This window comes from Heloderma suspectum, chromosome 5 (genome assembly GCF_057233095.1).
Source record: "Heloderma suspectum isolate Gila_16-S chromosome 5, 16-S_ref, whole genome shotgun sequence".
Classification (NCBI taxonomy): domain Eukaryota; kingdom Metazoa; phylum Chordata; class Lepidosauria; order Squamata; family Helodermatidae; genus Heloderma; species Heloderma suspectum.
Window position 1 is genome coordinate 24,922,737 of NC_139462.1, and position 144,179 is coordinate 25,066,915.

The following is a 144,179-nucleotide window of genomic DNA, read 5'->3' on the forward strand; positions in this document are numbered from 1 at the left end:
AGCCTGTTGTTTGGCTTCCGTAGTTCCGCATGTAATAAAGCAAAATGCGGCTTTTCGTTTACCTGGGAAAGAGCCTTTGCCAGCCCTAGAGGAATTTCATTAAAATGCAGCATATTACTCGTGCACTGCATCCCATCACAGGCACGCACATGCACGCACGCACGCACACACAGGGTTGCCATGGAGACCATGAGAGCCTATGGGCAGCAACCCTTTTGGCCATCTGAGGGCAGGTTTTTCAAAAAGGTACGTGAACCAGATACAGCATCCAAGTGTGCTTGCAAATGGCCTTGAACTGTAAATGGTTTGGCTGATGTTTACCTAGAAATAAAGAAAAACATTAACCCAAGGAAATACACTTAACTCACATTTCTTAAATAAATTTATACACTTCATATTTTCCGAGGGCACTGGCTTAGAAATGCAATATGATGGCAACTTGGCATGGTACTGTAAATAATTAATACCAAAATCTTCATAGATTTCTATGAAAGTCATTTCAGTCATTTTTCTGCATATGCTTTGCCTAAGGGAAGGTATGCTATTACCAAGCTTGAAAACCCAGTGTCTTGAAGATTTGTTGTCAAAGTAGAATGTAGCTGAAGCTATCTATACTCTGCACTATATTTGTTTTTCCTGTGTCTACCAGGAGGGACTGGTAGGGAGAGTTGGTCGTGATCTTCCACCTGAGTTTGTTTTTTCCAAGGTAGGGATGGACAAATCTCTCAGGTTTGCTTTCTCTCACATTTGATTTGTTTCAATCCCAAGTTCCTAGTGTCCTGAATATGAAGAAATCTGTGAATAGGGATATTGCGGGAGTCCGAGAGGGGGGTGGAGTCTGGTGGACTCCCTCACTCGGCCTCCTGGGCCCGATTTGCAAAGCCATCATGCTTACTGGACGCCGCTCACCTGTAATGTTGTGTAAATAGACCTTTTACAGCTGTCATTTATGCAACATTACATTTACGTAAAAACCCAAGCCACCATTTTCCACAAAATGGCGGCTCGCTGAGGGGCTGGGTGGCCGCTGGGCACAGACCATGCGGTGGCTTGTCCAGGGAGTCAAACAATCCATCCATCCCTATTTGTGAATGCTGGTGAATTCTTATCAAAACTGAACTGAAACAAAATTATCACCCATCTGCACTGGCTGAATTCGAAAGGTACAGCTGCTCTCGATATGGAGAGGACCATATCCTAGGCCCAGTGTTCTTCAACATTTTTATTAATGACTTGAGGGAAGAGGTACAGGGAATGCTGATAAAATTTGCAGATGACACAAAATTGGGCGCGATAGCTAAGACTTTGGAAGACAGAAACAAAGTTCAAAGGGATCTTGATAGACTGGAGCACTGGGCAGAAAACAACAGAATGACATTTAATAGGGATAAATGCCAAGTTCTGCACCTAGGAAAAAGAAACCAAATGCACAGTTACAAGATGGGGTTTACGTGACTCAGCAACACTAGAAGTGAGAAGGATCTTGGAATTGTTGTAGATCACAAGCTTAATATGAGCCAACAATGTGATGTGGCTGCAAAAAAGGCAAATGCTCTTTTGGGCTGCATTCATAGAAGCGTAGCTTCCAAATCCTGGGAAGTACTAGTTCCCCTCTACTCAGCACTGGTTAGGCCCAATCTGGAGTACTGTGTCCAGTTCTGGGCACCACATTTTAAGAAGGATGCAGACAAGCTGGAGAGGGTTCAGAGGAGGGCAACAAAGATGATCAGGTGACTAGAAACAAAGCCCTATGAAGAGAGACTGAAAGAACTGGGCATGTTTAGCCTTGAGAAGAGAAGACTGAGGGGAGATATGATAGCGCTCTTCAAGTCCTTGAAAGGTTGTCACAGAGAGGAAGGCCAGGATCTCTTCTCGATCATCCGACAGTGCAGGACACGGAATAATGGGCTCAAGTGACAGGAAGCCAGATTCCGGCTGAACATCAGGAAAAACTTCCTGACTGTTAGAGCAATACGACAATGGAACCAATGACCTAGGGAGGCGGTGGGCTCTCCCAAACTGGAGGCATTCAAGACAAGGCTGGACAGCCATCTGTCTGGGATGCTCTGACTTGGATTCCTGCATTGAGCAGGGGGCTGGACTCGATGGCCTTGTAGACCCCTTCCAACCCTACTATTCTATGATTCTGCCATGTAAGATGGGGAGCCTTCCAGAAAAAAGAGGCGGCAACCCTAATTCAGTACTACTAACATGGCTGAATATACAGGGATTCAAGCCCAGCCTTTTAAGAACTAAGCATTCAAAGCTTAGGGTCCTGGGTAGATGAATTTGTCAGTTTCTGTTTCTCCTACACTCGATTTTTTAAAATCTCAGGTTTTTTCTGTCCCCAGTTGGAAGACATTTGTGAATTTTGTAAACTTTTGATCAGAAACAGACTGAAATGAAATTCTCACCCATCCCTATTCAAAGTATTTGAGTGCAGTATTTGAGTGCAGCTTCCCAGCCATGTCTGCTCACAGCAGTAAACATACTGCTACCATGTCATGTGTGAAGCAATGAATACCATGTCATGTGTAAAGCAATGATAGCACTGACTTCTGTTTAGAAAAAAAGGAAGTAATTATTCCACACCAATTTAGAAACTCCTTTTTGAACAGATAACATATTTTATTTATTCCAGTCGGACACCATTATTTACAGATACAAGGTAGTAAAACATGTCACAAAACAAATAAAATTTCACAGTTAATATTTATAGGTGCATAGTTCATGCTCAATTACTTTATGTATATGTATATATGTATAGAAATATATTAACAACTTTCACAATAATGTCATCCTTAGACAGAAAAGAATAAGAAACATTAAAAAAATCTCATTATCATAAACAATACCAAAGTACCGACAATCTATCAACAAAACATACAGCTTTAGAAATAAGGAGTAGACACTTAGGTGTTTTTTTTTATTGTTTTCAAACTTTTTAGAACTCGAAGCCACAATATCCACACAACAACAATGGCTCTGAGACCCAGACTTCCGTTTCAGAGGGAGGAGGGAGGTTACCGAAACGAAAACTGGACACAGTTACAGATGCTCCAATCATTGTTGATGGAAGACTTCAAAACTATAAAAATAGTTTACAACCGGGCACATTGGAACTCAGCACTTGTACAGGACAGGGTGTCTTTGTTAACAGGTAGCAGGAGACAGAAGGGGATGAGATTCATGCTTCAGGTTCATAATCCTGGTATTCTTCCTGTTGAGAACAGCAATTGTCAGTATTGGCAGGAAGGAAAAGGAAGATGATGATGATGAGAAGAATGAGTAGGAGAAGGTGGAAGTGGAGGAGGCGGTGGTGGTGGAAGAAGTAGAAGATGAGAATGAAGAAAATGGAGGAGGAGGAAGAAGATGGAAGCAGAAGAAGAGGAGGAGGAGGAAGAAGAGGAGGAGAAAGAAGAGGAAGAGGAGGAGGAAGACAAAGAGAAGGAAGAAGACAATGAGGAGAAGGAGGAGGAAGAAGAAATTAAAATCTCAATATATGAACCACATTGAGGGGTAATTCTCACTGAAGTGGTAAACCTGTGTCCAGGTTATACTACTACAGATTTCAGGTGGAGGTTCATAAGATAGAATGCTCTCCCATGGGAACAAAAGATTTGTATACATAGTAAATTAGCACATAACGGAGAAGGCTGATTTCCTAACACCTAGAGGGAACTTTTCTCCCTAACTCCTAGTTTTCAGGATTGTGGAAGCAAGCATGCCTTGGCCTACTTTCTAGCCAGCTCATTTATGCTGAGACATCTGCTTCTCTTGGATTCTACAAAGGCTTCAGAATGTTGCGATTTAACAAAGGAAGAGGGCTTGGACATTTCTCAGCTGTAAGAGGCGTTCCTGCTAATTGGGGTTGAAGCAGTGTCTGGTCTGGGTTTCTTTTTTCCCTTATGGATAGTCCCAGGACCCAAATGGGCACCTAATGTGTTGTCTACAGGGAAGCATGCTGTGACTAGAAGGATGTGTATACAAGCAAAGCTTGAGTTCATTGAAGTTTTCCAAAATCCACCCCAAAGTGTCCTCTGTCTCGTATCCATATCAGATTGCAATCTTTTTTTCTTTTTAATGAAAATTCGTGCATATTGTCGTGCATATTTTCCCAAATGTATGCATCAAGTGTGTGTGTCTTTGAAATGTATGCATTCTTCTTCCATTGATTAAAGTATGTTTGTGTGCACTTTTCAGAAGTACACATTTTGTGTGTGCGTTTTTCAAATGCACACATGGTGCTGAATGCATTGTTTTTTGGTCTGGGAATCACATGGCAAGCTCAGAAATGTACAGACTTAGACCGCAGATTGTGTTTGACTGCATGTTTGGTACGGGAGGTGCAAACTGGGTAAATCCTGATCAAAAATTAACTGAATTTCTCATACATCCCTAGTTGTGACTCTTCGGAATCTGTTGATCCTTGTGAGTTTGGCTAGGACCCTGCCTTCCCTTGCAATGCTTTGGGTTTCTCATTTCTCTTGGACAGGTTGGAAGAGGGACGTCGATTCAGTTACTGGATTCAATTAAGCCTGTAGTTCATAGTGGCCTGATCCATTCCACAAAGGTAAGATGGAGGCCTTTGTTCTATACCACAACCAGGGTAGAGGAGCACTGGGCCCCTTTCCTCATGGCCTTGGTGAAGGAGGTTGGTCTTCTACAGTTCTGAGAAAGCAGTCCCTCTGAACCTAAGAACATTGTTTTTGAACCTGCGGGTGTTTGGAGCAATTGTTTGGGCTCCTCATGGTTCTGAGGCTGAATTCTCACCTGTGTACAGTGTTAGAGGACACGGGCTGGGTGGCTTCTGCCCACACCTCTTCCAATCCTGGCCAGTTCAACAGCAGCGCAACCTTTGCCATTCATAGCCCTGTTGGGCATGGGGTAGCAGTGCTCATGATGGGGGAAGTGCCTATGCAGTAGCATCTCTATTATGCTTCTCTCTGGTCTGCCCACTATCCAAGATCAGATGGGGCCAAGCCAAGGGGAGATTTCCTGTGGGAAAACCCTTCAGGGAAGCCTGTCTGGTTATCTCAGTCTTACCACTGCCATGAGTTTCCTGTTTTGTACAGAGTCGGTTCTTCTGGTATCTTCTGTTTTTGGTGGACTAACAAGAACAGAGGTCAAACAGAGTCTGCATTCTGCACTGAAGGCAGGAAGTTGTCTGGGGAGCAGCAGAGAGGCTGTTCCTCTTATAGATTACACTGGAGAAACATAATATACAGTCAGGGCCAGAAATATTGGAACAAGGATAACTGTTTTGGCAGTTGGCCTCTGTACACCACCACATTGAAGTTGAAAGGAAACACACCCAGATGGGAGCGAAGTCAGGACTTTCAGCTGTAATTCAAGGGGTTTGACAAAAGTGGGGCATTAACCATTCAGGAAGGACAGCCAGTGGCACACCCCCCCCATTGTTGGTGGTGCATAAGTAATGGAACAAACCAACATCATTTCAAACTTAAGGATTGCCTTTAATACCTGGATGAAAATCCTTTGCAGTCAATGACTGCCTGAAGTCTGTAACCCATGAACATGACCAAATGCTGAGTTTCCTCCCTCGAGATGCTTTGCCAGGCCTTCACTGCAGCTGCCTTCAGCTGCTGCTTGTTTGTGGGTCTTTCTGCCTTCAGTCTTGTCTTCAGTAAGTGAAAAGCATGCTCTATTGGGTTGAGATCAGGTGACTGACTTGGCCATTGAAGAACATCCCACTTCTTTGCCTTCAGAAACTCTTGGGTAGCTTTTGCTGTATGTTTTGGGTCATTATCCATCTGCAATATGAAGCGGTGTCCTATCAGTTTGGCAGCATTCGGCCGAATCTGAGCAGAAAGTATAGCCCTATACACTTCAGAATTCATCCTGCTGCTTTTATCAGCAGTCAGGTCATCCATAAACACCAGTGACCCAGTTTCATTGGCAGCCATACATGCCCATGCCATAACACTGCCTCCACCACGTTTGACAGATGATGTCGTATGCTTTGGATCGTGAGTTGTTCCTTTCCTTCTCCATACTTTTGTCTTCCCATCATTCTGGTACATGTTAATCTTGGTTTCATCAGTCCAAAGAATTGTATTCCAGAACTGGGCAGGCTTTTTTAGGTGTTTGCTGGCAAAGGCTAATCTGGCCTGTCTGTTCTTGAGCGTTAGCAGTGGTTTGCACCTTGTTGTGAAGCCTCTGTATTTACATTCATAAAGCTGTCTCTTGACTGTAGATGTTGACAATGACATGCCTACCTCCTCAAGAGTGTTCTTCTTGACCTGGCTAGATGTTGTGAAAGGGTGACTCTTCACCACGAGCAGAATTCTGAGGTCATCCACTTTAGTTGTCTTCTGTGGTCTGCCAGGCCTTTTGCTGTTGCTTGCCAGTTAATTCTTTCTTTTTCAGGATGCTCCAAACTGTTGTATTGGCCACTCCCAATGTTTTTGCTATCTCTCTGATGGGTATATGTTGTTTCCTCAGTCTAATGATGGCCTCCTTCACTCGCATGGACACCTCTTTGGACCTCATGTTGGGAGTTCCAGTGAACAGCTACCAAATGCAAATGTAACACTCAGAGCCACCTCCAGGCCTTTTATCTGCTTGATTGGTCATGGGATACCCAGGAAACAGGCCACACCTGGCCATGCAGCTGCTTGTCAGCCATTCGTTCCATTACTAATGAGCCACCAACTTATGAGCCACCAACGATGGGGTGTGTGTGTATGCCACTGGCTGGCTGTACTTCCTGAATGGTTAGTGCCCCACTTTTGTCAAACCCCTTGAATTACAGCTGAAAGTCCTGACAGTTATCCTTGTTCCAATATTTCTGGCCCTGACTGTATACTATTCTTTTGCATCACTACAATGTATATAGAGGAAAAATGCATGCTAACGGCTTTTAAAGGTAGTAAGTGTGCACTTTTAATGGAGAGAGTTCTTTAGAAAATGATGTAATACACTGACATTCACAGTCCATTAAAGTCTGTAATTCTGTATTTTAATTTGAGTAGGGATATTTTTGTAGGATCTTGCTTGAATAAAGCAGACGATAGGTGGCAGGCAGGGGCGGGGGAGATAAAGTGTTTTGCAGGAAGAACAAAAATCTACAATTCTAAACAGCTTTTCGGAAATGGCATGGCCAGAAAAGCAGGCTGTGCAAGTATTTTCACATTGCATAATATTAATATATGAATTACTTTTGTGTGTTTCTTTGATACTGATTTAGGATCTGATCATTGAATTTACTGGTTTTATACCTTAAAGCAGGGGGAAGGAAAGCTGTGGATGTTGTTGGACTCAAAATCCCATCAGCCCCAGCTAGCATGGACAATGGTTGAGGATGATGGGAATTGTAGTCCAACATCTGGAGGGGCAATGGTTCTGCCCATCCCATCCCTGCTATAGAGCAATGCAGCTAGAGGATTAAAAAAAAAACCCCAAACGACAGATGCTTACAAAATCCTTCTTTCCCTAGAAACCTTACAGATACCTCACAAACACCCAACAGCAACCCCCACAAAAAGCCAACAGCAAGCCCCACTTTATTACAACACTTTATTACAACATCCCGGGTGGGGGGAGGTGTTAGATGAGCACCTCACACAGGTAAGCAAGGGAAGGGGGCCAACCATGCTACAAATTACAAATGATGCAACAATCTGCCATGTTTTCCCCACCCCCTTAGCTATATGGGAATACTGTCAGCTTTTCTTCATGGGACTTTTAATCTACCACTCTACTGAGGCTTCTGCTTCCAGATTCTTTGTGGGATTAAGATCGGGTCCTTTACACATAGTTTTTTTCCAGGGATTTTCTTTCTTTCTTTTTTTTGGCTTTTCTATACGTTCCATTACATAACCACTAGCTGGTACTGTGATATAGTGAAATTGCTCAACTATGCTAGGGTTTCATTCTGCCATTTCTGGATAATAACCGACTTTCCTCCATTAAAAAAAAAAAGCAAATGGTTGCAAAGCATACGAGCGGCCCTGGAGGATAATGACATTGTGTAAAGCACCTGCAAACTACCATCAGTGAGGAATCATGAATGCACAATAAACTCACGTGGGACGGCCCTGTGTCTTGTCTGAGCTATATTGCACTAACACTCTTCCCCTCCAACAGCTTAGACCAGTGTCTCCACCAAAGGGGAGGCACTCACCCCACATGCAGGTTAGCCCTCTGTTGGCAAAGGCCAGGCACTCCATTCCAACCCTTGCCACTGCACCAGCACTTTAGCCTTGCAGGATCAAAGTCCACATGCATGGATCAGAAGAAGCTGCTTCCTCACGCACAGAGTTCCACTGCAAGCTGCACTAGGAAGGGGTGAAAATAAGCACTATCACTGCAGTCTCCCTGCTTCCCTGGAGGGTGGGGGGACGGCTGAGGCATGAGCATAGCTTTGCACTCAGGGGTAGCTCCACTGCTGTGGCATAGTTTGGGAACTGTTCTGTTCTGTTTGCAGTGTGGGTTTGAGTCTTGAGAACTCCCTATCATCATCATCATCCCGCCTTTTCCCCAATACTGGGACTCAAGCTGGCTTTACAACATTAAAACGTGCACAGCTAAAACCTATAAACAGAAGTATACAAAAGGTAAAAATATAACTAAATCAGCAGCAATATTAAAATTGTATATAATATCCAAATGTTAAAAGACAACAAGAAATGTAACCATAGTATCAATCTGTCATATTCTCACAGGTCCAGACTAGCTATCCCCAAAGGCCTGCTGGAACAAAAAAAGTTTTTACATGCCTACGAAAGCATATCACGGAGGGTGCCATTCTTGTCTCCCTGGAAAGGGAGTCCTAGAGCCTTGGGGCAGCCACTGAGTAGGCCCTCTTCTGCATTCCCACCAGACATGCCTGTGATGGCGGCGGGACCATGAGAAGGGCCTCCCCTGAAGATCTCAGGGCACAAGTAGGCTCATAGGGGAGAATACAGTCGTTCAGATAACTCTCTTTTGCTCCTATGACAGTTTTTATGCAAAAGCAGAGTGGGGGCATGTTCCTTTCTTCCTCCTGGCGGGACTCAAACTGTCGTCTTTTGCTTCCTGGTCCTGTGCTGCGACAGTGAGCCACTGGAGGATACTGCTGTGAGTGCGCGGCTGTGCCTCCCCTTGTTGCATGTCTTGGGTTGCTTGGTAAAATAATCAATCCCCTCCACCCCTGAGTGGTTCTTCAGTGATGTGGATATGACCTGTCCTTCATGGGCTCACCATTGCATGCTCCAAAATAGTGCTATTGAGCAGCGCAAGAGAACTTGAATCCATGCCTGGAGGGATGACTGGACTGGGGAGTGAAATAGTGCGGTTGCTGCTGGGACTCATGGAACAGGTTCTGTGGTGTGGGCGTTGTAAGGGGCATTGTCACTGGCACAGTCCCTGATGGTTGGGTGGTCTTTGGCAGTGTTTTCAGGGATGTTCCACCAGGCACGTCTGCTGGTTTTGCGCTATTTGGGGGTTTTCTGAGTGATGTGTTTCCCCCTCTCCACCCGCACTGAGCACAAATAGAATACAATGGCCATTCTGCTATCCAAGTACCACCAATATCCACCCCACCACCATAATTAGAGTATAGGATTGTTCTGTAAAACTCTCCAAAGAATCAACTTTTTGCTTGCAAAAAATTCATTATCAGCATTCTGAAATTCTTCTTCCTTGCCAGAAAATAACCAGGGTCGAATTGAAGGCATAATAGAACCACAGATTAATAATGGAGTGAAACAAGAAATCTGCCCTTCCCTAATTCCCCTGCCACCACCACCAATATTCAGTGGTTTGGTAAAATAGTTTACTTTTTGATGTGGGACAGTCATCACCGAGTGGTTTATGAGCATACAGATAGTCACAATCCCCAGCAAATTTCATTGGCCTTATCAAAACTTGTTTTGCTTTCCTCTGAGTCCTTCATAGTGCTGTACTGAAAATTCTGATTCTTCCATTTTCGGCATTACGTGGGGTTGGGGGCAAAATGAAAAGTCTGGCGAAAGAGGCTGAGGGAGGTGAGAAGTTTGGAGAAGTTTCTCCTTGGGGAGCGGGACAGGGTTTCCACATACCTTTTTAAAGTGTAGGCATTTCTTGAGGGCCTTTAAAAAAAAACACCTCTTGCACTTGCAGGAGCCCAGGACTCTTCGCCAGCCCAGCAGTTTTTCTGGACTCACAGGAGACCATGTGACCCCTCCCTCTCCAATAGGCATTCAGGAAGAACTTCTGGCTGGAGAAGAGTCCTGGGCTCCTGCAAGTGCAAGGGGTGTTTTTAAAAAATATTAAAAAAATAGAAAGTAGGCCCCTCAAGAATCGCCTACACTTAAAAAAGGTATGTGGAATCCCTGTCCCCTTCCCCAAAGAGAAATTCTCCAAAATTCTCCCCCTCCCTGTGAAAGAGGCAGAAAAAATGCCTTTATCTCAGGGAGATAAAAAGTTCCGAGAATAGAGGGCAGGATTCGGCACAGCACGAGTTCTTCAGATGATTCTCCTGAACGTGAAGAGTTCGTCTCAAAATTGCAGTTCAGCTGAAATTCAGTGGCAACCAGACTCGGGTCTTCCCAGCTTTGGCCACTGTCTAGAGTTCCTTCAGTGAGTGCAAGACAGGTTTATTGACAACATAGTTTTCAAATTACCCAAAGCATTTCAAACATGAATGACCAGCACATCCATTACTGGTGTACTCTGTGATAAGCTATCCAAAATTTACCTCAGGAGGCATTTCATAGGCCTCATTTTCAGGGTCTGCTGGCATGTTTGTGTTATCCACAATTCCTTCCTGTGCGAAACCTTCTTCATTCTAGGATTTAAACAAGAGAATGAAACAACAGCATGACATAGATTTTTTCATTGTTTAATTTGAAATATAACCCATCACTCCCCATTTCCTATAAAGTATTTTGTGGCTCAGGTTGGTTAATGGAGTATTGAACACAGAATGTTACATCAACACCACAGAAAAAATGAAAGACAGAAATCTCCCAACAGCAGGGAACAGACTGAGGAAAAGACAGCTCCTTGTCTTTCTATTTTAGTTTTTAGAAGGCACTTCAGAAATATCTGTCAAAATCCTGAGGGCGAAAACTGATGTGGCTGAAGCTGTTCTTATCTCCTCACAGGCTTACATATGAAAACCCGTTGTGAAAATTAACACAGGCTTAATTACTCATCAAAGGTGGATTTGGGACCATTTCCTTACTGCAATAAGAATGAATTTGATCATAGGGCTCTGGATGTAGGACTTCAGAGGTAACAGAGGTGGAGATGCCACGATCTCCACCACCATTCGTGGTATCCTGTGCCCCCCTCACCCTCAGCACACAATCAGGGCCCAACGTGCCATGCTAATGACTGTAGCAATACCCTGATGCCTTTTAAAAAACAAAATAAAGCAAAGGTGCTTTGAAAGGGGGACGTTTAGATAGGAACAACGGGGGAGGAAAATCGTGCTTAGCCTTTTCTCCACCCATTTCTCTGCTCTGAATTGCCCATCCCCCATGACTTTCTACCCTGGGGCAGTCAAAACAGGTCTTTGCAAGGGCAAGCACACATTATTCTGCTCCAGCTCGGCATTGTGTTATTGATCATACTGCCCCCCTCAAGTCTTTGCATTTAGAACTGCTTTAATTTTCCCTGTATAGATCTGTCAGCAATTGATCAGACATGGCCTTCCACCTCACTCAAAACCATTTCTTGGGATGGGCTAAAAGCCAGAACGGGCTGGAAGGTCCCATTTATTAATTTTTTTTAAATGCCAAAAACAATGGCATGTGTTAGAGACACTTGAGAACAGTATTTTAGGACTAAAAGCCTTGCAACATTATTATTATTAATCCCATAAAGCCCCAAACCCGCATGGAACAGAATGGAATGGCCCAGAAACTTCCACAGAAACCATCATCCAGTACCTGTTCCGGGCAATAATCTGTATTCTGGAAAATGGCCTGGAATGCCAACTTCCAAGTGAGCCAAATCAACCAAATTCACTAGCCACACCAGACTACATGGAGTGACGTAATAAGCTACAAAACTTCCACAGAAACCATGTTTAGTGCCTGTTCTGGGGAACAGTCCATATTCTAGAAAATGGCCTGGAATGCCAACTTTCAGGTGAGATAAACCACATTCTACTATCTGTTCTGGGCAATGGCCCATATTCAAGTGAGCCCCAAACCCCAAAGTTGGCGTTTCATTCTAACAATGAGTGGTAGTGTTTGTTTATGGCTTATTGCAACATTACCATCTGGCCCTGTATGACTGGTGAATTTGGTTGGTTTGGATCCCTCGGACATTTGCATTCCAGGCCACTCCATTTTGTTCTGAAAGGGTTCTGGGCTTTATGGGGTTAATAATATAATATTGCAAGGGTTTCAGTTGTAAAATATTGTTCTCAAGTGTCTCTTAACACATGCTATCGTTTTTGGCATTTTTTTTTAAAATAAAAGGGCCGTTTCAGCCCCTTCTGGCTTTTACATCGTCCCCCATTTCTTTTATTTTAATTGCTTCAACTTCCATTTATCCTCCACCTTCTATGGTTAAGCATTTGATCCCCTGCATCTATTTGTTGCTTGCTGTTCAAGTTGTGTTTTCATAAAGTTGAAGATGGATTTACATGAAAGTGTGGATCAGATGTGAGTTTAGCTGTCTGGGTAGACAGACAGACCAACATGTGTGAGGCCAGGACACACATTTGAAATCCTATTGTGGGGGAAAAGCCATTGAGGAGTGATTTGTAATGGGGAAATGGCAGGTAAGGAGAGAGTTAACTGCCAGCTCCGTCCTCTGCTTCTAATTACTCCTTCCTGAAGCAGCTTTGCTTTTTTAAAAGCAAAGGTCAGTGAAAAGTGAAAATCCTTCATTTTGACACAGATTTCAGTCATTTTAATGGTACCCAGACCCCTTCTCTGCTTTCCAATGAAATGAAAGGTACATGAAATATACATGCATCATCTGAATAATATGATTAATAATATGAATTCATATTTTATATAGCTATAGCTCTCTCTCTATCATATAACAATATAATTATATTAATAATCTAATTATATTACTATATGTTAATAATATAAATTAATATATATGAATTAATAATGAGATCTTTCTTGCAGTTGCAGAAACTGAGTTTTCTGGTGTCAGAATCTGAGACTTTATTTTCTCCCAGCTCAGAATTTTAGATCTTCCAGCCATGCATATTTTAGTGTTTGCTTGGGCTCAGAGTCTGTCTGATCACCATATTTGCAATTGGGATGAATTCCGCCCCCTGTCCAATCAGATCAGCTAGTGACCTTCCTTGCTCTGGCATGCACATTTTGAGTATGATTTGTATGTTATGAGCCTCGTGTGGCGCAGAGTGGTAGGCGGCAGTACTGCAACCGAAACTCTCCCCACGACCTGAGTTCGATCCCAGTGGAAGTCGGGTCTCGGGTAGCCCGCTCAGGTCAACTCAGCCTTCCATCCTTCCGAGGTCGGTAAAATGAGTACCCAGCTTGCTGGGGAAAAGGTAGTCATGACTGGGGAAGGCAAGGGCAAACCACCCCGCTATAGTCTGCCATGAAAATGCCAGCGAAAGCGGCATCCCTCTAGGAGTCAGCAATGACTCGGTGCTTGCACAGGAGGAACCTTTCCTTTTCCTGCAAGCATGTAGCTGCATCTGTCTTGTAAGCAGGTCTTGTATTACAGAAGGCACTCTGTTGATGGCCCCACATTGCTGTTTACCTTTGTATAGGTTGGTCAATATTGGATGGAAGGCAATATGTAGATCAGCCTTTCCCAATCTGGTGTCCTCCAGATGGGTTGGACTGCATACTGGCTGGGAATTATGGGAGCTGCAGTCCAACCCTTCTGGAGGGCACCAGGTTGGGAAAGGGTGGTGTAGATGTTCTTGGCTCTAGATTACATGAGCTATTCTGTACCTTCCATGATTCTCTGATTAACAAGTTTTACAAGCTCCAGGCTTGCAAGATCCAGAAAGCTATAGATCATTCAAAAGGAGCAATTAATGGTAAGCCTAGATATCTTTGACATGCCTTAAGAACATAAGAACACAAGAAGAGCCCTGCTGGATCAGACCAAGGGTCCATCTAGTCCAGCATTCTGTTCACACAGTGGCCAACCAGCTGTCGACCAGGAACCCACAATCAGGGCAGGAGCGCAACAGCACCCTCCCACCCATGTTCCCAGCAACTGGTGAACATAGGCTCATTGCCTCTGGTACTGGAGGTAGCACATAGCCATCAAAACTAGTAGCCATTGATAGCCTTTTCCTCCGAGAATTTGACCAACCCCCTTTTAAAGCCATCCAAATTGGTGGCCATCACTATGTCCTGTGGTAGCAAATTCCATAATTTAATTATGCACTGTGTGAAGAAGTCCTTCCTTTTATCTGTCCTAAATCTTCCACCAATCAGCTTCACAGGATGACCCTGGGTTCTAGTATTTTGAGGGAGAAAAATGTCTCCCTCTCCATATTCTCCTTGTGGATTAAACAGAGTTTACAGGCAAATCATGCAAAACCTACCACCCGTAGCACTAAAACTCTTACCCTTCCTCTTCACCCTAGACTCAGAGACCTTACAAGCCATGCTAGATGTAGTATCAGCAACTGAAATATAAAATGGGCCACAGACAAGTTCTCAGTCATATTAGGTTGAATAACCTGTCCCACAATGTCTACCAGTGGCGGTCTTAATCCTAATTTAGATCAAGTGCTTTGGCACCAACTCCTGTTTCAGTTCTGCGCTCTGGAATCTAACAACTGGCTGGCTACATTTGTCCTAGTGAACTTTGAAACTGCTGCTTGGAGCTGTAGCCTGAAGGGAAATGAGATGAGAAATCACACTTGAACTTGTCACCAGGGATGGCCCTAAATGGGATACTGCAAGATTTCTAAATAGCTCATGCATGGGGGAAAGGAGAGGGAAGCAAAGATCCCCTGTGGTTTGTTGAAAAGAATGACATAAAAATGCAACACCCTGATGTGCATGGAGGAAGACAAAGAGATGGTTAAAGAGAAAGGATTGTGCAATTTACGATTCACTTGCTGTTGGATGTAATTAAAGACATGAACCAAGGGGATACATTATTAAAATGCTACATGGGGCATCATCTCTATAGCATTCAGTCTAACCCATAAGCCAGCCTTCCCCAACCTCATATGTGTTGGATTGCAGCTCCCATAATCCCCAGCCTGGGAGCAGTCCAACACATCTGGAGGGTACCAAAGTATTTCAGAATCCAACACATGTTGAGTATAGCACAGCCCACACCAAATTTTCTGTGGCAAGTGAGTTGAAATTGAGAGAGGCTTCAATTCCTATGAATTGAACATCTGGGGCCTTCCTCTGAGTGCCACCTCCAAGGGAGGTTCAGAAGGTGGCAACAAGGGAGAGGGCCTGTTCAGTGGTGGCCCCCAATTATGGAATGATCTCTCACTGAGGCCTGCCTGGTGCCAACACTGTCATCTTTTCAGTGCCAGGTTAAGACTGTCCTCTACTCCCAGGCATTTAATGGCATATAATGGGGCATTTATGTCTTGATCAGGTCTAGTATTTTATTGAAATTGTTTTTAGCTGTTTAAATAGTTTTAAATTGGGTATATTTTAAATTTTTATGCCGTATTTTATCTTTGAATTGTTGTGAACTGCTCAGACAGCTTCGGCTATTGGGCGGTATAGAAATGAAATAAATAATAAATAATAATAATATGACATACATATACCAGCCTTGCCCAACCTCGTCTAGTGCAAGAGTCCCCAACCTTTTTGGAACTGTGAGCACATTTGGGAATTTGCTGTGGGCACCACCACAAAAGGCCTCCCACAGAGGATGTGGCTAGTCACTTAATGGCTGCCATGGGGCCCTGGCTAGTCAAAAGGCAAGCAACTGACCCAAGAAACTGACTACAAGCAGAGGAAAGGTCTGAACACCAAAGCCAATCAACAAATTTGATTCTACAGAAGCATAACAAAATGTCCATTTAAGGTTGCAATCCTATGTATGCTTCCATGGAGCTCAGTGGGAATTACTTCTGAGTATGCCTACATAGGATTGCTCTGCTCATCTATTCACACACATACATACCTTTCCCCAGCCCCAAAGGAAAGGAAAATCCCCCTAACCCCAAAAGGAAAGAAAGAAAAGCTTTTTCCTACCTTGACCTCAGACTCAGCCACTCCATTACCCACCTGTTGCTCCTATCTTTTCCTCTGCCATCAGAGTCCACACCCAGGAAGGTGCTGTGTGTGTGTGTGTGTGTGTGTTTGTGTGTGTGTGTATACGAAGGAAGGAAGGAGCAGAGAAGAGAGAGAAATAGAGCAAGGCTAGGAGCTGTGAGGAAGAAGAAATAGTGAGAGGTGAGAGGGAGAGAAGGTGCAGGGGAGAAATAGCAAGGCCAGAGGCTGGGATGGAGGGGGAAATAGCAAGGCAAAGGGATAAAGGAGAGAAAGATCAAGGCTAGGGATGGGGAAGCGAGAGAAATGGTGAGGGAAGGGGGTTGGGGGGGAAGAGAAATAGCAAGGCTACATGCTTGGGAGTGCAGAGAGAGAGAGAGAGAGAGCGAGCGCAAAGGGGAAAGGTCTGTGTCGATGGAAAAGCTTGGGTGGGGCCAGGAATCAACTCTTCTCTTCCTGCTTGCTGAACAGCTGATCAGGAGCAGGTTCAGGAACAAGAAGGAGAACCTGGCACCTAACTTTCTTCAAGTTTTTATTAACATTAAAAATAAATTTTTGAAGGAGGCAGGGAATGGAGAGCTTTGTGGGTGCCATTGGAAGTCTGCACAGGCCCTATGGTGCCTATGGGTGCTGTGTTGGGGACCCCTGGTCTAGTGTTTTAGTCCAAGGTCCTTGAAGGGCTCTTTAGTTTACTTCCATATTAGGGACAGTTCTGTATGCCTTGCACATGGATACAGCGTCAAATTTTAAGAATTTGGTCTCCAAGGTTACAGATATGTTTTTTTTAAACCCCAGATTCCTTTAAGATCCTTTTTCTATGAAGGAATTTCATCCTGCATAAGACTGAATATGAACTTTGAGATCCGGGGGTGAGGGCTTGTGTTGATCATGAGCTCAATATTTCATAACTGGCTTATGGCGACGGATGAATCTGTCAGTCTTGCTTTCTTCCACATTCCAATTTTTTTAAACCTCAAGTTCTTTCTGTCCCATTTATAAAGTAATTTGAAATTTTTTGGTAAGTTCTTATAAAGAACGAACTGAACAAACTTCTCAAACATCTGTACTGGCTAAATGAAATAGGTGCAGCTGATCCCGACATAAAGAGGACCACGTTGTACCTGCCTGCCACGTAGCTGTTAAAGATGAGGAGCTCATCAGAAAGAAAAAGGTGGCAACTATAATTCACCATTACAAGCATGGCTGAATACACAGGGATTCAAAGCCAGACTATTAAGGCTTAAAGCACTCCAAGTCTATATGCTTGGATAGACGAATTGGTCAGTTCTGTCTTTCTCCCACATTCAATTTTTTAAAATCTCAAGTTCTTTCCTTTCCAGTTTCTCACCCATCCCTACACCCTGCCTGATGATTAAAGAGCAGACTTTTCTTTTGGCTTGCTAGCAGTGGAATACATCAAGCAAAACCTGCTTGTGAAATTGCTCTTGAGCTTGCACGAGAAAGAATGTGTGCCATCTAATGCTATTAGTAGAAGGAAAACATAAGGTGTATGATTTTGCCAGCACCATGAGTAAAAAATGAAAAAAAAAATGAAAAGAACACTGTTGCTAGCTGAGTTGCAGACAGAATTAAAAATCACAATTTGCTGGGTTCAGCCGCATGAGATTTCTTAAACATAAGCTTAAAATGCCCACTAGGTTACTCAAGACTGGTCTATATATAGAAGCAGAATTAGGTGGTTGCATTCTGAATAAGGATGAGAAATTTGTTTCAGTTCATTTCTGATCAGGATATTACCTAGTTCACACCTTCCAGACTGAACATGGATTCGGACACAATTTGCAGTCCAAGTCCGTACATTTCTGAGCTTGCAATGTGATTCTGGACCCCGCAAAATGTGTTTTACAGCATGGGTTAATTTGAAAAATGCGTGTGAAAAAATGTGTTCTTTTGAAAAATGTGCACAATTACGCGTTAATTGATGGGAGAAGAATGTGTACATTTCAAAAATGCACACAACTGATTACGTTTGGAAACACACACACAAAAATACACATGGGTTTTCATGCAAAAAGAAACAATCAGATATGGACGCAAGTGAGAATGAGCGTTGAGATGGGATTTGGAGAATTTCAGCGAGCTTGAGTTTTGCTGATTCGCACATTCCTACTTCTGAAGTGGAATAATATTCCACAGGAGTGTTGAACTTCCAGTTTCTGAGCTAAATCTGGCTCATCCGGTGTCCCATTCCAGTTCACCTGGGTTCCCAGATGGCCATGCCTTTTCTTTTATACTGTAGTTTTACATTTTTAGACTTTTATAATGTATCTTATGTAGCGTTTCATGGTTTTAGTTGTTCTGAACTGCCCACAGAGCTTCAGCTATTGGGGATTATAGAAATGCAATAAATAAAATAAATTGCCCTGGCCACCGGGGAATTTCCCCGGCCAGAAGTTAGGTGGCTTCTTGGCTTTTGCATAGCCCCCCTGGGTATTTTTTTGCCCTGTTCCTTTTGCCTTTGCCCCACCTTCCCTCCCAGCCCCCCCCCCCCGCACTGGAAGGCAGCCCACAAGAGCTTATCTGAAATTGAAAGAGGTTTGACAGTCCTGATGTACCAGTTCAGATGACAGGTAGGGAGTCATTTCTGAATGTTCCCTTACATAAAAGGCTCTCTGAAAATAAAAACTACCATCGCAGAGACTAAGGATGGGTGAGAAATTCATTCAGTTCATATTTCAGTACAAACTTAACCAAATCTACACCTCCTAAACCTAAAGATGAACTGGAACTGAAACAGATGAACTGGAACATGTTGAAATCCATACTGTCCTGAAGTTTGCGATGCAGTTTGCAACAAAAAAAGTGTACCAAAAATGCATATATTTGGAAAAATGTGCAGAAAAATGCATTATTCAATGGGAAAATCACTTGCAAAAATGATTACATCTGAGAAGGTAGGCACAAAAATGTGCACATTTGAAAAAAAAATATGTACCAAAAATGAGTATATTTTGAAAAATGTGCAGAAAAATAGGTAGAAATTTTCATGCAGACTAAAAAAACCCTGCAGCCCGATGCAGAAATGGGATGGGATGAACTTAAACAGTAGAAAAATTAAGCTTGACAGATTCATCCCTAGCAGGGGCCAGGCTGAGCTTGAACCTTTCTCCCTACATGCAGGGACAGCCCCTCCATTAGGCAGAGTGAGGCAGTCGTCTCAGGTAGGAGATGTTGTGAGGCGGCAGCAAGGTGTTGGGCAAGAGAGCCGAGTGCCATATGGCCTGCTCTGCACCCCCTAAGTTAGCCTGCTGCCTTCAAGTGTACTGGAGGATGCTGTCCCATCGTCAGTGTTGAAGACAGATTCATTTGCCAGTCCAATCAGCTTTCATACATAGAATGGGAAGAGGCACCATCTTGTTCTTCGCCTCAGGCAGCAAAATGTCTTGGGTCGCCCCTGTCTACATGTTAAAAATCACCATGTTATGTAGTTAACGTAATGTGTATTTTGACCCTCAGACAGCTGTCTCTCTGTGTGAAACAAATGCAAGTTGTCCTGGACTCCACTCCCTCTCTACCGTTCACTACACTTGTGCATGGCTTTATCTACTGTGTTCCTGCCTGCCAACCCTGATCATCATAACTGCCTGCTCCTTAAACTGATAATTACAGAATTAATCCAGATCTTGGCTTTTTTTAGGATCCATGCCTAGGTATATTCTCTGACAACCAGGCACCTGATACTCTGATGGAAGAATGAAACTGAATAGCTGCCTTATCATTTATTCGTATGCAATTATTAATTGGTGCTAAGGGAGAAATTGATCTCCCATCCTATTTTGAAAAAGAGTTCCCTGTTGCCAATTAACCTCAGCAACAAAAGTGAGTGCTTCCTGGCTAGTAACACAAGAAATCTATTACCTGTTGTTGAACATGTTTATTGAGCTAACAATACCTTTCAGTGACAGTGAATTTTTATATTTTAGATTATAGTTCTTATTGCATCGTTTAAGTGGGGTTATATTTCTTAGAGTGCAATCCTAGTGAGATAGACAGTCGCCTCCAACTTCCTCTGAAGTCAGAGGCAAATGCCTATCCAAAGTAGGGCGGCTCAAGCACAGAGGAGAGAATGCCTTCTGTGCTCTGGCTACCCTGCAGTTTGCCGTAGATGCCTGATTTCAGGCATCTAAGCACGGCTTCATGGAGAGGGCAGAGCTGGGACTGGAGACCTCATAGGAAGCTGTCTAAAACAGCTTCCATGGTCTCCTCCCCTCCCTGCCCCTGGGGATGCCCCTTTCCCCCCTGTCTGTGCTCCATGTTACGAGCATGGACAGGCACGGAGGGGCAGCTGGTGTGGTTCTCTCTGCCCTGGCTACGAGGGGGAGGGGAGCACGGTTTCCTGACTACGAGCTTGTAGTGCTGTCTGTGAGCACAGAGCTGGGAAACTGAAAAATCCTGTCTCCCCCAAACACTATCTAGGGGATGTAGAATTGCTCTCTTAAGGTATCTGTGATAGCCTAAGCTAATACTGAATTGGGATTATTATTTAAATGAGAATCTCTGCTGAACAGGCAGGAACCTGTTCTCCCTTCAATTAAGACACCAGAAGAATTAGCATAATTATTCTTGATAACATTACAGAAATCTACCTCTTTGAATCAGCAGAGTTTATAATAATTTCCTGTCTCCAGTCGTTCCTCTCTGGTATGCACTGAAATATTTAACACCTTTCTTCAGTCACAAGTTCAGCCCATTCTTAATGAGACCATTATGTTTAACAAAACTCATTGCATTTTCAAATTTGGACAAATTAGATTCTCAGTTTTGCTTCTCTGCCATTTGTGATGGCGCTGAGTGATTCAGAGGAGAACGAAGTGATTCAGAGGAGACCTCTGGATTATCAGGCCTTTGTGTTGGGTCCAATTTGAAGAATAATGCTCTCAGAGCTACAACCAGAGGAATGGGGGGGGGGGCAGGGGACCATCAAACACTTGATTATTTATCCAAGGCAGTGGCTCCAGTTTTTGAGGGCCCTTGGGCAAGACACCCTCAATGGGCCCATTCCCTCAGTGAGTCTGCCTTCTCACCACCATTATCACCAGCTGCAACCGCTCCTCATCCTCTTTCTCATCATTGCCACCAGTTGTTTGCTTGACAGGCAGACAGCCAGTGAGCAAGTAGGCCGTGGCATCTACTGCTCCTCCTTCTCACCGCCACCATTCTCAGGTCCATAGCAAGAGGCAGGTGAACAATCAGGTGGCATTGGTGAAGAGGAGGAGTAACTTCAGGGGGCTCTTGTCTGTGGGCCCCTGCTGGTGTGTGGGCCCTCTGCAGATGCCCAACAATCCCTACCCTTGACACCAGTCCTGCTCTGAGGCAGGAGTTCAGATCTTAGTCTTAAACAAAGAAGCAGAAGCTACAGTTCTATCCTGTCTCCAACTGCCCAAGGACCGACAGGCATATGGTCAAGGATCGACAGGCATATGGTCAAGGAACACCTCATTACTTTGAATGAGTTCAAATCTCCAGGGCCAGATGAACTGCATCCTAGAGTCATAAAGGAACTGGCAGAAGAGCTCTCAGAACCGCTGTCTATTCTCTTTGAGAAATCATGGAGGACCGGGGAAGTGCCAGATGACTGGAGGAGGGCTAACGTTGTCCCTATCTTCAAAAAGGGTAAAAAGGAGGAACCTGGGAACTACAGACCAGTCAGTCTGACATCAATCCCTGGGAAAATTCTGGAGCAGATCATAAAGCAATCCATCTGGAAGCACCTTGACAACAATGCAGTGATTACTCGAAGCCAACATGGATTTGTCAAAAACAAGTCCTGCCAGACAAATCTGATCTCATTTTTTGATCAAGTAACCTCCCTTGTAGACCGTGGGAATGCTGTAGACATCATATACCTCGACTTCAGCAAAGCTTTCGACAAAGTGCCCCATGATATCCTGATGAGCAAACTAGCTCGAAGTGGGCTAGATGAAACAACGATCATGTGGATCCACAGTTGGCTACAGAATCGGACTCAAAGAGTGCTTATCAATGGGACCTTCTCAAGCTGGGGAGAGGTAACGAGTGGGGTACCGCAGGGCTCAGTCCTGGGCCCAGTGCTCTTCAATATTTTTATTAATGACTTGGAGGAGGAGGTGCAGGGAATGCTGATCAAATTTGCAGATGACACAAAATTGGGAGGGATAGCTAATACTTTGGAAGACAGAAACAAAATTCAAAGTGATCTGGATAGACTGGAGTGCTGGGCAGAAAACAACAGAATGGCATTTAATAGGGACAAATGCCAAGTTCTGCACCTAGGAAAAAGAAACCAAATGCACAGTTACAAGATGGGGGATACGTGGCTCAACCACACTACGAGCGAGAAGGATCTTGGAATTGTCGTCGATCACAAGCTGAATATGAGCCAACAATGTGATGTAGCTGCAAAAAAGGCAAATGCTATTTTGGGCTGCATTCATAGAAGCATCGCTTCCAAATCCCGGGAAGTACTAGTTCCCCTCTACTCAGCACTGGTTAGGCCTCATCTGGAGTACTGTGTCCAGTTCTGGGCACCACACTTTAAGAAGGATGCAGACAAGCTGGAGAGGGTTCAAAGGAGGGCAACAAAGATGATCAGGGGACTGGAAACAAAGCCCTATGAAGAGAGACTGAAAGAACTGGGCATGTTTAGCCTTGAGAAGAGAAGACTGAGGGGAGATATGATAGCGCTCTTCAAGTACTTGAAAGGTTGTCACAGAGAAGAAGGCCAGGATCTCTTCTTGATCATCCCAGAGTGCAGGACACGGAATAATGGGCTCAAGTTACAGGAAGCCAGATTCCGACTGAACATCAGGAAAAACTTCCTGAGTGTCAGAGCAATACGGCAATGGAACCAATTACCTGGGGAGGTGGTGGGCTCTCCCACACTGGAGGCCTTCAAGACGAGGCTGGACAGCCATTTGTCAGGGATGCTCTGACTTGGATTCCTGCATTGAGCAGGGGGTTGGACTCGATGGCCTTGTAGGCCCCTTCCAACCCTACTATTCTATGATTCTATGATTCTATGACCCCCAATCTACTGTAAGTGCCTGGGGCAGTGAAGACAGGGGTTGCAACTGGAGGTACCAAGTGTTGCCACAAAGAGCCCAGGGATGTTTCTGAGCCTCGGGAACAATAGAGATGTGTAATCCCTCAACTTGACCGAAGAAGCTCTGGAAAGCTCCCCAAACTGAATGAGCTGAAGCTTACACAGTCTGCTTTTATATGCTTTTTGTGAGCCCTGCCCCTAGTCCTTGTGAGTGTAATTAGAGCTATGGGCAGGGCAGAGCTCTTATCAGCAATTCACAATTTATAATACATCCAAGCATTACAAACTGGATAAATTCATATTCCAAAGTAGTGCTGTGTCAAATTGCCCACTATAGTTTACAAAACTCTTTGCCCTTGCAAAGGAGCCTGTCACTTTCCTGCCTCTTTTGTGGGGGCAGGAAAATTTCTTTTGGAGGGGGTGGGGCAGGCTGCATGCTTTAATTAAGAATTAGTGTTATGAGGTCACTGATGGCTGTGTGCATTCTTACTTCTAATTTTTAGCTTTTAGCTTAAAAACTCTGCTCTCTGGCTCTGCAGCTTCCCTGCCAATTGTTATTAGAACTGGAAAGACATAGCTTATAAACTCTATTCAGGAGTTCGACCTAAAAAAGGATATTGTAGAGGAGGGAAAAGGGCAACTGAAATGATCAAGAGGCTGGAGCAACTCCCCTATGAGGAAAGGTTACAACAGCTGAGATTGTTTAGCTTAGAAAAAAGACGACTAAAAGGAGACATGATAGAGTGTACAAAATTATGCATGGTGTGGAGAATGTGGATAGGGAGACATTTTTCTCCCTCTCTCACAATATTAGACCCAGTGGGGTCATCCCATGAAGCTGATTGGTGGGAGATTCAGGACAGATAAAAAGGAAGGACTTCTTCACACAGCACATAGTTAAAGTATGGAATTCATTTCCACAAGATGTAGCGATGGCCACCAATTTGGATGCCTTTAAAAGGGGATTAGACAAAATAGACCAGTCCCCAGTGAAGCTATTGTAACAAGGGAGTTGCATGTTCCCTGCAGACTAGCTGCAGCATTCCGGACCAGCCGAAGTTGCTGAACAATTCCCAAAGGCAGCTCCAGATAGAGTGCATTACAATAGTCCCAACAGGATGTAACTATGGCATGGGTCACCATGGCCATTTCCCAATGACTTTCTCCCTTAAAGGGTTCCATTTACCTGCCAAAATGCAGGTTGTTAGAACAGGTAGGTGTATGTTGATCTGTCCCCTTGTAATGGTGGGGCTTAGGACACAGGCTGGGGGTTAAGAAGCCTGAGTTCCAGCCTTGTTCAGATCAGGTACACCAAGCTGAAGCAAGCTCGTTTGTCATAACTGTAAGATCATTCCCAGAACTTGATTCCACCCTGCCCCAATGCCCCAGCTTTTCCTATTCTCAAAGTTCACCCAAAATCCAGCCCATCTTTCTAGGGTGTTATCAGTCCTTGGTCTCTTCCTTCCCCATGCTTCTTTCTTTCTTTCTTTCTTTCTTTCTTTCTTTCTTTCTTTCTTTCTTTTTCTTTCTTTCTTCTTAGAAGCTTAGTGTAGTGATGGCCACCAATCTGGATGGCTTTAAAAGGGGGTTAGACAAATTCCTGGAGTAGAAGGCTATCAATGGCTACTAGTCCTGATGGCTATATGCTACCTCCAGTATCAGAGGCACTATGCCTAAGACACTATGCTGGGCAACTTGGGTGGGAGGGTGCTGTTGCACTTATGTTCTGCTTGTGGGTTAAGAACATAAGAAGAGCCATGCTGGATCAGACCAAGGGTCCATCTAGTCCAGCATTCTGTTCACACAGTGGCTGACCAGCTGTCAACAGGAAATGTGCAACAGCACTTCCCACCCATATTCCCCAGCAACTGGTGTACATAGGCATATTGCCTCTGCTACTGGAGGTAGCGCATCACCATCAGGACTTGTAGCCATTGATAGCCTTCTCCTCCAGGAATTTGTCTAACCCCCTTTTAAAGCCATCCATATTGGTGGCCATCACATGAGTTTCTCATGGGCAGCTGGTTGGCCACTATGTGAACAGAATGCTGGACTAGATGGACCTTGGTCTGATCCAGCAGGGCTCTTCTTATGTTCTTATGACTTGGAGTTAGTGTCAACACATGAGCAAAGAGTGAATCTGCTCTGTAATTCCGCCTCCCAACGTGATGTATGGAATGTGGTCTCTCTCCTTGATATCCACATGTACAGTATGAATGTCTGCAGAGAGGGGGCTTCTGCGTGTACACCTGTGCAGAGGGTTCCACCCCACGTGGAGGCCTCTGTGGGTACTGCTGTACATGTTGGGGGCCCTCTCTGCAGATGTGCACACTATAAGCACAGATGTCAAGGGGAGGAGTTACGTTACATGCATGACATCAGGGATGGCGCTACTTGGCACAGTCACTCTCCCAGTTTGCAAGTTTACTTTAGCCATAAGTCGACCACCCAAATAGGCACCTGTTTAAAGTTAGCTTGTTTCTCCATAATGAAAAAGATTAACCCCAGTTTGTCTGGGTTTGTATACAGCCCATAAGCACAGTTTGTTCAAATGGAAGTGAAAGCTTCTGATCTGCTTATGGCTGTGCCGGAAGAGGAGGAGTGGCGAGGGGCGGGGGGGAGCATGTGAGACTTAAACCTCATAGTTTAAGGTTACATGTGAACCAGGTCATTGCTTATGCATATATGCAGATACAGAAACGACTTCTGCATTATCATTTTTTCCCCTAACACACTAGATTTTACTCCAACTATAATCTCAGACAAACTTTATTGGAAAAATAAATTTCCAGACAAAACATGAATAAATATGTAGTAAGGGCTGGCTAGAATTGACTAATAGTCATGTTCCCTCTGTGCACGTTTGTCTTCTCAGAATGAGGTAAGAGAACCGTAATTGTGCTTACCTATGATTAATGGAGGGCAGTCCTTTGTAGAAGAAAAGGTTGCCCCCTCAGCAAAACTGGGCCACAACACTGGGAGGTGTGTTCTTCATTATGTGTTTGTTAATGTCACTAGAAACACTCATATGACTGACGGTTCAGTACATGGGGTGGTTATTACTTAGAAGTAATTTTGAGGATTTCAGAAAAATGTAATAGCATTTGAATGCTTTTACTCCTTTCTGAACTGTTTCCCAGATGAAGTCTCTGTTTGCTGGTGCTGGTAAAGCACCATCCCCATTTTATTCCCATTTTTGCTTTCCTGGAACGGCTTCTTAAAAATAATGTGAGCTGCTGAATGGAGCTCAACCCCTTCCTCTGATCTCTGGATGGGTTTGGTATCAGACTACTGTGAATTGGATCATTACTCAGGTTTGCCTGGGAGCTACGTTGGCTCCCAGTTTGTGACAGGACAAAGGAATGTTAATAATCTGGGATATTCAGGTGATGTCTCTTAATGGGAACTAATGCATAAAACTTTGCTCCTTCATAAAAAGACCACTTTGGAATGTTCTGAATGGAGGGAGAGCCATTTTGGAGGAGGTGATTCATTCCCTCCTTCTAGCAGGAGGGAGGGGGCAAGCTAGGCATTTGAAAGGTACATTTAAAGTTAAGTGAGATTGCGAGAATGATACAGTGAGAAAAAAGCTAGCTTTGAACTCTGGAAATAACAGCTTTGGGCAGCCTCTCTGAGGGATCTGACGTAGGGGCAGTAGATTTTCTGTTGGGAGTGCCTCTACCTATGCTCAATTTGTATATTTGTAAATAAAGATCATACAATCATAGAATAGCAGGGTTGGAAGAGGCCTATAAGACCATCGAGTCCAACCCCCTGCTCAGTGCAGGAATCTGCAGGATTACAGAAATGCCTTCAGCAACCTCTTTCTCCAAAGGAAACCAAACCCAGGAAACCAAACCCAGGTTATTCAGGGAAGTAGGGCTCATGTCACAATAGTGTTGGACGATGATCTTTTAAAGATATATCTTTAAGCCATAGAATGAACACCCCCTGGGTTCAAAGTCAGTGGAAGATGAGTTATTGCATAGTAAATGAACACAGTATATAATATACAAGGCATAGAGCATTCAAAAATCGCCTTGAGCAACAATCCTTGCGCAGGTGTGTCCAGTGGTATAGCAGAGGGAACACAGAAAAGTATAGCTCCAGGACATTTTTCAAAGCAGGAAAGATAACATAATCTGCCACAGTGCTGGGGACCCTCTTTGCTCTGGCAAGTGAATGAGGTGGTAATAATCAAGGTGTTTGTGACAGATTAGCATAGAGAATGTCAGAGAACGAGGAAAATAATCAAGCAGAGACCAGTTACTTCTTTCCGTTTCCCCCCAGAAAGGATTTCTACTTCATGCCAGTTTAAAAGGTAACACTTCTTTGCAAGATGGCTTGCATTTCTAATTAAAAGCTAAAAGTTGCATTTCAGCTGACTGAAGATCTTTAGTTAAAGATCAATGAGTTTTACAAGTTGAACCTATGCTGTCGGAAATAATTACTATTGAGTTCAATGCAGCTTACTCTGTAGTAAGAGTACTCTGTAGGATTGCAGTCATACCCCGTAAACTTAATTGGGAAATTTTATCAGTGGTTTGTTGGTTTGTTTTGGGTGTCTGTGTTTTATGATGCTCCTTTGAGTATAAATAATAGAAAAAAGCTCTGTCTGTCTGTCTATATCCCAGGGGTGTGACCATGGCTTCTCCCAGGGCTGTGGCTATTGGGCTGACATAACGAGCTCTTGCACTTCAATATTTACCTTACACTACTGGGTATGTCTTTCCCAGTAGTAACGTATGGCTGTGAGAGCTGGACTATAAGGAAGGCTGAGCGCCGAAGAATTGATGCTTTCGAACTGTGGTGCTGGAGAAGACTCTTACGAGTCCCCTGGACTGCAAGGAGGTCAAATCAGTCCATCCTAAAGGAAATCAACCCTGAGTGCTCATTGGAAGGACAGATACTGAAGCTGAAGCTCAAATATTTTGGCCACCTAATGCGAAGAGAAAACTCCCTGGAAAAGACCCTGATGCTGGGAAAGATTGAACGCAAAAGGAGAAGGGGACGGCAGAGGATGAGATGGCTAGATAGCATCACCGATGCAATGAATATGAACTTGAGCACACTCCGGGAGAGAGCGCAGGAGAGGAAGGCCTGGCGTGCTATGGTCCATGGGGTCATGAAGAGGTGGACACGACTTAATGACTGAACAACAACAACAACAACTGGGTATGTCCCTGTTGTCACCCGTGAAATGTCAGCAGGTGTGTACTGTTCTATCCTCTACCCATGGCCGGCCCAAGATATTTCATTGCCTGAGGTGAAGAACAAGATGGCACCCTCTCCTGTTCCATGTACAAAAGCTGCCTGGACTGTTTCTTCAACAATGACAAGGGAACAGCATCCTCCAGTGCACCTGAAGGGAACAGGTTAGCTTTGGGGGCAGGGGGCAGGCTGCTTGGCACTCAGCTCTCTCCTCCAACAGCTTGCTGCTGCCTCCCAGCATCTGCTGCCTAAGGTGACCACCTCACTCTGCCTAATGGTAGGGCCAGCCCTGCCTCTGTGCCTAATATTTAACTGAATGCTACACAATGGGCACAGCAAAAGGCAGCAACATATTGGACAGGGGAGAGAACAAGGCCTTTCAGGATTACCCCTGTAATGTCAAACCGTATTAGGAGAGAGTAACAACTAAACAAATGCAGAAGTGCTTGAAAACCAATAATACACCTAAGAAAAGGCTCTTGCTGTTTTTTAAGTGGCTGCCCTGCCGTTACTGCCACTGTGAGTTTCTTTCTCAAGTGCTCCCTTAAGTACAATGCAATCCACTACCCTCCATCTACCAAGACGATGTTTAAAATTCCTGCCAGTTGGAAGAAAAGACATCACTCAGAGGGAGAAAGTACCTGCAGTGGTGATTAGAACACGAAAGCTTTCTGGATACTCTCCAGCAGCAGTAAATGATGTGGGTAAAAAGCAAATATGCAAGGAGGTGAACACAGACGCTAACAAGCATTTCATATGTTTGTTTATTTTGGGGAAGTAGGCAAATTGGTATTATTGGCTTGAAGGGTGCAGGTTATGTCTGCCACTGGAGGATGCTCATGTTTGGTTTTGTCAGTCTTCTTGCACCAGCTACACTGGGTTTATTACACCAGCCATGGTAATTGTCATAAAATCACTCTCTTCCTTTGCTTGGCATCTTAGACAGAAGTTAATACAGTAACTATAGTACAGAACATCTTCCCAGGCTTAATTGGTGAATGGCTACAAAGTCTCAGATGAGAAAAAAGTAGGGGTTTATTCTTTGCTTTCCCCCCATTCATCCCATCCTCCAGGGACTGAAAAGATCAGAGAGAGTATCCTCCTCCACTAGTCAGTGCATCCAATCCTTTGGGCCTTTCTACATGAGGCTTTTAATCTGCCAGTTTACTGAGACTTCTGTTTCAAGATTCTTTGTGGGATTAAGATCAGCTCCTTTACATGTGTTTTCTGTTTTTTTTTCTTTCTCTGCCTTTCTATAGGTTCCATTTCACAACCACTAGGTGGTACTGTGGTATAGTAGAATTGCATAAATACACAGGGTTTCATGCTGCCATTAAGGGAAATACCAGACTTTCCTCATTAGAAACACACACACACACACACACACACACACACACATTATAATTGTTGCAAAGCAGGGAAGAGGCCCTGGAGGAGGACGACATTGTGTAAACCACCTACAAACTACCGTGAGTGAGGATTCACGAGCGCACAATAAATGCCTCAAGTAGAAAGGCTCTTTGTCTCCCCCAACGACCTCTGCGCTCCTGCTGATCAGAAATCTCCCTGCTTCTCCTCCTCTTTAACATGTTCCAACTGAAAAGTGAAATGGAAAATAGGAGAGGGATCTTGGGGGTCATGATGGATAGCTTCAGTGAAAACATCAACCCAGTGTGTGGCAGCTGTGAAAAAGGTGACTTCCATGCTAGGGATCATTAACGATGGAAAATAAAACTGCCAATATTACAATGCTTTTAAACAAATCTATGATGTTTGCAGTACTGTCTACATGGAATACTGTGTACAGTTCTGGTCACTGCAGCTCAAAATGGTTATTGTAAAGCTGGAAATGCCACAGAACAAGGTAACCAAAATGATCACGTGGCTGGAACAATCCCCAACATGACAATGTTTGGAGCTTTTTAGCTTAGGAAAAAGTAAAGTAATGGGGACAGAAGTTCCTAAAATTATGCATGGTGTGGAAAAAGTGGGAGGAGATAGGTTTTTCTCATTCTCTCATATTACCAGTACCAGGGGTCATCCCATGAAGCTGAATGGTGGGAAATTTAGGACAGATAAAAGGAAGTACTCATTCCCACAGCACATAGTTAAACTATGGCATTTGCTACCATAAGGTGTGGGGTGAGAGCCACCAATTTGGATGGTTTTAAAGGGGATTTGATAAATTATTGGAGGATAAGGCTATCAACGGCTAGTCATGATAAGGCTAGTCATGATGGCTATATACTCCAGGATCAGAGACAGCATGTCTTTGAATACCAGTCACTGGGAAACAGTTGTCCTCATGCCCTGTTTATGGCCTTCCCATCAGCATCTGGTTGGCCGTCGTGGCAAACAGGATACTGGACTAGACAGGCATTTGGTTTGGTCCAGGAGGGCTCTTACGCTCTTAAAAGCTCAAATATAAGAAAAGAGGCTTACAAAGCTTTTCCTTTCCCATAACTAGAATTCATCTTAAGGCACCTGGGTATGCATCACCCATCAAATACATCATACTACTATTCTTTTAGCCCTGCATTTTCTTTCTTAAGTCGCAACAATCCCAAGAGGAATACAACCCTTAATATGATGTTTAGATATTTCAAACCCAACTACATAAATGTTTTCCCTAGAGGTTTTGTGAAAATCAACATGTTTGCCTCTGTTCAGGGATACATTGCATCGGAATACAAGCAGATGATCCCTCGCAATGGCTCTCCAAACACACGCAGGAAACAAATGCAAAGCCAGCTGTTCTTCTGCACTATGAAAAGTGATAGCAGCCCAGGTGCGCTGATTTGCTTTCAGGTTTTATGAGATAAGTGTGTCTGTGCCTGTGATCTCCTGTGCCTGTGCTCTCCTCAGATATCATAATACACCCTTCTATTAAGTTCCTCTTCAGCCCTTCTACAGAAAGCAACTGACTGTCACAAAGCCACCCTCATCTATCAAAAGAATTGGTTTCCCAGGTTGCCCCCAAAGCCCAAACCAGGATAGAGTTTCAGTCTGTTTGTCTGCTTGAGGGTTATACTGCCACCAATGTTTTTATTTCTATCTGGGAAACTCTGGAGACCTGGAAAACTGCAGGGTGGTTAGAACAGGAGAGGGCAACATGTGGCCCCCTGCTGCCAAATTTGCCACTGAAATTCAGTGCTACAGCAGCCAAAAAAGGGGCATTTTTTCTGATGCTTCCTTTAAAAGTCAGAGAAACCAACCTGTGATTTGCAGCCAAAATTCAGCAGTATGGTGGCGCAGCAGTGGAAGGGGGAAAACCAACCCTGTTTTGCTGCTGTGCCACCACACCACCAAATTTTGGTGGCGTTGCAGCACAGGGCAGGGCTGTGGCCCCAGTAGGTTCTGGGCTGGGGTAAATTGGACCCTAGGCCCTCAGAGCCTGCCTGTGGAGAACACAAGGTTGCTTCTGTGCTAACCGATCCAACGGGGCTTACTCTTACATGTGCATTAAACCACAGCCCAATTCTGACTGACTAGTAAGAGCCCATAAGTTTGCGACCTTAGATACCCAAACTGCACACCAGAAACTGACGCTCCTGCAAAACATGAATGAAATGGTAGGGCAAGACTCAGTTGAAGGAAGTTGTTGCAGCCTCCTCAATCTCATGGGAAAACGTGTTTAGCTTAAATACAATAAGTTTCCTTAAAAACAAGTAAGATGATTCTAGTACAACCCCCTCCCACAATACCAACCAACTAACCAACATGGAACACACAAGCATGTAAGAGAGGAGATCTTTGACCACAGATGCTCAATGACATCTTTATATTCTTAGGTAAAGGCTACTATTCACTTAGACAGAATTAAACATATGCTAAACCCCTGCCTAGGTCTTCCAGAGAACTTGTGTGCCAGAAACTTGCTGAACTTATTACTACAGGTGTACGGATTCCCCACCATCCGTTCCAGTGGGGAATCTGTGGGGGGGAGGCGATCCGTTCCCCCCCCCCAGGAATCCTCCGGAGTGGCTCCGCTCCACGAGGATTCCATGGAGCCACACTGGCTATAGGGCCGCTTACCTTACCTTGCCAGCCAGAGTCTTTTGCCTCCTCTACGCCGATTGCCATTTCTTGAAAAAAAAGTGATCGGCAGGATGTGCCCATAGACTTATACACAAATAGAGCCGTGAATCTTGCGTATAAGCCTATGGACACACAGACTTATACGCAAGATTCATGGCCCTTTTTTGCATCTAAGTCTATGGGCACATCCTGCTGATCGCCTTTGAAAAAAGAAAGAAAGAAAGAAAGAAAGAAAGAAAGAAAGAAAGAAAGAAGAAATGGCCATCAACGTGGAGGAGGCGAATGGCTCCGGTGGAAGAAGCAGCCGAGTGCTGTTCTGCCTCCAATCCTCCTGGAGTGGAGGTAAGTGGTGCTGACCCGCCATGGATTCCTGAGGCCGGATTCCAAAGAATCCAGCCTCATTTGAATCAGCGGCGGATTTCTCTAACATCCCTACTTATTACTACCTCTTGCTCTGGAGCTGCAAACTCCTTGCTTTCTGTTCCTCACCTGATGGTAGACAACTGACCACAAGAAGTCCAAGATTGTATATAATTGGAGTAATAGTAATAAACCTGGGGTTACTGTCTGAGCTAGTAGGACTTGTACAATGCATAATTTCCTGATAGGAAACTGCAGCCACCAGGAATATATGGCTATTAGCAATCACACTCATACATCTAGGAGAGGGCTGCTTGTTCGTTTTTTAAGTGACCAACCAAAATCCTCCAGCAAAGCCAAGAAAAGCAGATTTAGGGAGCAAACCTATGGCCACTAGACAGTGGTTAGACGGCCATAGGATTGGTCAGTTCCTGGAGAACCACCTCCCCGCCCCTCCCAGACCACCTAATAAGAGGTGTGATTCACCCCTGGTTCTGTGCTCATAAGAGCAGTGCAGAGTGGGGCAAAAGGGGGCGTTCCCAGGGCAGGGAGTGCGGAAGTGCCGGTGCAACACTTCCGGTGCATAACCCCCCCCCCGCTCTGAGGTCCCATGGCTAGACAGCCGAAATCGGCCATCTACCTGTGAGTGCAGGGTGGCCGGACCGTGAAGGAGAAGATCCCCTCCACTCTCCCCCCTCCTTGCACTGGAGAGGTAGTCACCCCCGAGTTCAGAGGCGGCCACCTCTCCACATAGGATTGCACCCTTAGCATTTTAAAGGATTCTTTACAATGAGCTGTGTTTCAAGAAATAAGTCACTAAATCATGTTTAGATGTACGCAGTGATGGGCATTATTTGGTAATGATGCTTCTTGTTAAAAAGGCAGTTAGCAGAGAAAAAACAAAAGGCAGAACAGAATGAACATTTACCAGTCCCGCATGCACACAAGACTAAAAAAGGAGACCATACCCTTCTTTAGTGAGGAAAAGGTAAAATGGTTTACCCACAATATTCTTGCATAAAAATGCAGGTACAGCATATAGTTTCAAACAGAGTTTGTTCAGTCCATTTCTTTGTTCTATAACACCAGCAGGAGCAAGACAACAAACACAACTGCCCCCAGCAATGGAAGAGGTCGGGGGGGGGAGGAAGTCGGGGAGCAAATCAGAGGAAACCACACTGTAGGCTATCGAGAGCCTAAGGCTAGCAATGCCCCAAATTCCCATGCATTAAATAGCTAACTGCAACCCTGCTCCCTCCCTGTAACTTGCAGACAAAGTTGCAATATTCTCAACATGCAGTTTGTAGCAAAAAGGCAGAGGTATTTCCAGGCTCAGGGCTAGGCAGAAGATGATCTGCAGTAGATTGGCACAGATCTGATTCCAAATTGTCAGCAACAGAACAATAGCAGCAACAAAATGACACCCCCCACCCCGGCCATACACACACTTTAAATTTTACTGCTGAAATTAAGAAAACTTAAGGTAACCAAGACTGGATTTTTGTGTGGGAGGACTATGAACTCCGTTCAGTTCCGGTGCTCAAAACAAGTTCCTGGGCTCAAAATTATTTACTTCTAGGTATATATCTTTTGTATCAAACTCTGACTGGTGGACCTCGGGGTTCTAGTAAAAAACGTAGTAGATCCCACAAAGCTGAATCTACCAAGCTCCATCCCAGGCTCATCACCCTAATTTTATGGCATTACACGAACGGAAAGATTATCCCCAGGTTCCATCAACGGAGATTAAAGATGCGACTGGAAAATCAATGGGAAGTTCAGCTGCGCAGATCACATGTACAGTAGGAGCAGCCTGAGGATAATCATCATAGCTCTCCCTCCCACAAGTAACATTTGTGGCTGAGCTAATGAATACTGACAAGCTGTCTAGAATTATGTAGTAATACCAGCTTTTAAGAGCTCCCTGGCTCTGTTACAGGACTCAAGTTGTGTGCGTTATTTCACATTTGCATAGATATTCAAAGCCAGAGGAAGAGAGAAAGGAGTGAAGCATGTATTTTATACACTCTAATAATCATGCCAAAGCAATACTAGGGAGAGATCTTCCTTGGAACGCAACATGTGAAAGCAGGTTTCTTTTTGTTCTTACTGTTCACCCCCCCCCCCCGCCCACAATAGTTTTCTACATTAAACTAAGTACATGAAGTTCAGTCCAATCAGTGCCATTCAGGGTCATCTCACTCATAGGAAAGATAATTTTCAGTTAGAAGGTAAAAACATGACCTGCAAAAATCTTTCAATTTGTGCACCATATATTTTTATTTGAAGGCTCCAGTATCTCCTATATTTAAACATGTTCCCCATATAGCCTGAATTAACAAGAGCTACAACAAAGATTTTGGAAGCCCCTAGAATTTCCCAAGACACTTTATTATTGTATTTTCAAAATGTGAATGTAACTAGAACCCACCCACAGTGCAAACATTCAGCTGATCCTATATTTAAGGGATGGGAGAATCAAGGTACAAGCAAGATCCACCGGAGAAGGAAGCAGGATTTATTAGGCACTATTCTGGGAGGTATGGGAACTGGCACAGATATCTTAAATTCATATGATATTGAAGTCACAGCGAATAAATCAAAACTGAGAGAGAAACTTGGAAAGTATTAGACCCCCATTAACACAAAATTTTGGAATCTTGCAGGATGAAATGGAAAAAAATAGTACAGTGGCATGAATGGCAATTGCTGGAACAGCATATGCTTTTTTCTCTGTCACAGGTTCTAGGATTGGAGAATGAAACTGGAATAGCTTTGGCATGTGCTACAATACAATTATACACTCTTCAAAAGGTTGAACAAGCTATAAGTCTTTTGGAGAATAGTTCATTTCCTGAGGAGTTTGGGGATAATACACAGGTATGGAACAAAAGAAAGCTTGGGTGCTATAAGATTGATTCATCTGATTGGAATAAGCAATACTTATTGGGAAAATTGCAAGTGCGTATGATTGTTGAACCAGCACCCCAAGAACAATGGGTTTTACCTACAGTAACAATTGCCAGAACTGTAGGTAATTCCATATGGGAATCTTACTTTATAGCAAAATGGATTACTAGAAATAATATGTTAGTCAGATTAGAAGAACATTGTGACCAATGGAAAAGAAATCAGTGAGTCTGTCCAACACTTACATGGTCTGAAGAAGGCTGTAATGTAAACCACAGTTCTGCAGTGTGTGAATGGCAAAATTTAGCCCATAACGACAATCATGTATATGATATGAGACAAGCTTGCATGTGTATGGTAACTATGTGTCCAGAAGTATATTGGGGAACTTCCACTGCAGATTATGGGCCAATTTTTATTTATTTATTATTAAATTTATTAATCGCCCATCTTGCTGGTCACCCAACTGAAAGTTGTAGATGTTATGTTACTGAAGTTACTGTGTGTGATCAAGTTTTCAGGATTTCAGCCTATGAAAGTTGCCAGATAATGTACCATAGGAATTTCCAACATACAATATTAATATTGGATTGGACTAGAATGAATTGGGGAATTTTATTAGAATTGAGAAAATGATTACTGATGCCATGCAAGAGCTGAAATCTAGACTTCAGTCAGGACGTATCAAGATTTGGCATAACAATGGATAGTTGCAAGCCTTAAGTAAACAAAGACAACCCTTGACAGTTCATCACTGGTGGGATGTTTTTATGTGTTATTCACCTAAAGCCACAGCTTTCTTTCAGCTGATTTTCCATCCCATCGTAATTGTGCTCTTCTTGCAAATCTTGTTTGTAGGCATTGCCATGGGTATATTGTACTACGTTATCAAAAGAGTTAGTCAACTTCTCATGCATGCCAAAGAAATTGAAGAAATTGCCAAAGTTCTTATGGCTGTTCGGGTCCAAACAGAATTACAAAACCATCAAAAAGAATATGAATAGAGTAGAATAGCTTTTGTTCCTTGTTCTGGTTGATGGTGGTACTTCAGTGATTAATCTGATTTAAATTAAATGTGATATTCATGTTTATCAGATATTTAAATATCTAGATAATCAGAACATCAAGTGTTAATCTAGTACTAAAAGAGTTAAATAACATTGCTAACAAAGAGTGAAGATGGCTAATTTGATCTGGAATGGTTGAATGACCTGAGTGAGGGTTTTGGGGAGACCTACAAGAAGAACCCCTAAAAGACCCCAGACTTGTGTTTAAGAATCAGTTTTCTATTCCAGACTCTTGACTCCTGAGAGAGAAGACCTTGACGTTTTGATTTTATGCTGATTGATGTAATTTCACTAACTGAGACTCTAACTAAGATTTTGCAGGACTGTCTGAAGAAAGGGAAAAAAACAAGTGGCTTCACAGAGCTTGTTCAAGGCCACAGAGTGCTGGCAGAGTGTATGAGTGAGATGAACAGAAGAATTGAGCATGTTCAGATGCCTACTAAGAGGAGGAAAAGTACTGTTTTGACATCTCGTGGTGTACACCTGCTGATAAGAGAATGTCCTTACTCGACACTAGTTGTGCAGGGGAAGCTGTAGCCCTGATCACGAGTGACAACTGGGAGGAGGTGTTCAGATGGATATGACCAAAAATGGCCAAAGATGACCGTGAGTTCAAAGAAGATGTATAATAATAATAATAATAATAATAATAATATTTATTTATATCCCCGCCTTTTCCCCTGCACTGGGACACAAGGCGGCTTACAAACATTAAAACATATGACAATATAAAAAAAAAAAAATTAAACAACAATACAATTAAAATTATATTAAAAACATTAAAACAGCATTTTAAAGCAGTATTTTAATAGCTTATCCCCAGGTTCCAACTATGTCCCAAAGGCCTGCTGGAACAAGAATGTTTTAGCCTGCCTCCGGAAACACATCAAGGAGGGAGCCATCCTAGCCTCCCAGGGAAGGGCGTTCCACAGCCGTGGGGCAGCCACTGAGAAGGCCCTCTCCTGGGTTCCCACCAAATGTGCCTGTAACAGTGGTGGGACTGAGAGAAGGGTCTCCCTAGAAGATCTCAGGACACGGGCAGGTTCATAAGGGAGGATACAATTGTTCAGATAACCTGGAATGGAGCCCCCAAAGCCGTATGTACCAGGGAGAAATATGTCAATCAAGATAATATGCCCAGATGGCAGACTTTGGGCCACATTTTAGGACATTTCAAAGTAACCCGTTTGTAATGGTGCCAGATACGTTCCTCAAACACGTGAGATTGTGGGAAACAGATGAGACACCTTACTTCTGATTGGTGAGCGAGTGATCTAACCACACACACCCGTTTTTGAATGGAAGATGGTTGTCTCATTACTCCTTGTATACACCTTTGCCCAGAGCAAGTGTATAAAAGCAGTATAAAAGGTAGTGAGAGCTCTTCTGCTTTTGTTCCTGTTGCTGCTGTTTCTGCGGCTGCTACTTCACTTCACTCTTTCTGCCTCGCCACCAGACTCAAGGATTTGGTAACTATAGACCTCTTTAGAATCTTGGACTTTGGAACTTAGAATCTTTCCTGAAGTTAGGACTTAGAGTATTTTCTGAAAGTAGAACTTAGAATTATTTCTAAGCTTGCGACTCTGGAGTTATTTCTGAAGATGGGACTTGGAAGTATTTCTGAGTCTTGGGTTTTTCCTTTCACTCTAACTTCTACCTCTTCTCCTCAAATGCCTAGAGGAATGCTTTAGTGTAGCTTTTGTATTCAAGTAAGGCACAGGAGGAAGTAACGGGAGAGTTAACACTTATGTTTTAGTTAAATTTCGTTTCATTTTAGTTTAATTTAAACCGCAAGTAGTAAACAGGAGAAAGTTGGAAGGAGGAGTCATAACAATGTTAGAAGCTCAAGTCGTTATCTTGTTAGCCAGATTCATAACACCAGCTTTGGCAATTGCAATTCTTTTAATTAATATTCTATTTTTGGTTGCATTCTCTTTCCCTGTAATTATAGAGAAAGTTTCTAATGCTCATATAGCCACTATGCCACTTTCTTTATATTTTGTTTTTATCTGAAATAAAGCCTTAAATAGGTTTCAATTTACAATTTTGTCTGTAGTGATGTTTGTCTGTTGAGATTAGTTTGGTTACCCACCAGGGTGCTTCGGACCCATTTAGTGCAGGTTCTGAGGCTAAACAGGACCAAGTTTACACTGGTAACTGCCATGGAAAGAACTGCAGTGCCTGAGTTCCAAGGTTGGAAAAGTGGCCTTGGAGAGGTCTAAATGGGGGCATTCCATTTAGTGGGCAGGGAGAGGAGAGGCCAGGATATGAAGAATCCTATGGACTCTCAAGCCCCAATCCCACCCCTATTAGCGTGCCCTGAGAGGCCCATCTTTGGGAAAAAAGAAAAAAAGAAGGAGGGCAGAGAGGCGGAAATTGCCTCTGTTGCTCTCCCTGCCCTGTGGCCAGCAGCCCAGCAGGGCACTGCATATCCATCTCATGAGGGCACAACACATAGGACTGCACCCTAAATTGTGGGATTTGCTGCCACAAAAAGATAGGGATGGCCACTAGCTTCATTGGCGTTAAAAGGGCTTTGTACACTAGTATTAACACCTTGAATGGTTTACCACAGCTATATCCTGAACATATTCCAGCGTCTCCACACACTCCATTTTTCTACAGCGATAGAGAAATTCATGTACAGTGCACTTTCACATAGTTCTTACTTAGAACAGGTGATGTAGAAAAATGATAGTCTTAAACACTCTTACTAGGGAGTAGCCTCACTGAATACAGTGAGACCTTCTTCAGAGCAAACATACATAGGCTTGCATGCGCTATAAAGGAATTAGCGCAGCAGTGAGCCTGGCTCAGACCTTCACTCCTTATATAAACTGATTTCTTTCAAGCTCCCATTGTGATATGGGGATGGCAATGTTGGCCTACCTTATGGGGTTCTTGTGAAGATTAATGAGATTATCAATGTAAAGTGCATTGTAAGAAAAACACTGCATAAATAATACTATGGGTACCATTAGCTAAATGAAGCATATTTTAAGTCACAGTGCCTGGGCAGTACCACTGCCCAGTCAGATAATATAGGCTGCTTTTAGCCCAAGAAGAATCTGTGTTCAAATTCTCATTCCCTAGGTGGTTGTGAGTAGGGATGTGCAAACTCACCCCTGCCCGGTTTTCTGGACGCCCGCCCTGCCCCTGCCCGCTGGTCCCCAGACTGTGTTCGAACCCCTCCTATGCTCAGTGAGCAGCCTGCACTAACACCAGCAGCCTCATTGGGCTCCACAATCACCATTTTTTTGAAAAATAAAATGGCGATCGCAAACATGCACATATCATATGCGCAAATTTGTGCATTTTTGTGAATGTGCATATTTGTGTGCGTGCGAAATTTTGAAAAAAATGCACATTTTCAAGCACACACAAATGTGTGCATTTGCAAAAATGCACATTTTTGCATTTGCCATTTTATTTCTCAAAAATGACGGCTGCGAAGCTTGACAAGGCCGCCATGGTGAGTGCAGGCCATTTGCCAAATGCAGGCAGGGGCGAGCAGGGGCAGGGGCTTGGTGAGCGGGACTTGGGGGTGCAGGCAGGGATGTTTCCGCTGGATTCTCAGGCTGAATCAGGTGCCCACACCATCCCTAGTCCTGAGCAAGTTCCTTTCTGGGAAGGCAGGTATGTGGATAATGTCATTATATAGTTTAGTCACAAGATGGCACTGGATTTGGTTGTATCTGGGTAGAGTCAGGAATTTCCTAAGTGACAATAAAGTTCCTGGTATGTCCCCCAAACCTTCCGTTATGAGTATGAATGAGACCAAGGTTCTATAGCTGCTTGCACCCTAAAGGAGCAGCCACAGTTTTACCTCTGGGAGGTTGCTATCAATTAAATGCAAGGTTTTCTTTTACTTCCATCTTTACTTAATTTGTCTTCTGTTGCTTATAGCGTGCCTAGGCCTTCCTACTTTTCCAGTTAATTCTGAGACAAAGGTTGGAAAAGGGATCAGTGCAATGCAACCTGCTGGGTTTCAACCAAGTGGTTACTTTCAACACCTCACAGGTACTATAAAGACATCCAACTGAGGACTCAAAGGTCAAGCGCTATCACATGGCTTCTGCATGCTGTTCCAATTCTGCCTCATGTGCATATGCATACTTTCCGAACAAGTAGGGCCAGGCTTCTCAAAGGATTTCAATTTCTATTTAGGTGTTAAAATACACATTCCAAACTGAGGCCTTGTTGAAATAATTGCCTATGGCTCAGCCCAGCAAGTAAATGCCTGACAAGAGGGTGATGAGATGTTGCCAAAACTCTGGAGGGGATTTTTTTTTAAGACCAGCTACTTGCTCAAAATCTTCCTGCATTAGAAATGCCCTTTAAAGAAGCAATCTTTGGCTTCATTTAATGGTTTGATTAAACCATGGCCCATCCTTCCCCGACCTGAGTCCCTTCAGATGTTTTGGCCTACATCTCCCATCAGCCCCAGCCAGCATGGCTAATGGTCAGAGATGATGGGACTTGAAAGCCAAAGCATCCGGAGGAAACCAAGTTGAGGAAACTGCCATAGCCCAACATGGAATTTCTCTTAGGGTCAGATTAGATGTGACATTAAACACACATTTAAATTCCATATTTGGGATTCCCCCCCCCTTTATTTTTAACAGCAGGATATGTCGTTGCAGAAGTGGGATCTGGCTTGGGACCATGGATAGTATCTAATGTTAGTCCTATGTAGAGTAGACCCATTGAAATGAATGGGACTTAAGTTAGTCATGACTAATTTATGTCCATTTCATTTCAGTGGGACTACTCTACATAGGACTAACATTGAATATTATCCAGGGGACACGGGTGGCTCTCATGTCAGTGGGGCAGTGAATCCGCTTCTGCACCTTGGATGGCTCCTTTAGAGTTCTGGCTGGTTCTGACTGAAACCCGGAGGGGACCCACCACTGCACTGACATCAGGGCCACCAGCCTCCACTGATACTACCCCACAGTTGGGGAAGGTTAACTCTCTCCCTATGCCATTTTCCCCACTGAAAAGCTTTCCCTAGCTACCATGTGCCGCCAAGGCTGCTATCTACTATAAATAACTTTGGGGAAGAGGGTGTTCAGCAGGAAAATGGGATGGGGGAAAGGGTTAAACTCTGTGAACTGAGCAATTCTCTCCCTCATGCAGCTACTGTTTATAGATATAACTATATAAACAGAAGCCAAACTTGGAATTCAAAGACATGCTTAACGTCACACCTAGTTTGACCCTCAGTATCAATTTCATAATGTTCTGAAAGTGAAAGAGATGACAAGATCTCTGTAAAGAAATCCACATTTTGGGGAGAGATTTAGCTGCCTGTAAGGAAGCTCCATTTTGTGAGGAGGGGCCTGCATGCACTTGTTAAACCACCTGGATGTGTTATCACATGTTGTGCTAGTCTCCAGGCCTGTCATGGCCAGAGTAGAAGTAGAACTCTTTCCAAGTTAGACTGAATGATTTCAGCTTGGCGGATATGAGAGCTTTCCACCCCCCTCCCTGCCTGAAAGCCTGAAGAAATTATTCAGCCAGCCAGGGATTGGCTAAGGAGGCTCACCTCACATTTGTCAAGAACTTGGGGGGTATGAAGCATGGGGGCTACTGTTGCTCTTTGCCCTCATTCCTGTCTTTGTCTACCTGCGCTAACTTCTTTTGGGCTTGTGAGCTTTTGGATCCTGGATTGGGTCCTGTCCTGTCGGAAGGCCCCTCCTTAAGTAACGTATAGGATAGGCCTACATATTGCTTTGTTATTTTAGCCTCGAGCATCATTCCAAATGTTTTCGTTGATTCTTCTACAGCTTTTTATCCCGTTCCCTTTTCCTTATATAAATAAATTTCATCTTGACTTCTAGAGCACTATGTGCTTTCTTCCAGGTAAACCTGAGTACTAAATGCAGTGCCTTCTCCTTGGCTAATTGCTGTGTAAAGTTTCAGACTTGGGGCTAGAGAGCCAGTGTGGTGTAGCGGCTAGAGTGTTGGACTGGGAGCTGGGAGATCCGGGTTCTAGTCCCCACTCGGCCGTGGAAGCTCATTGGGTGACTTTGGGCTGGCCACAGACTCTCAGCCCAACCCACCTCACAGGGTTGTTGTTGAGAGGATAAAATGGAGAGGAGGAGGATCATGTATGCCGCTTTGGATTTCTTAAAGAGGAAAACTGGCGGGATATAAATGTAATAAATAAATATGGAATAAATAAATAGAGGGGGCCAGCTTGGACCCTTATTTTGGCACCCCAAGCATCTCCTGGCTCAGGCTGAGGGGTGGTGGCAGTCTTCCACCCTTGCAGTACAACATTCCTTCTACTGAAGCCATCTCCATTACTACCAGTTTCCCTTAGAAATCCTCAAACAAAATAAAATTTAAATTTCACTACTTTCTTGGGCAGCACCTTCCATCGCTCAGCTCCTTCTATGGGAGAATGTGTGCGACGTTCGAATCAAGATTTTATGAGTACTGGATGCTACCTTACAAATCTGCTTCCCAAACACATTCACTGACTTGCACTCAGCCCACATTGCCAGTGTTGCCCCTCCTGAGCATTCGGCGGCAGACTGGCACAAATAGCGAGCAGATTTAGCAGGTGATTTTTTTTCCTGGCATGGAGATTAATTCTGGAAGCCTACCGAGATAGAAAGTAGAAATTCTGCCTTAGGTACAGGCTTTCTGGTTAGCAGTCTTAGCTCCCGCCAGTCAGCTGGTTCGCATGTTATTTGTTGATTCATGAAATGAATGTATTTTCAGAGGTGGGGAATGCATCATTTGGTACATCACAACAAGTAACAGCACATTATGTAACAAGCGTGCAAGGACGAATAGTATGTCCTTTCCACAGACCCTCAGAGCCAAAGCAGTAATTACTTTAAAGATGTAGCTGCTCTTCAGTTAGGGACAGATGAGACATTCATTTGGTTCACATTTTAAAGCGAATTTTCCTAATTTTGCACATTTGAACCAATATGCAAACAGAAACTCAGTTATCCTTCGCGTGTCTCTGAATTTTCGCATTGGAGTTCTCCAATCAAAGATGTGTATATTTGGGAAGTGTGGGCACAAACATGCATATATGAATGAAAGTAGCTTACAAAAATGAATTATATTAGGAAAATTGCTTGCAAACCATGTGTACATTAGGCAAAACTGTGTACAAAAATACATGTACTAGGAGAAATGCATAGAAAAGCACACATAATTTTCCTGAGGACGTTAAAAAGAATAAAAATCTCAGTGTTCGGGATGAACCAAATTTAAGATTGGAGAAATTGAGAGAAACCCAAATTGGCAGATTTGTCCATGCCTATCTAGAGTAGACGTGGCGGGGCGGGGGTGTCTATCCAGATTAGGAGCCAAATGTGGAGGTGGGTAGGGGGCTTTAGCCCTTTCGCCTCACTATGGCCCTGATCCTACACCTGATGGATGTGTGGGGAGAAAGACTTTGTTGTTTGCCATTGGGGCTTTCCTGTTTCTATCTGCCTGACCATACCCTCAGCCCTAGGAACCTTCATGAGGAAGCTGCTACTACCTTTGGTATGTAATTTTAGAACAGCCTGAGAGTATATGCCCAGGAAGAGGCCTTTTCCATTTTGCTTCTTCCATTTTGCTTCCAGGAAGGCAGTTCCATGAGCAGAAGGGTGCCCTTTCTTGGCTCAGGATATAGGACCCTGGTGAGAGGAGGGTCTCTTTGAGTGTGGGCCACCTCTTTGAGGTGTCTTGTGGTGTTTGAAGTGTCTTGTAGAGTTTGATGTGGATGAGGTTTCTTATTGTTAGGTATCTTAACATGGATTGGATATTGTTATCTGACCTGTGCATATGTTTTGGGCTTATTTCAATTTTTGATATGTTTTAAATAAACTGCAATCAAGTTAATGTTGTGTTGTAATGTATGATAATTATGGCAATTATATTCATTTGTTTTGTGAACCGCTTTCAGCACAATGTGTTGTGGAAAATGCAATATACAATAAATTAACTATGTCTATGATCCAGATTGGGCCCCCAATGCCTGCAGTTTCTATCATAAAATAGTGATACATTTGTCTTATGGATCTCTATTTTGCAACAGAAATTGCAGGTGTGGACCCTGCAATCTGGATTGCGCTGATAGTATGTGTGTGTGTGTGTGTGTGTGAATGTTAAAGCCCCTCTACCTCCCAATTGAGATCAGGGCCCCTGTGCTTACTCTAGAGTAAAAATGGGGGGAGACATAGTTGCTACCTAACACTTCAAAGTAATGTCTGATTTGGCCCTTAGCCTCCTTTGAGAAAAGGGAAAAAAAGATGGAAGCTCTGGAAGGGATTGACTCTTGAGCAGGCACAGTGCATCCTTCTTAATGTCCAAGCAAGTGGAGCCACACTATGCTGTCCTCCACAAACAAAGCCATAGCTCATTCGAACAGAAGCAGAGCCTTGCCAGGATGCTCACACCCAGGCAAGTAACATTGTGTGGTGTCTGAATTTCACTCCTGTAGATCCCAGTGATGGAGCGCACTGGCACCAGCTGAGATGCCTGACCATACAGGCCTCAGCATACAGCTGATAGAGCATCAGGTAGAAGGTGCTCTGGTATCCACGCTCGCAAGGGAAAAGTGAAAGTGAAAGCAGCAGATATTGGTGTCAAAGAAAGGGCTTTTTTGCAGCAGCAGCGCAAATGGCAGCAGCAATAAAAAAACCAACAGCAGCGACCACAGCTTTTGGTAATGGGGAAAGAGTCTGGGGGGTGTTGGCAACAAAACTGCTGAAATCAATGGTGGGGGGACATAGGGGGGCAGCTAGGTGTGCACCTGTGCTTTACTGGTTCTGCTTGACTGAGGCAGTGAATTGCTGGACCATTGTTAGTTACCAAGTTAACCAAGGGCAGCCCTATGTAAATAATCAGGGAATCCCATCGCTAGGAAATCCAGCCCCTTTTGGGCTCATGGGACTTCTGCGGCGGGGCTGACTAGGCTTGCATTTGCGAACTGAGCGCACATTTTCCCAGAATTCCAGGGACTTTTAATGTATTTTTTATTTGTGGAAATAGACACTTGCTTTATGGCTGCAGTTTGCGCAAATTATACAAATTGCAGCTGTAATTTGCACAAATGTCTATTCCCACAAATTAAAAAACATATGGAAAATTCACGAGCTGGCCCAACTCACTGCAGACTGAATCGGGCCAGCTGGCAGAGGATGGAACAGAGTACGGGGGGCTGAGCTGACAAAAGTTCGTCGAGCTCCACCCCCAACCAGATTCCTCCAACATCCCTACAAATAATGAGGCACAAAACATTTATAGCTTTAAGACAAGAAAGTGATCTGCATGGTACTTGTATTTATGGAGTTGGGGAGACGGCCTTTTGGCAAGGGCCAAAACTGTGGAAATGCATGAGGGTTGGTTAAGAGAATCACAAAGGTTGATTAAGAGATAAATGTGACTCTAATTATTAGTAGTGCTGAGTTAGCATCTCTGCGAAGTGTTGCACAAAGTATCTGGTGGGGACCATAAATGCAACCGAACAGCATAAGAGATATCAAAAGAATATTTATAGGTATTTGGGGAGGCGGGGGAATTGTGGCTTCCAGCTTCCTGTTGTGTAAAATCAAGAGGAAAAAGAACAAAGTTCCAAAAAACTATCATTACTAATCCAATTTATACCCTGCAATGACAGGAAGTGTCTGAATAATAGCTGCCTTGAAGCTACAGAACTGCTGCTTTTGATTTCCGTGCTCTTCTCTTTCTATAGCTGAGGAAGCAGCTTATACAGAGTGAGGAACGAGGAAAACATTGTTATTTAAGAGCAATTTTAGGATTTGGGAAGCAAAAGACAGAAAGGCTTTCAGAGTTGATCCACACAGTTGTCGGTTCTCCTGTTTGTGCAGTTACCTATTTCCTACAATGCAGTTATGACATCTTTTTTTCTTGACTATCAAAAGCTGGTTGAGTCCTCCCAGAGGCATTTTATTGACAGTGTGAACCAATACCACAATGTTTTGTCATGAGAGGGGTACACATGGCCTCTCCACACATTGAATGAATGTATGGAGGGGTGTCTGGGGAAGCATGAGCTAGCTCAACCCGCCACTATGCCCACCATTCCTAACGGCTGAAATGCCTCTCCTAAGGCTTAGTTACTGGCACTAAGAGCTTTAGGCCACAATCCTATGCCTGTTTAGACAGAAGAAAGTCCTACAACTCCCAGCATTCCCTATCCAGCTATGCTATGCTGGCTGGGGAATGCTGGGAGTTGAAGGACTTTCTTCTGTCTAAACAGGCATAGGATTGTGCCCTTAAGCTACAAGATGCTGGTAGTTTTTGTATTTTTGGCCCTACCCCATTTGCCTTTGGTCGTGCCCAAACTGGGATGCGGCCCCCAAGGGCTCCTCTGAAATTTCAGCCCTCAGGCTCAAAGAAGTTTCCCACTCCTGCCCTAGGATCTCTGGCTGTTGTGTGTATTGAACTGAAGCTCAGTCTGAGAACACATGGACCAGAACTTTTGGAAATTACTTCCAGCCTGGCTTATAACTGATACGAGCTGCAGTTAATAAGCAGAAAATACATGTCATTTGGTGATACCAAGTCCTTGTACTAGAGGGAGAGACAAAAACGTGTGTGTTTTACCCAACTCAGTTGGTTTGTGGTAAGTTCAGGAAAGAAAAATAAAATACTTTTTCACATAAAATTACTTGTAGAATTTGCCACAAGATATCATGATGACCATTGGTTTAGGTGGCTTTAGAAAAAGATTTACAGCATGCTCCTAGCTATGTTTACTAAGATGTAAGTCCTGGTATATTCACTGAAGTTTACTTCCAAGTAAGGGAACCAAGATTCCACGTGGTAGACAAAGATTCAAATAAAAAATAAAATAAAATCCTTCCTGAGTCCAGTGGGCCACAGCCAATGAATATGCAATCTTGATGCATCCTTCTTTCAGTGTTGAATATAAAACAGTTCAAAACAAATTAATAGAAAGGGTCAAAGATCTTTTAGGAATCCATCAGAGGTCACACAATTCCGTTTGATTGTGCTTGACTGATGAGGGGGGAAAGTCAGGACTGATTCCCATAGTTTCAAGCAGTATTTCCCCTCTGCTGTCTTTCTTTTTTCTTTTTTGCTTCCTTTTCCACCCCAAATCCCATTTAGCATTTGCCATTCCTGTTATGTTATATAGCACAGAAATTGTCTTGTCCTTTGTCCAGCAATGCACAAAATATGTTTTACACACATTTCCTAGTATCCTGAAATTTTCATTTTGGTTTGTTGGCCTAATATAGACACTTCTAAAGATCTAATCAGTGTGTTGTTTTATTCTGACCTTTTGGTTCTCAAACTGAGGCTGTTATACAAGAGAAGGCCAAGCACTGACCCTTGAGATGATCTTCTAAGCACCACTCTCTGATTTAAAAGTTTTCATCTTAATCATTAGCCTTTTTTGCATTAGATCCTTCAGATCCTTCAAAAAAGAAAAGAAAAAGAGGCATTAATCTGTCCAGGAAATGAAGCTGACCAAGCTTTCATCAGCTCAGCCCCCTGGACTTCGGTTCATTTTCCCATGAGCTGCCCTAACTTGATCGGCATCATGTCGGGCCAGTCCGTGTATTGGGGGGGGGGGTAAATTGCAATTTGCGCAAATTGTGATTGCAATTTGAGTAATTTGTGCAAATTGTGATTGTAATTTGAGTAATTTGCGCAAATTTGGGCCATAATTTGTGCGAATGCAAATTGCTATTTATGTTAATGAATTTTAAAAATGAAAAAGCTCCCAGATTTCGGGAAGAAACCAGCAGCTTGGCTTGCAAATGTGATGGATATCCCTATCCAGAACCAAATTCATGAGTCCTTTCACACCCAAAAATCCATTCCTGGTTTTACCCCCAGGGTTCTATTTCAGCACATAATTTAAGGCCTGGAATGGGGAGGGGGTTAGTTGTTGACAATTGGGAGTCAGAAATCTTTGCCTGCAAGACATTTACCAGTAGATCCTGTTCTACCGCCTAGCCACCTTTGACATAAGAGATTTGAGTATGGACTTCGATAAAGCAGCAGTTTGCACTGTGGGAAAAAGTGACTTAAACTGGCTTGCCTGTTAATGCCTCTTTTTCTTTTCTTTTTTGAAAAGAACTAGGTGTCACCCCTAGTTCTGGGTACGGATCACAAATTGCTGGGCCTGAGCTCAGAGGCACCTGATTCCTTAATTCTTAATGTATGTCTGCCTTCCTGAGCCACTATTTTGAACCCAGCTCTGATAGTTTGCTAGATAGTTTTTACTAGAACATCAAGGTTACAGTAAAAAAACAAAGTAGATCCCACAAGCTGACTTTTAAGAGTACATATTAAGTGAAGAAAACAGAATAAGCACAAGTTTCAAAAGAGACCATGGTGGAACAGGAAGGGAGGAAAATGAACATGTGTATGGTGGACAGTGATAACTCTAGAGCTCCAACTGTCTCACAGCCCAAGTGTCAATGATACCAGATTACTCTTTCACAAGAGGGGACATATTTCCCATCCCTATCATGCACAGGTATCATATTTATTATGGTTCCCTCATCTTTAAACATATTTCACATTTAACTAGTAATCCAGTAGTCTTCAGCACTTTTAGATCCAGGAACTGTCTTTAATCACAGCTTGCATCCCATTGTATGTTAGGGTACAACCTAATTTTGAATCTCAATGTATCATAGAATCGTAGGGTTGGAAGGGTCCTACAAGACCATCGAGTCCAACCCCCTGCTCAATGCCGGAAGCCTGATTCCCAGGTAGTCTCCCACCCAAGTACTAACCAGGGCTGACCCTGCTTAGCTTCTGAGATCAGACGAGATCAGGTGCATCCAGCCTTTTGCTCATCTTGAAGACTAATGTAAAATACCCTTATTTGCTAGGTTGTCATAAAGATGACAAAACACTGTATTGGTTTCTACATTAAGTAGTGGGTTTTTTCCTCCCTTTCCTTCCCTTTTCCTCACTCCATTTATTGTTCACAAAGCCACATCTTTATCTTTTGGCACCCAAGAGAGGAAATGGAGCTTTAGTAAAAGCATACCTTCTTGCAAATGTCAGTGGCATTGGGCGTCATGAGAATTTGGCTTATGAAAGGAGTTAGCCTGTCCGATCCATCATTAATGGAAGACATAGCTGTTTTGCCAATGTTTTTGCTTGCAAAATGTAAAAAAATAAATAAAAATTAAGGGCCAAACTAGATCTGACATGGAAGATCCATCATCAGATTTCCTGACTTTTTCTTTGGCTAAAAGCCACTGCAGGGGATTTGACTGGGGCCACAGTGATGGTGTATGTGTGTGAACTCTTTACCCCTGTGCCTTGTCTCCTTGTGAAATCAATCCCTACCCCGAAGCTACTATCAGTTGCAGTGGTGGGCTGCGGGGAGGAGGAGAAGATAGGTGCAATAGAGGTACTTAATATGTTACTGTTGCTGATATCCAGAGGACCTCAAGCAAGAAGAAAATGATTGCAGAACTAGAAGCTGGGAGGGTGTTCATTGCAGCCTGAGCTTGGCTGAGACCTGTTGTTAATAACAGTTAGCTAATTGTTATGTTATATCTCAGTTAATAAACAGTTATTTACCCATCTATCAATAACTGTTCTTGACCTAAAGGGGTAGTGTCTTTAGAGTAGCCAGGGCCAACACCAAAAGCAGGCATGGTTGGGCACCTGCTGAGAGCCCACACCCCAGTCGGGGACCACTGACAAGAGGCCCCTGGAGTTGCTCCTCCTCTTCGCCATTGCATCATGCTTGTTTCACCTGCCTCTTACTCTGGCCTAGACAACGGTGGTGGTGAGAAGGAGCAGCAGCAGATGCCACTTCCAATGTGCTCACTGGCTGCCTACCTGTCAAGTAAACAAATGACGGCATGAGGATGAGGGGCAATAGCAGCTAATGACAATGGTGGTGAGACGGTAGACCCATTGAGGGAAGGGGCCCATTAAGGGTATATAGTCTGAGGGCCCTCAAAAACCTGGAGATGGCACTCAAAGTGGCCACTCACACAACAAAATGGAGGAAATGCATCACCAAAAAAAGGATGAAAGAGGACACCTGTTGGCATAAAATTTGCATATGCTAATTTATATGTGTGGAGGAAATTTGGAAATGATTACTATAATTTCAGTACAACTACCATTGTGCAGAAGACTTTTAACAGGTGGCCTCTGTACCTGTCCATTCAGTCTGCTGTCCAGCTGCTAACTGTTGATAGAGAATTTCAAGGCCCCCACTGTTCTTAAGAATCATTGACTGGGTTCACACAACATGCTAACCCACAGTCAATGGTTGAATGTGAGCTGTTGTTGAACCATGGGTTGTTTGTTGAACCATGGGTTAGCGTGTTGCCTGAACCCAAGGTATTTTCTACAGGGTGGAACATGCAGTGTGGCTTATTTTTCTCTAACAAGCCACCTTGAGAACCCATGGTTTGTTATTGGGTTGTTCAGGGTGGTTAATAAGCCACACTGAGTACTGTGTGAACAGCCCCTTTATCTTTAAATTGGACTTGGACCGAACAGCCCTTCAAACAGAAGATTAGAGGACTGTCCTCTGACAGCCCTCAAAATAGAGAACTGCCCATAATTGGATCTCCCACTTCGCCTCAAGCGCAGACCTTAGTCATGACCTGCAGCTGTCCTAGCTCCACCTCTTACTAATGAAGTCTGTTGCAACCTCTCCACTGTTCACTCATTCCCTCCCCTCATACCCTACGCAGGACTTTAAAATGGGGAAGCATATCCTTATATGACACAGCCCAATAATTACTCTTCTGGTTAGTCACTAAGTAAGAACAGTCTACCCAGATGTTTAGGTCTCTCTGCAACCTTGCTATTATCTCTTTCAGTGAGATGCTCTGATAAAAAGACATTACTTGTGTCTAATGTATTCTGGATTTAAAAACAAAACAAAACAAAAAACCTGAATTGCTTATCTCTATTTTACTTGACAAACTTGGGAGGCAATATTCCTGTGATGCATGCAAGTAGGAATTAAAGGTGAAATACATTTGGTGGTGTGGTAGGGGTGGGGGAAAATTCTCTTATTTATAAGCCGCACCTTTGGAAATACAGATTCTTTAAGAATTGGAATGAATTTCAAGTGGACATTCTCACTAAAAATGCTCAGACCTTCAAGTGCAATCAACAATTTAAAATCTTGAACATTCTCACATTTTGGAACGTATATTAAAGAAATAGGCTCTTGTCATTCACACTCCTCCTGGGTTTATTAAACCATGCCAGAAATCTGTCAGGTTGCATCCTGTGTTTCGTTGATAAAATGAATTTGTCAACAAACAAAATTCCACATGGAAGTTTGAGAACAACTTGCCCACAAATAAGATGCAGTTTTTTGAAACTGGCTATATTTCCACAGCAGCGAGAGCCCTTTCAAGGAAGGCTGCAATTCTGTGCCCAGTTACCTTGGACTAAGCCCCACTGAACTCAATGGGACTTACTTCAGAGTAGACCTGTATAGGATTGTGCTGAAAATACTGGAAATGGCTGAGACAGAATTGTATGTCTGCTTCATCTCTTCCCTGCCCTCAGATTAGGGTGGACACTTGCACATCTCTAAAAAAGAAGAAACACGTCACCAGAAAAAGGACAAGAGAGGACACATATTTGTGCATATTCTTATATAAACAAATTTCAAACTAATTACTATAACTGAAAAGGAAATCAGGTCCTGGATTGTCCTTGGTTGACGCTTTAAAAATTATTTTTAGATATATGTTGTCTCTCTGTGTGTGCAGTCTGTTTATATGTTTTATCTAAATGGTTTTGTACTTTGTATAATGTATTTTTAATGGTCTTTAATGTTTGTGAACCACCTAGACGGCTTCGGCTATGGGGGTATAGAAATATAATGAATGAATGAATGAAATACAAAACATATCACCATTGTGGGAAAGCCTGTGACCAGATGACCTGTAATACTGTAAATAAATAAATAAATAAATAAATAAATAAATAAAGGCTCCCCTGCATCAAAGGAAGGACACCATGGCAAGGAGATGAACCTGGCCTCATACATCGGCCAGGAAAGGAACAGCTGCTGGGAGAAAGAAGTTTAAGACTAAGAACTGTTTTTTTCCCCCATTTTCCTTTGTCCTTAAGATTGTAAGCCTGAGGGCAGGAGGTCTCCATAAGCCACTCTGGTAGCATTTATTTTTGGCTGAAGAGAGAGGTAAAAATACTGTAATAGTAATAAATAAATTCCAGTTTAGGGTTATTTCTGAAATGCTCTCTTTTGAAAGTGAACTAAAAAAAAAGTTCTAAAAAATGGCATCTGCTTTGCTTACATTTTCTCAACATTGCCTTCATATGGCAGCCTCTTTTCTCAAAGATACCGAAGGAATGTTGCTACTCAGTTCATTGACCAATACGCTATGCCCTCATATGCCGCATAGGAAACTGTGAAGTCCTTGACAGTAAATTGTACAATGCAGCATTCAGAACTTTTTTTGCAACAGATATGCCCTACCACAAACCCTCATGAACAAAGAGAACTTTTAAAATGAACCTTTCATAGCCCTTTAGTTACTTTTTTTTTGGTAACTAAATGTGGAATGTCATTTTCCATGGGGGTTATGTAGGTTATTAATGGCATTCAGCTGCGTAGGATGCATCCTTTGATTTAGAACTGACATACTACTTTATACTGACATTGCTTGGTAAAATAGCCTTTTAGGGTGCAATCCTATCAAGATAGGCGGCCATCTCCGAACTCAGAGGCAACTGCCTATCCAAAGCAAGGCAGGAGAGGCACAGGAGGGATCGTTCTCTCCTCATCTCCCCTGCCTTGCTATTTTCCACTAGGCGGCCGTTTTTGGCTGTCTAGCCATGGGGGGGGGGCAACGGGGAGAGGAGGCTGCTGTACAACACATTGGATGCATTGTACACGCAGCTCCGCTCTCCCCGCCTCAGAACGCCCGCTGGAATGCCCCTTTTCAGTCGCTCTGTGCTCCTCTTCTGAGCGTGGAGGATGGGGCTTCTCCGCGCTGCCTGTGGGGGGAGCGTGGGCTCCGGGGCCAGTTCCTGGAAAACAGCATATCCTATGGCCCCCTAGACAGTGTCTAGTGGCCACAGGATTGCTCCCTTAATAACCCCAAAAGGAAAACAAATCCATCCCTTATTTTTTCAGAGCAGTGATGGGCAAACTTTAGGCTTGTGGGATCTACTTTTTTTTTTTTTTTAACTAAGTACTGAGATCCACCAACTGGAGACTGGTGCAAAAGACATACAGTTGGGGGGGGGTGTTCAGATGATCAGTGGGGAAAACAACGCAGCATCGGTTGTTTCCTCTGCCCTGTGTGCCAGTTGCATGACCGGAATTATGCTAATTAATCTCACCATGTCATGGGTTGCTGTATCGTCCAAACCTAGGGTGTGGTGCAGGCGTATTGGCTTTTCACTCACCCTACAATCCCTGCTGCAAGCCATGGGTTGTAAGGTGGGTGAAAAAAAAGACACTATGCCCATGCTGCACGCTGAGTTCAGATGACACGGCAACCCATGACATGGTATGGGTAATTAGGGTAATCCCGGTCATGTGACGGGAATGCGCAGGGGAAACAACAACAGGGTTGTTGCTTCCTCCACAGATCATCTGAACCCAGTCTTAGTACAAAAGAATTCTGAATCCAGCAATTTATTTTGAGCCCCAGAACTGAAATGAATTCACAGTCCTTCAACACAAAAATGTACTCCTCATTACCACATGCTTACTTCATCTCAGCAGTGTAATTAAGGGGGGGGGGAAATCATTTTGTTGCTGTTATTTTGTTGCTGACAATTTGGAATCAGAGATCTGTGGCGATCTACTGCAGAACACCTGTAGCTCTGCCAATGGATCCAGATCTACCTTCTGCCTACCCCGTAGCTGGGAAATACCTCTGCCTTTTTGCTACAAATTGCATACATCTAAACATGATTTAGCGACTTATTTCTTGAAATGCAGCCCATTATAAGGAAGCCGTTAAAATGCTAAATCTGCTTTTCTTGTTTTTTTCTGGAGGATTTTGGTTGTCACTTAAAAAACAAACAAGCAGCCATTTTATCTGTATGCCGCCCTGAGATCCTAACGATATACAGCGGGATACAAATGTTTCAAATAAATAAATAAAATAAATGAATATTCTAGATGTCTCAGCATAATTGCTAATAGCTATTCATCCCTGGTGGTTGCTGTTTCCTATCAGGAAATTATGCATTTTATAAGCTCTACTAGCTCAGACAGTAAGCCCAAGTTTATTACTCCAATGATGTACAATCTTGAACTTCTTGTGGTCAGCTGTCTACCGTCAAGTGAGGAACAGAAAGCAAGGAGTTTGCAGCTCCAGAGCAAGAAGTAATAAGTTCAGTGAGGGTGTTTTCTGGCACACAAAGTTCTCTGGAAAAATTAGGCAAGGATTCAGCACGTGTTTAATTTTGTCTAAGTGGACAGTATTCTTTACATAAGAATGTAAAGATGTCACTGATCATCTGTGGTCAAAGATCTCTACTCTTACATGCTTGCTTATTTTGTGTTGGTTGATTGGTTGGTACTGGGGGAGGGGGTTGTACTAGAATAATCTTATTTATAAAACGTATATTCAAGCTAAACACGTTTTCCCATGAGACTGAGGAGGTTGCAACAACCTCCCTCAACTGAGTCTGCCCTACCATTTGGTTCAGGTTTTACAGGAGCTTCGGCTTCAGGTGTGCAGTTTGGGTGTCTAAGGTCGCAAACTTATGGACCCTTACTAGTGAGTCAATCTGCCTAGAAATCCTTGCCAATCTACTGTAAATCACCCAGAGATCTACCCAGAGATCTAGATCCACCTGCTACCCATCCCTGATTTGGAGAACATGGTTCTTTTTGGAACAGAAAATGCTGAGACCGTCAAACCCTATGTTTAAGGGTGGATCACCAAGGACTTTCCCAGAATCTGTTCCTTGGGATCCTTTTAATTGGAGATGCCAGGAATTAAAGCTGGGGCCTACCTCATGCAAAGCATTTATTTGACTACTGTGTAATTTCCCCTGCCCGGCTGGAAAACGAGGTGCTTTTAGTTACTACATTTATATCCCAGTCTTACAGGCATCTGGTGAGTGACATGTGGCCTCCTGCTCCCTCGCTGAGCTGCCATTTAGTGTAAAAATGGTGGCTTGGCCTTTTATGGAAAGGCTGGTTTTGTGCAAATGGCAGCCATAAAGAGGCCCATTTATGCAAAATTACAGGCCTAAATGGTCTAAATAGACCATTTACACTTGTAATTTTGCATAAATGGGTACTTTACAGCTGCCATTTGCTCAAAACTGGCCTTTCCATAAAAGGCCGAGATGCCCTTTTTACACAAAATGGCAGCTCAGCAAGGGTTCGTGGATCCCCCACTTTTCTGACTTGGCGTGCCCTGAGTCAGGCAAGCTCAGGGATCTGCAGGCTGGTGTCTGGGGGCCCAAGCTGGTGAGAAATTGCTGAGCTTTGAGCCCCAGCCAGATGCCTGCGACATCCCTACCCACTCTTCCTTCAAAGAGCTCAAGGTGGCATACATGGTTCACTTCTAGGGATATTCAAATCAGCAAAACCTGAGGTTCTCCAGACTCCACCTTGAAGCTTACTCTGACTCATGTCTGTATCAGATGGCAAACTTTGTTTTTTCTTTTTGCATGGAAATTTGTATGTATTAATTAAGGCATGTCTGTGCACATTTTTCAAAACTACACATTTTTTTCATGCACATTTTTCAAATGCTGTCGAGGGCAGGTGTGTGTGTGTTTGCAAATCACACTGCAAGCTTAGAAATCTCTGGACTTCGATCACAGATTGCATCCAAGTCTATGCTCAATCCAGACCTGGATACATTCTAGTCCAAACTGAACTGAAACTAATTTCTCATACAGCCATATTCCCTCCCCACTCACTTTATCCTCACAACAATCATCTGTTATATCACATTGTTGACTCAGAATTCTGCCCACTAGGGTACCATTACAAATAGTAACAAAGCATCTTATATTTCCATCAGCAATGAATTAAGTGCTAATTCCTCCACCCACTCGCTTTCCCCAAACACATTCATTTGGTTACTTCAAAAGTCCCCTAATGCAGGCAAGCCCCAATTATCTGTCCACTTGACAAAAGGAGAATGTCCTTAAGAAGTGAGGGCAGAGAATAGCCACATGTTCACCTTTGTGATTAATACCTCTTTTCTGTCCATGGGGGAAAGCAAGCGCAGAGGCAATCAGGATGTGACACAACGTTTGTCCCAAATGTGTCTCTTCATTCATGCATGCATCACTAGACAATTCCAAGGATACACAGAACGCTGGTAATAACAAGTGATAGTCCATATTTCCCTTGTTTACTTTCTGCTTTTCTGAGAGACTAGCATGCGATCGCTATTATTTTTCAAGGTTTGGTGGCAAAAGTTCCTTCCTTCTGTTTCTGAATAGCAAACTGTAATGAACCATGTGTGAGGGTCTGTCTTTGAAGGGGACCGGGGAAGAGATAATTCAGAGTTTGGAAAGTTAAGGTAAGTGGAGGGGGAACTGAAGTGTGTATGGAATGACAATTGGGGTGTTGGTGGGAAATTGGTGGGTTGGAAGTTGGGAGAGGGACGAGTGTGAAGGAAGAGTGGATTAGCAGAGTGTGAATCGGTTTAGGAGATGACTAGTTCTAGGCCTCTTTTTCCAAGGCTTCAGTTTCCTGGGAATTCATTTTTGTTCAAATTCAGATAAACACTCTGTTTTGAATCCTGGGTAATTGTCAGTGAAACCCACACTTAAAGGTTTTGAACGTTTACCCAAGTAGCTACACCTGGGGTTAGGAACTTATTTCAGCCCAAGGACAGAATTCAATTTTGGAAAAGCTCTCTGTGGCTGCATTACAGCAGTAGGTGGGCCAAAGGCAAAGGAGCTGGGGCTAAAGGCAGAAGGGATGGGGCCAAAAATATAAAAGACATAGAGCATATTGTAGCTTAAACCTCCTACTGCTGGTAGCTAAGCCTTAAGAGAGGAATTTCAACCTTTTAGAACGGGGGAAAAACAGCACAAAAGCCAGGAAAGCACACAACAATTGGTGGCTGGGGGAAAGGAGAAGGGGATATCACTATCTGGGGAACCCCAGAGCGTTGGATTGGGACCCCTGGAGGGCTGGAGGCACCCCATTGCTGAGATACGCTTACATAGTGTTGTTAGCACAGTTAAGACTGTGAAAAAAATTATTAGAGCCAGTGTGGTATAGTGGCTAGAGTGTCAAACTGGGAGTCGGGAGATCTGGGTTCTAGACCCCACTTGGCCATGGAAGCTCACTGGGTGACTTTGGGCCAGTCAGACTCTCAGCCCAACCTACCTCACAGGATCATTGTTGTGAGGATAAAATGGAGAGGAGGAGGGTTATGTATGCCACCTAGGGTTCCTTGGAGGAAAAAAGGCGGCATAGAGATGCAATAATAAATAAATAATAAATAATATTTATGAGTTGTCTTTATCTTTTGCAACCTATGCTATCTAGGCAACATGCATACTATAATCAGTGTGGTGCCAGTGTGGTGTAGTGGCTAAAGTGTTGGACTAGGAGTTGGGGGATCCAGGTTCTAGTCTACCCTCAGCCATGGAAGCTCACTGGGTGACTCTGGGCCAGTCACAGACTCTCAGCCCAACCTACCTCACAGGGTTGTTGTTGTGAGGATAAAATGGAGACGAGAAGGATTATATACGCTGCCATGGGTTCCTTAAGGAGGAAAAAAGCAGAATATAAATGTAATAAATAAATAAATAAATAAATAAATTGCTGATATTAGTAGTAGGGTTAGAAGTTTAATGCCATTTCAGGTGCAATCCTATGCATGTTTAGATGGGGAAAAAATCCTACAACTCCCAGCATTCCCCAGTCATCTAAACATGCATTGGATTGTGCCCTTAATCAACAATCAACAAAATCCTTAAGTAATTACGAGGGGGGCAATTTTAACAGCGGCAAGTAAAGATGGCCTGTGGGGGAAAAATGGATTTTTTCTTGTTTCTGTTTTTTTTTTGGAGGAGTTCTCTCCCACCCGTCCCCACCATTTTTTCCAGTGGAAAAATGGAAAATGTTGGGTGAACACTGAAAAAAACAGAGACTCCAATGAAATATTTCCTCGTTTGGAATGAGTGACATACTTTTTATGCTAGGAGCCCTGTGTGAGGGCTAAAAGGATGATGGGGGTGAGGTCACCCACTCGCATCATCCTCATCCCAGCCTACTCAGTCCACAAACATGTGGTGTTGAGCTAGGTCTGAAGGGGAACCTTTCTTTATCAGGAGTTCCGATTGCAAAGAAGCTTCTACTCACATTCAGGTGAATGCAAGTAGGAGCCTGTTTCAGGGACTGCATGGGCAGGGATGTGGTCATTTGTAGCAGCGCTTGCATGGATACTCTCACAACACTGTCACCCACTCACTGAAGGTACCTCTGCCTGATTTTCCGCGATCCTCATTGCCCCTGCCCCAAAGCCCACCTAGGGATGTCAGAGGAATCTATTTGGGGGGTGGAGCTCAATGCAATTTCATCAGCTCGGCCCCCTGGACTTAGCAGTTTTCTAACTGGCCCACCTCAGTCTGCAGCAAGTTGGGCCAGCTAGCGGATGTCCCGTGTGTTTTTGTTTGCGCAAATTACAACTGTATAGCTGCAATTTGCACAAATTAGAGAAATTTGCTCAAATCTCAGCTGCAATTTCCATGCATCGCTATTTGCGCAAATTGTGGCTGATAAACACACACACACAATACAGAAAAGGTACTTAGAGTTCAGGGAAGACCTGCAGCTCAACTTGTAAATGCAAGCTGAGTTGGGCAGGCTGCAGAAGTCCATAGAGCCCAATAAGAGCTTGATTACCAAGCGACCAACATCCCTAAGACCACCGTATTCATCAGGGCCCCCTGATATATATATAAAATCTATCACTGATCTTTTGCCATAGACACACATAGCAGCCATGACTTTCTCATAGGGAAGTGGTGACATCTTTCCCTCACTAGAAAATGGTGCGCACAGCATTTCTAAGAAAGCAAACACTTTTAACATTTGAACATGAACAATGTGTTGTGTGGTATTATCATGCCATCACAAGACTTACTGAAACAAGGGGATAACTATTTCATCAGAAAGTGACCTTAAAATCCTAGAAATCAAGATTTGCTTTATTCCATAGAAACTCAAAAAGAGGAAGCATCGCTGATTCTCACTTCCCCTTTCTCCATTTCTTTGAAACAGACCTAACTCAGGGGGCACTGTTCGGAAACCTCGTCAGCCACTTGAGTGTGATTATACCAGCTTTTCCCAATCTGGTGCCCACCAAATATGTCAGGCTACAACTCCCAGCATCCACAGCCAACATGGCTGGGTGTGTGTGAATGGAGTTGTAGTCCAACACATCAGTGTGTGTGTGTGTGTGTGTGTGTGCGCCCTATTGGACAAAGCTGGATTACACCAAGTGAATGGTCTGAGAGCACATCTTCGCTTGGATCTTTAAAGCTAATAAGGTCTTCTGCATCTGGTTTGGAACTGGTTTGGGTCTGGATTAGAGGCTGCTGGGAAGCCCCATGACAGTCACTCTACAATCCCTGAGGGAAGAATGAGTTATAAGTGTTGCATGTTTTTTTTAAAGTGAGACTTGCAACAAAGTGTTGCAGGTTGGAGTGCTCCTGTTCAGGGTTCAAGCCAGCCAGCCATGCCCTTTTCCAGGAAACTCTATTCCAGCGGTTGGCAACCTTTTGGACCTGTGGGCACACCTGGAAACTTGAGAAACTGTTGTTGGCACAACCATAAAATGGCTACCGTGCATGGCATGGCTTGTCATAAAGGACAAGTAACCTGCCCAGAGGCATTCTTGGGGAATTAAGATGGCAGCGGCTACAGGCTCCCACTTCACTTTGAAGCAATCCCAGCTGCCTGTAAGAAAATATATAAATACTTTAAAGTAAAAATTGGGAGGAGTGCAATGTCTAAGTGGGCACCAAAGAAGGAGCCAACCCCAGCTCTATTCCATTCACCCTCCCCTCCAATTTTCAATTTCTCTCCCCAACAGCAAGTAAGCATGTGGTTTCCTCTCCTCCTGAATATTTTTGTACCCTGCAAACTTTGAGGTTCCACCAAACCTGTTGATACCTCCCTCTTGTGAGTGCATGGTGTCATTTTGGCTGCATAAATAATCCACACCTTTTCAATCCTTAGACTATTATTAGTTATCATATTTGTATCTTACCCTTCCCACAAGGAGCTGAGGATACATGGGGCAATCCCATTTCATCTTCACAACAGCCCTGTGAAGAATTGGTTAGGCTGAGTGAAGACTGGAATCCAGGGTCTCCCCAGAATTCTAAATCCCTATCCACAAAATCATATTGTCTCTGCTGCTAGACCAGCTGCAGGTGCTGGGGGGGTTACTAGGTGAAAACACCCGTGGCTGCTGTGTGGTGATAGAGGAAGGAGGGTCGTTTCTGTTCTTATTTGTCTTTATTGGGAGGTGGCAGTGAAGGTGGGGGTGCCAAAATAAGTACTGTGCAGGCACATGGTTGTTGACTGGATTGTCACTCAGTACCAACACAGGTTGCTAAAACATCAACAGGGGTAACTATCCAGGAGACAACTTTATGCTTGCACGGTGTTGGCTTTGGCCTTCTCGCTTCCACCATAGCCTCCTGGTGCAAACAGGTAGGGGTGTGGAGTACCTCCCCCTCTATTGCCATGCTGTGGCTGCTGGTGATTTTACCTAGTGGAATGCCACAGTGGCTGTCTCCACTGCTCCTAGACTGTGGCTTAGGTCCAGTTCACACAGGACAGATTTAGGGTAGCCCTGCTTGTATTATAACTTGTGAGGTGTCAGCATCTTTTTTTCCTTTCCACTGTTGCTAAATATGCTCTTCCCTCCATAACCATGATGACTAGAAACATACTTTCTAGCAAACGAAACACAGCAGAGATTAATCGAATGCTAATTTCATCTGTACGCCACCCTGAGATCTTAATGATATAGGGGGGATACAAATGTTTTAAATAACTAAATATATAATTTTGGTTATCAAATTCGGACACATGAGTTGTTTTAAAGAAGAAAATACCATACCCGCCACACATCAGGTACTCTGTCTTATTATTATTATTATTATTATTAATAATAATAATAATAATAACATTTTCATAGCCCTAATATCATTATTGTACTGATGTGATGAGGTATATGCTCTAGCCAGATATATTGAACATAATGGATAGTTGGTAGCATATAACTGAGCATGTATACTGCTATTTAAAATACACACAAACACACATTTTGCATTCTTGAATAATCAAGCTAATAGGCTCATGTATCTTTAAATTCCATTAGCACAAGATACACATTTTAATGACATTTGAAGCTGAGAGGAAAATACTTCCAAAATGGCACCAAAGAGTATCACAATATGAATGTTAAATGGGTTGACTTCCTGGCTTTGACTGGTTCCAGTAATTCCATTCTCCTGAGTCTACTTCATGGGCTTGGCACATGAAGAATGACACTTCTGTGATGGATCCATTCCAATCATTTAACTAAACACCAGCCAAGCACAAAAAGGGGAAAGAAAACAGAGATGAGAGGAATTTTTAAAGTTCTCCAAAATGTCTCCAGATCTATCTAAAGACAACTCTACCACAATGCTTAAGAGGACACAAAACCGCCTAACACAAATTTGCCCATCGTTGTGTGAATTGTGTTTGAAGTCTGAAGAAGATGATGAAGAGGAGGAGGAGGAGATGCCAAATGAAATACTGTAACAAAGCAACTGCTAATGGGCTGTACATGGAAAGTTGGAAGGCTGCCACAGCCATCATAGTTACGTCAATTATTCTTCCAAGCAGGAGACTGGGCAGGAAATAAAATGCTTTCTGAAGAGACTCTGACATATATCATTGTACTTATTTCAAGTGCAATCCTATGCAAGTTTAGATATAAATAAGTCCTACAGCTCCCAGCAGGCTGGCTGGGGGATGCTGGGAGTTGCAGCACTTATTTTTATCTAAACATGCACAGGATTGTGCTTAGTTATTTATTAAATTTATATCCTGCCTTTCCACTAAAATACCACTCAGGGCAGCTTATATATACCCAGATGATATGTAGGACCAGAGGAGGTCCTACTGGTCATTCCACAGTGAAAGGAATGTTGCCATGAAGAACCTTGATGGCCTTCTTTGTAGTGGCACCCACCCTCTGGAAAACCCTCCCCTGTGCAGTCTGGGAGGCAGAAAACGTGGCATCTTTCAAACGCCTCATAAAAATGCACCTTTTCACCCAGGCTTTTCCTGAGTTGTAACTGCTGTTGGGTCTTACTTTGATTTTACATGCTACTTCTAAAGACTTTATTATGTTTTATTGTGTTGTATCTTATGGTTTTATTATTGTGAACTGCTCAGAGAGCCTTGGCTGTTAGGCAATATATAAATGTAATAAATAAAGAAAATAAATAAATAAGGCAGCTAACAATAAAATACAGAGCAAAAGACAGGGTTATAATTAAAATGTTCGAACTCATCAATTAAAAGCACATCCAATAAAAACACATCCAAACACAAACGTAAAAGACAAATAAAAATGCATCCTGTACCAGATTAAAAACCCACTTCGGCAGCAAACCAGCTGAAGTGCCAAATGGCTGCCTGAATAAAAATGTCTTTGCCTGTCGGCAGAAAGACAATAGCGATGGAGCTAGCCTAGCTGCCCTTGGCATACAGTTCAAGAGCCTGGGAGCAGCTACCAAGAAGGCCCTCTCCCGTTTTCCTGTCAAGTGTGCCTCTGATACTGGTGGGACAGAGAGAAGGGCCTCTCCCGAGGATCATAAAACTAAGGCAGGCTCATATGGTACAATGTGGTCTTTCAAATAGCCTGGTCCCAAGCTGCATAGGGCTTCATAGGTTATAACAGGCACTTTGAGTTGTGCCTGGAAATAGACCAGTCCCCAGTGAAGCTATTGTAACAAGGGAGTCACATGTTTCCTGCCAACTAGCCACAGCATTCCGGTCCAGCTGAAGTTGCCAAAAAATTCCCAAAGGCAGCTCCAGATAGAGTGCATTACAATAGTCCCAACAGGATGTAACTATGGCATGAGTCATCATGGCCATTTCCCAATGACTTTCTCCCTTAAAGGGTTCCATTTACCTGCCAATGTGCAGGTTGTTAGAACAGGTAGGTGTATGTTGATCTGTCCCCTTGTAATGGTGGGGCTTAGGACACAGGCTGGGGGTTAAGAAGCCTGAGTTCCAGCCTTGTTCAGATCAGGTACACCAAGCTGAAGCAAGCTCGTTTGTCATAACTGTAAGATCATTCCCAGGGCTTGATTCCACCCTGCCCCAATGCCCCAGCTTTTCCTATTCTCAAAGTTCACCCAAAATCCAGCCCATTTTTTCAGGGTGTTATCAATTCTTAGTCTCTTCCTTCCCCATGCTCCTCCCTCCCTCCCTCCCTCCCTCCCTTTCTACTCAGAAGCTTACAGAGCAATCCTATGGCTACTAGTCAGTGGCTAGACGGCCACAGGATATCTGGTTTTCCAGGAACTGACCTCGGAGCCTGCGTGCCAAGGTCAGTTCCCGGAGACCTGACTCCCCCCCTCTGCACTGCCTCACAGGCAGCGCGGAACAGCTCTGTGCTCCGCATTTGCAAGAGGAGTGTGGAGCGGCCAAAATGGGGCATTCTGGGGGGGCATTCCAGGGTGGGGAGGGTGGAAATGCTGGTACGACACATCCTATGTGTTGTCCAGCAGCCTCGTCCCCCGCTCCACCCTCCTGCAGCTAGACAGCTGCAATCAGCTGTCTAGCCGAAAATGCAAGGCAGGAGGAGCATGGAGGGAATGAGTTCTGAGTTCTGAGGCGGTGGCCTATCCGCACAGGATAGGACTACACGCCCTAAGTGTAGTCATGGCCACTAATTTGGATGGCTTTAGACAAATTCCTGGAGTAGAAAGCTATCTATGGCTACTATTCCTGATGGCTATAAGCTACCTCCAGTATCAGAGGCAGTGTGCCCATGTACACCAGTTGCTGGGAAAGATGGGTGGGAGGGTGCTGCTGCACTCATGCCCCACTTGTGCATTTTCCATGGCTAGCTGCTTGGCCACCATGTGAACAGAAAGCTGGATTAGATGGACTCTTGGTCTGATCCAGCATGGCTGCTCTTATGTTCTTATGCAAGACTGCAATCCTAATTTATATGCCTAGATGCAAATTTGGAAATATCGACTATAATTTCAGTAGAAATGCAATAATCTCACCATAGTGTGTGTGTGCGCACGCGCACGTGTGAGATTGTGAGCAGGTGCCTGCTTAGTCTGCTGCCCAGGTGCTATCGATGAGCAACTTCAAGGACATTGGCATGCTCCCGCCTTACGGTTCTTTTTCATCAAACTGGCCTTGGATTGGACAGACTTTCAAATAGAGGCCTGTCTTCTGCAAAGCAAGACACATGGCCACCCATGTTCCCCAGCAACTGGTGTGCATATGTATTCCCATATCTTTGCTGCACCAACACGAACATGGTTTTCAGACAGCTACGCACGAAGGATGAATAAAACTGCCTTTCTGAATTTGATAAAGAGGGATGCCCACAAGTAATACAAATATAACAGCTTTCTTCTAAACAGCTTTTCACCCAATTCCCTAGGGATTTGTTACTTGATAGTTGTAAATGTTTGAGAACGGCATAATACAAAGAAACTAAACCAAATACACACTGAAGTGCCATTTTCTTTACTCTTTAATCAATATATGCTTTAAAAACAAACTCAAGGGGAGGAAATGCACAAAAAAGCCCCCTGCAGGATCTCTAGAGAGAAGGGACTTACCACAAAGCTCTTTTAAAATAAGGGAAAACTGAGACAGAACATGCAGTTTACCAAGTGCTTCACTAGAAGTAATGAGAGACTTGGATACTTCAAGGCCCTTGCTGCTTCTTATGGTTCTTTATCTTTAAACTGGACAGACCTTCAAGCAGAGGACTGTAGAGTAGGACATATGGTCACTCTAGAAACTGTTCATCAGTTGCTGATCTCAGAGAAAGCCACTTGTCCAGAAAATAAGCTGCACAAGGATCTTCACAAAGAATGCTGGCAACTTGAAAAGTTCATCTCATGTCTCGTGTGGGAGGTGGAAAGGAAAAGTGCTAAATATGCATTCAGTCCTGTGAATGCTCTTCACACAACTTGCCCTAAAAATATATGCTAATTTATTGAATACAGTGCTATGCATAGTTTTAAAAAAGGGTGTGTTAGCCCAGTCTTCAATTTATGTACAGGCTAGTTTTGAACAGGCCCTTAGCCTGACATGTAGGAAAATGCCATACTCTTTGTCCTTCTCCATGGTTCAGCTCAGCTGAATGGTTGACCAGTCTGAAAAATGAGTAAACATTAATGGACAGGAAGATAAACCTTAAGGGTTGAGCCTGCTGGGGATCTGAATGGAGCCTTGGAGCAACAGATTCTTCCCATTACCAGTAGAACCCAAGGCCTATTTGGGCGTTTGGTACCAAGGTGTCACGGGTCTTTCAAGAATGAGCATGCTAGTCCTGTCTCCTAGATACCAATGTGCACATCAGCCATGTCCCCAGGTGACACATGGTCAGCATCAGTTTGAAGAGGCTGGTACAGATGTAGGCACGGAGGGCAGTATCCAATACCGCCACTGTGCTAGCGGGAACAACTGCCAAAACAATGGGAAAGCAGTGCTTGCTAGTGCAACCAGAAACTACCCAAAACTATTGATTCTGGATTGCGACAAGTCAGCAGAGGTCATGGAAGGGAGCTCCACTGACTTGGCCCATTTTGGAAGAGGTAGCATTGCCAGTACTGGATATTGCCCACAGGGCCTCTTCTGACTGAAGCTGTTCATGTGTCATCCAGGAAACACATGAGTTGGTACCTTGGGGTGGGGCCAGGGGTGTTGCTAGGCATGTAAAAGATTCAGGCCCAGGCCCATAGGACACAAATCTGCATAAAGTCTGCATTTGCTAATTTATATCAACATATGCACATTTAGAAAGTTAGGAGAATTCATTTAAATTTCACAGGAGGCAGAGCCAGCCAGTTAGTTGCTCAACCAAATAATCTCAAATGAAATACATTCTTCATTTAATTTGCATCCTGCCCCAGATAATCCCAAACTAACAGTAACAAAATCTTTTTCTTAGCTTAATTGCTATGCAGCTAAAGATTTGGTGGGGGTGGTGATGTTTCAGCATGTGAGGAGGGGAGAATTAACCCTTCCCTTTCCCACTGCAATCTGGCAATTAAGGGAGCAATCCTATGGCTGCTAGTCAGGGGCTAGATGGCCATAGGATATGTCAGTTTCCGGGAACCGACCTCGGAGCCCATGCTCCGAGGTTGGTTCCTGGAGAACCAACCTTCCCCCTCTCCCGTGCTGTCTCACAGGCAGCTTGGAACAGCCCTGCACTCAGAAGAGGAGCATGGAGTAGCAAAACGGGGCATTCTGGAGGGCATTCCCGGGGCGGAGAAGGCGGAAATGCCAGTACGACACATCCTATGTGTCATCTAGCAGCTGCTTCCCTCACTCCGCCTTCCCGTGGCTAGACAGCCGAAATCAGCCATCTAGCTGCAAATGCAGGGTGGCTGAAGCATGGAGGTGACAATCCCCTCCGTGCTTCTCCTGACCTGCATTGGATAGGCGGTCACCTCTGAGTTCGGAGGCGGCTGCCTATCCCCATAGGATTGTGCCCTTAGTAGAGAAAAAAAAAACACCCTTCCATTGGCACAGCAGATGCTGGTGTCCTCTATTTCAATGGGGCGGTGAATCCACTCTGGGTTTCAGGCAGAACTCTAAACGAGCTATCCAAAGTGCTGAGCCCTAGCCCCCAAATGGATTCAGCACCTTGGACAGCTGCTTTGGAGTTCTGGCTGATTCTGACTGAAACCCAGAGTGGATTCACAGCCCTACTGCATTGGCATCAGCGGACACTCAGGGCTCGGTGGAATATATCTGGGGTCCTGTGAAATAGATTCGGGGCCAGGATCCCAAGAGCCCATGCCTAGCAACACCCCTGGGTGGGGCTAGCATGCTCTTTCTCGAAAGATCCTTCATGTATTTGCACTGGACACCTGAGTAGGGCTCTAGCTGTGCAGGTGCACTGGCTAATCCTTAGTACGATCACAAAGTCACCTTTCCCCTACTTCCCTGTCCAGAGTGTTGATTAGTTGGGCCCTTATGACAATAACACAGCCACTTCCCCTCCCTGAGTGTCACAAAAAGTGTAAAATCACCCAAATGAATTGGATTTTTTAAAGAGGCGGTGAAGAGGTGGTTGGAAGTATAGATTATACACTACTTTGTTCTTGACAGCTGATCAAATATTCAAAATGTGAGCCTGCTGCCAAGCTCTGGCCTCTCTCTACAGAGCACTTGACTCTTCTATTGTGCTTAAAAAATATCAGTCACAATGGGAGACCTGCTCTCTGATTACCTAAAGGTATAAAAGCCAGCTCACAACATTCAGTCATATTCAAAGCATGACAAAGAAATAGAATCTTGGGTGGGGCTATGCAAATGATGTGGTGGGGCTATGCTGAAAGAAGCAGGCTCGATTCTCAGGCCAGAACAGACGGTACTTTAAATCTCTGTCTAGCAGTGATGTCTTTTTTCATTTTTACTCTAGAGCAGGTGTAGGAGGCTGATCCACATCTTAAAGGCCCCCTTAGTCCGCCTACTAGGATCCAGATCCAGGCCCCTGCGTTTACTCTGGAATAAAAATGTAAAACAAACAAAAACATAGCTGCTAGATACCAATCGCTTTAGCCCTCTGCATCTCAGATCACTGGGGCAGGAAGAAGGTTTAATGTCAATACAGTGGGTGCTGATGTTACATTATCTTTACTTTTACTTTCTCCCATATAAGTGAATGGTCATCATTGATGGATGGTTGTCAATGGTGAATGGTTATCAAAAGTAAAACCCACTGGGTTGTAGCTAATTTTGGCTTTATGCACACAGGAAGAGCTTCCAAGTTCTGGCGATGCCTTCCCTACCTACTGCAACCCTCCGTGCCATATCCTGTAGTGCTCTGAAGGATCTCCAACCCTCAAGAGCAGCTTTGGCAGGGGCAATGAGGGCTGCAGTGGATGGGTGGGTGGGGATGCCTGCAAAATGGAGTGACCCATCTTATGCAAGCAGAAGTCCTTTCTGATAGCCCAAATCCACCACTGGATACAACCCATTGTTCTTGATGGTGCTGGTAAGCTTCAGTCCCTAATGTGGGTGATCACACAGACACAGAGACCACAGAGATGTCCTGCACAGATGCCACAACGGTGAGTCCTCCTGCTTGTTTATTTATGTGTTTGTTTATTACACTTCTATCCTGCCTTTTCCTCCAAGGAGCCCAAGGTGGTGTACATGATCCTCCTCTTCCTCTTCCTCTCTATTTTATCCTCACAACAATCCTGTGAGGTAGGTTAGGCTGAGAGTCAGTGACTGGCCCAAAGTCACCCAGTTGTCAAGTTGGGACTTGAACCCAGGTCTCTCCAGTCCTGGTCCAACACTCTAACCGCTACACCACATTAGCTCTCTCCTACTTGCTGCTCAGTGGCTGGTTCTGCTTGCAGGACTGAGCTGGGGGCTTCTCTCTATCTGCCCCAAGTGCTGAGGAAACAATAAAATCACATTACAGGGCTCAGGGTTTTCCAGAAGCCCACCCTATCAGCAGCTACTGACTCTCAGACTAAAGTCACTCTCGGACAGACATGATGCAGCCACTGCTCAGTTCTGTGTCAGGCTAGAGAATACGCTTCAGCTCCCAGTATAAACTGAACACTTTTCAAGTATTACTGGACGAATGCACAGTGAAGTTAAGGGCATGGCAAAGAAGGTCCTCCTCCTTCAGCTGACTGAACATCAACATCATGAAAGGTGTCTCGTGGTTGAATTGCTTTTCCAATGGCTGCCTTTTTAGACCTGCTGGAGCGGGGAATCTTTTGTCTGCCTGGAACTGTATTCAGTCCTTCTTATGCTTATTCAGGTCCCCTCCCTTCATCTGCTAGAGCAGACATTCTCTCTATATTAGAGGCTGATCTGATCTCTTTTTTAAAATTATGCCTTGAGAGCTCTGGATGATAAAAAAGAGTGTCCAATGGGATCTAGTAAATGACCAAAGAATTAAGCTATTATGACATTTGAGTGGAAAAGCTGTTAGAAATGGAGGCATTTATCTTCCATCATTGACTCACATCATAAATTCGTCCTGAAATGGGTTGAACAAGTATTTAATGGAAAATTAGTATAATCCTTAAGTAGCCTGTGCTTTAAATGATAATGAATCAATGGCTCAGAAAAAAAATGGTAGCATTTAAATTTGATTGGATATAAACTAGGAAAATAAAAAGACCTATTCTTAGGAAGCTGCTCCATCTAGATCACTGTTGTCTACACCAGGAGCAGGCAACCTGGAGCCCTCTGATGTTTGGGATGACAGCTCCCATAATCCCCGACCATTGGCCATGCTGGCTGGGACTACAACTTTGGGAGTGGCAGTCCACCTTCTGGAGAGTGCCAGGTTGGCTACCCCTAGTCTACACTGACTTGTAGTGGAATATGCTTCATAGCGTGTAGAGTTGATAAGAATTTATTGTATTTTGAGATAGTATGAGATAAATATGAGTAATGGATTGTATCTTTGGAAATGAAGGAAGGCTGCCACGTGTGGATCATTCAAGTGGAGAAAGCAGTAAGCTGCTTAGCTTGCCAGGAAGGCCCTTATTTAGGTATTGCTGATGTCGATGGCAGACCTGGCTGCATTGAGAACTATGGAAATGCTGGTATGACCAGGTCTGAAACTAAGGGTGAGGTCATTGACATCATAGGAGTTATAATAGACCAGGGCTAGATTTGTTTAGCAGAGAGATCCTGGGAGAACAAGACACCCACCATACATGCTTAGGCTGGCTTCACCCACCATGCCTTCCATTTAGGTAATTATGAAGCATTGATATTGACTGTTAGACTGAGAGGAACCTAGATTTTAATGTGTTAATGTGATGGCTACTAAACTATACTACATTATACTTTTAAGGATCATAAATTGTATGCATTTGTAATCTGTCTCATCTTAACTAAAGCTTGTTATTCTCCTAGACTGTTTGAGAAATAAATACTAGAGCTGTGCACAAATAGCCTATTGAAATTCTCCATCTTACTTGGGGGCAGAGAAATTTGGGAAATAATTGCAGCGAATTTCTCCAGGGGGAGGAGAAATTCTCAACAATTTCTTCCCGGCGGGGCTCCCCATTGGCCGGACTTGTAGCAGAGCTTCTTTCTTTTTTCCTACGGGTTTTGGATGTTTTCATGCTGCAACAGCATAAACTAACTTGGCAGGCCGGCCCCCAATTTGCAACCACCACAATGCAGGTGGAGACAGTGTTGTGTCTAGCTCCAGGGATGAGGTGGAGTTAGTACTCTGCCAAATCTGTTCTCCAATTTCCTGAATTTTTTCGTCCCCCATGAAAGAGGCTTTCATTGTTTTGCCTCATTCAGGATGTTTTATAATTTACTTTTGGGGTGTTTTTGAGCTTACCTAATCACAGCTAGCCTCCCAGGCTGCCTGCACATCCTGATCTGAAAAAGCCCTATGGGAGGAATTACCTCATGCTGCCTTAAACTGGCTATAATTGAAGTGTAGGAAGCTGAGGAGACTGCAGGCTGCTGGAAAGATGATTGTACAATGAAAAACAGGACATTTGCACTCACTCCTTGACCACCACCTAAGTAAGGTAAGCCCAAGAAACCCAAATCCAACCCATGCGAATTTCTCTGAAATTTCTTCACCATTGAATTTCTTTTCAGAAGCAATTTCTCTTCTATCAAATTGAATGAGAATGGTTGAAAAAAATGTGGGAGAAATTTATGGCACAGCACTAATAATTATATATTCTTTAATACCAACTTTGTGTTGTCTGGCTTGAGAGAAGTTTCAGGGACCACTACCCATATTTTAATTCTTGAAGCCCAAAGCACCAGGTAAAGAGTTGTAAATCTATCACTTAGTAGGGTCTGTCCTTAAAGCCACTGTATTCTCTCTTGATCTGGTGATCTCAGACACACCTGTTCAAGTTTGGGAAACAAGCTTGTAGGATGGAGCGAGAAGAAATTACTCATCTCAGACTAAGCAGCAGCTCTAGGGTTTTTGGACAGGGACCTATCATGATGGGACTGAACCTGGGACTTTCTGCATGCAAAGCACTAAGCTACCAAGCCCTTTCCTCTGCATGAGTAGGGTTGGCAGAGAATTTCTCCCCGAAACTTCGGGGGGCCGAGCGCCAACATGTTCGGCCCCCCGAACAAGTTTCGGGGAGAAATTCTCTGCCCCCCTCCCCCCGCACCCCCCCCCCCGGGAAGGGACTTAACTTTGCCGAATGTCCCTCCCGGCGGCGGGTCCGGCCGGCGGTTCGGCGGGTCTTCGTCCGGGGCAGGAGTGGCAGCCGGTCTTTCGACCGCCGCCATTCCAATAAAAGAAAAAAAGAAAAAAAAACGCCCCTGTGATAGGCTACGTGACGATTAACGTAGCCTATCATGGCTAGATTTGCAAAGTCAGCCGTGATAGGCTACGTACATCGTCACGTAGCCTATCATGGGTGATTTAAAAAAAAAAAAAAAGCGCGTACGCAAATGGCAGCCCCCATAGGGAGCCGCCATTCACGTTCCTTATTTGGTCGCTGTAGTCTACGTAAATCTTTACGTAGACTACGGCGAAAATAAGGGCAACGCTATTTGCGTTGCCCTTATTTTCGCCGTAGTCTACGTAAAGATTTACGTAGACTACAGCGACCAAATAAGGAACGTGAATGGCGGCTCCCTATGGGGGCCGCCATTTGCGTACGCGCTTTTTTTTTTTAAAGTCACCCGTGATAGGCTACGTGACGATGTACGTAGCCTATCACGGCTGACTTTGCAGATCTAGCCGTGATAGGCTACGTTCATCGTCACGTAGCCTATCACGGGGCCTTTTTTTTTTTTTTACTTTTTAGTTCGTGGCCGGGCGAGGCGAGGCGCCTCCTCCCCGGCCTGAATTTCGGCCGGGCGAGGCGGGAAGCCTCCCCCCCGGCCTGAATTTCGGCCGGGCGAGGCGGGAAGCCTCCCCCCCCGGCCTGAACTTCACGGGGGGAGCAGCGAAGCGCCTCCCCCCCACCGTGAAAAGCTTTGAGGACAGGTAAGGGACGTTCGTGCACCCCTATGCATGAGGGGGCCCCAGTCTGACTCAGAATAGAGCCCCAGGATCCTGGGCAATCACTTCCTCCTTTCTTCTAGCTCTTGGTGCCGGAAGGAGTGAGGAAAAACTGCAGGACAGCTAGTAGTGTCTTTCTAGCATTTGGGTCAGCTGCAAATGTGAAACAGAAGTCCAGGGAGACCTGGTTATATTCAAATCAGGTCAATGAGGTAGTGGTGAGAAGAGATGCTTTGCACCCAGTGCTGACCCTGTTTTTAGGCAGAGTGAGGCAGCTGATGTTGGGTGTCATGAAAGGGCAGCAAAATGTTAGTGATTTTATCAATTTATTATTGTTGTATTTTTACTCCCAGGGAGAGATTGTTTGTGGGATTTTCTGCCTTGGTTGTCAAAATAACTTGGCCAGCCTTGAGTACCATGCACCTTGACTTGGGTGGGAGGAGGCACTTGGGAGTGGAGAAAGTGGACAGGGAGACATTTGTCTCCCTCTGTTATAATACTAGAACCTGGGTCATCACGTGAATTTGATTGGGGGGAGATACAGGAGAGATAAAAGGAAAGATTTCTTCACATAGTGGATAGTCAAACTATGGAATTCACGTCCATAAGATATAGTGATGGCCACCAACTTCGATGGCTTTAAAAGGGGATTGGACAAATTTCTGGAGAAGAAGGCTAACAATGGCCACCAGTCCTGATGGCTATGTGCTGCCTCCAGTATCAGAGGAAGTATGCCTATGTACACCAGTTGCTGGGGAGCACGGGCAGGAGGGTGCTGTTGCGCTCATGTCCTGCTTGTGAGCTTCCTGCGGGCAGCTGGTTGGCCACTGTGTGAACAGAATGCTGGACTAGATGGACCCTTGGTCTGATCCAGCAGGGCTCTTCTTATGTTCTTTCTTTGCTACTCTGCCTCATACAGCAAAATGTCTTGGGCTGGCCTGTTTGCTCCTCTTCATAATTTTGATAAAAACAAACGTTTCCTGGTGTGGGAGAAAGAACTGATCCAACATTAATTTGAACAGAGCCAAAAAGTTCTTGAGATAACTTTTTCAGGTCAAACAAGGGGGCTTTGAAAAAGGAAGACAAAAGCTTTCTCAAAACAGTGCCCTGCCCCTCAGGTTTTTTTTGCAGCTGCCACCAGTTCATATGGTTCTGGCAGGGGCGGCAACTGCTCTCCTGGTTGCTGCTCAGTCTTGTTTCTGCCATGCTTCCTAGTCCCTTCCTGCCCAGAAGGTGTTCTAAAGTGTGACCAGGAAACATTTCTTCCTGATCCTGCTTTCAATCTGCTGTCTTCTCGGTCAAATGGGAGCATTGTGGATCTGGAAATTGCGGGAAAGATGTTAGGTAGTCAGTAAGGGGCCATGGATGCTAGCTATTTTGCCCAAGGCTACGGTCTTTTTAAACAGACAGATGGGGTGATGGCAGCTCTAATCCAGAAGTTAATTACATCGTCATGAATTCACATAGGTTGGGAGCAGAAGCCTTCTGCCACTCCCCCCCACCACTCCCCACCATGAATTCATCTATCCTTTCTGAACATCTGTGGTGAGCTCCATACTGCCGCTGAGGCCTCACATGAATGGCAACATGGTGATGGACTCCCAGAAGCCTTAGAGGAAATTGCTTTTGCTCCACTAAGTTTAGTGCACTTTTGCAAAAACATTAGAATTAGATGCTCTCTGGCCAAAACAGATGCAACACAAGAGAGACTTGCTTGGATCTCACGATTTTTTTCATGAGAAGCCATGGGGCATTTTTATCAGAGCAGTGGTGCTGGGGAAGGGGATGCTTAACCCTTTCCCCTCATGATTTTTCCTGATTCAAATCTGTCTCTGACCCATATTGCAATTAGCCCTGTATGGGTACCTAGGGCTGCTGGAGAAATCTGAGATGGATTAAAATGAGCTTGGATTTCTAAGAATCTGACCTGTGGAATATGCTGTGGAGCACCCCCCTCAGGCCGTGCAGAGTCTGTGGACTTTCGGATGATTTTTTTACTTTCCCGAAATGTATGCATATAAATCCGTAGAAAAATATGTATGTTTCTGCTGAGGAAACATTGAATGGAATGGGGGAAAATACACTAAATGTTACATACTGAGGTAAATTATGTAATTATTTATGTAACTATTTCCATATTTTTCTGCATAATGGGAAAAAAGATTGCATCCGTCTGTGGGCGGATGATGGAACGAAAGGTGCCTGACAATCCACGAAACACAGGCAGAGCAGATTTTACACAGTCCGTACATCCCTATAGGTACCTCTATTGTACCTCTATTTCCCCCACCAATGGGGTTAATATCAGGTCGTGATGGGGGAGTGAGTTAGAGCAGCAAAGCCATGAGGGGAACGTTAAGCATCTCCTCTCCCATAAATATCAGAACCCCTTGCATCTGTGTGAAAGTAACCCCCCCAACCCCCCCCCCCAGGAGACTTAATTATGGGACTTCCGAATCATAAACAGTTCTCAAAAGTGTCCTGAGACATTTGGAAAATATCAATCCATTGATATGATGAGTAGAAATAAAACAATCCTGAATTTATGTTTACATAAATGATTTCCTTCAACTTCTCAGTGATGTATTAAGGTGATAATGGAAAGGAACAGAGGATAATACTTAAATAACTAGTATTGATCTTTATTTCTATGGACATGATCCATCTGACAAAGTGGTAAGGAATTTTAAGCTTGGATGATCTCATAAATGCAGCTTTGGGATTAGACTTTTAAAATCCAGTGATGAGGTTAGGGCTTTCCCGCACCCCCCACCCCCCAAACAAAGGATGCTATTGTAAATGTAAGCAGATAGAACATTAAGGTTTCCATTTGAAAAAGTCAAGGATCATAAGCAGTGGAAACAGACGCTGAGTCTTAGGCAAATACATTGATGGTAATGTTCATGCATATGCCCAGGGCAACTTTTTGACTCTTGCTTATTCCTTGCTGCTGTGCATGATCAGGAAAGTGGGAAATGTCCCTCCGACAGGCACCGAACATGCTAAAAATAGGAAGTCAGGCATGCTGACTTCAGCACCTACATTGGTCCTGCAATGGGCCCTGTTAAGTTGTGTAAATGGGTGAGAGCAGTCATGGGCTGACACCTCCGAATAGTACATCTGATCCCCTAAGAGGCCTCTCTCAGAGATGATCTGCATGCTCAGAAAAAGGATGTGGTACAGCCTCCTGTGACAATGATAATATTATTTCAGAATGTAGTTGGGAATGGCACACTTGGAAGTCCCTAATCTAAAAAGTACCCCAAACCTCCCTGCACACAGAAAGCTAGCAGGTCAGGAAGAAAGGATGGGCTAGAATTCTTTGCGCTGACACACTTGCTTTCTAGTGTAACTCTCTCCCTCCCTCTACCTTTCAGAAACTCTAAGACATGCAACCCTCCACCTGCAGTGTAAAATGCAGTGTAAAATATGTCCAACTACATATGCACTATTTAATTCTGGTCTTCATGTAGCTTGGCTACATCCCTGTCCAAAAACACCAACTGTGGTCCTACTCCCATTTGCAAGGCCATTCACAAGGAAGAGTTATGATAACTGTCTGAGGGTGCAGCCAAGCTACAGTGGGGCTCAACAAGATAGTAAGTCAATGTACCTGATGGGAGTAGCAAGTCTCCTTTGCCTGCCTTTCTACGTGGCTGCAAAGGGATGGCGTAAATTCCCTTGGGCCTTGAACCGGGGACTCTAGCCACCAAACCCAAGCTGCTTTGATTTGGCTGGCCAACCAGTTAGGGTAGCTGATAATATCTCCTTGAGGGAAGGAATGGTCCCCATCTCCTTAAGGAAAGGATAGTACTGCAACTCCCAAAGAAGCTTCCTTTGAATAATATTGACTAGTCTCTAATATAATTTTCTTGGGTAAGAGGAGAGAGAGGAGAGTGACGGGCCAGCTTCAGGTTCCCTTGGATAACTGACTTTCTTGATCCATTCCAATTTCAGGCTTTGGTTGGGGCAGAAACTGCCTTGTTGGTGCTGGTAGATGACCTTTACTGGGAGACAGATGTGTGTGTCTGTGTGAAGTATGTCTTATTAAGACAATTACTGTTTTTATACACTCTATTCTGTGCTGGTCAGACTGCCTCTGGAGTACTGTGTCCAGTGCTGGGTGCCATATTTTAAGAAGATCATTGACAAACTGGAGTAAAGATGGGCAAATGAGTGATGTTCGAGATCACAAGAATTCTCCGAACATTGTCTTGCTGCTTATTTCATGCCCAGTTCTTCCTCTCATTCACGATTCCAGGTCACTGTGCAAATGGGAAAACTGGGCAAATTGAGCAGCAATCAAAACAGAGATTTGAGCAAATTTCCCCAAATTTGTGCAAATGTTCTAATTTGTGCAACTTTCCCCACAGACTAAAGTGGGGCTGAGACAATCTGCAGGGGAAATTTGTGCAAAATCAAACTGGGAAAGTTGCGCAAATCGAACGTGAGGATGTGTCCAGCAATTTGTGAACAGCTTAGTAGGACACATGCTCGTGCTCATGTTCTGGGCTTTGAACAGGCCAACCAGTTAGGGTAGCTGATAATATCTCTTTGAGGGAAGGAATGGTCCCCATCTCCTTAAGGAAAGAAAAGTACATTTTGCAAGCAAAAGTGAAATTCTTATCCATCCCTAAACTGGAGCATGTCCAAAGGAGGGTAACCAAGATGGTGACGGGTCTGGAAACCAAATCCTACGAGGAACAGTTGAAAGACCTGGATATGTTTAGGCGGGAAAGGTGAAGATTAAGGGGAGACATGATAGCAGTCCTTAAATATCTGAAGGGTTTTCACTACGGATGTCTGTCACTGGGAAATCCCGCCTGTTTTGGGCTTGCCAGACTTCCGTGGCATGCCTGACTCAGGTTGCTTTTACGAGCTGAGCTGTGTGGTTTCCCAAAATTCCAGAGACTTTTTATGGGTTTTTTTGGGTCTTGGCAGTAATTTGCGCAAATAGAGTTGCACAAATTATGGCTGCAAATTGTGCAAATCTGCATAATATGCGCAAATTATAGCTAACACAGTTCTGCATAAAATATGCACGTGCTAATGCATATGTATTAGATGCACATTTAGAGATCATGACTATAATTTAAATAGAAGTACAACCCATCTCCCCACATTGGAGAAGACTCTGGCTGGATGACCTGTGTATCTGCCTGCTCAAGCTGCTGTCCAGGTGGTGCCATCTGTTGATGGGCAACTTCAAGGCTGCTGTTCTCCTGTTATCTTTGGGCTTGGACTCAAATAGAGCAGGGGTGCAGAACCTCAGACCCCCCCCACCGGTTTCCTCAGGTGGCCCCTCCCCCCCAACCACCTATCATTTTGTGGTTTCCCAGCTTTTGTTCAGGTTCCCCCCTCCCCGAAATTCAGCCCTCAGGCTTAAAGAGATTCAACACCCCTGAAATAGAGGTTGTGTTCACAGACCTATCCTCTGTAAAGCAGGACGGCCACCCTAGTTGCATTCCCATATCTTTGCTTACACCAACATGAACATAGTTTTCTGAGTGCTATGCATGGAGGATGAATAAAACTGCCTTTCTGAATCTAAGAGAGAGGGATGCCCACAAGTAAAAACAAACAAACAAACAAAAAATAACAGCTTCCTTCTTAACAGCTTTTCATCCAATTCCTCAGTGATTCATTACTTGTTAGTTGCAAATGTTTGCAAATGGTTTTATACAAAGAAACTAAACCAAATGCACAGTAAAGCACCATGTCCTTTACCCTTCAATCAATATCTGCTTTAAAAAACAAAACTTCAGCTGGAGGAAATGTGCAAAGAAGTCTTCCACAATATCTCTAGAGATAAACAACTTACCACAAAACTCTTTTAAAATTAGACAAGACTGAGACAGAAAATGCAGTTTACTAAGTGCTTCACTAGAAGTTACAAGTGCCAGAGTGCCATCTCTTTACCCCCTCATCTTTGTAACGTAAGGAGATGGACCATAGCCCAGGGGGAGGGCACATGCTTTGCATGTAGTCTGATTTGGTAGTTTCATGTGGTCCTATATTTAAGTAGGCACATCAGGTCTGACTAGGGCTGGGAAGCTCTGGGTTCAAATTCCTAGTCAGCCATGAATCTGACCAATGTGGTCCAGTCACTTTCTCTCAGTCTAATGGACTGCACAGATTGTTGTGAGGATAAAATTCGGGGAAAGGGGCAGAGAGGAATCATGAAGGGTGAGGTTTTTTTTAATAAAATGTAGTAATAAATTAAACAGATGTGATGGCATAGTGTTGTGCAGTGCACTGATCCCAACAGCCAATGAGGTGTGGCAGGGTGAGGCAATGCATGACACAACAATGTGAAGCGGGGCAGGGCAATGCATAACAAAAGTCATCCCATCATGCACTGGGTTTACCTAGACATTACAAAGAAGAGAGTTTGTAAAGAAAAATGGAGCAGAGGAACTAGTGAAGCCTTAAAGGGTTTTTTAAAACAACAGCAACACCGCAGAACAATCTCAGTGTTAACTCCTGTGGTAGATACAGCAGCTAAACAAACCTGTTTGGCCAGCTGATCCTTCTTGACAAAACCAGTGGCTGCAGCAATATTTCCAGCGCCTTCCACCGTCTTCTGTGCTACGGCAGTCACTCCGGTCACAACCGCTCCCCCCACATTTGACACTTGTTCTTTAGTTTTCTCCGCAACTGTGGAAAAAGGTGAAAGGTGAGCAAGGGAGAAAGTGACATTTCTCAGTTTTAACTTCTGAGGTAAATTCGTCTGTCTCGTGGCATTCACGTCAGGATATGAAAGCAAGTTGGTTTTAAGTGACTCTTCCCTCAGAGTTACTGAATGGAAAACAAAGGTTTCCCCGCTGGTCTCTACTGCATGTGCTACATTGCCCCAGTAGACTGGTAGAGATGTGGCAACCCCTAGTCCAAACCTCTTGGCCTGAATACAAAACCACCCTTCCTTTGGCTGCATAAAAGGAAATGTGAAGGCAATACTTTTCCCCGCTCCCCCTCCCTCTGCTAGAGCTCTTCTAACAGCTCATGGATGTAAAGAAGCCTTGTTTGGAGTTTAGATAGGGTAGCCTGGGGTGCTTCCTAAAAAATCTCAAAGAACCCAATGTTCTTGTCTACTAGGTACACTGCATGGCCTAAAACAGCCTCAGAAGTAAAGACCAAATGAGACATGACATATTTGTTTGCTTATAGCCTGCTGTTTTACAGCAGCTTACATGAAAAAAGCAAAACGTTAACCCGACAGACTTTTTTGGTTAAATTAAAAGCACCTTAAATAATATGCACATGCCCCAGGATCCATGAGAAGAAACTAGAAATGAGGCCCCTGCAAGCCTGGGTTGGTCGGATTCCTGACTGCATGCAGCCCAACAAACCCAGGCCTCTTGCACATGTTCCACTGAATGCATGAACATCAGGAGTGTGGACGGTGGGCATAGTTCTGGTCCCCCCTCCACCCAGTTTGTGATATGTGTGGTGGAGAAACAAAAAGCCTTTGACAAAGATTCTAGTACTCACTTGAATATGATGGCGTTGCTGGCTGGGCCTACCATTTTGTCTCACATGGAATAATACATTTGCCTTAATATATTGGCCTAATAACCCATTTCAATCTGCATCTAAAAGTTCTTCTCTCATCCCCCTCACTCCACACTGATGCTCGCCTTTTATTTTTTCTCTCTCAAGTTGCAGAGCACACATATAGAGTCAGTTTACACCATCAAGCAGCCAACAAACCACCCTCAATCTTAAAACAGCCTGTGGGTTCTGGGTTGTTTGTTAAACACGCCAATAACCCATCCTCATTGGATTTGGATGACATGATAAACTGTGGCTGCCACTTGCATATTCAAAAGCTGTCCAGAACATGCCGGCATGTACCACAACCCATCAGTCTTAAATAAGCCATGGTGGGCTGTGGTGATCATGCAAACCCACTCGTAAAATGGCAACATTTAGGTGATTTTTCAAACCATGGTTTGGAGTTTGAAAAGTCCATGGTTTGGAGGTTTGGGAACGAAGACCAGAGGGTCTCAGGCTTTAGGGCTTCATCCTCCAGTTCTTCCTTCCTCCATGGACAAGGGAGAAGATTAGAAGCTTCTGCTTCTGGTTACTGGAAAACCAGTTTGCATCTGAAAGTGGCAGTCATGCTATCCTTTGCCCATCCAACACTAGGATTGCACCCTGGTATATGAGTAATCTCTGGTTTAAGCAAACCAAATTTGTCCTCATTTGGACGCAACAGCAAACTAAGGTTTGTCATTAACCAGAAGTGGAAGCTTCTACATTTTCTCCTGTCACACATGGAGGAGAGAGGAAGCGAGTGACAAAGTAGGCCAGCTCAGGGCTTGCCATTGCTTGTTTCTGATCCTCCAAACTAGGTCTTGGAGGACCATCTGAATGCAGCCATTGTGTTACATGAAACACACTGGTGATGTTGCTCCTTCTCTCATTCAGACCACAATATCAGTATTTAAAATTTGTCAAGAAACAATAGAACTAATCTGGTAGGCTCATCTTGATTCTGTTATGGGGATATGTGAAAAACAAAGTCAATTACTGATACTCATTAGTTAGAGCACCCAGGGTATGTGCTGATTGCTTTATCCTGCAGTACTTGAATTGCATCTGAAGGATTAGAAAAGAGCAATGCAAAGAGATTTTGAGGCCTGTGGAGTTCATGGATCTGGATTAATACCACATCACCATATTAATTGCAAATACCAAGGATGGAATACCAGGGACTGCTCCTTGGGCTTCTATGATTCAGCAGAATTGACTTCTGCAGAAACAGTGCTCCACATTGGTTTTCAAAGATGAAAATTTTCAATTAACCCTGAGTCATGGATGGTGAAAACACACAGTTTGGCTCAAACACATGGGCCTCTTAGAGATATCAGCCCAGATATCTCTGCTGATCAGAGAATGACATTCATAGTGGAGGAAAAAGTTTAAACCTTCCCTTCCCAGCAACCTCCCTTCCCCGTGCACTGCTCAGCTGATCACTAAAAACACAGCTCTTTTCCCGCTGCTCAGTTGAGCTTCCCGGGGGAGGGGAGAACTTCCCTTCATGCTGCTCATCTGATTGGGAAACAGATGAGCATTGATAAAGAGGGATCTGATACATCAGGAGCCACCTTCTCCAAGGAACGCCAAGTTGCTTTGTGTTGGGAATATTACAACCTTGTCTGCAAGGTATTGGAAGGGGGTTAGTTTGTGGGAATTTTGACCATAGCAAGCCTTAGGATCTCTATAGCCCACAACATGGTTTCCTGTGATTTCTTCTTTTTGCTCCTCCCCTTCCTCCCTTGTCTCTCTCGCTGACCTCCTCCATTACTGGGAGCACACGTGTTTGCTCTCTTGCTCCTGCTGGTGTAATGGAACACGAAATGGACTGAACAAACTCTTTTGAAGCTCTACGCTGTACCTGCACTGTATATGCAAGGATATTTGTGAGTAAAACTGTTTTCTTTCCTTCACCGAGGAAGGGTGTGGTCTCCTTTCTTGTGCTAAGATAGCCTGTGTGCATGTGGGACTGGGAAATGCTCATTCTGTTTTGCCTTTTTGTTTTTTCTCTGCTAATTGCCTTTCCAACAGGAGGCATCATTACTAAATAATCCCATCATCTTGAGGGGTCAGCTCCCAGTGGAGCAGACTTTCCTTGCTCCTTGTCTTTTCCAGTGGGAAACTGGTGCTTCAAGATGCTCCTGGCACCTGGAGGCGGCAATTCTTGACAGAACCAGTTCCCCTCTCCCTTTGCCTTTCATGAGGGGCATAGCTTCAGGGAGGAGCCTCGGTCAGGCCATATGGGGGACCACTGCCATAGAGAATAGCCATGAATTGCCGTTACTTTGTATGCCAAGCCATAAGAATAATTGTGATGAATAGCAGAAGATAAAGGATCCCGAGGTTCCTCTCATACCTCTGGCATTGCTACAAAACCCTGGGCCGCAAGACACGTAATAATTTATGAGCAAACACCTTGAGAATTGTCCTCTTTTAGCCCTTCCTAGATGGCAAATTGCTCCACACTGTCCACCAGCAGGAATCCAGCCCACACAAGAGGAGCTCCCGGTTTGCTAAATGCCTCTCCATGTTGAAACATTGGGCACCGAGGGAACGAGAATGCAGGGAAAATGCATTTGTTCTCCTGTACCATCTTTTGCTTCACTTAATCGAGCCACTTTACTCTCTAAATATGCATATTCATACTTAATGAAGAACAACACGTTTGGTTACATAATGAGCTGCCAGTAGTGCTAGTTCCCAACCCAGTTCCTGCTAGGCTTCCCAGCCTCTTGCTGCTACATGGCCATCACTGTTCTCTCTTCGGCAGCAAACAGATTCCTAATGGTTTACCGATAAGAGGCTAAGCTTGGCTATCCCGGCTAAGCAAAGGGTTCTCTGAACTCCCCTTATCAGTGGCTATCACATTGGAAGCTGACCTATAGCAGGTCAGACTATTTGTCCATCAAGGCCAGCAGTGGAAACTTCCAGCCCATGGGCTGGATCTGGGCCACCCACCTTTCCCATATGGCCTACCAAGCATTGGTCAAGGCCCCTCCAAATAATGAATGTTATTTATTTACTTGTGAAATTTCTATACCGTCAAAACTCTCTAGGTGGTTCACAGAATAGGCACCAGTATGGAACGCATCGGCACATGTGAAGCAAGTAGATATTGCTGCGAATGAGGCAATGCGCATAGTGACGGGATGCCTCAAACCGACGCCCGTTAATAATCTATATTCTCTTGTTGGCATTGCTCCACCTAAGATTAGAAGGGAAGCAGAAGCAGATGCCGAAAGAACTAAGCAAGAGACTGACTCTCGTCACCCTTTGAGTGGATATATTCCCCCAGTTCGCTGACTTAGATCTAGAAAGAACTTCATGTCAAGAACTAATATCCTAGAGGGGACCAAAGAACAGAATTGGATAAGTAAATGGAGGAATGAGCGTACCGACTTGAGTATTTTAACGAAGGAAGAAATGGCCGCTGGAAATACTGTCCCTTATATAGTTTGGAGGACAATGAACAGGATGAGGGTGGGGGTACCAAGGTGTAAGACGAATTTATTTAAGTGAGGGTTGCTGGTTGATGACAATACATTATGTGAACGTGGAGAAACCCAAGACCCAGCGCATCTGATGGTGTGTTGGTTACTGCTGGAGTCTTGTACTGTTGACGATCTACAGCAAGCTAATGACAAAGCTGTGGTGGTGGCTACATTTTGGCAGAGCAAAGTTTGATCTGGACATGAAATAAATAAATAAACAGAAGAGGAGCACCATCCCTTGGCCCCACCCTGACAGGAAGGGTGGCTCCATTTGTAGCTGCTGCCTCACAGCGCCTGGAGCACCTTGAAGAGGCAGTTCCTGGAGGTTGTCAAAGGCGAGTGTTGAGGGAAGCCAGGTCTGTCAGGAGCTGTTGCCTCAAGGTGCCTACAGCACTGCTCAGCTGACCAAGACACAACAGTGGTGAAAAGGGAGCTGCTCTCTGTGGAACCACCACTTCATGGCGCTTCAGGGGCCTTGAGCTGGCATCTGCTGACAGAGCTGCCTGTGGAGTGCCAGAGACCAGTGCATTTTTTTTAAAAGATAAAAGGAATTCCTTTTAACCTAAGCACACACACATTGCACCATTCTCAGGCACTCCTGAGGCAACCTCCCAGGCTGCCTGCAATTCGAGGTCCTCCCAAGGGCTTTCAAGAAGGATGGGCAGCCCAGGAGTTCAGCTGTGGAACATGTGAGACCAGAGTAATGTGGGTTGTTTTTTTAAGTACTTCCTTTTAATTTAAAAAGCTCCACTACACCCATCTCAGGCAGCCTCCTAGGCTGCCCATGATTTCTGAAAGCTCTTGGGAGGACCTCAAATTGCACGCAGCCTGGGAGTCTCTGTGTAAGTTAGGGATGGCTGTCACAGGGAACTCTGGCCCTTTTGGGGCTCACCGTATTTCCATGGAGCCCCCAGCTTGGCTTGCATTGGTGAGCTGAGCTGGGGGCTTTCCCCCAAATCTAGGAACTTTCACAGTTTTTTCCCCCTCTTAAAATTGGCATTTACACAATTTGTAGCCACAATTGTGCAAGTTTTGCAAATTTTGGCTGTAATTTGAGCAAATTCCTTAATGTGTGCAAATTAAGCCTGCAATTTGTGCAAGTTAAGCATATTTATGACTGCAAATGTGTGCAAATAATGCAAATTATGGCTGAAATTCGCATGACTTATGCAAATTCTGGCCGCAACTTGCATAAATGCCAATTTTGAGCATTCTGCTAGCTGGCCTGACCCAATACAGATGGGGGGGGTGTGAGCTGCTGAAAGCTCGGTGAGCCTGACCCCTCCCCCCAGACAGATTCCTCCAACATCCCTAGCATAAGTATGCTTGTGTGAATGACTGTGTATGCCTCTATGTCCGTGCATGTGTGTGTGCGTGCATGTGCACCTAGTATTATGTGCAGGAGCCTTGTCCTCATGCCCTCCTCCCTCTCCTCTCCTGTGATGTGGCTGCAAAGGGGAGATTGAAAACATCCACTTCTGGTTTCAACTAACCATGGTTGTCATTACGTGTAAACCAGGACAAACCATTGGTAGCGTTACCTATGTGTTTAGTGGATTTTTGAAACAAGCCAACTTCAAACGTCATTACTGATCTTGGCTTGTTTCAATAAACCATAGTTAACAATAAGCACAGTTCCCGGTTCCGACACGACAACAAATGACAGTTGAAAATGGAAGTGGATGCTTCTGATCTCCTCTCAGTAGCCAAGCTACAGGAGGAAAGGGGAGGAGGAACATACAGGAGCCAAAGGCTTGTATACATAATGCTAAATTCTGGTTTAGTGTTACGTGCTAACCAAGCGAGTATCTGCTTGAGCTGGCAGTAGATCTTTAGGGTCTCAGGAATAGGTCTTTCTCATTGTGATTTATTTAACTGAAGATGCCAGGGATCAAACATGAGACCTTCTGCATGTAAAGCATGTGCTCTATCAACGAACTATGGTCCCTCCCATAAACAGTCCCCCATGGCTGAGGGGACAGGGGCTTTCATCCTACCCAAGCCCACAATATGATGCTGGAAAAGTGATCTCTATGACAGGGGTGTTGAACCTCTTTCATCCCGAGAGCTGAATTCCATTTTAGAGAAACTCTTGGGAGTGGCAGAAGGTAAGAGGGGCCAAAGGCAAAAGGGGTATGGCCAAAATACCATAGTGTGTTTTAGCTGCAAGCTCTTATTCCCAGAAACTAAGCCTTAGGAGAGGCACTCCGACTTTTTAGAACTGAGAAAAAACAGCACAAAAGCCGGGAATCCACCAAATGATCAGTGGTCAGGGGAAAGGGGCGTGGCCCTCTGGGGAAACCCAGAGGTTTTGCATCCCTGTTCTAAAAGGGGAGACCCTGGCTCTTCCTACATAGTGAACCTCAACTTCTCAGTGGAAAAGAAGTGGCTTTGATTAGCTTGGAAAAAAGGTGAGTGAGGGGAGACATGATAGAGGTCTACAAAATTATGCATGGTGTGGAGAATGTGGATAGGGAGACATTTTTCTTCCTCTCTCAAAATACTAGAACCGGGGGTCATTCTATGAAGCTGATTGGTGGGAGATTCAGGGCAGATGAAAGGAAGGACTTCTTCACACAGCACATAGTTCAACTATGGAACTCGCTACTACAGGATGTAGTAATGGCCACCAATTTAGATGGCTTTAAAAGGGGTCTAGACAATTCCTGGAGGAAAAGTCTATCAATGGCTACTAGTGTTGATGGCTATGTGCTACCTCCAGAACTAGAGGCAGTGAGCCAATGTGCACCAGTTGCTGGGGAACATGGGTGAGAGGGTGCTGTTGCGCTCGTGTCCTGCTTGTGGGGTCCTGGTCGACAGCTGGTTGGCCACTGTGTGAACAGAATGCTGGACTAGATGGACCCTTGGTCTGATCCAGCAGGGCTCTTCTTATGTTCCTATGTTCTTATGATTATACTGTCAAGAGATCTTGTGCATGGGTGGATCACTTACTAGTATATGTACAAGAGGCGGGGGTCATAATATTTCTTGCTGCAAACTTAAGGAAATTATACACACAGGAGCACGATGCAACACATAACTCTGTGCAACTCTTCTTTTTCATTTAGAGAACCCCCTAGAATTGTTTCTTCAGTGCAACAACCCATGAATTATTTTGGTTATTACTTTGAGGCACTAATTGCTATAGGAGTATATGGGGCGGAGTAGACAGAGTTTGCCCTCCATGCTTTAAAAGGATGGGGGTCCCTTGAAAATATCATACAGATCTTTCTACAACCTTTCTGGTCATTTGTAACAGAACTGAATCTATAAACAGTTTCCAGTCCAACAAGGAAGATCCACCTATGGAAACAGTTTTCCATAGAAGCAGGGGATTCAAATGCAAAGGTACATCCCCATCCACATTGTGAAGTTCATAAAACAAACTAATATTCTAAAAAGTCATACCTACTCGCCTATTCATTTCCCAGTGAGACTGACTATGTGTTTTCCAGCACACTTGATTTTATTACACACCTACTCACCTCCATGAATCTGAGCCTACTCAGACATAAAGACCACTTTAAGGAATAGGTGGGAGATTTATTGTGTGGATTTATGAACAGAAATGTAATTATGCGCTTACCTGTTGTGACCCCGTGAACAACTCCCTCCTTGGTCTTCGAACCTGTTTATCAAAACAGAGAAAAATCAGTTATCAACTTGACTGAATGAAACAGGCCTTAGCAAACTAAGGCAGAGAGTTAGAGAATCATGGGGCCTTGTTCAAATGTAACTCTAAGCCACTGTGGTTAGTGTTGTTAAGCAAACCCCAGTGGCTTATTGTGTCATGTGGGGGGACAAAATCCCAACAACAACGGTTAGGAAACCACCCCAGGTAACCACCCCCATGCAGTAGGGTTAAGGGCCCCCGGCGTGGTTTACCTTTACATGTGGTGGGCTCTCCAGTGGGTAAAACGGGTTCTGGGTGGTTTCTAGGCTGTGACCATAAAGACAGTGGCCTAGAGCGTCCTGCATGTCTGCTGACACTCTAGGCACTGTGGCGAGACTCTATGGTCACCGTTGCATAGCGCGGTTTCCCAGTGCAATGGCTGCTGGGATAGCCAGCGGTGGCGGAGGGAGGCCAGGGAATGAACAACCCCATGGAGATGGGCAATAAACCACAGCGAATGGCACAGTTCCCAGTTGTGTGACGGGCACACACATCATGGTTTTCCTAACCCACCTCCCATCATAGTTCCCTTAACCAACGTCTCCCCATGCATGTCTGAACAGGGCCAGTTTTTCAAGCACACCTCACTTTCCCAAGCAGTAGCATATTTCAGCGGCAACCTTTCTACATGGTCAGTTTTCTTGTGAAAAAGTACTGGAGACATCTAGGGCCTTTTGCAATGAAGTGTTTATTGACAAATCTACACAGTGAGACAAAGGTGGAGCAAAACACGTGCAGATGCTAGTTTCTGAGGCTTGCTTAGGATTGCACTGTCAGTTTCCAAAATCAACAGCCGTCCCCAGCCCTGCCCCACCAAAAGGCTGCTTCTTGCCATGCAGATACAAATAAAACAAAAAAAAGGTCCTTTTCAAATTCTCTTTCTGGCCAATTACAGAACTGTTTCCTTTAACTCTCAACAGGCAAGAAGGCTGTGGCCTGCATTCCAAGCTGACTTAGCTGACCAGTAACCAACATTCATGGTTATTCATGGTCAAACCGCTAAATGGAACAGCATTAACCTCAAAATACTAGGTATCCAATAAAAATAGTGTTATGTGCTCCCTGCTTTTCCAAGCGGTGAAAAGTTCCAGGGACAGCACTACCCAGGTTTGGCATCCTTTGGAGGAGAGGGCACTTGGGGACTTGTGTGGTGTTCTTGTAATCTTTCATTCGTTTACAAATAAACAGAGTACAGCGATGTAGTGGTAAATTTTGAGGTGCTCATCATGACAGCCTCCATAGCCATGCCCCAAGGAGAGTCCAAAAATGCAGCTAGCAGTGTTGATCCATCTCTATCTCTTTACACCCACCCACACACCCGTGCACAAACACAGACAGACCAGCTCAAGATTTTCCAGGTGTTTTTCCTAGCACAAATGAGAGCCAAAGAGCTTCTCCACACCAGGGTGGAGAAGTCACCACTGGGACTTCTGCTTCCGGATTTTTTTTGCAGGATTAAGCTTGGCTCCTTCACAGACACTTCCTCTTTTTTCCCCAAGGGTTGCCTTTATCTGCAGACATCATCAACTCTGCTAACCAGAAAGTTCTTGGACTTTGACCCTGTGAGCCCTGACTCCAATTTACTACTGGTAGAGTATCAGCAGAGGGAAGCAGCACATGTACTTCTACCAGGCAGTCGATTCACTACCTCACATTAGATTAAAAAAAAAAAAGGTACAGCTCTGGGATTATTATTTTTTTTTGGAGCAGGAACGATAGTATAATCTGCCAGAGTATCAGGATAACTGATGGACCCTCCTTGCTCCAGCAAGTAAAGGAGCTGATAACAAGGCAAAAAAGGCAAATGCTATTTTGGGCTGCACTAACAGAAGCATAGCTTCCAAATCCCGTGAAGTACGAGTTCCCCTCTACCCAGCACTGGTTAGGCCTCGTCTGGAGTACTGTGCCCAGTTCTGGGCACCACACTTGAAGAAGGATGCAGACAAACTGAAGAGGGTTCAGAGGAGGGCAGCAAAGATGATCAGGGGACTGGAAACAAAGCCCTATGAAGAGAGACTGGAAGAACTGGGCATGTTGAGCCTTGAGAAGAGAAGACTGAGGAGAGATATGATAGTGCTCTTCAAGGACTTGAAAGGCTGTCCCAGAGAGGAAGGCCAGGATCTCTTCTCAATCATCCCAGAGTGCAGGACACGGAATAATGGGCTCAAGTGACAGGAAGCCAGATTCCGGCTGAACATCAGGAAAAACTTCCTGACTGTTAGAGCAATATGACAATGGCACCAATGACCTAGGGAGGTGGTGGGCTCTCCCACACTGGAGGCATTCAAGAAGAAGCTGGACAGCCATCTGTCAGGGATGCTTTGTCCTGCATTGAGCAAGCGGTTGGTCTCGATTGTCTTATAGATCCCTTCCAACCCTACTATTCTATGATTCTATGAGGCTTTCAAATGTTACTATTGTTTGTGACAGATTAGCATAGAGGAAGTCAGAGAAAAAGGAGAATAACCAAGGAGAGGCTGGCTTTTCCTTTCCTTTCCTTTGATGGGGTTCCTAATTCATGCTAGCAGTTCAAATATTTCCTTGCAAGATTGCTTGCATTTCAAATTAAAAGCTAAAGGTTGCATTTTAGTTGGCCGAAGATCTTTCATGAAGAGCTCAGTGTGGTTTACAAGTTGAACCTATGCAGTCAGAAATGAGCATCACTGAGGCTGCTTCCAGGCGGAGGGCTCCTATTGTGAGCAATCAAAAGGCACTGTGCGGCTATTCTGGCTTTTGTTGCTTAACCGGGACACCTAGCTATGGTCACATGACACCTGTGTTAAAAGAAGTGCACTGGCTGCCTATCACCTACCAAGCCACGTACAAGGTTATGTTATTGTCAAATGAAGCCCTAAACAACTTGGGACCTAGCAGACCGCTTTCCCTTATCTAGCAGACCCAGGTGGCAGTTAAGATCATCAGAGGAGGCCTTGCTGGTCATTCCAAAGGTATGTACCCGTGAAGAACCTCGATGGTGGGGCCTTCTTAGTAGCGGCACCTACTCTCTGGAAAACCGTTCCCTGTGCAGTTTAGGAAGCAGGAAATGTGGCATCTTTCAAATGCCTCCTAAAAACTCACCTTTTCACCCAGGCTATCCCTGGGCTGTGACTGCTGTTGGGTCTTACTTTGGTTTTACATGCTACTTTTAAACTTTTTAGTTTTATATTATGTTTTATCATGTTGTATTTTATGGTTTTAATTGTTGTCAGCTGTCCAGGGAGCCCCAGCAGTTGGGCAATATGGAAATGTAAATAAATAAATAAATAAATAAATAGTTTTGGTAAGAAAAAAGGCAGAAGAAGCAGTAGGAAATGGGAGGGCAACAAATGGAAGACAGTGTCATCTGGATTCCCTGTGAAATTCCATAAATGGGGCAGTACAATTGCACAATAAAAGCCTCATCTGGAAGCACCCTGAGTTCAATTCATAGGATTTCAGTCATGCCTCATAAGCATAGCTGTGAAACTTTAATAAGTGGTTTTGTTGGTTTGTGATGGGGTTTTTAACCAAAGCTCCTAGTTAGCTCCTTTGAGTATATATAATACAAAATCAGGATAGTAGATCGATCGATCCTGGTAGGGTAAGCACTTCTGAACTGTTCCCCATCCTCCACCGCACAAAAAGAGGGCAAAAGAAGTAATAAATGTGCACAAAATGTGCATATGCTAGTTTATATGTATAGATGCAAATTTAGAAAGAATTAGTACAGTTTAAATAGAAATACGATGGTAGTGCAACCCGATGCATACCTACGCAGAAGTAAGTCCCACTGATTTCAGCGGGGTTTATTCCCAAGTAACTGGGTATAGGACTGCAGCTTAAATCTCGCCATAATGCATAAGACTGTGACCAACTGATCTGTGTACTTGTCTGTTCAGTCTGCTGTCCAGGTGCTAATTGGTGTAAGCCACAGTTTTTATGGTTCTTTCTCTTTAAACTGGAGTTGGGCTGGGCACCCCTTCAAACAGAGGACACCTTCAAATAGAGGACAGTCATCTGGCAGATGGAGGACAGTCCTCCGTAAAAGAGGACACCTAGATCCTGGGGGTGAGACTATGGATTCTTCTTGGGAACGTGGCTACGGGGCTGTCACAGTGAGCTCCTGCACTTCAAAATTTACCACTTACATCAGCCCCTCCCCAAAGTGTGTGTGTGAGGCTGATTGCTAATGCTCAAAAGATGATCGTTGGACATTTCTCTGGTTTGCAGGCAGAGAGCCAGTCTCCTCCAGAACACACACGGAAGGTCTGGCATCTTTATTAAATAGGCTGCCTTCTGGCTCCATAACAGGCATGAAGTCATCTCTCATGACAAAGGCAGACCAGCCTTCCTTTTATTAATAATCCATTTTGATTACCATATTCCTGCAACCTCCCCTCCTGGATCCTGGATAAATAATCAGATAAAATTCAGAGGGTTCCTTGGTGTGGGGCTGAGAGACAGAAAGACACAATAGGTGACTTTGGGGAGATGCTGTTATTTTGCTTTCTGCAGCCTCATGCAGTAATCCTGGGGAAATGAAATCTCTCCCCCCACCCCGCCTACACACATCATCGCTTTTACTCCTATGAGTTTCCGAGCCCACGAGCTAAATGCAAATCTGGGACAGTGGCAGAGAGAAAAGTGGTTGCTTTCCACCAGTGGAGGCGGGTGGCTCTGGTGTCAGTGGGGCGGCGAATCCACTCTAGGTTTTAGTCAGAACCAGTCAGAACTCTACAGGAGCTGTGGAAGCACCTTGGATGGCTCTTTTAGAGTTCTGACTGAAATCCGAAGCGGATTCACAGCACCACCGACACCAGAGCCACCAGCCTCCACTGCTTTCCACTCAACATTGGGGAGAGGGGGAAGCAACTGCAAACGGAAGGGCTAACACATCCTTTCCCATCCCTGTCACTTCTTCAACATCAGTTGCCCTCTCCCGAGGACACTGTGCAAGGGCGAAGAGGCTCTTCATGCTTCCTTACATGTGGCTGTGCAATAAAAGGTGCACTTTGCATCTACATAGAGCAGGGCTGCAGAACCTAGTGCCCAGGGATCCAATCCAGCCCTCTGGGTTTGCCCAAATGGCCACACACCCTTCCCCCCCTCCCCACGACCACCGACTGTCTGTGCAGTACTTCTGGCTTTTGTGCAGTGCCTCTCCATCCTAAAAGGTTGAAATGCCTCTCCTAAGGCTTAGTTACTGGCAATAAAAGCTTTAAGCTAAAATGTGTTGTTATTTAGGCCACACCCCCTTTTCCTATGGCCCCGCCCACCACCAGAATGCAGCTCCCAAGAAAGTCTCTGAAGTGGAATTCGGCCCTCAGGCTGAAAGGGGTTCAACACCCATGACATAGAGCCCTATTCAGGCATTACAAATCTCTATCTGCGGACAGGGAACAGGACCGCATGTGCTAACCTGCCCCCAGTGGGCCTGCATGCATTGGCTCCACCCCCACTGTCCCACATTGAGCGGAAAGGGGGATCTGAAGGGGGATTCTAAGTGCGCTATTCTGAACACACTTAGAACCCTCCACACAATTGGGAAACCTGACTGCTCAGAGTTCCTGATTTTGGGGAGAGTTCTAAGCATGTTGAGATGAATGGGCAGAATTCCCCTTCAGACCTTCCCACTCACAGGAACATTGGAAGCTGCCTCATACCAAGTCACGCCATTGGTCCATTTAGCCTAGTATTGTCGACACTGACTGGCAGCAATAGCTGTCCAGGGTTTCAGGCACAGTTTTTCCAACACAATCGTGTGCATGTTTAGACAGAAAGAAGCCCTACAACTCCCAGCTGGGAATTGTAGGACTTTTTTCTGTCTAGACATGCACACAATTGCATCTTTAATAGGGACCTCCTGCATGCACTCTACCACTGAGCTACAACTCCTTCCCAGGAAGCAGGGACCAGCATGTGTGGCCTCTCTCCTTGGTTTGAAATCTGTAATGCCTGAAATAGGCTCTGCTCGTCTGCTCCTCTCCTCTAGTTGCGTAGCAAAACGAAAAGCTTATGCCAGCCTTACAGGTTGCTACACATCAAATTGCACCTGCATCTATTCTAGGCAATACTTAGCGTTTGTTTGTTTGTTTGTTTAAAATGATTATGTTGCCTATCTGCCATTCAAGGAAGCTTAAAGAAACTCACAAAGCCATCAGTATGATAAAAGCAGCCATCAAATCAGAAATCATACCATTCAAGAGAAATAACAAGCATAAAAGAATAGTTTAAAACAAGGCTGTTGAACCACTCGTCCATCTATCCCAATATTGTTTCCTCTGACTGGCATCTTCCCATCACCTGCTACCTGATCCTTTTAAAAGGCTAGAGATGCCAGGATTTGAACCTGTAACCTTCTGTATGCAAAGCAGGTACTCTACCGCTGAACTATAGCCCCCCCTCTCCAGCACGTAGGATCTTCTACACTGAAGTGGGGAGGACAAAGTCTACTCAGATCAACATCCACACATCAAACAAAGACAGCCCAAAGCACTTGTGTGAATCAGCCCTGAATTAATGCTGCAACTTTAGTATTAACTTTAGTATTGCTGTCACGATCCCATGTACATGTTCCTCCTGTATTGCATTTCATGGATGGGAACTCTGAAGTCGCTAATAATCCCTGCCATTTTTTCTATTAAGGGGCTTGCAATGCATCTGAACAATAACAATTAATGGAACAACAATTAGTCAAAATGAAATATGAATGAACTTTAGAAAATTAATCAAATAAAGAAGAGAATCTGCTGTGCACTTTGAAGTCAGTGGGATGATTAATGTGCTTTAAAAAATAATGCCGTGGAGTTAAATGCCCTGCTCAACACTCCAGTGGATGGATTCCAGTACTAAAGGTCCTGGCTCATTTACGTGCAAGAGCCAGCAAAGAGATAATGTAATATAGTCATTGTACTTCGGAAGGAAAAACCAGAGTTTCCTTCTTTCTTCTAAAAAATACACTTAGAGTGCAATCCTATGAATGTTTGGACAAAAAAGAAAAGTCCTACAACTCAGCTGTGCAGGGTGGGGCATGCTGGGAGTTTAGGCCTTTTCCCCCTCAAAGCATGCATAGGATTGTACCCTAAATCTGTAAAGTCTTGCTTGTCTCCATCAGTTATTGGAAATGTTTCAGTATTAAGTCACTTGATAGAGACACAGGGAGAGCAATCCTATGTTCCCTAGACTGCATCCGGGGGATATAGGAGTGTTTGGTTTCCTGGCTCTGAGCTCAGAGGCAGTGCTCCGAGCGTACAGCCAGGAAACCGTGCTCCCCGCCCCCTCTCAGCCAGTGCAGAAAGAACCCCGCTGGCAGCTGCTACGACCTCGCAAATGAGAGCTCGTCGGGGGTGAAAGGGAGCATTCCTGGGGGAGGGGAGGAGGACGTGGGGCTACGAGGTATCCTCAGCCATCCTCAGCCTCCTTCCCTCCCTCTTCCTCTCCCCAAAGCCTCCACAGGATGGGCAAAATGACCCATCTAGCTAAAACGCAGAGCAGGAGGCCCAAGGCAGCTCCTGCTCTACATAGGATACTTGTCAGCCTCCAGGTTTGGTGGCTTAGGAGTACCTGGGGCAGATCAGATAGGACTGCGCCCTAAAGAAATCAAAAGTGAAAATGACTCTATAGAGGCATTCAAGATGAGGCTGGACAGCCATCTATCAGGGATGCTCTGACTTGCATTGAGCAGGGGGTTGGACTCGATGATCTTGTAGGCCCCTTCCAACCCTACTATTCTATGATTCTAGAGGAACTCAGCATGGCTAATTTGAAGCACTGGTGGAAGGGCTGAGACCTGTTGATTTCTACTGACATTTTAAACTAGTATCCATTAGCAGCCTTATTCCCAATGAATTTGCCTTATGGCACAATCCTATGCAGGTTTAGGCAGAGAAAAGTCCTGCAACTCCCAGCATTCCCCAGCTGCTGACTGGGGAATGCTGGGAGTTGTAGGGCTTTTTTCTCTCTGAATATGCACAGGATTGCATCCTTATTATAGTGTCGCCCACTTTGCATGGGGCTCTCCATAGTCTCCCTTTCAAGGGACAGATCACATCTACACCTGCTTATCTGGGCAAACACTGCAGAAGCAAGTGCTCCAAGGCCAGTCACTGGGCCCAATTTTTTCTTTTTCTGGTCAAGCAAGTATCTCCATAAGGAATGACGACAGTTCCCCATGTAAGAAAAGCACCCCAAACCAATATAATATGAAGCAGGCATATTCTGGGCCCTACTAAATCTCTGCCTACATTACGTCCCTAATTTTGTCTTGGGGGGATTGTTCTTGAAACTGGCCATATTTGTATGCCATGCTAAATCAAGGTTTAGCACAAGGTATATGTGTCGCTGCAAGCCTTGGTTTCGTGTGCACCCGTCCCGTCTTCCCATGTGCTGGAGGAGCTGGGAAGTTTTGCTTCTGGTTTTAATTAACCACAGCTTGCTGTGCTGCCCAGACCAAGAATAGTGGTTAATACAAACTACGGTTAGTTTCAACCAGCCAGCTTCATAACCCATGGCTTCTTTGAAATTAACTAGATTTGGTGTTAACTACAGTTTATTGCTCCAGATGACATGATTAACCAAGAATGAAAGCAAAACTTTCAAACTCCTCCTTCTGGCTGCATGAGAGGAGGGGGGAGCGAGAGCATGCAAATTTGAGGCTCATTTCTGCTCGTGCTCTTCACATTAAACCATGGTTTAGTGTGATGTGTGAGTAGCTAGCACTATTATTCTCAAGGATTCCGCTGCCTCTTCACAGTCTCTAAAGTCCCATCTTTGAATGGTGAATGGATGTATCTTGTGTTTTGTGCACATCCATGGAAAGCAGGGATGTGGAGCCTCTGGACTGCCAGCTTCTCTCCCAGGTCCCTCCCCCTCTCTCAGGCCCTACCCAGTGCTTAATACCAGAGAAAGACAGCCTCTCTCTAGTGCTGAGCAGGGAAACCCCACTCTTATCTCCAAGATGAGGGATAAGAGTGAGTTTCTGTGGTCATTCCCTTTCTGTGTGCAGAGTGAGGGATGGGCCAACCACTCCATGCCTCTCTGCATGGGAAAGGGGCAGTTCCTTTGCATGGAGAAATGAGTCCAATGATATCAGGGGGCGCTTTTGGGGAGGTTGGGAGGGAGGAGCCTAACTGACATCACCCCACTGGTGTCCTTGGAAGCAATCCTGCCTCCAGGGCCAGATCAGTTCCCCATCCCTGATGTAAACACATGCATACTAAGGTACCATTTCACATGCTAGAGCAGCTGAGGCATATATTAGTTTTATCTTCTTAATAAATTTATTGTAAGATGACAATGCTTTTCAAATATGTCCTTTTGGTTAATTATCCTCTAGGCGTTTAAATCAGAGGACAGGCTACTGTAGAGTAAACCAGTACAGTAAAGATGGAGGTGGGGGAGAAGCTTGTGCAGTGAGTCCTTGTCATGAGAATTGGTCTGTCATCATAAACTTGTCCCAGTCGTCATCTGTGAAATGCTGGAGGAGATGAGCAAGAACTTGTCAACTTTTTGTCAGGGCGAGGAGAGCAAATCCTATTTTATAGGCTCAGGATAGCACTGAAATAAATGAAATGATTAAAAGAAAATCCCTCTCTCAGATACCTTTGGTTTGATTTGCTGCCATAAAGTCAAATTAATATTCTCCTGATCTAAATGTTGTGATGAGGTTTATTAAAAAGAGGGGGAAAAGATTACTTCTATGAGAAAAATAAAAGATCATTCTTACAATTACGAGTGGGAGGAGTTTTCATGTTGCTTGTTCATAGTGCAAAGCAAGGCATACATTGCTCTTTTACTGGCAACTGGAGGGGGTATACTTCATGGCCATGTACCCCTTCCTAAAGGCAGGGAGAGCCAAGAGTTTGCCCTCAAGGCAAATCAGTTATGTAGTTCTCTATTTCTTTTCAGCTGCTTTCATACCAGATGGTGGTGGTGCGGCGCGGGGGGGGGGGGGATGAGATAATGAAACTCACAGTGAATGCATGTTCTAAAGCAGAACATCTATGGAGAAGCTGTCCTCACACCAGCTATGAACCATGAATCATGCAATCATTCACATGGGGAAAAGAAAAACCAGTTCTTTACACTGATTGGAACCCCACTGAGAGTATCCATAAAGATGTCCATCAAAGAGGAATCTTAGATATATCCGGCTCTGACGCACTCTAGCATCACACCCTGACATGATCAAGAAAAGGAAGGAATCCAAGGACAAGGTGGGTTGATGCAGACAGTGGCTGGGTTGCTTCTCTTCTCAGTGCTTCCCCTCTTGATTTCTATGGGTCAAAGTCAATAAGCTCCAATCTGAGACATGGTCTGGAAGAACACATGGTTGAGTGGGACCAAGCTTGCCTTTCACCCCAGTCACCACAGGCAGGGGGAAGGGTTTTCTCTCAGCCCAATGGCGTCCCTGACTTTCTCCTGTATAAGTCAAGAGTTAGCAACCTGCAGCTGTCAGCCTGATTTCAAAAACCCTCTGCATGTGATCAGTTCAGACCTCTGGCAAGGGTGAAATCAGGAAGCCAGGAGCATTTGTAAAGATGCCTTTGACATGGAATGGGTATTCCTAGCGTTGAACATTTGAAATGCGTATGAAATTCTGTCGATGGTCTAACTAAGGAGTACGCTCTTTGACCAAACTTGCTGAGTTACTCTGGGAGGCAAACTCGTTGTTGGGGAGAGCAAGAGAAATGCTTAGGGCAGCTCTTCAAAGGCTGGATCTGGCAGTTTCAGCCCCATATGTCGACCTGAAAAAATAACTGTCAAGACATATTGCAGGACATGAAGGCTTTATGCAGATGTACAGATGTACGTTTGGTGATCCTCCATGGATCTGTCCTCGCCCCTTTTGGGGCAGACGTAAAAATGTCCGAACAATTGAACTTGGGAGCAACATCGAACCTGGGAGCAACAGGTGATTCATGCTTCCAGTAAAATATAGGGCTGATGGGACTGGTTCTTGTGGCAATCCCGAAGCCATTCCCCTCCTCACCTAGGGCAATGCTTTGAGTTTTAAAAAAATATAAACAACTGGTAGGGTCAGCGTCAGGGGTAGGCATCACTGGGCACTTGCTAAGGCCCATGCTCTGCAAGGGACCTACACTGTCAACTACCAGGGCCCCCGGCCCTGCAGCTCCTCTTCTCTGAACGTGCAAACAATGACAAGAGTGAGGAGATACAGCCATTCCCCTCACTTTCCTTGTCTCTCCCTCTGGGCAATCGTAGGGAGAGACAAGGGAAAGGGGACAGAAGAGGGAGACAGCAAGTGAACAGCAGTGGGGACAGAAGCTGGAGGGAGCCCACTAAGGGCATCTCTCCCAAGGCTCCCCCAAAACCTGGAGCTGGCACTTGTAACTGGCATTTTAAAAACAGCACTACATTTATTCTTAGGGGCACGAACGAGATTGATCGACTGACAACTAGAGCACAGCCAGTCCTAAGGCAAAAGTCGATCACAGATAAGCGATGGTTGGAGTGAAAAAGAAAGTTATCTTTCCTACTGCCATGGCACTTCTAAATTATTGTACAGATGAGCAGTGACTGTCTGCCTGATTCAGTTCCACCTTTCCATGGCAGCTTTCCCCCATCTACTCTGCAGATTGGCAGTGCAACCCCACCCTCTGCTAAGGCCAAGAACAGATGCAGGAAAAGGTGTGTGGTAGGTGTGTTTTGGGGGAAGGTGCAGATGCAGAAAGGTGTGGAAGACTTTTAGGTCAGTTCATTGGTCCACCAAATAGGTTTTAACCATTTACAACAAAGCTTTAAAAGAGCATGACACAAGCATGATATAAGATGACAACAGACCGCTAACAGGGATCACCAACTTGACAATCGATAAATAAAACCTCCATGAATGACTTCCATAACTTTTGGACCCGGACAGCGGATCTGGTGACTTAAATGGCTAGTTTCCTCCTTGGAAAGTCATCGATGGGACAGGGTTAAAGGTAGGCATGGTTGAGCATCTGCCAAGGGCCAACGACCCAGCAGAGGCCCACTGAGAAGAGCCCCCTGGAGTTACTCCTCCACCTCACCCTTGCAACCTGCTTGCTCACCTGCCTCTTGCTCTGCCCAGACAACAGTGGTGGCGAGAAGGCAGAGCAGCAGATGTCCCTGTCTCCTTCCTCACTGGTTCTCTGCCTGTCAAGCAAGCAAGTCGTAGCAGCGCTGAGCAATAGCAATGGGTGACAATGGCAGTGTGAAGGTAGACTCACAGAAAGAGGGGGCCCACTGAGAGCACATTGCCTCAAAAACCTGGAGCCAGCACTGAGTGCCATAAATAATGACAGACATCTTTCCATATGCACAGATATTGCTCTCGCAGCACCTTCATATACTCTCCTTCTAAACATTGAGTGGGCATAGTATGATAGCCTATGTAATTGCCCTGTGGAGAAACAGCACAACTACTAGGTCAGAAAATATAGTTTCTGATTAAACTCTGAAAGATGATGAAACTCCAGTGTCTTGAAAATAGAAGAAGAAATTCACCATTAAGAGCGAGTCCACTCCAGTGCCTCAGTTCCCATTACACTATGATTTGGTTCATGAAACCAAGTGTATTGCTTGATTTCTCCAGAGTATGAACATCCCTCCCACATCGAGGCAGGCAGGAGAGTGGGGTTGCACCTGGCAGCCATGAACCAGCCATACCCCAGGCCCGCTGCACATCTGTCCAGTATGTGAAACATCCCTGTGTGTGTACTGGCTTATGCACTCAAGAGTGCTTCCACATGAGATGTGGGGATACTAGGGTAACCAGGATCCCCACCTTGTACGGATGCACTCTACACGTATACACTGGTACACACATAGGGCTGCTTCACACACTGGTTGAACATGCATCTGTTGTGACCAGGACATATATTGGCAGCAGGGGACATAACCATTGGCCACAGCTCCACTTCCCCCCCTCAGCACATAAGAGGCATTCATGCAAACAGCCCTTTGGTTACTGTATCCCTGATGACTGGTAGCTAAAGGTATGGACTGACCCCACTGAAAAGCATTTGTTTGGCAGGGATGGGTGAATAAGCGATTTGCACCAGCACCCAGATTCTCTGGACACCACCTCGAAGCTTAGCTTGCCTCATTTCCCGCATTCTTTTGTGCTCTATTTTTGTTTCATTCAAATGGAGAAAGTGGGCATTTTTAAAAAAGCACACCACAAATGTGTATGTCCCCCCCAAAGAATAAAGTGTGAAAATGTGCGTTTTTAAAAACACACATTTTTTGAGTGCAAACGCAAGTTCGGGAATTTGCGAGCATTTTCAGAGAACTCTCCTACTTGCTTTGGAGGTTGTGAATGGGACATCTGCACGATTTGCGAATATAAATGAAATTCTCATACATCACTATTCTTCTGAGGTGATGTGAGATAACATGGAAGTTTTATCTGTGCTGATTCAATTACACATGGATGTAATCTGTGATGACTCATTTACACATTACACATCCATCAGAGTGATCAAGTCATGAACATGCATGTGTGAACCAAGCTTAAACCCATTGCAAACTAAAGGTTTGGTTGGATTGTGCTCAGACTCCAATAGACAACTGAGGCACAGTAGCACCATCCTCTGTAGCAAGAGTGGGCAACATGTGGCCCTCCATATGTTCTTGGATTGCAACTCCCATCAGCTCTCACCATTGGCTATGCTGGCTAGGGCTGATGAGAGCTGTAGTCCAACAACATCTGGAGGGCCATAAGTTGTCCACCCCTGCTTTATAGTATAACACATAGGATGTTGCAACACCTTCTGACAACGATGTTCTGTCCAACATTCCTTTACCAACACCAACACCCCATTAGCAAAGGGGATTCTCTAGAAAGAAAGAAAAAAGCGATTGGCCACTTCGCATTGTGTAAGAAGTCCCCATTCAATTAACCAAATTGGCACATTGTGAATGTGCATCAAATGGATTCATGCAGTATACAGCTTGCGCTAAAGTGTTCATGCGATTGCTTCAATGAACAGCAAGGTTGCAATTCAGCCTTCATTTACCAGGGCGTATTCTGATTTAATAATCTGCAGTTGCTCTTGAAAAGAATGATCCTATCTTTCAGTCCTCTTCATGCAGCTAATGCAGCTGTCACCATAAAATATCGTGCCAAACAAAATAGGTCCAGCTTCTGCATTCAGAGGGATTATAGTAAACTTTCACTGGATTATACCACTTCAGGCTTCAAGTGTGTGTGGTGGGGGTGGGGGGTGGAGAGTGGAGTTTGCATATTTGAAAACTCACCTTGAAAAACAGACAAACCCTTTAGGTAGTAAACCTGTAAGTCAGGGAGGGGAGTATGTTGCAACATTTTTCTGACAAGCTAATTTTCTACGTGCAGGGAGTTTTTTATATGTTTGTGGGAGAAGAATTAAAAAATACACACAATTCCTCCCCTTTTAGCCCAGTGTAGGATAGTCCAGGATAAAATAACCACTTGATTTTGCTGAATATATGAAGTGCACAATCCTATGCATGTTAAAAAAAAAAGCTCCTACAACTCCCAGTATGCCCCGGCCAGCATACACCCTAAACACCTTCCACGATGCTCACTATTCCAGAGGAAGATATTGGATCCCTCTTCTAGCACTGTATTAATGGTAGCCACATAACATAACCCCATACTGGAAGTGGGCAGGACGTGTCTTGCTATGCAGTGTTCACCTTGCTCCTCCCTCCCTCTTCCATTTCTAGTGCTCTTATGGCTCGTTTCATCTCCTTTTCCCTCCTCTTCTGTCTCGTTTTCCCTCTCCCCCATCCCATCTCTTTATGTTTCACTCTTTGCATTTGTTAGATTTGTGTCATGCGATGGGGTTGGATATCTAGGTATGGTGGGTTTTGCAGTTTGCTTGTGTTGTATTTCAGTACTGTAGTTATTATAGGGTGGCCATACATCCTCTTTAACAGGGGATAGTCCTCTGCTGGAACAGCTGTCTTGGCCAAGTCTGGTTGAAAGATAAAAGTACCATAAGAAGGGAGAACAGGGGCTTTGAAGTTGCCCATCAACACTTTCACAGCAGACTGAGCAAGGCATCTCTATTTAAGGGCACAATCCTATGCATGTTTAGACAGAGAAAAGGCCTACAACTCCCAGCATGCCCTAGCCAGCCATGCTGGCTGGGGCATGCTGGGAGTTGTAGGTCTTTTCTCTGTCTAAACATGCATAGGATTGGTGCCCTAATTCCTTTAATTATTTCTAAATTTGCATCTATACACACAAATGTGATGCAAGTCTGCATCTTCTTTTGCCCTCTTTTTTGGAGACACAGAAAAGAAAGTAGAAAGCACTGGTGAGGACAAGCGTGTATCCAATATTGTACAGTGAAGTACTACATAATGGCCCAGACAAGTGGAAGAGGGAATACAGTTAAGGCTAGTAGCGATGTTGTGAGTCAGCATCCAATAAGCACCCGTAACAATATCACAGCCACCTTCTCCAGAGAAGAATTGTCTACCCTCCAGAAATAAAAATAACTGCTTCACAATAACAACGGCTACTGGTTTCATTGCTGTGAAACACAGTGATTTTTCCCCAGGAACAAGAGTGCTTCCTAGGTTGCCATTGTTATCTGACTGCTTCAGTTGTCCCAAGAAAACCACAGCTTCTGAGAAGGACTTCTGAGAAGCCAAAGATATATCTGGGCCTCTCTAAACCACAGTCTTACATTAATTCCCTCTTCCCAGGGAACCCCAAGATTTGTTTCTTTCTTTACTACATTGATAATCCCATCTTTCTTCCAGGGAGTAAAAGGCAGTATACGTGGTTCCTCCCACTCCATTTTACCCACACAAAAATCCTGCATGGTGACTGAGTGATAGAGTGTGTATCACTGGCCCAAAGCCACCCAGTGAGTTTCATAGCCAGGTTAGGAATTGAAACCAGGTCTTCTTGGCCCTATTCCAGCACTCTAACACAGCCTTCCACAACCTGGTACCTTCCAGATGTTTTGGACTTCAGCTCCTGTCAGCCCCAGCCAGTATGGGAAATGGTCAGGGATTTTGGAAATTGTAGTCCAAAACATCTGGATGGTACCAGGTTGGAGAAGGCTGGGCTTGGGGGTCTCCAGCAGGGAATTTTCAGCACCCTAGGAAACCAAAATCCCCAGAATTCTTCAGGGGGAGCCATGATAGTTGAAATTGTGTAAGACACAATGAAATTCTCTGGCCAATGTGATCATATTATGCCAGTACTTTTCCATCTGTACTGGCTGCCTGTCCATTTCCAGGACCGGTTCGAAGTGCTGGTATTAACATTCAAAGCCCTAAACGGCTTGGGGCCAGGTTATCTGAAGAATAGTCTCCTCCCATATGTACCTGTCTGGACCCTAAGATCATCTTCAGTGGTCCTTCTCCAGGAGCCCCTAAAAAAGTAAGTGAGGTGGGTAGCTACCAGGAAGAGGGCCTTTTCTGCTGTGGCACCCCAGCTGTGGAATGAGCTTCCCTGAGAGACTTGCCTGGTACCTAGTTTTCTATGCAAATGGTTTTATTTAGAAATAAATGAATGAATGAAATGTAAATCTTTCTCCTCCGTTTCTCTACATTCCCATCAATCTTTGAACCCATATGGACAACCCGACAATCCCAAGGTGAGCCTGGAGAACCTCAGTCGCTTGTTCTCATCCTGCCAAGTAGTCAGGAGTCCTTTACCACATACCAAGGTCAGATATGTGGTAGAATGTATGATAAAATGGTCGCCTCTACAAGCCCTCTAAAACTTCACCATTCAAAGCAGCAAGAGAAGAAATAGAACAAGCACAGTTTAGAGCAGGGGTGCAGAAGCCCTGGAAGCCCTGCTCCCTTCCTCCGGCCCCACCCCCTTTATTCTGGCCACCAATCATTTGGTGGTTTCACAGCCTTGAGCAGTTCCCCACCTCCCCACTTCTCAAAGGTTGGAATGCCTCTCCTAAGCTTTAGTTACTGACGGCAAGAGCTTTAAGCTAAAATAGGCTGGTATGTTTCTTAGTGCTGTGCCGAAAATTTATCCCAGATTTTTTGACCATTGTCATTCAATTTGATAGAAGAGAAACTGTTTTCGAAAAGAAATTCAATGGTGAAGAAATTTCGGAGAAACTCTCGTGGGCTGGGTTTGGGGTTCGTACTTCGTAGGGAGTGAGCACAAGTGTCCTGTTTTTCATTGTACAATCATCTCTCTGGCTGCTTGTGGCCTCCTCAGCTTCCTACACTCCAATTAAAGCCCAGTTTAAGGCACCATGAGGTAATTCCTCCCATAGGGCTTTTTCAGATGAGGACATGCAGGCAGCCTGGGAGGCTAGCTGTGATTAGGTAAGCTCAAGAACAACACAAACATAAATGATAAAACATCCTGAATGAGGCAGAACAATGGAAGGCTCTTTCATGGGGGGAGGGGGAGAAAAATTCAGGAAATTGGAGGACAGATGTTGGCAGACCACTAGCTCCACTGCATCCCTGGAGCTAGACACAACAGTGATCCCATTTGTATTGCGGTGGATGCAAACTGGGGGCCAGCCTGCCAAGACAGTTGATGCTGCTGCAGCATGAAACCCCCCCGCCCCCAAACCCTTACCAAAAAAGAAAGAAGCTGTGCTACAAGCCCTGCCAATGGGGAGCCCTGCCTGGGAGAAATGGTTGAGAATTCCTCCTCCCCTGGAGAGATTCAGTGGAATTGTCTCCCAAATTTCTCTGCCCACAAGTAAAGTGAAGAATTTCAAGAGGCCATTTGCACATCGCTCCAGTTCTTTTGTTTCTGGACCCTACCTGCTTCGTCATTGGCCATGCCTTTTTACCTGTGGCCATGCCCACCACTGGAATGTGGCCCCTGAGAGCTTCTCCAAAATGGGATTTGGCCCTGGGGCCGAAAGAGGCTCAATGCCCCTGATTTAGAGCCTCCTGCCCACCTACCCATGTAGAGCATGCCTTCTTTCGTTTTCCCGGCTGCGTCTGCCATGCCCTGCTTGGTCTTCTCCGCTGCCGCCACAACTCCTTCCTTGGCTTTATTAAACCCTTTCATGAAAACATCCATGGCCAAAGATTGTTTATATCCAGCTCTGGAAAGAAAGAGAATAGAATGAATTAAACAGAGAGCAGCCTTTAATGCTTGTCTCTGCATACTGCCTGTAGCCCTGGGAATGCAGAAGGGGAATTTTATTTATTTATTTTTATTTATTAAATTTATTAATCGCCCATCTGACTGGTCACCCAGCCACTCTGGGTGATGTACAACCCACCATAAGACAATTTAAAACAATAAAATTTTACCATAATTTTTTTTTAAAATACCCTAACCCGCCCTAAATGCCTGCCTGAACAACCACGTTTTTAATGCACGACGGAAGCTCATTAAAGAGGGGCCATGACGGAGTTCCCTAGGGAGGGAGTTCCACAGAGTGGGGGCCACCACAGAAAAGGCCCTCTCCCTCGTCCCCACTAGTCTAGCTGTCCTGGCTGATGGGACAGAGAGAAGGCCATCCGAGGCTGATCTTGTTAAGCGGCCTGTCTGGTGTTGCTGGAGGCGCTCCTTAAGATAGGCTGGGACGGAACCATATAGGGTTTTAAAGGTCAAAACCAACACCTTGAATTTGGCCCGGAAAACAACTGGTAACCAGTGCAACTCCTTCAGCACTGGAGTGATGTGATCTCGCCGGCGGCTGCCTTTAATCAGGCAAGCCGCCGCGTTCTGTACCAGCTGCAGCTTCCGAACCGTCTTCAAGGGTAACCCCACGTAGAGTGCATTACAGTAGTCTAAACGAGAGTAGACCAGGGCATGTACTACCGATGGGAGCAGATGGTCGGGAAGGAAGGGGCGCAGCCGCCGTATCAGATGGAGTTGATACAGCGCTGTCCGGCTCACAGCTGACACCTGAGCCTCCATGGACAGCTGGGAGTCCAAAATGACCCCCAGGCTGCGGACCTGGTCTTTCACGGGTAGCCGTACCCCATTCAACACCAGGTCAACATCCCCCAGCCTCCTCTTGTCTCCCACCAAAAGTACCTTGGTCTTGTCAGGGTTCAGCTTCAGCTTAAAAACACTCTGGCCTTATCCATTGTCCAGATAGCCACCAAGTGCTATCCAAGCAAAAACACCAGCAAGGGAAGTTCAGCCTGGCCTGGAGTGCATTTAAATGCCCGCTTGTACCTCACCATCTTGCTCTGGCCTTGAAAAAACAGATCTCATCTCTCTCCTCTTCCTCTTCCCTCCACTCTCCATCCCCTGCGTGTCTTGTCTTTTTAGTTTGTAAGCTGGATAGCAAGGCCTGCCTCTCTTTTCTGATTGACGTGAACTGCTTGGAGAGACAATAATTAAGAGCCAGAGTGGTCTAGTGTGGTTAGAGTGTTGCACTGGGACTCAGGAGATCCAGGTCCCCATCCCCATTCAGCCATGAAGCTCACTGGGTGACTTTGGGCCAGTCACTGACTCTCAGCCTAACCTACCTCACAGGGTTGTTGTGAGGATAAAATGGAGAGGATGCCAACTATGTAAGCTGCTTTGGGTTTCTTGCAAGAGGAAAAAAGGTAGGGTATAAAATGTAATAATAAAATGTAATATTAAAATAATAGTCTGAAAAGTGGGATTACAATACAGATAATAATAATAATAATAATAATAATAATAATAATAATAATAATAATTTATTCGGTATTGAATTTCTTTTCGAAAGTAATTTCTCTTCCATCAAATTGAATGAGAATGGTTAAAAAAATGTGGGAGAAATTTTCAGCACAGCACTAACATGATCTTCATGCAGCTATGTGCCGTGACAAGACATGGGGAGCTATGTTTCCAAGTGAGACACATCCTGGTCTGTTTCCTTGAGCATAATGTTCTGTTCTTTTAGAGCTTACATCTCTAATCTCTCTTGTTTACCAAAAGCATCCACTCATTTAATGGATCTTTCATTTCAAGACCCTAAAATAGCTGACAATTTAACTACCATTTATAAGCCCACTACAATGGAGTGTGTGTGTGTGTGTGTGTGTGTGTGTGGCATATTTGGTTTGTTGTTTATTTATGTGTTTGTTTGTTTCAGTTATATCTGACCATTTTTCTTCCAAGGGCCCCAAGGTGGCATACACAATCCTCCTTCTCCTCTCCATTTTATCCTCACAACAACCCTGTGAGGTAGGTTAGGCTGAGAGTCAGCGACTGGCCCAAAGTCACCCAGTGAGCTTCAAGGCTGAGAGGATTTGAACCTGGGTCTCCCGAGTCCTAGTCCAACACTTTAACCACCACACAGCACTGGCACTCTTCTTTTGAAAGCGAAATTTCATATGTTCATTATGTTTCCTGCACTGTGGATTTCTGTGTGGGTCATCCATATGGTAACAAGGAAAGAAAACGTCCCATTAATACAAATGAAAGAACTACTGCAACACCACAGGTTTAAGGGATAATCCAGATGGTACATTAAACAGCCCAATCCAATCTGTGTTTACTAAAACGTTAATTCTATTAACTTTAATTAGGTTTATTCTTTTAGTAAGTGTGAAGATAAGAACAGAAGAAAAGCCCTGCTGGATCAGACCGAGGGTCCATCTAGTCCAACATTCTGTTCACACAGTGGCCAGCCAGTTGCACATGGGAAACCCACAAGCAGGGCATGAGTGCAACAGCACCCTCCCTCCTGCATGGTTGCATTAAGATGCAACCATGAAGCCCAATCCTATGCACTGTTACTCAGAAGTAAGTCCCATGACACTCACTGAGCCTTGCTCATAAATAAACATGTATTTCGGGGGTGGACAACTTGTGGCCCTCCATATGTTGTTGGACTGGAACTCCTATAATCCCTCACCATTGGCTATGCTGGCTTGGGCTGCCTAGGGCTAGGGCTGATGGGAACTGCAGTCCAACAAGTTGCCACAAGTTGCCCACCCCTGGTGTATGGAATGGCAGCCTGAATTTGCTTGCTTCAAAAGGATTTTAAAACTTTTAATATCGAAAAATACAAGAACTACCTTTCTGGATGAGATCAAGATCCACCTAATCCAGCATTCTGTCACCAACAGTGACTGGAGAGATGACTAAGAGCCCTTTTTTGCAGTTAGCACTTTCATAGAATCATAGGGTTGGAAGGGGCCTACAAGACCATCGAGTCCAACCCCCTGCTCAATGCAGGAAGCCTGATTCCCAGGCAGTTTCCCATCCAAGTACTAACCAGGGCTGACCCTGCTTAGCTTCCAAGATCAGACGAGATCAGGTGCATCCAGCCCTTTGCTTTGTAGTCCAGTTGCCTTTTAACCAGTTTTTTTTTTTAAAGTCTAGGCCCCAACCCTGCCATACTCAAATCACAGGAAGAATGGATGCTCAGAGCCATACTTTGGTGACACTGCATCAAGTCCTTCTGAACAAGGATCAAGTGAGTAATTCTTTAAAAATAGGAGTGTGAACGCACCCTGATGGAAAAAAAACAACCTCCAGCAACTCTTAGGGAATGAGGTGATGGGGAGGAGCATTAAACTAAACAATCTTTAGAGGAGGATTCTAACATTAACAACTGAGAACATGTTCACCTAGATACCATCCCTCTACAGTAATTCATTTAACACACACCCTGTATAGCAAGTGTTCAGACAAACACCCACCACAGAGCTACATGGGGATAATTTGCTTTCAGAGAAATTGGGGGTGCCTTTATGCCAGGTTGGTGAACTTTGGTCGTTTTGTTCACAGTGGCACAGATTTAAAGTAAAAACAAAACCTTCACCTTAACTTGAGTCCATACAAATACACCGTTCCAAAAACCTGCTCCCCGCTCTCAATTATTGGGCGGGAATAATTATTTCAATGCTGATACTCAACTCCAGATGATCAAGTAAACAGTCTTGAGAGCAGCCTGAATTCCTGCTAACCCTGGGATAGGAGCTCAAACTTCTTCAGCCTTCTCAAGAAGGGCATCCTATTCCCTTTCCCACACCCCCTCCTGAAAGAAAGGCAGATCCCTGGATATTGCGACTCCTCCCAGAAGTGTGGTGATTTTCTTTCTTTTCTTTCTTTCTTTCTTTCTTTCTTTCTTTCTTTCTTTCTTTATCTCTCATACACATACACCCTTACACAAGGCAGGACAGACCATTCTTTTTTTTTGGGGGGGGGGGGCGGTATTCAAGACATTATATCCAGTGATTTGGAACCATAAAAGAGCTTGTCTGCATATGGGGAGCTTTAGCAGCAAATCCTGTTAGAATGGATGTGACCGAATTGTGGATCCATCAAGGATCCATCAAGCTACCTCTCTGGAGGTAGCTGCTGCTTCTGCTGCTACTGCTCCTACTCTTTAGGGCCAATGCCTGTTCCATCCAGGACCAGAGGGAGAGAGACAGCAATGGATTCTGCTCTCCACTTTCCCACAGCCCCTCACTGAGGGAGGGTGCGTGGGGGGGGGGGACAGCAGACACACACTCTACCCATTTGCTCAAGTGGCTGCCACTGTGCCTACAAAAGCTCAATGCCACGATGGAACCAGTTGAGTCTCCCAAGTCTCTCTTTAAGATGCCATAATGTATCCTGTCTTCCTAGACTCCTAGTCAGTGGTGCAGGCCTTTGGGGCCAATGTCCAGGGCCCTGCAGCCCAGCGGGGGGAGGGGGGGCAAATGCCCATCCAGAGAGCGGAAGGTGATGAAGGCACAAGGCAGCAGAAGCAAACTCCATTTTATTCCTGCAGTCAAAAGGGTGCTGTGCTTTAAGTGAGTTGGAAATGCAAAACCACACACGCTCATCAGTTTTTGTTGTTGTTATAATCGGCAAACAGTTGTGTTCTTGTTCTAACATATCAGGCATGTAGAAGCAGTTGGAAAACATGGAGTGGTGGTGGTTGATGGGGGAAGATAAATGTTAGCTATGTGCTTCACAATTTAAGTAATACACATGGCCAACAAAAGCTGCCCACCCCCCCGACCTGCACATCAGTCCATTAAATCCAGGATCTAAGATTACCTAGCTGCCCCACTGATCGCAGGGCAACAAGGCAAATTAAATGGGAGGTAGAAATGGACTCCAGACTCTTAAGGAAACAGGGCAGGCTCCTTGATTTTTTTAAAGAGAATATAATACACATGGAGAGACACACATATGCAGGCAGTGGGAGAAGTGGTGTTCCTGAAGAGACAATGTCCTGGATTAGAACACCTGTTCTCTTTGTTCACACAGGCACAGCACAAGGCAACCCCAATTGTGTAGGCAATGTTTCTGGGTTGTACTCTTCTTGTTCCATACCTCTCTTGTTTAGCTAATTAGAAGCACTTAACATATATTTATTATTGCCAGTAACTTTGTTGCTCCTCCCTCACAGAGCCAGCCCGTTGAGGGGCGGCGGCGGTGGTGGTGGTGGTGGTTTTGCCCTGGCAAAAGGTTGCCTTATAGCATGTATGTTTACCCTGAACAAAGTCCTGCTAATTTCAATGGGACTTACTCCTGAAGCAAGTGTACCACAGGCTTGCAGTTTTAGGCTGCAATCCTGTACACACGAACCTGGGATTTATGCCCAGTGCACTCAGTGGGGATTGCTTCTGAGCAGACATGCATAGGATCACACTGTTAGGCTGTGGTCTTATGCACACTTACATAGAAGTAAGCCCTACTGAACAGAGTGAGACTTATTTCTGAGCAAAAGCAGTGAAGGCTGGTGGCTCTGATTTCGGTGGGGCTGTGAATCCGCTCTGGGCTTCAGTCCGAACCAGTCAGAACTCTAAAGGAGCTATCCAAGGTGCTGAATATATCTGGGGGATTTGGAGTTCTGACTGAAGCCCAGAGCGGAATCACAGCCCCACTGATATCGGAGCCCCCAGCCTGCACTGAGCAAAAGCATGCCTTGGCTATGCAAGAAGTGAGGAAAAAAACAAAAAGCCGTCTTCGAGCTCAATGGCATTTACTCCCGAGTAAGTGTGCACAGGTACCCAGCCTTCGAGATCCCTCTCTTGGCTATGCAAGAAGTGAGGAAAAAAACAAAAAGCCCTCTTCGAGCTCAATGGCATTTACTCCCAAGTAAGTGTGCACAGGAACCCAGCCTTCGCGATCCCTCATTCCCTTTTCAGCCCTGCGCGACCCCCTTCCTCCCACCCCCAAAGGGGGAAAACAAGCTATAGATTCATCCAGGGGACTTACCCTTTCTTTTTAAAGAAACGCTCCTTGCCTTGGCAGATCTTTAGAACAGTTCAAAACCGAAGGCGAGAAAGCGAGACAATCACGGCGAGTTGCCAAGGATGCTCTCCCCTCCCTGATTAGTACATCACCGCCGAGGGATGCAGGCAGACGACAGTCCAACGCCCAGTGGTACCCTGGTCCCAGTTCCGCGAGGCAAGGGCGGAAAGGAAAGATCGCGGAGCGGAGGACAGAAAGGAGCGAGGGAGGAGCTTGGGCTGTGCAAAAGCGAGAAGCCCCCCAGCTCCTTCCCTCGCCTGCCTCTCCCCGCTCTCCGCCTGATTTGCCAGGTAGGGGAGACAGGCAGCGCCCACGAGCTCATCCGGGGAGAGGACACCGCCCGCCCCTTCTCGCGTCTCTCCATCTCCCCATGGCTCCGCCCGGTGGCAAACAGAGCACGGCGCCTTGTGCTTTACGGGGGGGGGGGGGCAGGATCGTCTCCCCCCCCCCCGAGTGAGATCTGCTACAAGTACGAAGGCTTGAGCTAAAAAGGCAGAATGGTGCACCTGCTGTCCTCTGTTGTAAGAGGGGGAAGGGGAAGAAAAACAACAACAAAAGTATCTTGCAGGTTCTGTTGGTGTTGGGCTTTGTTGCTCCCCGCTTCATCTGTAACCACGCCCATTTATGCCTCCCCCCCCTTCCGCCATGCTCTCTCTTTAAAGAAACAGATATTCATTTAAGAATATCTAGGGGCGCGATCCTGTGCACGTTTAGACAGAAGAAAAGTCCTACAACACCCAACGTTCCCCAGCCAGCACGGGAGTTGTAGGACTTTTTTTTCTGTCTAAACATGCATAGGATTGCACCTTAAGTCAGCATTCCCCAACCTACTGCCCTCCAGATGTGTTGGACTACAAACTCCCATCGTTCCCAAGCAGCAGTCTGGAGATTGTATGTGTGTATGTGTGTATGTAGGTATGCATTTGTTGTATTTCTATATCACTTGTCTGGGATCCACCAAGGCGGTTGTACAAAGGCAGTTTCCACGTTAGGCATAATTAGGAAAGGAATTGAAAATAAAACTGCCAAGATCATACTGCCCTTATACAAATCTGCGGTGTGACCACACTTAGAATACTGTGCACAGTTCTGAGCACAGCACATAAAAAAGGACATTGTAGAGTTGGAAAAGGGGAAGAAAAGGGCAACTTAGATGATCAAGGGGCTGGAGCAACTCCTGTATGAGGAAAGGTTGCAACAGCTGGGATTGTTTAGCTTGGAAAAAGGCGAGTAAGGGGAGACATGATAGAGGTGTACAAAACTATGCACTGTATGGAGAATGTGGATAGGGAGACATTTTCTCGCTCTTTCGTTGTCATGGATTTTAGAAAATAGCTAACTTTGCTTTATTGGACATGCTGGGAAGACTATTGAAAAAAATGCTAACCCATCTCTATTAAAACAATATAAGATGCCTTATTATGAAATGCAAATACCAAATATTACAGAAAATTAAGAATTTGAAAATGTAAATAAGCAAGAAGTATTGTATTCAATTGAATGAATGAATCCTTTATTTATCGTCAACTGACTACCAGCAAAAGATACAAAACTACATAACAATAAAATATATTGGTCTACATCATAAAATTAAGTCACAATGCCATAGGGGATCTAGTTAAAATAGCAATGTTCAAAATTTAGCAACTCGCTCGGTGATTAATCTGTTGGATCCTTCAAGTAAGATACACATAAGAGATTCTAAAGACTGACCTGGAAAAGACTGAGTAATTGGAAGCATCTCTGACCCCCTGATAGTAATGGCAGTTAAACAAAACATGTATCACAGATTGCACTTCAACATTGTTACAAGGGCAACATCTCTCATTTACTGGTGTTTTGGAATATCTTCCAGCTAAGAGTTTAGAAGGTAAAACATTAAGCTGGGCCAAAGAGAATGCTTTCCTATATTTTGGAATTGATAGGCAATTTAAATAAGCCATTCTGTCTTTGGAGAAGGAGCCTGGCAAACCCCCAGATCTGGGGGAAACGAGAGCTGTGCTGCACAATAGAGTTCTTGGAGGTCAATATCTCACAACCTCTGTTTGACTAGAAATTTTGTGCTATCCCAGTCCAAAGATAGTAAACAGGAAGGGGAGAGCCCTATTGAATTAACTTTCTGCAGCACTTCCTTTCTTCAAAGTGATGCACAGGAATTAGCTACTGCCAACAATGCAAAGGAGGTGGAAAGGAGCACAAGGCAGCAATGGAGTCAGAAATGCATGGAATATGTCCACACCAGACACGTAAAAAAAAATAAGGCCAGCCTCCAAATTAAGAACAGCACCCTGCAACACACGTGGGCGCACCAGATATAGATCTGAGAAAATAAGGTTGTACACCTTCTAGAGAGCATTTAGCAGTCAGAAACCAGATTGGTGCCCCAAAGAGTGTCTAAGAGAAAATTTTAGCTTTATAAACCTGGATGGCTGACAGCATGTGTTTTCCACCTTTAGTAAAGAAAAAAGGGGGTGGGCTATAGCATTTACATTTTGTTTGGCTTTGGCCTTAACAGATTTCCCCTGCACCCTCCAATTTACAGTTTCATAAAACCAAATACCTAGATATTTATACGAATCTACTTGCTCAAATCTGTTATTATTTAGAGTCAAAGGAGTATCTAACCTTCCTTTTTGAAAAGACCAAAACTTAAATTTTGGATAATTAATAGTTCAAAGGTTTTTCTGACAGTAATCAACAAAGCCAATCAGCAATCTCTGAAGGCCCAAGTCTGTCTGAGAAATCAGAACTGCATCATCAGCATGTAAAAGGACAAAGGTCTTTCTGGATCCACACTTAGGTGGATGGGAAGGTAATGAGCCTAACACAGAGGGAAGGTCAGCCAAATATAAATTAAATAAAATAGGGGCAAGAACACACCCTTGCCTAACTCCGCTGGTAGAGGCAATGCCCTTTGAGAAATGGCCAACATTACTACATCGTACTTGTGCAGATGTATTATAGTACAATGTATTTATCAAAACCAGTAGCCATTTATCAATAGGATATTGCTCTGATTTGTACCACAGACGTTCGCGAGAGATGGAATCAAAGGTGGATTTTAAATAGATAAATGCTGTAAAACATTTACCTCCTTTAGGCTTAGTGTATTGTTCAGCAAGATGGGCCAGAACCAGACAGTGGCCTAAAGTAGAATGACTTGGATTGAAACCTATGGGTTCTTCCCCTAAGATATCATTATCATTAATCCACTTTTTTAGCTTAAGGCCCCAAAAGCTAGCATACATCTTCCCAACTATAGATAACAAACTAATTGGTCAGTAATTATTTGGATAATCTTTGGGGCCTTTTTTATAGATTGGAATAATGAAAGCTTTCAGCCATGTTGCAGGGATTACACAAGATTTATTAATTAAGGAGAAAAGAGAGGTTAACAAAGGGACCCACCAGGCAATATTGTTTATCAACATCTCTGAGGGGATGCTATCTGGTCCAGGGGCCTTCCCTAATTTAAGTTGAAGGATTACATCTTCAACAACTTTTGTATTGACAGTTGGCATTCAGGGATGTCTGAAGATAAACAGGAAAGAACAACAGAGTTTGATGAATGTGCATCATTAAAAACTGAGCAGAAATGGTCCTCACATATATTAACTGGAATATGGCAGTCAGCACTGCCTGAACTGTTGGTTAACACACCTGAAACTAATTGCCAAAAAGTTTTGTCATTGCAGGTGACTGCTGCTGAAATCAGCATTTGCCATGAATCTCTAATTACTTCCCCTTTCTTCTGAAATAGCAGGGTTTTATAAACTTTTCGTAACTCATTTTATGAGTGGGGTAGTTGATGTTCATTATTTACATGATACTGGCAATAAGCGGAATGAATTCTTCTTCTATGGTTGGCACATTCCCCATCAAACCTTATATTACCAGAGCCCCCCAACATGGGCGGGGGGGGGCAGCAAGGTTTTAGAGATAGGACTGCAAGTCCTGAATAACTGCCTCAAAGGTTACTATTGCCTCTGAAGGAAAGCTGTCTGCTGTTATTTGGTTAACAGCGTTCGTTATGTGGGATAAATGAATAAAGCTTGAGAAGGCCTGTTCAGTTGACATGAGCCATTTAGTCTTCCTGTTATATGAAGAGGGAACTAAATTTGAAGGAGGGAGATGTTGCACCTCCAATTTGACAGCGCCTGGTACTTTAAGAGCAATCTCTGATGGTAAATGGTCCCTGTCGGTATGACCAGCAACTCTGAAGCTACAGCTCAATTTTTTTTAATGCCTTATGTACGAAAATATAATCAACAACACTGGACCTCCTGGATGAGATGAATGTATATTCACCCCAGTTATCACCACTAGATCCATTTAAAATGCATAAATCATTTTTATAAACAAATTGCAGCAGCCCTAATTCTGCAGAGTTAATGCAGGAGTCTTTTGAGTGCTGAAGGCCACTCTTAGGTTGTTCTTTTCTAGCAAGAGGAAAGTCGCAAGAGATAGTAGGGTCCACCATGGAGGTTCCAGTTCTTGCATTGAAATCACCTGCCATAACTGGTAAAGCATGGGGAAATTTAGCAAGTTGCTCAGTGTAATAACAATCAATTTTCATCCACATTGACATGACATCTTCCCTACAAGTTGCTGAGCAAAGTACACATTAAACACAAGCAGGGTTAGCTGAGAAGTCCTCAGTCCCAGAAGTAATGCTGACAGAAAATGAGGCACAGTTAGGTATCTCTGATGCTGTAGCATCCAAAGAAGAAGAAACTAAACAACATAATCCTTGGCTGGTCCTACCCTTGCCCCTTGGAGAGAGTGCAGGCACGCAAAAGGTCACAAACTAATTTAAATAGATATGGTCGCAACACCAGGTTCCTTGAAGCAGGACTATATCAAATACATTTAGCTACTCAAGGAGATCCAAATTTCTACTTTTAGCATTCCAACCCACAATATTCCAAGAGAGACTTTTTTAGCAGAGAGGGACCAGCCACCTGATGTAGTTAGTTAAGCTCCACAATTCTGTCCAGGGTGCCCCCAGTTTCCCACCAAACACAGCCATTATGCTGGTCTGCTTGTGGGGTGCTGGTTCCAGGGCCACTCCTGGAAGTATTGGCAGGGTTCTGAGAACCTAGCTCATATACTTCCAAATATTGAGAACCCAACCAGTCAATTTCCCCTTTATTTAAAATTAGCAGGCACAGAGGGTGCATCTGGGACAGAGGTTGTCCTTACTTCTTTCTCATTTCCAAGCACTGTCGTTAGAACTTGTTTACTAGGCTGCAGAACCACAACGTCTGGGCTCAAAGCAAGATCACTCCTTAGGGTAAGCTGTTGATAGTCAAATATAGGCAGAGTTCCTCCCTGACTATTGCATTCCAATCATTTGGTAGGAGGCTTCTGATGGTTCATTAGGAGCCATTCAGCCCCCGGTCCAGCTTCCAGTACTAGCTTGCTTGCCACTCTCAGGATCAGAGACAGTCAAACAAATATCTTTTGGGTGGAAACAATCACCGTGATGACTCACGTTAAGTAGCGTCTTCTGTAAAATAGAGAGTCTCTGCAAAAGGTCTTGCTGGCCCACAGCTGAAAGGGCACCAAAACTTCTAATAACCTCATAATCCTCTCGCATAAAATTCCTCAAGGGAACACTAATACCTCCCCCCTTCTCATCAGTACAGATATTGCTAGGGCTGACAGAAGCCAGTATAGCATTTAGTAATTGAACATGGGGGTAAGAAGAATTGTCGTTAGTCATGCTAAGCTTGATCAGATTCCCCATCGGAAGGTCATAGAATCATGGAATAGTAGAGTTGGAAGGGGCCTATAAAACCATTGAGTCCTTGCAAGCAAAACTACAGGATCTCCCCTTCCAACCACCTGCTATTCCCAGAGAAATTCCAGGGGAGATATCCTTAAAGTGCCTATAAACATGCATCCCCATCTTGCAGAAACCAGCTCTAGCGCTGTAGATTCTAGGTGCTGTATTAGCCAAACCAAATGTTACAACAGCTCAAGCGGAATAATAATGATAAAAAAGATATTCGATCTTTAAAATAGAATCCAAGGTTAAAAAAGATAGAGCATGACATTATTATAAGCTGCAAAAAATGCTTTTTCTGCTCCAGTGGGGTCAACACACCCTTTGGTTTGGGATAATTAGCAAAAACCAAATTCTGCTTCAACAACTATAATTGCCAGGATTTATTAACTACACCAAATACCTGTTTAGGCTCTTGATTTGGGAGTCCTACTAGGGAAGGAGAGCCCCTACTTCTAATCGACCATGGATCCTGTATCACAGAGTTTATTTATTTATTTATTTATTAAATTTATTAATTGCCCATCTGGCTGGTCATGCAGCCATGCTGGGCGATGTACAACAATAAAAACAGTTCATACAATAAAATTCAACATTAAAAACATCACATTTCTAGAATTACCCTAGCCCACCCCAAATGCCTGCCAGAACAACCACGTTTTTAATGTGTGGTGGAAGCTCATTAAAGAGGGGGCATGGTGGAGTTCCCTAGGGAGGGAGTGCCACAGAGTGGGGGCCACCACAGAGAAGGCCCTGTCCCTCGTCCTCACCAGCCTTTCCTGGCTGATGGGATAGAGAGAAGGCCATCCGAGGTTATCTTGTTGAGCGGCCTATCTGGTGTTGCTGGAGGAGCTCCTTGAGATAGGCTGGGCTGGAACCACATAGGGTTTTAAAGGTCAAAACCAACACCTTGAATTTGGCCCGGAAAACAACTGGTAGCCAGTGCAGCTCCTTCAGCATTGGAGTGATGTGATCTCGTCGGCGGCTGCCTTTAATCAGGTGAGTCGCTGCATTCTGTACCAGCTGCAGCTTCCGAACCGCCTGCAAGGGTAACCCAATGTAGAGCGCATTACAGTAGCCTAAACAAGAGGAGACCAGGGCATGTACTACCGATGGGAGCAGATGGTCGGGAGGGTAGGGGTGCAGCCGCCATATCAGATGGAGTTGGTACAGCGCTGTCTGGCTCACAGCTGACACCTGAGCCTCCATGGACAGCTGGGAGTCTAAGATGACCCCCAAGCTGCGGCCCTGGTCTTTCAAGGGTAACCGTACCCCATTCAACCCCAGGTCAACATCCCCCAACCTCCTCGAACTCCAAGCGTTCTCACCACACATGGAATAGTTATTCTATTTTTTCAAGAATAACAGATTGGAGTTCGAGAGCTGCACACACAAAGGCATGTCCTCGGTCACAGGGATCAGTCCAAGATGTTTATACCCTTCTCTAGTAAGAACCATTGGCACAGAAAAATACTTCAAATCAAATAAACCCAGGCTTTCCAAGGAAAGCATCCCACAGCATTTCCAGCAGGAATGCCGTGCCAGAGCTTGGACTGTAAGTCTGAAAGATACCAAAAATCAAAATTGTGTGCCTCCCCAGATGCAAATGACAATCGTGGGCTCCTCAGAACTCCCCCCCCCTCACGCCAAGCCACCCAACCATAGCCCCACTCATCACCCCTCCCCCTCACCAACCCCAAATCCTCCTACATAACCCTGAAAGGGTGGGGAGGGAGGGGGGTGCATGCTGGTCTTTCAGAAAAAGAAACAGGAAATAAAACCACACAGCAACAGCACAGATCGGGAGGGAAACTCCAGGTCATTGGCTTAGCTGGGTTAGTTGATCACCGATCACTCTGCTAGTCCTTATGATCTTTATGAAGAAGGTGCAGCTGCTGCTCTCTGAGTTGGCTACAACCGGTCATGCCTTTGTGTGTGCAGCTCTCGAACTCCAAGCATTCTCACCACACATGGAAGACCAGGGTAGGCGCCAGCGGGTAAGAACTCCACAAAGTTCCACAAACTATCCCTATTGGATTTGGGACCCTCCTACACAGCCTTGGAGAAGGGGAGGGGGAAAAGGGGTGAGGGAGGGGAGCACACTCAGTCACTCAGCCTGGTTATCCCTCAGTCCCTCAGACAAAGCCTCCACAGATGGTAACGTTCCAGTAATTCTGGCAGAGCTGAATGGAAATTTTCAAACCCTTTTTCCCCTCATGCGGCATTCAAATCAGCAGCTGCCCATGGTGTTTCTCAGGTCACGGCCCAGGCCACACTGAGACACAAGTGGGTTCACAATAAATTCTGGGTAACTGGCATAAAAATAATCGTCAAGTTTACCTGGATGGTAGAGAAAGTGCTGATTTAAAGGCCTATCACTTGGGTCAAAAGTTTATTTGAGTAATGAACAAGTGTGAGACTGTAATCTTCCAGGTCAAAAGTGTACTTAAAGTTTTGGCTTATCAATTAATGAGCCAAAATATTGTGTAAAGTATATACACCCAAAAGGGTGATATATAGATGTTTAGAAATATTTAGTACTCGGGTTTAATTGGCAATTTTTGAGTAAGCGTTATCTTCTCAACAGTATAATTCAAAATTGATCTTATCTAGCCTGAAAAGTGTATGTGCAAGCCTTTTATGTATGTTCTAAATTTTTATGAATCTTTAATGACAAAGAAATAATTCTGAGCCCTAATTTATGGGACAGCTGATAATATGAAGTAATTTCTATACAAAAAGAGTATCAATATGTGCTGATTTTAGAATGGGGGAGCTTCTTCTTAGATGCTCACTAAGCCTGTGTACCTGTCAGCTAAATGCCTATTCAGTATTCAATGGGATCTCTCATTTTTAAGCTATTGAGATTTAAGGATCTTTGAGATTTAAGGATCTGTGTTTAACAATAGAAATGTTTTATGTCATTATATGCAAGTTATATTCTTATGTGATGCTATAAGTATAGTTCTAATAAAAATAACAAATGGATAAAAAAAAGATTATCCTGTACTAATTCTTGTTAGTACAAACCCTGGAATACAACCCATGAAACAATCCTAGGTGTACACTTTGTTTAGATGTATCTAATCTGCTATTAGGTGCTAAACAGACAGCTTAATGCTCTCAAGTATGGAACTATAGACAGGCAGCTCAAATGAAGTCCCTAAACTGGAACATCATAATAGTAGAACCTGGGGTCATCCCATGAAGCTGATTGGTGGCAGATTCAGGACAGATAAAAGGAAGTACTTCTTCACACAGCGCATAGTCAAACTATGGACTTCACTACCACAAGATGTAGTGATGTCCACCAATTTGGATGGCTTTAAGGCGGGGGTAGACACATTCCTGGAGGAGAAAGCTACTAGTCCTGATGGTTCTATGCTACCTCCAGTATCAAAGGCAGTAAGCCTATGTATACCAGTTGCTGGGGAACATAGGTAAGAGGGTGCTGTTGCACTCATATCCTGCTTCTGGGTTTCCTCTGGGCAGCTGCTTGGCCACTGTGTGAACAGAATACTAGACTAGATGGACCCTTGGTCTGATCCAGCATGGCTCTTCTTATGTCCTTATGCTCATAATCAAATGAAAACATAGAAAAACATGGAAAGCAACATGAAAAACCATCGTAACAGTTTAAAAAGCCTAGTTAAACCCCCTTCCAGAAGGCAGACAGATTGGGGAGCAGTCAACTCCACAGGGAGCAGAGTTTGGGAGCAACACAGGAGAAAGGTCTTTGATGGCATGGCAGGAGTTGTAGTCCCAACACATCTGGAGAGCACCAAGTTGGTGAAAACTTTGGTGAAAAGTGTCCTTTTCCTATCTAAAGCATGTTTTTCCTTTACCGCCAAGGACGCTTGTTCTCTGTTCCTCCAGAGTGCAGGACTGAAAGCAGCGGGTGGGGATAGCAGGGAAGTGGATTTTGGCAAAACATTAGGAGGAACTCCCTAATGGTAAGAGCTGTTTGGTGGTGGAAGTGGGATGCCCATAACCAGGATATAAAGGGGAACAGCCTTTCTTCAGTATTTGCTCCCCAAGCAACTGGCATTCAGTGGCATACTGCTTCCGACAGATCTGGTGATTCCTTATTACTATCCAAGTGAATATCCATTGCAAGACCTCTCCTCCATGTATGTCTCTAATTTTGTTTCACAGCTATCTATCACTACACTTTGTGGCAGTAATTTCCAAAAATATGTGTTGCATGAATAGATACTTTTTTGTTGGATGTTCATGGTTTCCTTCCAGGGCAGCTACCAGAGTTCCCTGATCCCAGGCAGTTCTCTGTTGAGAATGTTTTGCTCAAACCATTTTTGCATATCTTGCTAAAATGTGTGCTGGTTACCGTCTGACTTCCGCTACTTTCACCTTCCATTCCAATGCTTGAATTCAAAAATGGGTCTCAGTTATGCCTGGAAGTCTAGACATGTTGCCGTTCACAGAACTAGCAGGTGCAGGCCCCCAGGTCTGGATGAGGACCCTGGCAGGGAGGGTAGGGAGCTTCAAACCCTTTGCACCCTTCTGTGGTCCAGATCTGATCCCCCCCCCCAGACAACCTACTCTTTGCATGGGAAGGAAAGCCCCCCAACAGCTTTGCATCAGTGGGAGCTTTCCTCTTGATGCAAATAGCAGGCACGGGTGTCTGTGATCCAGATTGGGACCATGTTGAGGGCAAAAGGTTAAAAAAAACCCTGACCTCCCTGCTATTTTCACTTAATAAACCATTCAAACATAGACAAGTCCCTATGTCAATTTGGTATTTTCAGTGAAGATCCTACATGTCAACATAGTCTTAAACCAGCTGCAGCCTTGACCCATGGTAAATAAATGGTGTAGGCAATTCCTTTATTTTCCTCCTTGAAATAAAGGGTTTTATGATTACTTTTTAAATCTTCACATTGCAAGCTTGAGGTCAGCAGGGTCACTCTTTTCTGTGTTGCATAAATTCTAACCCTACCCCCTCACCCCCACCCCACTCCCCCAAAGAACTCCATGAAGTTTTATATGGTTCCTTCTCCTTAATACTTCCGTGGGCCGTTTTTTCAGCGACGTGATTTCTCTTCCTGATCACAAAGGCATCTGGTGCAGCAGAGCTACCAATCTTTCTCCCTTTATGAGTATTCTTACCATTCCTTTTGTGTGTGTGTGTGTTCTAAAGCAATTGTCTTACATAAATATGTTCAATCTGCCTCACAGGGAGCTCATCCTAGAGGGGAAAGAGTTTTGTGGAAGATCGATCTCCCTCTTACATGCTGGAAAGGGAAAGAATAAGAATGGTAATGTTTGTTGTTGGTAGACAAAAAAGAAGGATAATTTCTACATTGCCTATTCTCTCTTTCTTTGCACGTGTGTGTGTTCTGCTGATCTAACTTGATGCAAAAGTTCAGACAGAACCCAAGGTGGGTTCAGTTTTCCTTCCTTGAAGAACCAGTAACAAATTAAAAAACAATGAACTGTGTAGAGGTAGAATGAACTCTCGTATATGAGAGTTGTATAACATGCCTGTTTTTCTTGAACAACTTAGAACTGTGCTTTAATGAGCTTCTGCCACGCATTAAAAACGTGGTTGTTCGGGCAGGCTTTTGGGGTGGGTTACGGTATTTTTAGAAATATGATGTTTGAATGTAAAATTTATTGTTTTAAAACTGTTTGTATTGATGTACATCGCCCAGAGTGGACGGTGACTGGCTAGATGGGCGATTAAGAAATTAAATAAATAAATAAATCAGTTCTGGGGCACTAAGTAAGATATTTATGGGAAAGCAAAGCGAGATCAATGTGTCCCAACAATTCCGCTTAATTCACATTTTATTTAAAGTCCGGCCCTCACAAACCTAGTCTCTTCTGCAGAAGTGCTAAATGTCAGGCTGTAATTATAGTTAGTCTTTGTGTGTGGTACTTCCTGATAGCTCACCTAACTTATTTATTTATATTTATTTATTGCATTTATACCCCGCCTTTTTTCCTCTTGCAAGGCACCCAAGGTGGCTTACGATATCCTCCTCCTCTCCATTTTATCCTCACAGCAACAGCCCTGTGAGGTGGGCTGGGCTGAGAGTCTGTGACTGGCCCAAAGTCACCCCATGAGCTTCCGTGGCCGAGTGGGGACTAGAACCCGGATCTCCCGGCTCCCAGTCCAACACTCGAGCCCCTACGCCACGGTGGAAGACATTTTTTTTTCCTTTTGTAAAAATCATCATACAGGATTTTGGTAGTGAAAATGTATCAAAATGCAGCAACAACAAAACTTGTCATCCTTGCAATTCTTTTTGGTTCTACGTAGAACCATAGCTGCCTTGTTCTGAATCAGACCAATGGTCCACCAAGCGCGGCACTGTCAGGAGTAGGCTACCTGGCAGTGGAGGCTGGTGGTTCTGATGTCAGTGGGGCAGTGAATCCACTCTGGGTTTCAGTCAGAACCAGTCAGAACTCTAAAGGAGCGATCCAAGGTGCAATGCTTTAGAATTCTGACTGGTTCTGACTGAAACCCAGAGTGGATTCACCGCCCCACTAATATCGCAGCCACCAGCCTCCACTGCAACCTGGTGCCCTCCAGATATTTGGGACTGTAATTCCCACAATCATCGGCCATGCTGGCTGGGACTTTTGGGATCCTGGTGCCCTCCAAAACATCTGGAGGGCATCAGGTTGCCTGACCCTGGTCTACACTAACTGGCATCAGCTTTCCAGGGTTTCAGACAGGAGTCATTCCTAGCCCTACCTGGAGATGCTAGGAATTGAATCAGAAACATATGCTCTGCCCTTGAGTTGCACCCCTTCTGGATTGCCATTGCTAAGATATCTGTTCACTGATTACAGTATAAAGGCCCCAGGGCTAGTGGGATTCTTACCCTTCTGCCTAGGGCTGCTGGTCTCCATGGACATAAGTACTGAAGAAAAGCCCCGCGGGATCAGACCAAGCGTCCATCCAGTCCAGTATCCTGTTTCCATCTAGGGATGTGTGAATCAGGAAAACTTGAACTTGCCAAAGTTCTCCAGATTCCATCTCGGAACGTGTTCTGATTCAAGTCCATATCAGATGGTGAGCTTTGTTCTTTTCTTTTTGCATGAAAATCCGTGTGTATTTTCATGTGTATTTTCCCAAATGTATGCATCAGTTGTGCACTTCTTTGTAATGTACACATATTTCTTGCATTGATTAAAGTGTATTTGTGTGCATTTTTCAAGAGTATGCCTTTTTTCATGTGCATTTTTCAAACTTATGCCTGCTGTCAAAGACATCTTTTTGGTCTGTGAATCACACCGCAAGCTTGGAAATGGACAGACTTTGACCACAGATGGTGCCCGAGTCTGTGTTCAGTTCGGAAGGTGCAAACTGGATAAAACCCTGATCAAAAACAAACTGAAACATCTCATGAAACAAATTTCTCCTATTTCCAACAGTGGCCATCCAGATGCCTCCAGAAAGCCCACAAGTGGGGGCATTCCACCACCATTTGTTCCCCAACATCTAGTACACAGAAGATTCACTGTCTCTGAATACAGAGGATCCATTTAGCTCCCATGGCTAGCAGCCACTGACAGTGTCATTAATCATTTTGTTTTAAAGCCATAGGGTTGTATCCAGTATTAGTTCTACTTAGAGTAGACCCATTGAAATGAGTGGGACTTAGATTAACATTGGATACAACTCATATTAGCTAGCAGCCATCACTGTTTGTTTGTTTGTTTGTTTATTACATTTTTATACTTCAGAACTACAATACAAAAATAAAAATAATAACCAAACATAAGCTAGCAGCAGTGCAAAAATTTAAAATACAGTACCAGATATAAAACTGTATCAGCTGCAGAAGAGTAACAAAGTCACCTGTAGTGTTAGAGGGGCCTAGAGATCCATAATGCCTTGCTTAAGTTCATTATGGGTGCAATTTCCTTGCTAGTAAGCCTCTGAGCCTTGTGATACATTCCATGGGGTAGACAGCATAGTAAGAAAGAAGCAGAGACATCACCTTGCCAACAAAGGTTCGTATAATCAAAGCTATGGCTTTCCCAGTAGTAATGTATGGCTGTGTGAGCTGGACTATAAGGAAGGCTGAGTGCCAAAGAATTGATGCTTTTGAACTGTGGTGCTGGAGAAGACTCTTACGAGTCCCCTGGACTGCAAGGAGGTCAAATCAGTCCATCCTAAAGGAAATCAACCCTGAGTGCTCATTGGAAGGACAGATACTGAAGCTGAAGCTGAAATATTTTGGCCACCTAATGCGAAGAGAAAACTCTCTGGAAAAGACCCTGATGCTGGGAAAGACTGAAGGCAAAAGGAGAAGGGGACGGCAGAGGATGAGATGGCTAGATAGCATCACGGATGCAATGAATATGGACTTGAGCACGCTCCGGGAGAGAGTGGAGGACAGGAAGGCCTGGCGTGCTATGGTCCATGGGGTCACAAAGAGTTGGACACGACTGAATGACTGAACAAAAACAACAAGCCTCTGAGCATGTGAAAATAAGTCAAAGGCCAATAATAACCACTCAGCGCATTCCTTACTAATTAATAGAGGGCCTTATCAGGCTGTGCCTGGGAAGTGAAGCTATGTGTTTATGCTGAGCTGCAGGTGGCTGTGCTGAGAACCATGCCTGGCTAGTCTATGCTGGGAATGAACACTAGATGGTACTTGCTGCTGTCATGCTGCCTTGCTGCTAACATGTATGGTATAAAACCCATTGTACCCCATGGCTCTGGGTTCAGAGAAACTGTCTGATCCAACCACTGTGTTCTGTAAGTTACTCAATAAAGTATCTCCTTGTAAGTAAACCTGGATCTGATTTATTACTGTCTTGGCACCTCTAACCTAAGAGTTCAAAGCCCACTGCAAGGGCAATACAAAAACAAACTTAAAAACTAAAATGTCTGGGAGAATAAACAAGCACAATGGTGCTGAATCGAGCACAATGTACGTGCCTGAAGAACCTCTCTGGGAAGCACATTCCACGTGCCACAGCAGAAAAGGCCCTCTTTTTAACAGCCACCAACCTCACTTCCTTTGGTGGGGGATCCCAGAGAAGAGAAGCTGAAGCTGATCTTAGGGTCCAGGCAGGTGCATATGGGAGGAGATGATTTATTTTTTATTTTTTTATTTAAACCTATGTGTTATTTTTTCTTGTGTAAACAAGTACCTTCCTTTGTCTCGAATGTTCTGCCATGCCAATCAGTTTAATTGGATGATCTTGAACTTTACTGTTATGAGAGAAGGCCAAACAAACAAACAAAAAGTTCTCACTCTCCACTTGCTCCACATAATAAATAATTTTATAACCCTCTGTCATATATACCCCCTGCTTAAGTGAGCAATCCTATGGCCACTAGACTCTGTCTAGAGGGCTATAGGATGTTTCAGTTTCTCGGATCCAAGGTCAGAACCAGGGCTCTGACCTCAGAGCTCAGACACTGCACTCCCCATCCTCTCATAGCTGGCGTAGGTCTCTCTGCACCGGCTAGGTCTCCACTCTCGGAAATGGAGCATGGAGACGGGGGAAAGGGGGCAGTCTCATGGGCGGGGAGGGGAGGAGGCCGCAGAAGCTGTGTTATGCAGCTTCCTATGTGTATCCCAGCCTCCTTTCCACCACCTCTCTGAAGCCACAGCTAGACAGCAAAATCGCCCATCTTGAAAAATGCAGGGCGGCCGGAGCATGGAGGTGAGGACTGCCTCTGGGCTCCAGCCGCCCTGCATTGGATACTTTGCAGCCCCCGACTTCAGACGCTGCTGACTATCTCAATAGGATTGTGCCCTAACTGCCTTAACTATCAACAGCTACTAGTTATTATGGCTATGTATTACCTCCAGTATCAAAGGCAATTGCTGGGGAACATGGCAGGAGGGTGCTCTTGTACTCATGTCCAGCTTGTGGGTTTCCCATGGACATCTGGTTGGCTACTGTGTGAACAGAATGCTGGACTAGATGGACTCTTGGTCTGATCCAGCAGGGCCCTTCTCATGTTCTTATGTACCCTTAAATGTAAAAAAAGAAGAAGCTCTAAACCTAGACTTTGGGAGTGCAAAGGTGATGGGGATGGAACAAAGACTATTGCTACCAGTGAAACCGCCTTATACTGAGTCAGAGCACTGGTAATATCTGGAGGGCATCATCTTGATCCTTGAACATTTAATGTGGTGAAAACTAGAGCTGTGCACAGCCCCCCGGCCTGCTTCAGAAGCCAATTCAAAGGTCCTGAATCAGCCCCAACCCACCTTGGCCTGCTCTGGAGCTGGGGTGAACTGCTTCGGGCTCCAGAGCCGAAGCAGGATCCAGAGACCCAACACAGGGCCCCCTGCTGCCACCACTGCTGAGCAAGCCCACCACTGCCACCATGCAAGCCCCCACTGCTTATGCTGCTGCTGTGCCCCGCCTGTTACCACCACCACCGAGCTGCATGAGAACCTCTGCTCCTCACCTGGACCTGTCTGGAGTGTGCGCAGCTGTTGGCCTCTGCAAGGGTGTCGCCTTTTTTTAAAAATGGTGACTTCTCTTACTGGAAGAAGAAGAGTCACCATTTTCTTTCAAAATGGCGACTCCCTCCAAGGCAGCAATGGCAGCGTGCACTCCCCAGGGTCCAGGTAAGGAGCGGGGGGCTCATGCAGTGGCTGTCCAGATAGGGCCAAAGTACCCTGAAGCACTTTGGAGTGATCCAACCTGCTTTGGAGCACTTTGGCCTGATCCTGACCTGCTCCGGAACCTCATCGCTTCAGTGTGAAGCGCCCCGATAGGCCTCAGGGTTCAGGGTTCAGACCGAAATGGTGCACAGTCCTAGTGAAAACCGGATGAGATATTAACTGAGAACTTGGAAAACTTTCTAAGAATAGGAAATAGACAAAACAAAGTCTGGGAAAGCAGCAGGCAAACTGATCCCCAATTCCCCCATACACCTAGGCTTTTGTATTCATCCACCTGCTATCTGGGGGATGTTGGGAGTTGTAGTCCAATACATCAGGAGGGTACCAAGTTGGGGAAGAGTAGCTTAAACATTCCTTCCTCTCTGTCACTTGTTGCTACTCCTCCTTTGCAACCACAGCAGCAGGAGTAACAGCTAAGGCCTGGGGAGTGGACGTTTTCCATCATTAGGTCACCACTGCCTTTAAAAAAGGATCTTATTGTGTCTTATTATGTATTACTTCTTTATTGACAGAAAGGTGGGATATACATATTTTTAGTTCTAATAGATGCCACCCTCTTTATTTCCCATTATCTCCTCAAATGATGAGCACTTTAGCTTGAGATAACAACTCCTGCTTTTCATTGAAACCCCCCAGATACACTGAAGCAGGACCTTCCCAATTCACCACAAAGTTCACTTTAGGGCAGCTGTGACATTGCTTCTGCTGGATGACAGCAGGCTCCCAAACCAACATTTTCCATCCCTCATAGAGCAGATGGTGGCTGAGGACTTGGTACAGGTATAGGTGAGGAAGTGGGGACATGATAGGCATGTATAGAAGTATGCATGTTGTGGAGGAAGTGGATAGGGACAATCTGCCCTCCATGCTTTCTCATAAAACTAGAACCCGGGGTCATCCCATGAAGCTGAATGGTGGGAGATTCAGGGCAGACAAAAGGAAGTCCTTTTTCACACAGCCCATAGTTAAACTATGGCATATGCAACCACAAGATGTAGTGATGGCTACTGTCTTGAATGGCTTTAAAGGGGCATTAGAGAAATAGCCTCCTTCTCCTGGAGGAGAAGGCTATTGATGGCTACTAGCCACAATAGCTATATATATGGTCTCCAGTATTGGAGGCAGCATGCCTCTATACATCAGTTACTGGGGAACATGGGCAGGAGGGTGCTATTCCGCTCATGTCCTGCTTGTAGGTTTCCCGTCGACAGCTAGCTGGCCACTGTGTGAACAGAATGCTGAACTGTATGGACCCCTGGTCTGATCCAGCATGGCTCTTATGTTCTTATGCTTTCCTGCCATACTGGCAAGAGCCTAGCAGGGCTTTGGATGGATGTGGGGCTCCACTATCAGAGCCCTCCATCACTTGGACTAGACTCCAATAGTATGGCTATTCTTCTTCTTCTTCTTCTTCTTCTTCTTCTTCTTCTTCTTCTTCTAGGATCATGGGTACTATGAGATAGGCCTTTGGCCTGCTTCAATATGGCTCTTATGTTCTTAAAATACATCAAAATGCTTTCTGGAAGGCCAAAAGCAGGCATGAGGGCAACAGCCCTTTCCCAATTTTTTATCTCCCACATTTAGTACTTGAAGATATTTTGCTTCTGAACATGGGGGTTCCACTGATGGGTTCCATAGGTTCCATGGCCAGTAGCCCTTTATAGGCCTATCTTCCATGAACTTGTCAAATCCCTTTAAAAAACCATCTCAGGTTGTAGCCATCAGCCATATCCTGTGGTCATGAATTCCATAGGTTAGTCCTTACATTACTCCAACAGAGCATGTGCTACAGCATGATGTAAGAAGAGGGACTTACTCAGAGGCAGATCTCTCTCACTGAAATCCATGATCCTTAATGCCTTCCAAGCAACTTGTATTTAGGATTTGAAGGATGGTTGTATGTGGGATTTACTTCCACTAACTGCTACACTACTCCCCCCTCTCTCTTCTTTAAAACAGTTACCTAACTGAAAATCATAAATGCCTGCGGAAAGTAGATTTGCTTCTCTTTGTTCTGTTCTATTCCAGACTAACAAGATCTCTAGGGAAACTGAAAGAGGAATTTAGTTCCCTGGTTTTCTAGCCCTGTTCTCTCAGGGGAGGAGGAAAATATTCCATAGTGCATTACAATACCGAAATCTAGAATATATATATTCTAGAATCTACATATATAGATAGTAGGTTGCAACACTTGAACAAAAGCATAACCTCTACATAAATGAAACTCAATTGTCAAAAATATAGAACAATGTAAAATAAAGGGATATGAATGTGTGCACACATGGATAAAGAGACGGATAATATGTTCTGTATACCAACAATATATCAGTATATATTCTGGTCCCATGAGCAGGGCTATGGGATGAAACATGTAACGGGTGGAGTCTAGAGGTCTCCGATAGGCAGTGGCATAGTGGTAAATTTTGAAGTTCTGGCGCTCATCCTAACAGTCTGCATAGCCATGCCCCCAAGGAGAGGCCAACAACTGCAGATAGCTGTGCTCATACATATCAACAAACCAGGTCTAGCCATTTTATCTCTGTCAGGAGCAGCGCAGGTCTATTAGGTCTTAAATGCCCATTCAAGAGAAGCCACTGCAAAACTCGGCACACTGCAACAGGGAACAATATACTGTTGCTGGGAAAATTTGTTCCCCCCAGCTACTGTGGGGATTTTTTCAGCAATGCTCAGAGGGAACAGGGAAGACTGAAGTGGTTGGTAGATGACATCAGTGTCCTTGCTAGTATAAAAGTATCGGTGCTGCATCCCTGTGAGCCCTGGCTCCACTACACCACCACTGGCAGGAGAAGAACAAATACTGATAGAAGCAAGTCTTCTGATAGAAGTAGAGCAAATAGCAAAAGCTTTGCACCTGCAGCTAGGGCTAAATGATAGGATGCACTGAGCCTGTACTTGAGTTTTAGCCGAGGCTAAGCTGGGGCTAAGCTTGGAAACCTCGCTCCTTATTGTGCATGTGCTCCAGTGCATGCTCACTAAGGCACACAAAGTTTAGATAGAAAAAAGTCCTACAACTCCCAGCATTCTGCAGCCAACCATGCTTGGTGGAGAATGCTGGGAGTTGTAGGGCCTTTTCTGTCTAAACAGGCATAGTATTGCACCTTAAGTGAAAATGCTGGTCCTGGTTTTTGCTAAAAATAAAAATCCATCTTCACTCAAATAAATTCTGACAATCAGCTCCAAATTCTTTGCATTTCTGCCTAAATAAATAAATAAATAATTCTGGGCTACTGTCCCAAAGGTCAAAACAAAACGCTAACAACAGACAACCCAGCCAGCCTGTTTCCTCCACCTCCCTGCCCCAGTGTGTTAGCTTTAGTAGACACCCCCTTTCTCCACAGAATCCTGGAAATGGTGATTCTCTAAGCTGGGGATAGGTTTAGACTTGCTATCTGTTTTCCCAGATGCTAGGCTTACCACCTTTATTTAAGGCATTAGCTCGCCCTGCATCTTAGCTCTCATTTAAAAATAATAAGTTTCCAGTCCTTATGGTTCTCTTGCCTGTATAGGCTTACTCCTACCTTGCCTTCCCCACATTTTGACTCTCAGCATCATGTCCACACACTGCACAACCAGTCTGACTATAGAAGGGGTGACTGCGGTCAGTGATAGCAGCTTCTCATGATCCCAGAGTGAACCTTTGCAGTTTCCAGATAACCTGCTCTGTTTCAGATCACTAGAGCATGGACAGGCCAGACAGAAAGCTGGTTCTCCTTCTTGAGCTGCTTAGCTGTCTAGGGAATGGATAGGTATGGATAACATAGCTGGCTGCAGCACGCTGAGAGTTGTAGGACTTTTTTCTGTCTAAACGTTCATAAGATTGCTCCCTAATTTGAATGTCAGATCTCTAATGTGAAAGAGGTCAATGGACTTGGTGTGAGGATGAATGAGATTAGGACTTCAAAGTACAGAGAGTGTCACTCATTAAGAGTAAACCGCATGTGTGTTTTGCAATTCTGTGCAGCACAGAAAAATAATGTTGTTTGGTACTAGGCTGAGGATTCAGCATTGTAAGAAGCTTACCTTTTCTTTCTCCAGCCCCCAGGTTTCTAACACTTATGGTTCCAGGCTTAAAAGTAGGTAAGAAATATCTGGTAAAATCTCAGAAGCCTGAGAGGAAGAAGTGGATAGGACTTCCAGAAGTGCTACTGCTGCTTTTCCGTTGTTCTTCCTCATGACCAATAAAGGCAGGATAAAAGATGAAAAACAAAGAGTTGTATGCAAATTGGCTTGGGGCACAATCCTATAGCCACTAGACAGCATCTAGACAACCATAGGATTTCTTGGTTTATGGGAACCAAGCTTGGAGCCAGCGCTCTGAGCTCAGTTCTCAGAAATCTGACTCTCTGCCCACTCTCCTGCCGCCTTGTAGGAGGCATGTTTCATCCCCAGCTTTGCGATCAGAAGAGCAGTGTGGAGTGGCTGAAAAGGGGGTGTTCCTGGGGGTGGGGAGCACTAAGCAGCTAATCATATCCCTTATGAATATACAGTGGAGGTGAGGATAGGAATAGATTTCAGGGATTAGACCTGATAGACAGAGTGCCTGAGGAACTATGGACGGAGGTCCGTAACATTGTTCAGGAGGCAGCAGCAACTCAATCCATCCCAAAGAAAAAGAAATGCAAGAAAGCAAAGTGGCTGTCTGATGAGGCTTTACAAGTAGCTGAGGAAAGAAGGGAAGCGAAAAGCAAAGGAGAAAGGGGAAGATATACCCAACTGAATGCAGATTTCCAGAGAATAGCAAGGAGAGACAAGAAGGCCTTCTTAAATGAACAATGCAAAGAAATCCAGGAAAACAATAGAATGGGAAAGACTAGAGATCTTTTCAAGAAAATCGGAGATCTCAAGGGAACGTTTTGTGCGAAGATGGGCATGATAAAGGACAAAGAAGGCAGGGACCTAACAGAAGAAGATGAGGTTAAGAAGAGGTGGCAAGAATACACAGAAGAACTATACAGGAAAGATCTGAATGTCCCTGGTAGCCATGATAGTGCGGTTACTGAACTTGAGCCGGAATCCTAGAGAGTGAAGTCAAGTCGGCCTTAGGAAGCATTAGTAACAACAAAGCTAGTGGAGATTACAGTCTTCTAGCTGAGCTATTTAAAATCCTAAAAGATGATGCTGTTAAAGTGCTGCACTCAATATGCCAACAAATTTGGAACACTCAACAGTGGCCACAAGACTGGAAAAGGTCAGTTTACATTCCAATTCCAAAGAAGGGCAATGCCAAAGAGTGTTCAAACTACCCCACAATTGTGCTCATTTCACATGCCAGCAAGGTTATGCTCAAAATCCTACAAGCTAGGCTTCAGCAGCATGTGAACTGAGAACTACTGGAAGTACAAGCTGGGTTCCGAAGAGGCAGAGGAACTAGAGATCAAATCGTCAACATTCACTGGATCATGGAGAAAGCAAGAGAATTCCAGAAAAACGTCTATTTCTGCTACATTGACTATGCTAAAGCCTTTGATTGTGTGGCTCACAACAAACTGTGGCAAATTCTTAAAGAGATGGGAGTACTAGACCACCTTACCTGTCTCCTGAGAAACCTGTATGAGGGTCAAGAAGCAACAGTTAAGAACCGGACATGGAACAACCGATTGGTTCAAAATTGGGGAAAGGAGTACGACAAGGCTGTATATTGTCGCCCTACTTATTTAATTTATATGCAGAGTACACTATGAGAAACGCCGGGTTGGATGAATCACAGGTCGGAATTAAGATTTCCGGGAGAATTATCAACAACCTCAGATATGCAGACGATACCACCCTAATGCCCCTTCATGGATCACTGCCTTGTTGTGGCGAAGGGGCTTGCGTAACTCAGTGAAGCCATAAGCTATGCCGTGCAGGGCCACCCAAGACGGACAAGTCATGGCAGAGAGTTCTGACAAAATGTGGTCCACTGGAGAAGGAAATGGCAACCCACTCCAGTATTCTTGCCAAGAAAACCCCATGGAACGTATCACAAGGCTAAAAGAGATGACGCCGGAAGATGAGCCCCTCAGGTCGGAAGGTGTCCAATATGCTACTGGGGAAGAGCAGAGGGTATTTCCAAGTAGCGCCAGAAAGAGTGAAGCGGCTGGGCCAAACCCGAAAGGACACTCAGCTGGGGATGTGTCTGGTGGTGAAAAGAAAATCCGATGCTGTAAAGAACAATATTGTTTAGGAACCTGGAATGTCAGATCAATGAATCAAGGTAAGCTGGAGGTGGTCAAACATGAGATGGCAAGATTGAACATCGACATCTTGGGAATCTGCGAACTAAAATGGACAGGCATGGGCGAATTTAATTCAGGTGACCATCATATCTACTAATGTGGGCAAGAATCCCTTAGAAGAAATGGAGTAGCACTCATAGTCAACAAAAGGGTGGGAAAAGCAGTACTGGGGTACAATCTTAAAAATGATAGAATGATCTCAGTACGAATCCAAGGCAAACCATTCAACATCACAGTAATTCAAGTCTATGCCCCAACCACTGAGGCCGAAGAAGCTGAGGTTGATCGGTTCTATGAAGACCTACAACACCTTCTAGAACTAACACCAAAAAAAGATGTCCTCTTCATCATAGGGGATTGGAATGCTAAAGTAGGAAGTCAAGAAATCACCAGGATAACAGGCAGGCATGGCCTTGGTGTACAAAATGAAGCAGGACAAAAGCTAATAGAGTTTTGCCAAGAGAACACGCTGATCATAGCAAACACTCTTTTCCAACAGCACAAGAGGCGACTCTACACATGGACGTCACCAGATGGTCAATATCGAAATCAGATTGATTATGTCCTTTGCAGCCAAAGATGGAGAAGCTCCATACAGTCAGTCAAAACAAGACCTGGAGCTGACTGTGGCTCAGATCATGAGCTGCTTCTTGCAAAATTTCGGCTTAAATTGAAGAACGTCGGGAAAACCACTAAACCGTTCAGGTATGACCTCAATCATATCCCTGATGAATATACAGTGGAGGTGAGGAATAGATTTAAGGGATTAGACCTGATAGACAGAGTGCCTGAGGAACTATGGACGGAGGTCCGTAACATTGTTCAGGAGGCAGCAACGAAATCCGTCCCAAAGAAAAAGAAATGCAAGAAAGCCAAGTGGTTGTCTGATGAGGCTTTACAAGTAGCTCACGAAAGAAGGGAAGCGAAAAGCAAGGGAGAAAGGGGAAGATATACCCAACTGAATGCAGAGTTCCAGAGAATAGCAAGGAGAGACAAGAAGGCCTTCTTAAATGAACAATGCAAAGAAATCCAGGAAAACAACAGAATGGGAAAGACTAGAGATCTCTTCAAGAAAATTGGAGATCTCAAGGGAACGTTTTGTGCAAAGACGGGCATGATAAAGGACAAAGAAGGCAGGGACCTAACAGAAGCAGATGAGATTAAGAAGAGGTGGCAAGAATACACAGAAGAACTATACAGGAAAGATCTGAATGTCCCTGATAGCCATGATAGTGCGGTCACTGAACTTGAGCCGGACATCCTAGAGAGTGAAGTCAAGTGGGCCTTAGGAAGCATTAGTAACAACAAAGCTAGCGGAGATGACAGTATTCCAGCTGAGCTATTTAAAATCCTAAAAGATGATGCTGTTAAAGTGCTGCATTCAATATGCCAACAAATCTGGAACACTCAACAGTGGCCACAAGACTGGAAAAGGTCAGTTTACATTCCAATTCCAAAGAAGGGCAACGCCAAAGAGTGTTCAAACTACCGCACCATTGCGCTCATTTCACATGCCAGCAAGGTGATGCTCAAAATCCTACAAGCTAGGCTTCAGCAGTATGCGAACCGAGAACTACCGGAAGTACAAGCTGGATTTCGAAGAGGCAGAGGAACTAGAGATCAAATCGCCAACATTCGCTGCATCATGGAGAAAGCAAGAGAATTCCAGAAAAACGTCTATTTCTGCTTCATTGACTACGCTAAAGCCTTTGATTGTGTGGATCACAACAAACTGTGGCAAATTCTTAAAGTGATGGGAGTACCAGACCACCTTACCTGTCTCCTGAGAAACCTGTACGAGGGTCAAGAAGCAACAGTAAGAACCAGAGATGGAACAACCGATTGGTTCAAAATTGGGAAAGGAGTACGACAAGGCTGCATATTGTCACCCTGCTTATTTAACTTATATGCAGAGTACATCATGAGAAATGCCGGGTTGGATGAATCAGAGGTCGGAATTAAGATTGCCGGGAGAATTATCAACAACCTCCGATATGCAGACGATACCACCCTAATGGCAGAAAGCGAAGAGGATCTCAAGAGCCTCTTGTTGAGGGTGAAAGAGGAGAGTGCAAAAGCTGGTTTGAAACTCAACATTAAAAAAATTAAGATCATGTCATCTGGCCCTATCACTTCCTGGCATATAGAAGGGGAAGAAATGGAAGCAGTGACATATTTTACTTTCTTGGGCTCCAAGATCACCACAGACGGTGACTGTAGCCATGAAATTAAAAGACGCTTGCTCCTTGGGAGGAAAGCTATGGCAAACCTAGACAGCATAGTAAGAAGCAGAGACATCACCTTGCCGACAAAGGTCCGTCTAATCAAAGCTATGGTTTTCCCAGTAGTAATGTATGGCTGTGAGAGCTGGACTGTCAGGAAGGCTGAGCGCCGAAGAATTGATGCTTTCGAACTGTGGTGCTGGAGAAGACTCTTACGAGTCCCCTGGACTGCAAGGAGGTCAAATCAGTCCATCCTAAAGGAAATCAACCCTGACTGCTCATTGGAAGGACAGATAATGAAGCTGAAGCTCCAATATTTTGGCCACCTAATGCGAAGAGAAAACTCCCTGGAAAAGACCCTGATGCTGGGAAAGACTGAAGGCAAAAGGAGAAGGGGACGGCAGAGGATGAGATGGCTAGATAGCATCACGGATGCAATGAATATGAACTTGAGCACACTCCGGGAGAGAGCGCAGGACAGGAAGGCCTGGCGTGCTATGGTCCATGGGGTCACGAAGAGTCGGACACGACTGAACGACTGAACAACAACAACCACCCTAATGGCAGAAAGCGAAGAGGATCTAAAGAGCCTCTTGTTGAGGGTGAAAGAGGAGAGTGCAAAAGCTGGTTTGAAACTCAACATTAAAAAACTAAGAACATGGCATCTGGCCCCATCATTTCCTGGCATATAGAAGGGGAAGAAATGGAAGCAGTGTTATTTTCTTGGGCTCCAAGATCACTGCAGACAGTGACTGTAGCCATGAAATTAAAAGATGCTTGCTCCTTGGGAGGAAAGCTATGGCAAACCTAGACAGGATAGTAAGAAGCAGAGACATCACCTTGCCAACAAAGGTCCATCTAATCAAAGCTATGGTTTTCGCAGTAGCAACGTATGGCTGTGAGAGCTGGACTATAAGGGAGGCTGAGCGCTGAAGAATTGATGCCTTTGAACTGTGGTGCTGGAGAAGACTCTTACGAGTCCCCTGGACTGCAAAGAGGTCAAATCAGTCCATCCTAAAGGAAATCAACCCTGACTGCTTGCTGGAAGGACAGATACTGAAGCTGAAGCTCAAATATTTTGGCCACCTAATGCGAAGAGAAAACTCCCTGGAAAAGACCCTGATGCTGGGAAAGACTGAAGGCAAAAGGAGAAGGGGATGGCAGAGGATGAGATGGCTAGATAGCATCACCGATGCAATGAATATGGACTTGACCACACTCTGGGAGAGAGCGGAGGACAGGAAGGCCTGGCGTGCAATGGTCCATGGGGTTACGAAGAGTCGGACATGACTTAATGACTGAACAACAACAGAGCAATAATTCCCCAGCACCACCTTCTGGAATTGGCCATCCAAGTAGGAGCGGAACCACTGCAGTGCAGTGCCTCCACCTCCCAACCCAGACAACCTTTCCGGAAGGATACCGTGGTTGATGGTTTTGAAAGCTGCTGTCCAGGAGAATCAACAGGGTTGCATGCATAAACAAACAAACAAACAAATAAATGTGAGTAAAGGGGAGATATGATAGAGGTGTACAAAATTATGCATGGTGTTGAGAAAGTGGACAGGGAAACATTTTTCTCCCTCTCTCATAATACTAGAACCCAGTGGGGTCCTCCCATGAAGCTGATTGGTGAGTGATTCAGGACAGATAAAAGAATGACTTTTTCACACAGTGCATAGTTAAACTATGGAATTCACTTCCACATGATGTAGTAATGGCCACCAATTTGGGTGGTTTTAAAAGGGGATTGGACGAATTCATGGAGGATAAGGCTATCCATGCCTACTAGACCTGATGGCTATATGCTACCTCCATGATCAAAGGCAGTATGCCTATGTACACTAGTTGTTGGGGAACATAGGTGGGAGGGTGCTGTTGTATTCATATCCTACTTGTGGGTTTCCCCTGGGCAGCTGGTTGGCCACTGTGTGAACAGAATGCTGGACTAGATGGACATTGATCTGATCCCACAGGGCTGTTCTTATGAGTTCCAAGTGGGGTTGCAGAGTGTAATCGGAACCCAGCCATTGTGGGTTATGCAAGGGTTAAACAACCAAGGGTTATGCGAAGGCCAGGTTTGGATGACACGCTGCAACCCCATTGGAGATTCCATCTTCAAAATGGCACCATGACTCATTGTCTGTTAAATAACCCACGGTCAGCTCAATGTGTCATGCAAATTGGGTCATTGAATAGAGATGCATAGAACCCCACCCTTAAGAAATTCTACTAGTCTTGTCAGAATTGTTTGGCTTCTTCCAAATTCCTCAGGCCTGGCCTACAGATGCTCCAGAATGATATGACGATAGTGCCACTTCAGACTGTAGGGTGTGTGATATTTTTGAGTGTTTGAATGTTCCTGTAAGCAAATGACTATAACAGCAGGGAGGAAGGCTCTGACCCAGCCTACTCCCTGTTATGCTAGTTTCTACCTGCAGGGGGTTTGTCTGTTTGTTTTTTCATAGGGGAGCATTCAAGAATGTGTTTCCCACCTGGCTTGGCTACAGTTTGTATGTATAGTCCACTGTACCATGCAAGACCTTACCACCTTACTCTGCTTCATGCAAAGTTCAGGCCTCAGATATTCGGAGCCACCACATTCACTTTGAACTTCACTCTAGTTGAAATCTGGTGGCTACAGAAGAATGTGTGGATACTTCCCACTTCACTACCCCTGAGAACATTTGCTAGTCTTATTTAGGGCTGACCAAAGACATTTGACTCCCTGTGGCAAAGAACAAGGACCCCCTCTCCTATTCTGACTGCACTGGACTGGGAGATGAATCTTCCTTCAACATTGACAATGAGAGAGCATCCTCCACCATACCTGAAGGCAGCAAGCGAACTTAGGGGGCGTAGAGCTGGTCATGTGGTAGATAGCTTCTCCATCACCTTGCTGCTCAGTGAGTCTGAGCTGACTGCTTAATGGTGGGGCCAGCCAGCTTTGGTTTTACTGAAAGGTTTTTGGCTTCCTTTTAAATTCCTCAGAAATTTCACCCAAGGGGAAAGTTCTAAATGTGTTTCATAGTTTGCTTCAGGTAACAGGCTAAGGATGTGTGGAATGCCTCTTTTTTTCGGATTCCCTTGAAATACCTTGAATACTTTACCAGAGAAAGCATCCACATTAACTTTGAATTTCATTTACGCAAAATTTTGGTGATAGTCTTTCCCCTCCAAAAAGTCCTACGTGGGTGCACTACTGGATACAATAACAAAATTCCAAACTGACACATGAGTTTGGAAAACCTTATTTTTCTTTCTTTCCAAGGAGTCTCAACTAGTTGCTCACAATCCTTGACAAAGTAAAAACAACAAACCCACCCACCTCTCCATCAGGTATAACAATACCGACAAGGGAATTTCATATATAGATCTTTTCATTTTGAAGGCTGTGTTCAAGAGATACGCCACAGGGTTTCTCAGAACTGGATCTACAACTGAGGTACTTCAAAGGAATTACCAACCCTTGAAAGGTTCCCCAGGGGCATTTTAATATTGACTCATTTAATGCTGGTATTGATTCTGTTAAAGCTGCGATAGTGAACCACCTGTCTATAAGGACCTCAAAAATACCAGCAAGATTAAAGTCAAAATGCTTTGACTATATTTTCCCTTATGTTCTTTTCAGTGCTGAGCCTTTTTGGTTTGTCAGGATGGTGTGGTTAAGATCCAAAATAAATGTGATGTAGGAGGTCGCTGATTTTTTTCCTTTACTCAACGTGTCTGTGATGGGCTCCAGTTTTGATCAGAGTGGTGGTGATAGGGAAGGGGGAGATAATATTCCCCCTTGCACTATTTTACCTATCTAAATTTCCCTCTAAACCCTTTATTAGCCCAGTTTACAACAGGAAGTGGGAAAATATAAGTACCTGTATTATCCTGCTTGAATTCCATTCCATCTCTCCAGTGGGGCTAGTAGCAGCTGGGGGTGGGTCAGATTTAGGTATAGAATGGCCTGATGCAAAAAAGGTCAGAGCTCCTGCACCTTTAATAGTTGTGTAAAAGTTGCAGGAGCTCTGTCCTCATTTTCATCAGTCCAACCTAGAAAAATGTACATGTTAATCCCCCCTTCCCCAAATCTACTCCATGCAACTGGTTTAATCAAAGTCAAATCAAAGCTATGGCTCCTTAAACAAACAAACAAACAAACAAACAAACAAACAAACAGCTACACCAGTGTCCCAAACATCAAGGGCCCTGGGAAATGCTTTTTCCCAAGGTCCCTATGACCTTTGTATGGATGCCCAATGAAATCTCTTTGCCACTGCTGAACAAATAACTTAGGAGGAAGCTGGTGGGGAAAAATTCTTCTTTGACTCAGAGTACAATCCAGGCCAGAGAAAAGCAGGTAGATGTGTAACACTTGCCTCAGATTAAAGGTGAGGTTTATGAAGTTGCTGAGGTTCCTAGTCCAAACTAGGAAATTACAAAATCCAGTGACACCAGTAGTGCTCAGATCACCTGATGCAACTCAGCTCTGGGTACCTTCTGCTTCTGAAATTAGCAGTGGAGAGTGATGGCTCTGATGTCAGTGGGTGGGGCAGTGAGTCTGCTCCAGGTTTCACTCAGAATCAGTCAGAACTCTAAAGGAGCTATCCAAGATGCTCCAGAGTTCTGACTGGTTCTGACTGAAACCCAGAGTGGATTCACCACCCCACTGACATCGGAGCCGCCAGCCTCCACTGGAAATTAGGTTTGTGGCTATAAGGAAAGGGGCTTTCCCCAGGTTAATGTTGTCGTGATAGCATTTGCTCCTTAGGGAGGCATACTGGGCTCATTTGGCCTGTGAAGCTGATGTAGACATTTTTGTTTCAGAAAGCCTTTAGGATAGTGGACTAGTGGAGGGAATTTATTATTGGGCTGTTGTTTGTGTTGCTGCACTCTGTTGTAATTTTGGCGTTTGCCTGGTTGTTGTTTTTTACTGTCATGCCTCCCCTGGTGGGATTCTCATTGGATAATGAGGTGGAGCTCCTTGAACTGAGCATCCCGAAAGAGCAGACTGTTTCCAGAAATCCTGGGGCTGATCAGGGGGATCCTGTGCCCTTGGGAGTGACATTAGTAGACTCATCTCTTCAGGATGCCAAGAACCCCCTTTCTGATTCAGAGATGGAAGCCAAATACTGTCTAGTCCTAGGGAATGCAGTAGTCTGAAGTTGTAGACTCAGCTGGCTGCCAGGTGAAAAAGTGGCTAAGAATCAGAACTTCTCATGAGTAAAGGGCTACTTTTGTGTAAGACTCCCCTCATGAGTAAGAACATTCCAAGGCATGATGATCTGCAGCTGAGCCCTGCGTGGGACTCTAAGAGCTCAAGCTTAAAAGCCCTCAGTTCTGGGCTGATGGTTATTGGAACAACGTCTGCTCTCTAGCTCTCAGACTTCTGTCTAGTAAACCCTTGCTGCCTAGTTCCTCATTGAACATTGTGTGCTCTGATCCCCTGGATTGTCTCCAGACTTTGCTTTTGAGAAATGTCCAAGCCAGGACTGACCAGGGTGCTGGTTCCTAACTCTACAACCCCAGTGTGCTGTATCACCCTGCAGCCAGAAACATTTAGTTGGCACCAGCTGGGGGCAGCTCTACCTGAAGCAGGACATTTACCTTATTGTTTTATGCTTGCTATTTTAATGTGTATTTTAATCTGTGTTATAAAACATGGCCATGTATTGTGTTGAGGATCCATAAACCGATTGACTGAATTCAGTCAATCTGAATATAAAGCTATAAAGCATGCCTGAAGGCAGGAGGCTAGCTTAGGGGGCTCTAGGAAAGGCTACATGGCTAACAGTTCTATCCTCTACCTCCTTGTTGCTGCTTCCCAGCATCTGCAGCCTGAGGTGGCCACCTCACTCTGCCTAATGGTAGGGCCAGCCCTGATCAGACCCTGGGTTATTCTTAGAGCTGAGAAAAGTGAGTGGGAGGGATGTTCATGCAGAAAGAATGAACATAGACTACCTGAACTCCAATGTAGTTATATGGTTTGAAACAAAGAGAATAAAGAGCTCAATGGCTCATAGGTTGGACCGAGAATGGGCCAAAACAAATGGAACAATAGTCTGATTCTGATGAATGGATAGAAAAAGCAGGGAGGTTCCTTGCGCCTTGATGTGTGTTTTTTTTAAAAACTGGTTATACAGAGTGCTGTAGTACAGCACTTGAAGCAAAAGGTGTCACCTATGGTGCTCAGGTAGTGCTTGACCTTGTCTGGGAGGTGGAGACATTTCAGGACTGGGGCATTTGATTGGCTAATTCATAGGTGCACTCATGTGTCAGTTGCATGGCGATCACCACATTTGCATGTTGTGCAAATGGAACTGTGGTGAACCGCCTAGAGAGCTTTGGCTGTTGGACGGTATACAAATGTAATAAATAAAAAAAATTGTAAATAAAAGTTTCTGTAGTTAGAGGGAAGAACTCCCTTTAAACAAATGAAAGAGGAAGCATGTTTATCTTATGGCTCCAATGCCTCTGTGGTAGTTCAGAACTTTAACAAGCTTTCTGGCAACTTTTCAGGCTGTGCCTTCTGGAACCAAAATTGGTTTGTTATCAGGGTAATGCCAATTAAATGCAAGGTGCACGATACACATTTCAAAGAGCCGGCATCAAATGCAACTAGAGATGGATGAATCTCTCAATTTTGGTTTCTCACAGTTTCTCGTTTTTCCAGTCTCAAATTCAATTCATCCCAAACATTGATAATTTTTCCAATCTTAAATTGGGTTCATCCAATTTTTTTTTTTTTTAGGCTGGCATGAAGGTTTGTATGCATCTTTGTGTGTATGTATCCTAATACATGCATTTTTGTGTACAATTCTACCTAATATCCACATTTTTTGTAAGCAAGTATCCTGATATAGTACATGTTAATGTTATATTCTATAATGTACACAGTGTTCATGATGACTTCCCCTTATATACACATTTTTGCATGAACTCCATTGCAAAATTCGAATTAGTGCGAAATTCAAAGATGGATAGAGTTAGAGTTTGCTTATTGGTTCAAAGTGCAAAATTAGGTGAGTTTGCATTGAAATGCAAACCGAACGAATCTCTCCCCCATCCCTAGATGCATGCTGATATCCCTCCCCAGCATTAAACCAAAGCAGAAAATGACCTGATATCCGAATGGACTGGAACCTGCTTCTTGTTTTTCATTCGGCTTCCCCGATCTTTGCAGCCTGACCATTCCTCATGTTCCCTTTACACACAGACAGGAGAAACCTTATGTTTCACTACCACTATGTGGCGAGGAGAAAGATAACACAAGTGGCCATCAATTCAGAGTTACAGATCTCCCAGGACAGGAATTCAGGCTGCAGTGCTATACACACTTACCGACAAGTAAGCCCCTTTGAACTCAGTGGGGTTTGCTTCCGAGTAGACATACCTGGGATAGCGTTGCCCGGTGTTTTCTGAGAAGATGGGGCTGGAGTCCACTAGCACAGGGAGTTTCACCTTTCATCTGTCCAAGGCAGTTCCATCTTTCCTAATATAATCATATCATTGCTGCAAGATGAAATTTCATTTCATGTGCTTTGGGGTTGGTT

General features: G+C 44.5%; 1 protein-coding gene across 2 annotated transcripts; it reads right to left on the minus strand.

Moving 5' to 3' along the window:
* Positions 1–2,612: 2,612 nt before the first annotated feature.
* SNCA (synuclein alpha) lies at positions 2,613–112,356 on the minus strand. Of its 2 annotated transcripts, none has more exons than XM_084860228.1 (6): positions 111,717–112,356; positions 105,521–105,666; positions 87,575–87,616; positions 79,470–79,615; positions 10,682–10,771; positions 2,613–3,220 (listed from the first exon to the last, which is right to left on the minus strand). In XM_084860228.1, exons 2-6 carry the CDS (start codon positions 105,639–105,641, stop codon positions 3,188–3,190), a joined length of 432 nt encoding a protein of 143 aa, XP_084716354.1. In that variant the 5' UTR covers positions 105,642–105,666; positions 111,717–112,356; the 3' UTR covers positions 2,613–3,187. The 2 variants fall into 2 exon arrangements, with proteins under 2 accessions (XP_084716354.1, XP_084716355.1); XM_084860229.1 differs by lacking the exon at positions 111,717–112,356 and adding an exon at positions 106,760–106,817.
* Between the last annotated feature and the right edge of the window lie 31,823 nt (positions 112,357–144,179).

What these genes read in the sequence shown, in the direction of transcription:
- SNCA (XM_084860228.1), bottom strand. Translation starts at nt 105,641, where the DNA reads ATGGATGTTTTCATGAAAGGGTTTAATAAAGCCAAGGAAGGAGTTGTG. An exon ending in AGAAGGCATGCTCTACATGG is followed by an intron (nt 87,617 to 105,520) that starts GTAGGTGGGCAG and finishes TTTGATAAACAG; the next exon opens with GTTCGAAGACCAAGGAGGGA. An exon ending in TGTTCACGGGGTCACAACAG is followed by an intron (nt 79,616 to 87,574) that starts GTAAGCGCATAA and finishes CTTTTTCCACAG; the next exon opens with TTGCGGAGAAAACTAAAGAA.